General features: G+C 39.0%; 2 protein-coding genes and 1 pseudogene across 2 annotated transcripts; all 3 read left to right on the plus strand.

Annotated features, from left to right (window-relative positions):
- Positions 1 to 13,453: 13,453 nt before the first annotated feature.
- On the plus strand, positions 13,454 to 14,006 carry LOC145955096 (uncharacterized). The gene is made up of 2 exons (XM_083069795.1): positions 13,454 to 13,508; positions 13,561 to 14,006. The coding sequence occupies exons 1-2, from the start codon at positions 13,454 to 13,456 to the stop codon at positions 14,004 to 14,006; spliced, it is 501 nt and encodes a 166-aa protein (XP_082925921.1).
- A 31,597-nt stretch (positions 14,007 to 45,603) lies between these two features.
- Positions 45,604 to 89,500, plus strand: LOC109794312 (cell division cycle 20.1, cofactor of APC complex-like; annotated as a pseudogene).
- A 13,854-nt stretch (positions 89,501 to 103,354) lies between these two features.
- On the plus strand, positions 103,355 to 103,822 carry LOC145955103 (uncharacterized). The gene is made up of 2 exons (XM_083069806.1): positions 103,355 to 103,367; positions 103,461 to 103,822. The coding sequence occupies exons 1-2, from the start codon at positions 103,355 to 103,357 to the stop codon at positions 103,820 to 103,822; spliced, it is 375 nt and encodes a 124-aa protein (XP_082925932.1).
- The last annotated feature ends 40,357 nt before the right edge of the window (positions 103,823 to 144,179 follow it).

Consider the following 144,179-nt stretch of genomic DNA (forward strand, 5'->3'; position numbering starts at 1 on the left):
GATGGTGGAGTCCACCACACATCACTGTTTGTCATTCGCTAAGAAAATTTGATTGCTTCGTCTTTTAGTGGATCTTCAAGCTCCATTTCTTTTGGTTGTTCCATTGCTAGTGTTGGACGTGAAAATGCTCATGATGTTTAGCTTGTGCTAAGAGTAGAGGGGGTTGCCATGCCCCTTACAAGGGTTGTCGTAACCGGGATCACGATGGGATGACGCTAACATTTTTATTTTTCAATGGAGCCGCCACCAATATTTTATTTTAAGGGAAAAACATTGGAAAATCCTTTAAAAGATAATCTTTAAAATTAAAGTTGGGTTCGGGAGTCGATTACATGTAGGGAAGGTATTAGCACCCTACAACGCCTGTAAAAACAGTACCTTTAATTAATTGCGCAAAATTATATGAATTTATAAATATTTAATTTCTTCCTCAAAAACGTATGTGACATATATTTTCTTTCATCTAAGATGCCCTTTTTTTTTTATTTTTTTATATTAGAAAATTATAGGGATTTGGGTTAGCAAATGGCTAATCAATAAACCCTTCTAATAACATGAAAGATAGAATTGCTATTCAATCCATGTTATTGACTTTTATTTGTTGATACTAAAATATGTTTAAAGTGTAGGACAATGAATAAGTATTATATTAACTTTTATGATTTACATGATATTAAAGGGTAGAAGTTCTACTCAATTAATATCATTAACCATAAAAATAAATGTACATAAGAAAAATTATGTTTATATTTTTATTTAAAGAAATAGATTTTGCACAAGGATCCAAGTTAGCAAATGGCTAATCAATAAATCCCTCAATAACGATAAAAATAGAAATGCTATTTAATTAACGTTATTGGTTGCAACAGATCTTTACTCTTTAGAAAGAAATTTCATATATGAGAGTTTAAGCTAGCAAATGACTAGTCATTAAACCCCAGGACCTAATAATGTTAAAGATAAAAATGTTATTCAATTAACATTATTATTGGTCGTATATTAAATATTTTTTTTAAATAATAATCTTAAAGGCAACAAATCGTATTCACTATATACAAACAATAAGCAAAAATAAATAAACAAACAAACAACAATAAAATAATAATAATAACAAATAAATAAATAAAAGAAAAATTAAGAGAAGAAACGATACCAAATGAGTTGAATCTTTGAATATGATGATCAAGAAGGTGCCTTTTGGCTACCTTTCACACTACAGAGGTGTCTCACAGATTTTAAGAAATACAAAAGAGAGGGGGAAGAGAGAGAAAAAAAATTTCGAGCTCTGAAGAGTACTGGACGAAATTTTTCCCGCCTCAGAAATGAGCCCCAGCTGTCTATTTATAGACTTCGGGAAGGGGTCCAGAACGACCCGTTCCAAAATCGGAACGGCCGTTCTGGACATGGCCGTTGTGTGAGAAATTCAATACTGGAACGGCCCGTTCTGAAATCAGAACGGCCCGTTCCAGTATTGAGAATAACACCCAATTTTTTAGACCGGAACAGCCTTGGAACGGCCCGTTCCAGATGTAGGAACGGCCCGTTCCGGTTAGGAACGGCCGTTCCAATTTCGGAACAGCCCGTTCCAAATTAGGGTTTTTGGCCTTTTTGGACCCTTGGAACGGCCCGTTCTGGACCTTGGAACGGCCCGTTCCGATTTTGGAACGGCCCGTTCCAATTCTGGAACGCCCAAAAAAAAAATACTTAATTTGTGCTTTTGGGCCCTCTAAAGTCTTGTCTTCTTGTCGGCATGTTTCGGGAGCTCCTTCCCTTCATAGTAGATGTCTATTTCATCACTTTTGTGAGTCCGGATAAAATTGATTATTCACAGTTGCCCCTCTTTATTTATTTCTTATTAAATAATCTAAATAAGGTAATTTAGATCATTTATGATAAGAAAGAAATAAAGATGTGAATTAATTTTATCCAGCTATTGTTGATGAAGTAAGTTCTTGAAAGATTCAATGCTTTTGCTTGAAGCTAGTCAAATGCTAGAATGTTGTGTTGGAATCATCAAGTGCTAGTGCTGGATCATCCGAATGTTAATGTTGAATGCTTGTGCTTGATCAATCGAATGTCAATGTTTGATGGAGTGGTCGAATGCTTGTGCTGGATCGACTGAATGCTTATGCTGAAGTAGTTGAATGCTTGTGCTTGATGAAGTGGTCAACTGCTTGTGCTGCATCGACCGAATGTTGGTGCCAATTCAATCAAATGCTGGTGCTGGATTGATTGAATGTTGATGGACTGGATGCTAATGCTGGAGTGGTCGAGTGCTTGTGCTGTATCGACCGATTGTTGGTGCCAATTCAATCAAATGCTGGTGCTGGGTTGATTGAATGTTGATATTGGATCGACCAAATGCTTGTGCTGGATTAGTCGATGGGTCGCGCCAGGTAAATACTGGGCTTATACAAAGAAAATTGTAACTTGTGCCAGGTAAGTACTGGACTTATACAAAAGAAATTGTAACTTGTGCCAGGTAAATACTGGGCTTAATAAGAAAAATATAACTGGTTCTAGGCAGATACTGGGCTTTAAAAAGAAAAATGTAATTGGTGCCAGGCAGATACTGGGCTTTAAAAAGAAAAATGTAACTGGTGCCAGGCAAATACTGGGCTTAAAAAAAGAAAAATATAACTGGTGCCAGGCAGATACTGGGCTTTAAAAAGAAAGATATAACTGGTGCCAGACAGATACTGGGCTTTAAAAAGAAAAATATAACTGGTGCCAGGTAGATACTGGGCTTTAAAAAGGAAGTCATATATGAAGTAAGTGCTTAGCCTAAAAACTCTACGTCATAAGTTCTAGGAAGCAAGAGATGCAAATGAAATGTGATGCAATAATGCAAAATGTTATGAGACACAACTTTCAAGACTTAAACTTTTGTTTATTTCCCTTTTTGTTTTTGCTTTTGCTTTATTTTTCAGAAATTCCTCATCGTGACACACAGTCAAGGATCATGGATGAGTGAGGTCTTTGGATACTTTTGTCTTGAATGATAGTTGGCTACTTCCTGTGGGTTACCCTTAAGCTGTTGTAAACACTTATGAGTTGAAACAACATTATCCTGTTGGTTGCGCTTTGTAACATTTATCAAGAAATTATCAAGCATACTGTGGCTTTTAAAACTCATAAAAATAATTTGTAATGCCTTGAATTTTTCTTTTTTAGATGTAACATGCATTTCCTTTCAGTATATTATCATAAAATGCAAAAAGAATTGGTAACAAAGAGATAGGATAATCTTATTTAAGAGAGTAAGAATGTGTTTACAAAAGAAGTCATTGTATGACAAGAATGATAAATATGTACAATGGTAACAATAGGAGGTCTCTATTGTGAGTGACACTTTCCAGATGAACAATGCTAGTACTACACTTCAATAACCTTGATTGCTCGCTAATAAACTTGAGAGGATAATTCAACGTATTTGCCCCAGTTTGTTTTGCTCTACCGTGTCTGGCCCCAATTGATACCTTGAAATTTGGCATGATGCTTATCTGCTAAATTTCTTTTTCGAGTTTTCAACCTAGCATGTCGCTTTCAATTTGCTTAGATCGCCTTTTCAGGTTTTCAATCTAACCAGCTCTTTTTTTGTGTTTTTTTTTTACCCTAATTTTTGCCTAGATCGCCCTTTCGGGTTTTCAATCTAGCGAGCTTCCCCCTTTTTTTTTGTTGACCCTAATTTTTGCCTAGATTGCTCTTTCAAGTTTTCAATCTAGCGGGACGCTCTAACTTTTGCCTAGATTTCCCTTTCGGGTTTTCAATCTAGCGAACATTTTTTCTTTTGTATAAATGGCCATGAAAAATTGCATTCAACCTTTCTCCTCAATGAGATTTAGTTGATCCAAACGGGTTTGGACCCATTCTGCTTCTTCTAATTTGGCTTTCGTCAATACTCTTAAAGATGGAATTTCAACCTCGATTGGAAGGACTGCTTCCATTCCATAAACTAAGGAAAATGTGGTTGCCCCAGTTGATGATCCTCTTGATATTCTTGTTTGCAGCTCATGTAAAGCAAATGGAAGCATCTCATCCCAATCTTTGTATGTCACCACCATTTTCTGAATGATCTTCTCGATGTTCTTGTTTGTTGCTTCAACTACCCCGTTCATCTTTAGGCGGTATGGGGAAGAGTTATGGTGCTGAATTTTGAAGTCAACACATAATTCTGTCATCATCTTGTTCAAGTTGGTTCTATTATCAGTGATGATTCTGCTTGGCATACCGTAATGACTAATAAATTCCCTTTTGATAACTTTGCAACCACATTTTGAGTCACATGGGCATATGAAGCGACTTCAACCAACCCATTTGGTGAAATAGTCAATAGCAACCAAAATGAAGTGATGTCCATTTGACGCTTTCGGCTCAATAGGGCCAATAACATCCATTCCCCACATTGAAAATGGCCAAGGTGGTGACAAAACATTAAGAAAAGCATTGATGTTATCAGCATACCTCTAGTATTTAGAGCAATCATTTTCCATTTCCTCACAAGTCTGATTAACTGCACAATCAAAATTATTTGATGCAACACTAGCATTATCACTTTTGAGCGCATTTTTTGCATTCTTTAAAGTTAGAATAAGATTGAGTAAAAAGATTAAGGAGAAAGGAAGAGGTAAAAGGTGAAAGATGAGTGAATGTTTTTTTTGAGATTAAGGAGAAAGGAAAGGGTAAGAGATGAAAAAAGAATGAATGCATTTTATTTAATATTTAAAAGGAAAAACATGAGCCCCTTATTTAAAGAAATAAATCTCAAAGCCTTGGGCAGAGCAATAAGACTGACATTACAAGAAAATTACTTAAAATTTGAATTAAAAACCAACAGGCAGCTTGACAATCTCCCAATTGTTAAGTTCCACGTTCAGTGGACAAGCGTGAACCAGACTAGCATGTTCATTCTCGCAAGAGTCTTGCTCAACAATAGCTATTGAGTTTGGAAACTCAAACCCATCACACCAAAAGCTTTCTCACAGATCACTGAGAGGGACCCCATCTACTCTCCTCAATAGAATTAACTGTCGGCCCTCCATGACCTGGTAGAGGGTTATTCCCAATGTTAGGATTGTCCTCTTTAAAGTTTAACCACCCAGCCTTAGTCAAACTTTGTACCTTGGTTTTTAGTGCCCTGCAATTTTCAATGGAGTGACCAATAGCTCCCGCATGATAATCACATTTGGCATTAACGTCGTATCTCCTAGGATATGGTGGTTCTGTGGGCTTCATCGGGCAACGTACTACTAGTGAATTTTGTAGTAGGAGAGGGAACAAGTCAGTATAGGAGATAGGGATAGGGTCAAACTCAATTGGTTTCAGATCTTGGGTATTTTGTGACCTCACATGGTTAGAATTTTGGTTCCATGGCTGGGTAGATTGAGGTGGTCGTGCGGTAGGTATTGTGGGTGAAGCTTGCAGAGCTTGATGGATAGGTTGTTGAGGATGTTGTGAGACGGTAGTGATATTTGGGTAGACCATGTGAGGGGTATAGAAATAAGGAGGTTGGTTGTTAGGTGACCTAGGGGAGTTGAATGTCACTGCATTTGTATCTCCTTTTTTCTTTCCTGCACCATTTGAAAATTTTCTTGAACCAGCTATTTCAATAGAGTTAACCGCAATCTTCCCACTCTTCATGCCATTCTCAATCCTTTCCCCGATGATGACTATATCAGAGAAATTTGATAAAATATTCCCAATCATTTTATCATAGAACGGTGCTTGTAAAGTATCAATGAACAGGGCTACTGCTTCTCTATCAGACAAAGGAGGTTCCACTTGTGCTGCCACTTCTCTCCATCTCTGAGCATATTCCTTAAACGTTTCACCATCTTTTTTAGACATGTTACGTAGTTCAAACCTATCTGGAACCATGTCAAGATTATACTTATATTGTTTAAGGAAAGCATCAGCTAAATCCTTCCAAGAGCGGATATAGGCCCGTTCAAGATGCATATACCAATTTAAAGCTGCCCCAGTTAAAGAATCCTGAAAACAATGAATAAGCAACTTATCATTGCGAGCATACGCTGCCATCTTTCTGCAGTACATGGTCATGTGATTCTTTGGACAACTTGTTCCTTTATATTTATCAAATTCAGGAACTTTGAACTTTGGGGGGAACTCTATGTCTGGAACCAAACAAAGATCGATAGCTTCACCAATATCATAGCTACCTCCTTCCACAACCTTTAGCCTCTCTTCTAGCATTTGTAACTTTTTGCTAGACTGAACATGCTCAATTCCTGAGGTTGGTTGATATCCCCCAGAAGTTTGGTGAAGATTCCCTTGGTTGGTGAAATTAGAATTTTGGGCTTGGTAGGGAACTTGATGTTTGTAAGAGGTGGCATTCATGGGTGGAACCTCATGTTGGGTTGGTGGCATTTGTTTAGGCGGCTGGTTAACCAATGGTTGGTGCTTATCCGGAGGATCCATGATTGTTGGAGGTGTGTAGTTGGGCGGAAGGCCATATTGTGGCCATTGGACCTCTGGAGGGTCAACATGTTGGTCGGGATTGTTAAGATGTAGAGTTAATGGTTGTGCTGGGGCTGGGGTAAAGCCAGGTGGATACGCAGGAGAGGTTGATGATTCTCCTCTAGCTACTGGAGGGGTCCCTTCCATGTTTTTCACTTGTATAGATTGCAACATCTCTATAATTTGGGCCATTTGTTCCTTCAGTTGATTGATATCATTTCTCATTTCTTCGTTGCGTTCCTCCATCTCATCCATGATCTTGGCCTGAGAGCGTGTTCTATAACGATGCCGAGGAAACACTTTGTTTTTTTGCTTTATTGCTTTCAAAATACAAAGTAAATTTTTATGAGTATAAAAGAAAAAAGAAGACACAAATTATTATTATTATTATTATTATTTATTTAATTTTTTTTTGAAAATATTGGTTTTGTATTCAAATTAAAGAGTGATTCCCCATATCTTAACGCTAGAGGCAAAATCTCTTAGGTTATACAACGGTTGACACTTATTTCAAGGGAGCATTCACTCCTCAATGGATAAGGTCATCTTACTAGCAATGCAGCAGTACGAACCACATTTTCAAACAAGGATCAATCATTTCAAGATCAAAATGTGATTAACAATCACTCAAGGGAGAATTCTCTCCTCAATAAATGATGTCTAAAACAAGTTATCAAGTCAAATGTGCTATTATTTTAGCAGATCTTACCTACCCTTTGGAGATCATTTTTTTAGCACATTTATCCTGATACTCTTGCTTAACCTTGATACATTGCTAGTATGATTTTGAATCTCCTCCATATTGAATATTATCAATTATTTTAAGGTTTAAAAGGGAAAGAAAAAAAATGAGATGAAGACTTAAATTAAATGAAAAGAAGAAAAAAATGAGACAAAGACTTAATTAAAATGTGACTTACTATGCCCCTAATATGCATGTATGCATGACTTTTTATCATTTATCTTTTATTTGTTAAAAAATTATTTTAGGCAAGAAAAGTAACCTAAAAAATGATATTGGATATAAATGTATGATGCATGAATGTATTAACAGTTTTTTTTGGTATGAATATATATAAGAAGAGGGATAGAGAGTAGTATAATGTGACCTATTACGGTAAACCTAGGGTAGGAAATTTTTAAGGTTAACACCCTACTTTGGAAGGTCATTAAGTCCACCTATTAGTGCATGGTTTTGTGGGTGGATCTAAAAACTCCCCAAGATTTATTGGTCCCCAGGTTGCCCTTATCATATAAATAAGGACCTAGCGCATGAATTAATCACAAGTAGGGAACATACCCTCTCAATATGATTAACCCATGCAACTAGTAACAACCTGAGCGGTAACTCAACAACGGTCAAGTGAGCATCAAGCCCCTCAATAACAGTCATCAAGCCACCTTCTCTTCTTAGGCTCGCACAGGCTCGGGTATAGAGCCCAAAGTGTGTGAGGTACAAGTGTTGATGAGTGTGTAAGATAACAAACAAACATGCAAATAAAATAAACAAACTCTAATTTAAACTTAAATCCCAACAAAGCATGCGTAGCAAACAGAAATAATAAAACAAATAAATACAACAAACAAATAAATACAACAAATAAAATAAAAGGAAAGGAAAAAAATAATATTTATAAAGTCATAATTTTGCGCAATTAATTTAACAAGGCCTGACTCTCAAACTTCCCCAGTGGAGTCGCCATCTGTCGTAACCGGGATCACGACGGGATGACGCTAACATTTTTATTTTTCAATGGAGCCGCCACCAATATTTTATTTTAAGGGAAAAACATTGGAAAATCCTTTAAAAGATAATCTTTAAAATTAAAGTTGGGTTCGGGAGTCGATTACATGTAGGGAAGGTATTAGCACCCTACAACGCCTGTAAAAACAGTACCTTTAATTAATTGCGCAAAATTATATGAATTTATAAATATTTAATTTCTTCCTCAAAAACGTATGTGACATATATTTTCTTTCATCTAAGATGCCCTTTTTTTTTTATTTTTTTATATTAGAAAATTATAGGGATTTGGGTTAGCAAATGGCTAATCAATAAACCCTTCTAATAACATGAAAGATAGAATTGTTATTCAATCCATGTTATTGACTTTTATTTGTTGATACTAAAATATGTTTAAAGTGTAGGACAATGAATAAGTATTATATTAACTTTTATGATTTACATGATATTAAAGGGTAGAAGTTCTACTCAATTAATATCATTAACCATAAAAATAAATGTACATAAGAAAAATTATGTTTATATTTTTATTTAAAGAAATAGATTTTGCACAAGGATCCAAGTTAGCAAATGGCTAATCAATAAATCCCTCCAATAACGATAAAAATAGAAATGCTATTTAATTAACGTTATTGGTTGCAACAGATCTTTACTCTTTAGAAAGAAATTTCATATATGAGAGTTTAAGCTAGCAAATGACTAGTCATTAAACCCCAGGACCTAATAATGTTAAAGATAAAAATGTTATTCAATTAACATTATTATTGGTCGTATATTAAATATTTTTTTTAAATAATAATCTTAAAGGCAACAAATCGTATTCACTATATACAAACAATAAGCAAAAATAAATAAACAAACAAACAACAATAAAATAATAATAATAACAAATAAATAAATAAAAGAAAAATTAAGAGAAGAAACGATACGAAATGAGTTGAATCTTTGAATATGATGATCAAGAAGGTGCCTTTTGGCTACCTTTCACACTACAGAGGTGTCTCACAGATTTTAAGAAATACAAAAGAGAGGGGGAAGAGAGAGAAAAAAAAATTCGAGCTCTGAAGAGTACTGGACGAAATTTTTCCCGCCTCAGAAATGAGCCCCAGCTGTCTATTTATAGACTTCGGGAAGGGGTCCAGAACGGCCCGTTCCAAAATCGGAACGGCCGTTCTGGACATGGCCGTTGTGTGAGAAATTCAATACTGGAACGGCCCGTTCTGAAATCAGAACGGCCCGTTCCAGTATTGAGAATAACACCCAATTTTTTAGACCGGAACAGCCTTGGAACGGCCCGTTCCAGATGTAGGAACGGCCCGTTCCGGTTAGGAACGGCCCGTTCCGGTTAGGAACGGCCCGTTCCGGTTAGGAACGGCCGTTCCAATTTCGGAACAGCCCGTTCCAAATTAGGGTTTTTGGTCTTTTTGGACCCTTGGAACGGCCCGTTCTGGACCTTGGAACGGCCCGTTCCGATTTTGGAACGGCCCGTTCCAATTCTGGAACGCCCAAAAAAAAAAAAAAAATACTTAATTTGTGCTTTTGGGCCCTCTAAAGTCTTGTCTTCTTGTCGGCATGTTTCGGGAGCTCCTTCCCTTCATAGTAGATGTCTATTTCATCACTTTTGTGAGTCCGGATAAAATTGATTATTCACAAGGGTGATAGATCTAGTTAGGGGTGAGTGGAGCCACCTTGCCTATTCGACAGATCCTAGTGCTAAAGTGAATCAAAGTGTGTCAAAGTCCAGAAGATAGTTCCTTCTAATGTCCATGCCAGATATGACTGGTTCGTGATGAGGTGACTTCATACTACTCCCATAATAATGAAAAAAAGGGAGAGATCAATGTTTTCTTAAGTTATGCAAAATGTCTTGATTTCGATAAGAAATAGAGGTTGTTCCCTATCTGTTCAGAGGCATTCTTCAATGATGGGGGGCGAGCTCAAATTTTGTGTTTCTAGAGAAAATTCCTAGACGAATGGATTTTTTTTATGTATACGAATGTTGGTTCAAAGATCTCAAGGTGTGATTTGATAGTGCATTAGGGTCATATACTTCAATGCATTAATTTGGGATTGTACTACCCGTACTACGAAACCGAGCTCCGAACTCGGCACCACAGCACAAGCCGACCTTGGACGCGCATTGCGTGCAATCAGCTCGGCATTTGAGTGAATCGTAACTGATTCCCGAGGATCTCGCTCCAGACGAGATCCGTTATCTAATCATATCACATCTTACCTCAAGCCCAAGGCCCACGGCAACCCTAAATCACACCAAGATACGTGCATTACATATACGAGATTCATACTCATACAAACCCTAACTTTAGCATCGGAGTCTCTTTTGCAGGTACCACCCCCATCTTGGAGCACCAACGTACCAGTGAAGGAGGCTCACCGATCTTACCTGGCGGATCAGCTCTACAGCAGATTTCCGGTAAGAACATTTGGTGCCCACCGTGGGGCCGATCAAGATAGCTCTCATCGGCCACGCTTATGGTTTGCACTAGAAGCCATAGCAAACGCGCGACAGACGACACAGATCATACAACTACCATGGATAGTGAAGCGGCATTAAGGAGGCTGATCGATCAGGTCGAACAGATGCAGCAGCAACACGCCGCCGATCTACAAAACATGCGCGCCAAGCACGATACTGATCTAGCGGCAATGCGTATCGCTAATGAAGCTAACCTGGCAGCGCTACGCGCCGAGAATGAACGTATTCACGCCCAACGACCTGCCACGCATCAGTCTCACGCGCCGACGCACAAGTCGATCCGTGAAGTCAGCAATGCCCTCGCTCATGTCCCGGGGGATCAGGCAACCCTTCGCCGCCACCCTTTTGTGGATGGCATCGCAGAGACACCACTCCCTCATGGCTGGAAGCCTCTCCACCTCGATCGCTATGATGGCACGACGGAACACTCCGCTCTCCACGACCAAGTTCGAGGAAAAAGACAAAGACGAGACGGAGGCCAAAGTTCAGGAGCTCGCACGGACCAACCCTCTAGCTCTCAACCCAACCCCGGCGGAGCAGTACAAGCCGAGATAAGCCAGAAAATAGGGCCAACTCTTCTACAGGGAGTGATCAATACAATCGCAGGTGGCTTCGCAGGAGGAGGCGCCAACAGCTCTGCCCGGAAGAAGCACCTGCGCAACATCAACCGCATACACTCTACCACCCCAGCTCCGCACTAGAGCTCACCGATGATTACTTTCAATGACGACGACTATGCTGGAGTCAATCCCAACCAAGATGATCCCATGGTTATAGCCATGGCGTTAGCCAATGGGGAGGTTCACAAGACACTAATCGACCAAGGAAGCTCGGCCGATATCCTGTATTGGCCAACGTTCCTCAGGTTAGATGTCCCCCACTCTCTCATACAACCTCACACAGAGCCCCTAGTCAGTTTTGCAGGAAGGAGCGTTCACACTCGGGGGTACGTGGACCTACTGACAACCTTTGGATCTCCTCCGAATATAAGGTGGGTCATGGTTCGGTACCTCCTCATGGAAGTCGACACTTCCTACAACATAATCATCGGGAGGCCGACCTTGAACCAACTCAGTGCAGTAGTGTCCACCCCACACCTCACCATGAAATTCCCAGGGCACGATGGGAAGATTATCTCCGTCAAGGCAAACCAGGGGACGGCACGACAATGCTACACCGAAAGCCTGAAAATCGCCTCACTCGGTGAACAGTGCAAAAACGACCCTCCAGCCATGGCTCACGCCAGACACGAAGAAATCACCGATCTCGATCCAAGATCCGACTCTCATGACGAACGACCTAGCCCCGTTGACGAGCTCGATGATCTCCAGATCAGAAAACTCCCCGGGCAATGCACAAAAATCAGCAGACAGTTGACCCCAGAGTTGTGACAACAGCTTGAAGCAGAAATCCTCAAAAAATGCCGATCTCTTCGCCTGGTCCAGCGCTGACATGCCAGGCATAGACGCTGATTTCATCTGCCACAGGCTAGCAATACACACGGCGGAAAAACCGGTCGCCCAGAGGAAGAGGAAGGTCGACGACGAAAGGCGGGAGGCCATCATCACCGAAACGCTGAAACTGCTGAATGCTGGCTTCATCCGCGAGGTCAGGTACACCACATGGCTGGCGAACGTGGTCTTGGTAAAGAAGAACTCGGGGAAGTGGCGCATGTGCGTCGACTACACTGACTTGAACAAAGCATGCCCCAAGGACTCATACCCCTTGCCGAGCATTGACAGGTTGGTCGACGGAGCCTCCGGACACGCCCTCCTCAGCTTCCTCGATGCCTACTCCGGGTACAACCAGATAATGATGTACCCTCCTAACGAAGTGCACACATCCTTCATCACCAACCACGCCAACTATTGCTACCGGGTGATGCCCTTCAGCCTAAAAAATGAGGGCGCAACCTACCAGCGGTTGATGGATAAGGTCTTCCACCAACAGATCGGGAAAAACATGGAAGTCTACGTCGACGACATGGTAGTCAAGACCACCTCGGCGACAGACCATGCTGCCGACCTCGCCGAAGTATTCTCCTAGGTCAGGAAGCACAACATGCGCCTCAACCCGGAGAAATTTGTCTTCGGCGTCCAAGGAGGCAAGTTCCTCGGTTTCATGATCACCAGCAGAGGGATCGAGGCCAATCTCGAGAAGTGTAAAGCGATCATCCAGATGTAGAGCCCACAAATAGTGAAAGAGGTCCAACGCCTAGCTGGACAATTGGACTCATTATCCCGCTTCATCCCCAGACTCGTGGAGAAGGCAGGACCCATTTTCACCCTACTGCGAAAGCCCAAAGACTTCCAGTGGACGGATCAGTGCGAAGAAGCTTTCCGAAGCTTCAAAAACTTCCTCACAACCCCGCTGATCCTACAGAGGCCGGACCACAAAACTGACCTCCTCCTCTACCTGGCCGTAGCAGAAAGCCCTATTAGCGCGGTAATAGTACAAGAGCACCAGAAAGTGCAGACACCAATCTACTTCATCAGCCGAGTCCTCCAAGATGCAGAGAAGCGATACCAGATGATCGAGAAGCTGGCACTAGCACTTGTCACCACAGCTCGGCGTCTCCGACCTTACTTCTAGAGTCACCAGGTGGTAGTCAAAACCGACTACCCTATCAAGCAAATTCTGCGAAAACCTGAGCTCGCCAGACGGATGATTGCATGGTCAATGGAATTGTCTGAGTTTGGCATCCAGTACGAAAGTCGTGGACCCCTGAAAGCTCAATGCCTGTCCGACTTCGTAGCCGAACTCACGCCTACCACTACCGAGGAACCTCAGGTATGGACTTTACATGTTGACGGATCCTCCAACTCTAAAGGTGGTGGTGCAGGCATCATATTGGAAGGACCAAACCGAGTCACTCTGGAGCAATCCCTCAAGTTTAGCTTCAAAGTGACCAACAACCAGGCAGAGTACGAGGCACTCCTCGCGGGACTAAGGCTAGCCCGCGACCTCGGAGCTCGGAAGGTGAGTTGCAACAGCGACTCAAAACTCATGGTGGAGCAGCTCAGCGGGACGTACCAGGAAAAGGACACTCTGCTGCAGCGGTACTTTCACACTGCATCCCACCAGATCTCGTCCTTCGACGAATTCACCATAAAGCACGTGCCGCGAGAACAAAACGCCCGAGCTGACCTCCTATCAAAGCTTGCCAGCACCAAAAGGCCTGGACAGCACCGAACCATCATCCAGGAAACCTTGCACTCACCCAGCTTAGACGGCAAAGTCGTCAATATCAGTGACAATGAAGACCTGGGATGGATCACAGACATCTAGAGCTACCTGAAAGAAGGAACCCTACCCGAGGATAAGAACGAAGCTCGAAAGACAAGGATGAGATCGACTAAGTTCATCATCATCGGAGATGAGCTATTTAAAAGCGACATTTCCACCCCGTTGTTCAAATGCTTGACTGCACCCCAAGCAGCCTACGTCATTGACGAAATTCATCGGGGCATATGTGGCTTGTATTCTGGAGCGCGCTCGATGGCCGTTAGAGTACTCCGAGCAGGATATTACTGGCCCACTCTGAAGTCGAACTGCCAAGACTACATACAAAAGTGCAAAGAATGCCAGCAGTTTGGCAACACACACCGACAACCGCCCGAAACCCTACACCACATGGTATCGGCATGGCCTTTCTCCCAGTAGGGAATGGACATCCTCGGACCGTTCCCCCCTGCAAAAGGCCAGCTTAAGTTCCTCCTCGTGGTAATCGACTACTTCACCAAATGGATTGAAGCATGCCCACTCGCCAAAATCACCGCGAAAAACGTACAAAGGTTCACCTGGAGAAACATTGTTTGCAGATTCGGAATCCCTCACACCCTCGTCACTGACAATGGCCGACAATTCATCGCACAAGGATTTGAGGAGTTTCTCCGCGAACTCGATATCAAGCATTTCCCGACCTCGGTCGAACACCCCCAAACCAATGGCCAGGCCGAGGCAGCCAATAAGGTCATCCTCCGGGAACTCAAGAAGCCGTTGGGGAACGCCAAAGGTCAGTGGCCCGACGAACTCCCCAGCATCCTCTAGGCATATCACTGCACCCCCCAGTCAACCACGTAAGAGACGCCTTACAGGCTCACCTACGGAACAGACGCAATGATCCCAGTGGAAGTAGGGGAAGCGTCCCACCGACGCCAAGTTTTCAATAATGAGCAGAATGCCCAAGAGCTAGCAGCCGACCTTGACCTAGTTGACGAAGTCAGAGAAACAGCTCAAATCCACGAAGAAGCCTGCAAGCTCCAAGCTTCCAGAAGGTACAATACGCGAGTACGACCTCGCTCTTTTCGAGCTGGCGACTTAGTATGGCGTTTGCTAGGTGAAGCTTGGAAAGACACGACGGAAGGAAAACTGGCACCCACGTGGGATGGCCCATTCCGAGTTACGGAAGACTTAAGGAATGAGGCATACCAGCTAGAGGAGCTCAACGAAAAACCTATACCGCGGACTTGGAATTCCACGCATCTCAAGTTTACTTTAGCTAAATTTGTACGAATAAGCTATGCACTCTTTTCCCGCCTCAGTCTTTTATCCCAAAAAATAGAAAAATGGGTTTTGGCTGAGAGGGTTTTTAACGAGGCACACAGATATATTCAATAAAATGACTCATCTTGCTCAATCCATATTGTTACTTTACGTTTTTACCGAGGTCGAGTACGAACCTTTACGAGAGTTAAACAACCAAAATCCAAGGTCAAATTCGAACCTCGTAGCGATTAACTCGAGGTCGAGTACGAACCTTTACGAGAGTTAAACAACCAAAATCCGAGGTCAAATTCGAACCTCGTAACGGTTAACTCGAGGTTGAGTACGAACAGACCATGGGCCAAGGGCCCAGTGACCAGAGCTATGGCTAGGAGGATACAGGAAGAGCTGGATCTTGAGAAGACTAATGGGCTTGTTAGGCCCAAGATAATCTTCACTTGGAATGCTCTATCATGAAGAGAAGGCCTAGTTCTATTTGTTCATATTGTACAGTTTATACATAGTCTATTGTATAGGTTATTTTTGCCTTTGTATTTGAGAGGCACTTTATTTGCTTTTTCCTATTATGTGTATATTGTTTTTAAGGTAGGTTACTTGGAGAGTTTAGCTCCATTTAACCTCCCCAGTTGACACATTCATTTTGTATTTTTTCAGTAGGAAAAAAAGGGTACATTTAGCAAAGCTTGAGGTATGACTAGTAATTGGGCCAGAATTGGGCCTAGGCTAAATTTTTGATATTGGACTCATTTTGCTCCTAATTTTTCATAGATTTGATGTAGCTAGGTCTCATCATCATATGATGAACCTAACTACACCAAATCAAGATTTTGCAAATTAAATCAAGGAGCAAATTAAGTACAAAGCCGCCTAGCTCTCTTCATGGCCGAAATTAGTAGTTCCTTCTTGAGTTTTTGAAGCTTGCCTTGCAAGCTTCTAAACTCAAGTAAGGTAAGCTTACCTTACCATGGTTCCTAAGTGAACCATGGTCAAGGTTAGCTTCCCTTGCAAGCTTGCCAAAACCATAGGAGTTAAGTAAACCTTACCATGGTTCCTAGTGAACCATGGTTAAGGTTAGCTTCTCCTAGAAGCCACCTCTTTTCTATATATTTGTAAATGCTTCTTTTGTAGACACTTTTGAACATTTGAGAAATAAAATTCTGATTTCTCTTTCAAGAGTCCCTTACCAAAACCGAAGAGAATTCTCTCTCAAGGTTTCTCACCAAAGTTTCTTCAAACTTTGCATTGGTTCCTCAAGCTTCTACCTCAAGCTAAGGAGTAACCGAGCCACTTCAAGGCTTCTTCTCCATTGAAGAACACTTCAAGGAGCTTCAAAGAGTCATTGGAGTCTTAACCTCAATAGCATTCACGGTCCTAAGCATGGAGCAAGTGAAGGAATCATCAATCTCCTCACCTAGTTCCATCATTTTTGGTATTAGAGCCTAGTGCTCTTGAGGTTTTTGTCTCTAATTTTTTCTAATAGAATCCGTGTTGTATCTTCCTCATATTACATGTCTTGTTGTGTTTTCTGTATGGATCTAGGTTTTCTAAAATTTTTGATGGATCCTTATGTCACATATGAAATGATTGATTCATGATTTTTGCTTGTTCCTAATTCCTTGAATCAATTCGGTTTGTGCTTTAGGTTCATGTGCTTGTGCTTTTATTTTTGCTTGAGTCTCTCTATTCCTATAAGCATGAGTCCGTGATTGGACATTGACAATACTTAGTGTATGTTTTTGTTTTTGAATCATATGTTTTGTCTAGAGTCATGTGTAGTCCTTTAAATGTCATTGAATCCTAGACTAGCTTGTTTTAACCTAATTTTTGTTTTGTGTTCTTGAGTCCGAAATTTGTTGTGTATTTTCTTATTAAATCTGAACCTTCCTATATGTGCTTTTGCTTTACATGTTTGAGTTCTTAATTTGCTATTAGTTCTAGCAAATTTCCTAGAGTTAGGTTTCTATTATGTCATATTAAAAGTTTTGTCAAATTAAATTGTTAAACACTCTCCTATTAGGTTTCCTTGTGTCTTGTGTTGTGGCTGAAACTTATTGAAATTTTTTGGACCTTAAAACAGAACCAAAACAGAGGTGTGAGTGTCCTAATTGTTTGAGAAAAACAAAGAAACAAAGTGCTTAAAAATTTGACCTAAAAAAATACTACAAAATAGTGAAGCACTAGTGAAAACATACTTGTGAACACCTCTTGTTTTGTGTCATAATTTTGCTGCAGTTTTTCTATATTGAAACTGAGACATATAAGTGCTTAAAAGGCATTGAAACTCCTGAACATACAAAGAAAAATAAGTGAAAAATAATTTGCAAAAGAAAAAGAAAGAAAATAGCAAAAGAAAAGCCAAAGGAGTGAAAATTTGAGAAAATATTGCTCTCGGTTTTGATCTATTTTGTGTGACATTTTTGTGTTGGTCCAGCCACATATTGTGTCTTGTTTTTGTTCATAATCTTAGCTTTTAATTTTGTAATCCATTCTAGTGCCTTTCCTAGGTTACTCTTGTGTGTACTAGCTTCCAAATTTGCCTTAATTTTTGCTTGTCAATTTGTGGAACTCTTTCTAGTTTTGTCTCATTTTCTTCTACCACTTGGTGTAGCCATTCTAAATTGTTCATTTTCAGTTTTAGCACTAATATTCAGTCTTGAAGGTGGTTGAGTGCTTCTTGAAAGGTGTAGGAGGCCAAGGCAAAGGACATCCACTTGAAGGCTTTGGTGGTTGCTTAGGGAGTTTGTTCTCTCTTGGTGGCTAGGCTCTTCGAAACACCTAGAAGTGACTAACATCAAAGTTGCTTCTAAAGAGAGGAGTGACACACCTTGTGAGGCTGCAGTTGGTGGCTGATTTGGAGCAACAAGAAACTAAACCAATTGTGAAAATTTTTGTGAAAATTTAGAACTAAATTTAGTGACGGAAATTTTGGTTTCTAAAACCTAGTTTTTCATTACAAAATCCGTCTCTAAATTTGTTCTAAATTAGTGGCTAATTTGTTTTCCTTGAAATTAGGTGCAGCCACTAAATTCATTTGAGAGTGAATTTACATTTCATTTGGAGTGTAAATTTACATTTCATTTGAAGCAAATTTGAATTTCATTTACCTTGTAATTTTTGTTTTCTAAATTTTTGTACAAGGCCTTTATTAAGGAGTGTCTTGGAGTGCCTTTGGTGTATCTCCATCTCTCCTTAAGAACTTTTATAGTAATCCTCGTGTAGTACTTGTGAGAGTGGTCCTTGAAGGTCTTTGGTGCCTTTCAAGCTCTCACTTAGGTTTAATTGCTTTCAACGTCTAGTTTAAGTTTTCAAGCAATTTATGTTTTAAGCAATTTATGTTTTCAGTCATTTAAGTTTTCAAGCAATTTAAGTTTTCTTGCTCTTTATGTTTTCAAGCATCTTATAAATTGTACACATAGGCACTTGCTTGTTATTTTTCCTTTAAGAAAAGTTCTTTGTGAAAATTGTTTTGTGCAAGACAAAAGTACAAGGGGGTTTAGAGATTTTTACTTGAAGAGGCTTGGTTATTAAGTGGCTCTTTAGTAGCTCACCTCCCTCCAAAGTTCAATTTGTACTCTTAGACCTCTAAGTGCCAAGTCTAAAGCACTTCAAAACCTTATTTTCATAAAAACTATTTTTGTGTGAAAAATATCTCTTGAATTAAAATGTCTCAAGATTCCTCCCATAGTGAAAGTGATGGCTCTCCAAAAAGTCTTTCTTACATTACTAAAGAGCTCAAATCACTTAAACTATGGAAAAAGCAAGAGTCCATTCAAAGAGAGAAGGAAAGAATTGAAAGAGAAGGACAACTTGCTTATCTTGAGGAAGAGTTGAGAATTTTAAGACAAGAGGAGGAAAAATTGAAAGAAGATATGAAGAAACATAAGAAAAAGAGTAGGAGCTCACATTCCCAATACACATCCCCTAATGAAAGCATGAATCAAGGGGATCACTATCAACATACTCCTAGGAGAACTACTAGGCCAAGGGAAGTCAAGGTTGACCTCCCACAATTCTTTGGCAAAGATGATGTGGAGTCTTATTTAGATTGGGAAATGAAGGTTGAGCAACTCTTTGCTTGCCATAGGGTAAGTGAAGAGAGGAAAGTACCTTTGGCTGCCCTTAGCTTCCAAGGGCATGCCATGTATTGGTGGACAGCCCTAGAGAGAGAGACGCCTCCACAATGATCCTCCAATTCAATATTGGAATGATCTTAAAAGTGCAATGAGGAGGAGGCACATTCCCACCTACTATGGGAGGGAGCTTATGAATAAGCTCCAAAGGCTCCAACGAAGAGACATGTCTGTAGAACAGTACAGGCAACAAATGGAGCTATTAATGATGAGGGCTTGTATTAGGGAAGAGGAAGCTACTACTGTAGCTAGATTTTTGAGTGGTCTTAATTTAGAAATAAGAGACCAAGTGGAGCTACTACCCTACAGGGACCTAAATGACTTGGTCCAACTTTGTGTAAGGGTAGAACAACAAAGAATGAGGAAATCTTACAAAAATAGCTCCAACTCTTCATTTCTAAAGAAAGATTCCAAGAAGGAGGGAAAAACTTTTGAAAAGAAGAAATCTTTTGAACCCTCCAAAAATCTAGCCACAGAAAAAGATAAGGGAAAGGGAAAGGACACTACACACACTAGTTCTAGGACTAGTGATATTAAGTGCTTTAAATGTTTAGGGAGAGGCCACATTGCCTCCCAATGCCCCACAAAGAAGGTAATGATCATGAGGGGGCATGACATTTATAGTAGCCAAGATGAGGCTACTACTTCTTCTAGTAATAGTGAGGAAGAAGCAAGTGATCAAGAGAAAGGTGTAGAGTCTACTTTTCCTTATGAAGGGGAGCTCTTAATGATTAGGAGACTCCTCAACAACCAACCTAGTGATACTCTATCACAAAGAGAGAACATATTTCATACTAGATGCAAAGTTTCAAACAGTGCATGTTCTCTCATTGTTGACAGTGGCTCATGGTGTAATTGTTGTAGCACTAGGCTGGTTGAGAAGTTGGGTTTAACTACTAATTCCCATCCTAAACCTTATCAACTCCATTGGATTAATGAGGATGGTGATTTAGCAGTTGACCAACAAGTAAAGGTCAAAATTTCCATTGGGAACTATGAAGATGAGGTGCTATGTGATGTAGTACCAATGGAAGCTTGTCACATCTTATTAGGAAGGCCATGGCAATTTGATAAGAAAACCATGCACAATGGCCTTACTAACGAGATTACCTTTACACATAAGGAAAGAAAGTTTGTGCTTCATCCTCTTTCTCCTCAACAGGTGGCTGAGGATCAAGCACAAATGAAACTCAAAAGAGATAGTGAAAAGAGATTTATAAAAAAAGAAGAAAAGAGAGAAAAAAAAAAAGTCTGTGAAACTTAAGGATAGAGAGGAATCTAGGGAGAAAGGAGTTCCCTCCCTAGAGGTCGTTAATCAAGAGAATAAAATTTCCAAACAAACCCTCTTGATTCAACAACCCTCTTATTTCCTTCTCTGTAAAGGAACTCTTTCTTGCACTGTCACATCTAGTGGACATGAGACTTTACCTAAGGGGGTAAAAACACTTTTAAAGGAATTTGATGATCTATTTCCTCCCGAGGGTCCAATGGGCCTTCCTCCTTCTAGAGGAATAGAACATCAAATTGATTTGGTGCCTGGAGCTAGCCTACCTAATAGGCCTGCCTATAGGACCAACCCCCAAGAAACTAAAGAAATTGAGTCTCAGGTCCAAGATTTGTTGGAGAAGGGCTGGGTTCGAAAGAGCTTAAGTCCTTGTGCTGTTCCAGTGTTGTTGGTTCCAAAAAAAGATGGCAAGTGGAGAATGTGTTGTGATAGTAGAGCCATCAACAACATCACTGTGAAATATAGACACCCCATCCCTAGGCTTGATGACATGTTAGATGAGCTTCATGGAGCCATCATATTTTCTAAAGTTGATCTTAAAAGCGGATACAATCAAATTAGAATCAAAGAAGGAGATGAATGGAAAACCGCTTTCAAGACCAAGTTTGGATTATATGAATGGTTAGTGATGCCTTTTGGGCTCACCAATGCTCCTAGTACATTCATGCATCTCATGAATCATGTCCTTAGGGATTGTATAGGTAGATTTGTAGTAGTTTATTTTGATGATATTCTCATATACAGTAGGAGTCTAAGTGATCATATAGGACACTTAAGGCAAGTTTTTGATATTCTTTGGAAAAATCAACTTTTTGGAAATTTAGAAAAATGTACCTTTTGTGTAGATAGTGTAGTTTTTCTAGGGTTTATAATTAGTAAAAAAGGGGTTCATGTGGACCCCGAGAAAATCAAGGCCATCCAAGAATGGCCCACTCCTAAAAGTGTTGGAGATATTAGGAGCTTCCATGGTTTGGCAAGCTTCTATAGGAGGTTTGTTCCTAATTTCTCCACACTTGCCTCCCCATTAAATGATTTAGTCAAGAAAAATGTGGAATTTATATGGGGAGAGAAACAAGAAAATGCCTTCATAACTTTAAAGCATAAGCTTACTCATGCACCACTTCTAGCTCTACCAGATTTTTCAAAAACTTTTGAGTTAGAATGTGATGCTTCTGGAGTTGGCATAGGTGCGGTTTTGTTACAGGGTGGGCACCCTATTGCATATTTCAGTGAAAAACTCAAAGGTGCCTCTCTTAACTACCCTACCTATGACAAGGAGCTTTATGCTTTGGTTAGGGCCCTTCAAACTTGGGAACACTACCTTATTCCCAAAGAATTTGTCATTCATAGTGACCATGAGTCACTTAAATATTTGAGGGGCCAAGGCAAGCTAAACAAAAGGCATGCTAAGTGGGTAGAGTTCTTAGAACAATTTCCATATGTGATTAAATACAAGAAAGGGAAAAATAATGTTGTGGCTGATGCCCTTTCTAGGAGACACACTTTGTTAATCTCCCTTGGATCTCAAATCTTGGGATTTAATCACATTAAGGAATTGTATACTAATGATCTCGAATTCAAAGAAAATTATACCCAATGCTTAGCAAAGCCTCAAGGAGGTTTCTATATTTCTGAGGGGTACTTATATAAAGAGGGAAGAATTTGTATACCCCAAGGATCTATAAGAAAACTCCTTGTTCAAGAAAGTCATGAGGGTGGTCTCATGGGGCACTTTGGAGTTGAAAAGACTCTAAGTTTTCTAAAAGAAAAATTCTTTTGGCCCCATATGAGAAGGGATGTTGAGAGGTTTTGCTCTAGATGTATATCTTGTTTACAAGCAAAGTCTAAAGTAATGCCTCATGGCATCTATACACCCTTGCCTGTTGCTAACTCTCCATGGGTTGATATCAGTATGTGATAGAAGAAGTAGGAGAAATGAAGATGTGAACTCCTCCAAGCTTCTTCTAGGCACGGATCTTCTTCAAAGGAGATGTAGACCGAATGAATGGAAGCTCAAAATGGAAGAGGAATTGCGGATTAGATGACCTAATCCATAGAAGGAAGTATCCAAGCTCAAGCTACAAGGGATTGCACACTTCAAAGGGAAGGAAACTAGGTTTTCCTAAGGAATTTGAAGGCACTCTCTAAAGCTCTCTCTCTTGGAATTTCGGTGACTCTTGAATGGCTGAATTCAATTCAGATATCTCATATATTCAAAAGTGTTTACAAAAGGTGGGAAAAGATACACTTATAGGAAGCAATTAGGTTAACTTTGGGCGGCAATTTCAAATCAACCAAATTGGCGCCTAGTTTGAATTTCAAGTTTGAATTTGAAATTCAAACTTTGGCTTCCAACGTGACTAATTCAGATGCTACCCTCATTTAGGAGTCATTTAGAAGTGATTTGAGGTGAATTTGGAGCTCACATGGCTGGATCCATCCCATGCAATCCATGTGACTCAAATTCAACTCAAATTACTTCTAAATGATGTCTAAATGAAACCTAATTCTCCTATTAATGTTTTCTTCATATAATCCTATTCTAATGACCAAAATACAATGGTCTAATGAATACAATCAATAGGAAATATTACAAGGAAAATAATGAGCCCAATATTGGGTACCAAAAGCCCAAAGGCCCATGAAACCCAAAACTAGGCCCAACTAGCCTAAACCCTAATCTATGGTCAAAATACAAGACCAACATGAAAATAGATTCCTAACTAAGAAAGTACAATTAAACATGGTGTATAATCAATTAAGCCCAAGTAAGAAGCACCCTAGGCCCACCAAGCCCATTGGGCCCACTAAGCTCTGAAGCAGTCAAATCTTCAAGTAACCTCCTGGCCATAGCTCTAGTGGTTGGGCCTTTAGCCCATGCTCTTCCATCATTCCCTCCCTCTTGAGAAGGATTCGTCCTCGAATCTGAAGACTCTTCCTCATCATCACTAGCACCTACAAAAGGTTTAAGATCACTGACATTAAAAGTGGTGCTGACTCCATAGTCAGAGGGTAAATCAAGTCTATAGGCGTTATCATTGATACGCTGTAAGACCTGAAAGGGACCATCTCCTCTAGGACTGAGTTTAGACTTCCTTTGATTTGGAAAACGTTCTTTTCTTAAATGAAGCCAAACCCAATCACCTTCCTCGAAGATCATAGACTTCTTGCCTTTACTTCCTTGTTTTGCATATTTCTCATTTTGATTTTGAATATGAATTTTAATCCTTTCATGAAGTTTCTTAACAAAATCAGCCCTTGAAGCCCCTTCCTTATGAATGAAATGTTCAACATTAGGAAGAGGTATCAAGTCCAAAGGAGTTAAAGGATTAAACCCATAAACAGCCTCAAAAGGAGAAATATTGGTAGTTTTATGAACTACCCTATTGTAGGCAAATTCAATATGAGGTAAAAACTCATCCCAAGATTTGTGATTACCCTTTAGGACTGCCCTAAGCATAGTAGACAGAGATCTATTCACTACCTCAGTTTGGCCATCTGTTTGAGGATGACAAGTAGTTGAAAAGAGGAGTTTAGTTCATAGTCTTGACCATAAGACACGCCAAAAATGGCTTAGAAACTTTGTATCTCTATCTGAAACTATAGTTTTAGGAAGCCCATGAAGTTTAACCACATCTCTAAAGAAGAGTTTTGCAATGTTGCTTGCATCATCTACTTTGTGGCATGGAATAAAATGAGCCATTTTACTAAAACGGTCCACTACCACAAAAATAGAATCCATTCCCCTTTGGGTTCTAGGTAAACCTAGCACAAAATCCATGCTAATATCCACCCAAGGAGAAGAAGCAACAGGCAAAGGTGTGTATGTTCCATGAGGCATTACTTTAGACTTAGCTTGTAAACAAGCTAAACATCTAAAACAATGCCTTTGGACATCTTTTCGCATATGGGGCCAATAAAATTTTTCTTTTAGCAAACTAAGGGTTTTATCAACACCAAAGTGCCCCATAAGCCCACCTTCATGACTCTCTTTAATTAATAGTTTCCTAATGGATCCTTGGGGTATACACAATCTTCCTTCTTTGTATAAATACCCCTCAGCCATATAGAAACCATCAAAAGCTTTTTGTTGACATTTTTTATAATTAACACCAAATTCAAGATCTTCTTCATACAATTCCCTAATATTATCAAATCCAAGAATTTGAGTTCCTAGAGACACAAGCAAGGTATGTCTCCTAGATAAAGCATCAGCTACAACATTGGATTTTCCTTTCTTGAATTTAATAATATATGGAAATTGCTCAAGAAACTCTAACCATTTGGCATGTCTCTTATTTAATTTACCTTGACCTCTTAAATATTTAAGTGACTCATGGTCACTATGGATGACAAACTCTTTGGACACAAGATAGTGCTCCCAAGTTTGTAAAGCTCTAACCAAGGCATACAACTCCTTATCATAGGTAGGGTAATTGAGGGAGGCACCTTTTAGTTTTTCACTAAAATATGCAATGGGGTGTCCTCCTTGCAATAACACAGCTCCTATGCCAACTCCTGATGCATCACATTCTAGCTCAAAAGTCTTTTCAAAATTAGGTAGAGCTAAAATGGGTGCATTAGTAAGTTGATCTTTAAGTAATTGAAATGCTTGGTCATGCTTGGAAGTCCATTCAAATAAAATATCTTTTTTGACAAGCTCATTCAAGGGTGAAGCAATGCTAGAGAAGTTAGGTACAAATCTTCTATAAAAACTTGCTAAACCATGAAAACTCCTAACTTCACTAACATTTTTAGGCTTTGGCCACTCTTGAATGGCTTTAATTTTCTCGGGATCCACTTGAACCCCATTTTTGCTTATAATGAACCCTAGGAAAACCACATGATCCACACAAAAAGTACATTTTTCAAGATTTGCAAATAATTGGTTTTCCCTAAGGATCATCATAACTTCTCTAAGATGTCCTAAATGATCATCTTGAGACCTACTATAGATTAATATATCATCAAAATAAACAACCACAAATTTTCCTATACATTCTCTCAAAACATGATTCATAAGCCTCATGAATGTACTTGGTGCATTAGTTAAACCAAAAGGCATAACTAACCACTCATATAATCCAAATTTGGTTTTAAAAGCAGTTTTCCACTCATCACCCTTTTTAATTCTTATTTGGTGATAACCACTTTTAAGATCAATTTTAGAAAATATGGAAGCCCCATGTAACTCATCAAGCATATCATCAAGTCTAGGGATTGGGTGCCTGTACTTGATTGTGATATTGTTAATGGCCCTACAATCACAACACATTCTCCATTTTCCATCTTTCTTGGGCACTAACAATACAGGCACAGCACAGGGACTCAAACTCTTTTGTACCCAACCCTTATTCAATAATTCATGGACTTGATTCTCGATCTCTTTAGTTTCTTGAGGATTTGTCCTATAGGCTGGTCTATTGGGTAGACTAACCCCAGGCACAAAATCAATTTGATGTTCTATACCCCTAAAAGGAGGAAGGCCTTGTGGACCTTCACTAGGGAATATATCATCAAATTCTTTTAATAAATGAGAAACTTGAGGAGATAAAGAATTAAGTTCAATACTTAAATTATGACACTGAAGCATACCTTTACAAAGAAGAATGTAAGAAGGTTTTTCAACAATCAAAGTTTCTTTTAAAGGTTCTTGTTGAATTCCTTCTTTTGGAAAAGATTTTTCATCCTTCTTTGAAAACTTATGCTTCTTTTCCTTCTTTTCTTTTTTTTTTTATTCAAGTTTTTTTTTTCTTCTTCTCTTTTCTTTTTCATTTGTACTTGATCCTCTATCACTTGTGAAGGAGACAAAGGATGAAGTACAAATTTCTTTTCTTTATGAGTGAAAGTAATTTCATTGGTAAGGCCATTGTGCATGGTTTTCTTGTCAAATTGCCATGGCCTTCCCAACAAAATATGACAAGCTTCCATTGGAACTATGTCACAAACCACTTGGTCTTCATAGTTACCAATAGAGAACTTGACTTTCACTTGTTGATTAACATTAATATCCCCATCTTCATTAATCCAATGAAGTTGATATGGTTTCGGATGAGGAATAATAGTAAGACCAAGCTTCTCCACCAACCTTGTGCTACAACAGTTGCAACAAGACCCACTATCTACAATGAGAGAACAAGCATTGTCTAAAACTTTACACCTTGTGTGAAAAATGTTCTCCCTTTGTGAAAGATGAGACTCATTAGGTTGGCTTCCTAGAAGCCTTCTAATCATGAGAAGTTGACCATCACAAGGATATGCACTTTCAATGGAATGGTCTTCCTCACTTGATTCACTATCACTTGAAGTAGTGGAACTAGATTCATCAACACTACTATAAATGTCTTGCCCCTTCAAAATCATCACTTTTTTAGTTGGGCATTGAGAGGCTATGTGTCCTCTCCCAAGACACTTAAAGCATTTGATATCACTAGTTTTGCTACTAGAAGTGACAATATTTTTATTTTTATCATTTTCTTTTTCTTTTTCTTTTTCTTTTTCTTTGCCAAATTTCTTAGAGGAATCAAAGTGACCCTCCCTCTTGTAATCTTTCTTAACATAAGAGCTAGATTGAGTTTTACCTTTAAAAGAGGATTTTCTCAAATTTTGTTGTTCCACCCTTATACAAAGTTGGACCAAATCATCAAGGTCCCTATAAGGGAGTAACTCAACTCTATCTCTTATGTCAAAATTAAGACCACTTAGAAATCTAGCAATGGTCAATCTTTCTTCTTCCCTTATCCCAGCCCTCATGAGATATAACTCCATCTTTTGCCTATACTCCTCAACACTCATACCCTTTTGTTGGAGTCTTTGGAGCTTATCCATAAGCTCCCTACTATAATAAGAAGGAATGTGCCTTCTTCTCATAGCACTCCTCAATTCATTCCAATAAGTGATGGGAGGATCATTGTGAAGTCTTCTCTCTCTTTCCAAGGATGTCCACCAATACATGGCTTGTCCTTGAAAAGCTAGGGTGGCCAAAGGAACTTTTCTTTCCTCACCTACTTGATGACAAGTGAAGATTTGCTCCACTTTCATCTCCCAATCCAAGTAGGTGTCTACATTATCTTTTCCATGAAAGTAAGGGAGATCAACCCTTGATTCCCTCACTTTGTGTTCTTTAATGACTCTCCTAGGTGTTGGTTGATAGTAAGCATCCATATGCATACTACCATCATTATCTTGGTTTTGAGAATCATTGGAGCTCTTGGTTGAGCTCCTAGAAGAACCTTTTGGACTTTTATTTTTATTTAAACTTTTTAAAAGTTTTTCTTCTCTTTGCTTAATCTTTTGGATTTCTTGTTCCAAAGCCATGATTTGTACTTCTTTTTCAAGTTTCTCTTTTTGTTTTTGAAGCATCTCATCATTTTTCCAAAGTTTTAGTGCTTCAACCTCCTTGACAATTCTTTCAAAGCTTTTAGGAGTATCAAAGTCACTACTACCTTGAGAATGATGACTCATGGTTAAGCAAAAGAATTTGTATGCTATGCAAAAAGTTATAAAATGTTTTTGGTATTTTCTAGGAATGGAAAATAGCACTTGGAAGTCTAAGTGTACAAGTTGCACTATCAAGGGAGGTGAGCTACAAAGAGCCACTTAATAACCAAGCCTTTTCAAGTGGAAATCACTAAACTCCTTTGTGGTACTTCCAATTCCTCAAAACTTTTCACAAAAATTTTTGTATGCTTTTTCACAATTGGTTTGTTTTTAACACTTAACTAAACGTGAACAAATAAAACTACACAATTCTAGACGTTTATAGGCAACAAAGTAAAGCAATTAAGTACAAGAAAACTTGAAAGAAACAAGTTAAGCAACTAGTCGGATATCCTAAGTGGAAGCTTGAAACATATGAAATTTTCAAGCCACTTCCACTAGTACTACACGTGAGAGTCTATCAAGGATGTAGATATACCTGACCAGCTTCTTAATACTCCCTCCAAGCTTTACAAATTGGTTTAAAAATACAAGAGAATTGACAAAAATTAAACTAGCCTAAAAAACAATAAAGTGGCGGCTTTGGTGACCAATTAGTGGCGTTTTTGTGTTCAACTTTTCTAACACTTAACCAAGTGTTTAATCCACCACTAATCCTTCAATATGCTGCTCCTGGACCTGCAAAAGAAACACAACAAAGAGGTTAAGGTGGCTTCCTCACAAGGTGAAGGAATTGGTCACTCAAGTGAAGGAGATTTAGGATGATTTTGGTCACTAAATTAGGTCAAATTTGGTGATTATAGTGTCCAAAATTTTTCCTACTCTTTGTTGAGCAATGCTTGATCCTTGAGCAAGGATTTAAGGCCACTTCCAGCACAGGAAATTATTGAAAGAAAACTAGACAAGCAACAAAGCACAATTTGGAAAGCTTATACCAAAATTAAGAGTAATATGTGTATATGACAAGACTCAAAGAAGTTCAACAAGTAAAACTGAAAATTAAGACTCCAAATAAAAGCTAGCACTCAGAGAGAAGAGTTCCTAGATAGGTAATAGAATAGATGAACAAAACAAAAAAAATTTGAAGACAATTGGACAAGTATAGCAAAAGTAGTAGCCAAAATAATAACAAAGGAATCAAGTAGGTTTTTCAATTTGTATACCTCTCGGCTTTTTCCTTTTAATTTTCTTTCTCTATTTTTTTTTTAATTCTTTCTTTTTCCAGTATCAAATTAAGAGTCCAGAGAGTATATTTGCCTTTTGTTTCAAAATTTTTAAAGATTCCAAGCTATAGAAACCGAGAATACAAAACAGCCAAAAATTAGGTCAAATTTCAAGTAACTTGAATAACTAGTGCACTAGTCTTTAGGTTTTTGGTTTGGATCCCTTTGAACTCTTTTCTTTTTGATCTTTTGAACAATTTAGGCTCTGTTTTATCTCTGTTTTCAGCCTCTAATTTTTTTTAAAATTTGAATCCACAAGAAGAGTGCACTAGAAGTAGGTTTACACTTGAAATTTTTGAGTCACAAAATTTTTATAAGTTTTTCAATGGAATGTGATTTGAAAACTTAAGAACATAATAGAAACCTAACTCTAAAGAAACTTACTAGAACTAATAGCAAGTTATGAACACAATAAGGCAAAAGAAAAAGCACATATAGGAGGCAAGAACAATAGGTAAACCGAAAGCAATATATGGACACAAAACTCAAAATAAAACTAGGTTAAACATGCTATTCAAGGAATTTGCAACAAGTAAGGACTAAACACAAACTTCTAAGACAAAACAAAGATTTAAAAACAAAATCTAAATGCAATGCATGAGGTCCAATCACGGACACATACAAGGAATGGAGAGACTCAAAATAAACTCAAAATTAGCACAAAGCAAAAAGTTCCTACAAGTTGATTATGGAAGAAAATTCAAAACAATCAACAATGGATCTATGAACTCAATAGCATCAAAATATAGATCCGAATTGAAACTCAATTAAGACAAACATAACAACACAAAGAACACAAAATATTCGGACCAAAAACTCAAGAACACTTATCTCCTTGAAGACCTTGCTCTTGATACCAAAAATGATAGAAGAAGTAGGAGAAATGAAGATGTGAACTCCTCCAAGCTTCTTCTAGGCACGGATCTTCTTCAAAGGAGATGTAGACCGAATGAATGGAAGCTCAAAATGGAAGAGGAATTGCGGATTAGATGACCTAATCCATAGAAGGAAGTATCCAAGCTCAAGCTACAAGGGATTGCACACTTCAAAGGGAAGGAAACTAGGTTTTCCTAAGGAATTTGAAGGCACTCTCTAAAGCTCTCTCTCTTGGAATTTCGGTGACTCTTGAATGGCTGAATTCAATTCAGATATCTCATATATTCAAAAGTGTTTACAAAAGGTGGGAAAATATACACTTATAGGAAGCAATTAGGTTAACTTTGGGCGGCAATTTCAAATCAACCAAATTGGCGCCTAGTTTGAATTTCAAGTTTGAATTTGAAATTCAAACTTTGGCTTCCAACGTGACTAATTCAGATGCTACCCTCATTTAGGAGTCATTTAGAAGTGATTTGAGGTGAATTTGGAGCTCACATGGCCGGATCCATCCCATGCAATCCATGTGACTCAAATTCAACTCAAATTACTTCTAAATGATGTCTAAATGAAACCTAATTCTCCTATTAATGTTTTCTTCATATAATCCTATTCTAATGACCAAAATACAATGGTCTAATGAATACAATCAATAGGAAATATTACAAGGAAAATAATGAGCCCAATATTGGGTACCAAAAGCCCAAAGGCCCATGAAACCCAAAACTAGGCCCAACTAGCCTAAACCCTAATCTATGGTCAAAATACAAGACCAACATGAAAATAGATTCCTAACTAAGAAAGTACAATTAAACATGGTGTATAATCAATTAAGCCCAAGTAAGAAGCACCCTAGGCCCACCAAGCCCATTGGGCCCACTAAGCTCTGAAGCAGTCAAATCTTCAAGTAACCTCCTGGCCATAGCTCTAGTGGTTGGGCCTTTAGCCCATGCTCTTCCATCAGTATGGATTTTATTTTGGGCTTGCCCAAGACCCAGAGAGGCATGGATTCTATTTTTGTGGTAGTGGACAGATTTAGTAAAATGGCCCACTTTATACCCTGCCACAAAATAGATGATGCAAGCAACATAGCAAGACTCTTTTTCAAGGAAGTGGTTAGACTTCATGGTCTTCCCAAAACCATTGTTTCAGATAGGGATACAAAGTTCCTTAGCCATTTTTGGAAAACTCTTTGGAGTAGGCTAGGAACTAAATTACTTTTCTCTACTACTTGTCACCCACAGACAGATGGGCAAACAGAAGTAGTTAATAGATCCCTATCTACAATGTTAAGGGCAGTCCTTAAGGGTAACCATAAGTCTTGGGATGAGTACTTGCCCCACATTGAATTTGCTTATAATAGGGTAGTCCATAAGACTACCAAAATCTCACCTTTTGAGGTTGTGTATGGTTTTAATCCTCTCACTCCTTTAGACCTAATACCTCTACCAGATTCTTCTCATTACTTTCATAAAGAAGGGGTATCTAGGGCTGACTTTATTAAGAAATTACATGAGAAGGTTAAAATTCATATACAACAACAAAATGAGAGAACTGCTTTAGAAAGAAGCAAGGGAAAAAAAACCCTCATTTTTGAGGAAGGGGATTGGGTTTGGCTTCACTTGAGAAAGGAAAGGTTTCCTTCTCAAAGAAAGTCAAAACTCAACCCAAGAGGAGATGGTCCCTTCCAAGTCCTCCAAAGAATTAATGATAATGCTTACAGGTTAGATCTTCCTAGTGATTATGGAGTAAGTAACACTTTTAATATAAGTGATCTTATTCCCTTTGCAGGTTATGATGAGGAAGAAGAACCTACAGATTTGAGGACAAATCATTCTCAAGAAGGAGGGGATGATAGACCATGGGCCAAGGGCCCAGTGACCAGAGCTATGGCTAGGAGGATACAGGAAGAGCTGGATCTTGAGAAGACTAATGGGCTTGTTAGGCCCAAGATAATCTTCACTTGGAATGCTCTATCATGAAGAGAAGGCCTAGTTCTATTTGTTCATATTGTACAGTTTATACATAGTCTATTGTATAGGTTATTTTTGCCTTTGTATTTGAGAGGCACTTTATTTGCTTTTTCCTATTATGTGTATATTGTTTTAAGGTAGGTTACTTGGAGAGTTTAGCTCCATTTAACCTCCCCAGTTGACACATTCATTTTGTATTTTTTCAGTAGGAAAAAGGGGGTACATTTAGCAAAGCTTGAGGTATGACTAGTAATTGGGCCAGAATTGGGCCTAGGCTAAATTTTTGATATTGGACTCATTTTGCTCCTAATTTTTCATAGATTTGATGTAGCTAGGTCTCATCATAATATGATGAACCTAACTACACCAAATCAAGATTTTGCAAATTAAATCAAGGAGCAAATTAAGTACAAAGCCGCCTAGCTCTCTTCATGGCCGAAATTAGTAGTTCCTTCTTGAGTTTTTGAAGCTTGCCTTGCAAGCTTCTAAACTCAAGTAAGGTAAGCTTACCTTACCATGGTTCCTAAGTGAACCATGGTCAAGGTTAGCTTCCCTTGCAAGCTTGCCAAAACCATAGGAGTTAAGTAAACCTTACCATGGTTCCTAGTGAACCATGGTTAAGGTTAGCTTCTCCTAGAAGCCACCTCTTTTCTATATATTTGTAAATGCTTCTTTTGTAGAAACTTTTGAACATTTGAGAAATAAAATTCTGATTTCTCTTTCAAGAGTCCCTTACCAAAACCGAAGAGAATTCTCTCTCAAGGTTTCTCACCAAAGTTTCTTCAAACTTTGCATTGGTTCCTCAAGCTTCTACCTCAAGCTAAGGAGTAACCGAGCCACTTCAAGGCTTCTTCTCCATTGAAGAACACTTCAAGGAGCTTCAAAGAGTCATTGGAGTCTTAACCTCAATAGCATTCACGGTCCTAAGCATGGAGCAAGTGAAGGAATCATCAATCTTCTCACCTAGTTCCATCACTTTACGAGAGTTAAACAACCAAAATTTGAGGTTGAATTCGAACCTCGTAACGATTAACTCGAGGTCGAGTACGAACCTTTACAAGAGTTAAACAACCAAAATTCGAGGTCGAATTCGAACCTCGTAACGATTAACTCGAGGTCGAATTCGAACCTCGTAACGATTAACTCGAGGTCGAGTACGAACCTTTACGAGAATTAAACAACCAAAATACGAGGTCGAGTTCGAACCTCGTAACAATTAACTCGAGGTCGAGTACGAACCTTCACGAGAGTTAAACAATCAAAGTCCGAGGTCGAATTCGAACCCATATAAGACATACCCAAAATCCGAAATCAAGGCGTCAAACACATGTCTCACAAACAGCAAAAACCAAAAAGCGCAAGAGGCAAAAGAAAGCAAGAACGCAAAAAGACAAAGAAAACAACATATATACAAACATAATGACAGAGTTCAACATTTGAATTCAAAAATCCAAAAAAAAAGGAACAGAAAACCTAAACTATTACAAAACAAACAGCCTACACAGAGGCATTCTCGTTGGAGCTGTCCTCGACGTCATCCTCCTTGACCAGCATCCCAAAACGAACGACCTTCTCCACATGCATGCCGGAGAAGTCAAACCCCGGCGCAAGGAACTGGGCCTGGCGAGCAGCCTTGAGGAAACCCCTCTTATGCTCTACCACGATGGAACGCTCCACCTCCTCAAGTCTCCTCTCCAGCGCCGCCTTCTCAGCCTCCAGCGTCGAAAGGTCTACTCTTTGGGCAGCAATCTCCTGCTCTTTACTACCAATAATGACCTCGTCATGGAGACGCTCCTTAGTTACTGACACCAGTTCCCCCCTCAAAAAAGCGACCTCGTCTTCCAATGAGCGAACCTGGTCCTGAGAAGACACCACCTCGCCTTGGGACGAGGTAACAAGCCCCTGCAGCTCACCCACTCGGGAGGCATAGTTTTCGTTGGAGCGCAGGGCGATCTCCAATGACTTTTGGACCCTAGCGAGGTCCCCCCTCGCCGCCTGGAGCTCGGCCCCTTGCATCTTCGCCTCGCCAAGGGCCGCAGTCAGAACCCTGTTCTCCTCCCTTAGGACTTTATTTTCATCCTTCAAAGGTTGAACCAAGCCCTTCAGCTTCGTCATCTCCTCCTGCTGTCTCGACCACTTGTGTTTCCAGTAATCCACAATGGTCGTGCCTCTCTGCAAGAAGATCTGGGCGGCATCAAAACTCCTCATCGGCCCAGCCGACTTGATCATCGCCTGATCAGTCGTACTTAGCGCCCCTTTGGGAAAAATTTCTCCGGGGTCACCGCGGCGCTCCATAGAGAGTCGATCTCCTCCGACGCACTCAAATGCTCTAACCGTATCGGCGCGCTCTCTTGCGCATAGCAGTACGCAAGATACGGTCGCTTCGGCTTCGGCACTGGAGCAGGTGTAGGGATTCCAGAGCTCGACCCCTCCCTACGGACTTCGACGGAAGAAGACATGGGCATCCCCTGCTCGACCACGGAAGGATTTCCTTCCGGCATCCCGGAGCTCGGGGGATCCGAAACCCCGGCGATGTCCCCCTCCTGCGAAAAATAAACTATACTCTTCTAAGACAAAAAGTAAACAGAAGGGTAAAACGTCAATTCCACAGAAGGACCAATCGCTTACCTCGCCAACCGGGGTAGCAGGTACAGCAGCCCGGATCACCTCCTCGGCAACTGGGGTAGCTCTCCCGGCAGTAAGGACCACCTCCTCGGCAGCATCCCCTGCCTATGGAAAATAACCCCAAGTCAAAACGTAGAAAAACAACATCAAAGATAAAAGACAGAGGCAAGACTAAGAAAGGAAAGGTACTCACCGCGGCGGCCTGGACAACTCGCTCAGCAGCTTGGTCCACCGCGCCGACTTCAGCGGCCTTGAGGGCAACCTCCCCTATTTTGCGAGGGGCAGAGGTCCCCCCGACCTCTTTCCCGCCCCTCTTTCTTTTCCGGTTGACCTTCAGGGGAGAAACCTCCTCCTTTGGAGGCTCGGAAGCTTCGAACTCGGTCACGTTGAAGCGATGCTTCAGTTCAAGCCACGAGTCCTTCCCTATAATGCCTGCACACAGAGAATAGAGCACATCAGCAAAGAAAAAATTATACAAACATCAACAAACCACCGAAATATAAGATAATCACCCTTTAGGCCCCTCTCCCTATGCGCCGAGTTCGCAAGCGACAGAATCGACTTGCAATCCAACGGGCGGGGAAGTGCCGAAAGATTCCTAATAGCATCGGCCTCCGAAGCCGTCAGTTGCGAAGGGTCCACCCCGTGAAACCTAGACGGCTTGGGGCACCAGTAGAAAGGGAACCTCGGCAGCCCCCCGAAGTAGAAGCCCCCATCCTCCAAAGGGTCAATATCCACGAGGGCAACCCGGAAGAACTCGCTTTTGTAGTTTTTGTAAGACTGGGAGTAAAGAGTGAATAAACCCCCTTCTTTACTCCCGTTCAAAGAAAGAACGCCATAAGGCGGAACACCCAACTTCAACTGATAGAAGTGGAGGAAAACGCGAAGGGACAGCTCCACCCCTAGGACCGCGCACAGGACTTGAAACGCCCTCAGAAAACCCCAGCTATTGGGATGCAGCTGGCAAGGGGCCGCGTTGATGTAATTTAAAAAATCACACTCAAACTGAGTGAAAGGAAGACAGACGCCCAAGTCCCTGAAGAGACACTGATAGACATAGAAATGAGGAGAATCAGTAGACCTCCCCATGTACACACCCACACCGGCCGGACAAGGCTCGAGTCGAATCATCCGCGAAATGGAAGGGTCGCAAATTCGGTGCGTCTCCCAAACCGCATTTACCTCCAGAAGTGATCTAAACACACTTTGGACCCCCCCATTTCACGCTTAACCCAGTCGTAACCAGAAACGCCTGGCTCCAGGTCCTTGGGTGTAGGCAGATCTTTCTTCTCGGCAGCGGCTCTCCCGGTAGCCATCGCCTTATCGCGCGCCTTGCCCCCGGCAGGTGCAGAAGAACCAGCGCCATGCCCACCAGCCATCAAGAGAAACAAGAAGACTTAGGAAAAAGAAGAAGGAAACCGTAGAAAGGAAGTACCCGGTACTCCTCCTCAGAAAATAACCCTAACAGGGACTGGGTTACCGGAAATGACGACGGAAACAGAGAAAACAAAGTCGAAAACTAAACAGAAAGGAGAGTGCAGAAGGCAGCGTACTCAAGAAGCCAAACGAGAAAGAAAGCGAAAATGAGTAAAGTGAAAGACCAAGAGGCGCGAATGCGAGAAAAAGGCTTTTTTCCAAAATCCAAACGGCCACAACACGTGTCGGCCAGGGTGCACAACTGACGTCACATTTAATGAGGCCCATCATGACGGATGAAACCATCATTACATAACCGCCACCCTCGTTAACGCGCCACTTGCACGTTTTCGGGAAATGAACAGTTACGACACATGGCATCTCAACAGGCAGACGTAGACGAAAGGTCACTTCCCCCAAGCGAGCTCGGTCTTAACTCCTCGACCTATGGTCTTCGGAGCTCAGAGGGCTAGTGTACTATCCGTACTACGAAACCGAGCTCCGAACTCGGCACCACAGCACAAGCTGACCTCGGACGCGCATTGCGTGCAATCAACTCGGCATTTGAGGGAATCGTAACTGATTCCCGAGGATCTCGCCCCAGACGAGATCCGTTATCTAATCATATCACATCTTACCTCAGGCCCAAGGCCCAAGGCAACCCTAAATCACACCAAGGTACGTGCATTACATATACGAGATTCATACTCATACAAACCCTAACTTTAGCATCGGAGTCTCTTTTGCAGGTACCACCCCCATCTTGGAGCACCAACGTACCAGTGAAGGAGGCTCACCGATCTTACCTGGCAGATCAGCTCTACAACAAATTTTCGGTAAGAACAGGCTCACCGATCTTACCTGGCGGATCAGCTCTACAGCAGATTTTCGGTAAGAACATGGATGATTTGACATTAATAGTGTAAATAATTGATATATTAGATGTGATTTATATAAGTGAATTTAGTTAGTGATGATTATAAATTTTTATTAATTTTCGCAATTTGACCCACTTTTATCCTTTGTTCTAGCAGAGGCCATATATAGAGCTCTTGACATTGGATTTGGATGTTTTTGGTGTCCCTAGAAAGATAAAAGAGAGTTCTACAATTTTCTTATTGGGAGAAAATGTTAGTTTAGACGTTAAGTGGCCCAAAAATGCACTGCAAAGTTGCGACCCTGAACAAAATTTTCTTTTTATATTTAGAATGTAATGTTAGGATTTTTTTAGTGAGGTAATTAGTTGATTTAGTGGGATGGACCTTTGTAAGATCAAAAGGAAGCCTAGCGTATCATCTGGAATCCCTTGAAATGTTGTAAGTTTTTATGTTAACAAACAATTTTCTAAGCTGATTAGTGTTTTATAAAACGTCTTTCTATAAACAACATACAAGAAGCCTAAAGTTTTAAAAAGAAAGCATTTTAGATGAAGCAGTGACATATTTCGTCTATAAGACGAAGCATATGATCTGAAATCAATGCCATATTTATTTCTCGTTAAATTGTCAGACGATTCTTTGAAGAAGCATTAATACTTTATTCCTTAACAAATCAAATGAGAAAACTTCTTTGTAGATAACAAAAGCCTTCAAAAAGGGAGTGTTAAATCATTGTGTCAAAATAGAAAGAGAAAATCCTAGATATCTCAGATAAGCACTAAAAAGGACTACTCTATGTTGACACCACTCTACCACACTCAAAACAAAAGAAAGATATGATAAGTAGATTCCCAGATTAGATAGGGGATACACGCATCTTTGATCACTACAATACCCTCTGAAGAACAGCTAGGAAGACATACGAAGCAACTCAAGGAAATTTGAACGTTTAAATTTTGAACGTTGCTACAATGGTCAGCTTCTCTGAAGCTACTATATAAGGGTCAAGCCCTCAAACAACAAAAGGATGTTAGAAAAGAATGGCTCAATCTAAGAGGGGGGTGAATTGGATTCTATGACACTTTAAAATATTTCCAGAGTTCTTAGGATCTTTATTTCAATTCAAACTTTTCTAATATGAATTTTCAAAGAAGTTCCTTAAAGACTTGTTAATGAAGAATGAATCCTATATGCTTTCTTGATTAATCATTAATGAGATTCAAAGTTAAGAACAATCAATATGTATTACTTTGATTCAGTTTAATCCAATGTTACATATACAAACATGTTAATCAAGAATAATCTCTTCAACATACAACCAAGATATTACACAAAGTAAAAGATAAGGATAAGAGAAGATTATTGCACAAGTCTTTTATCCTGGTTCAACCACTCCACATGTGACCTACATCCAGTCCTCAATCATAACCTGATCAAGATTTGTTCCACTATCTTAATGAAGAAGTTTTACAAGCATACCACACATGCATACACTCATACATTCAAGATAACCACTTTCTTGACCCCAAGAAAGAACCCCTTGTAGAAACTCACTACAAGAATTCCTTACCACTTGAGAAACCTACTCAAGATTTACAAATATTCACAAAGAATTAAAGGAACGAATTCACCTGGAATTCAGAAGCAAATCTTAATTTGTCTCTTTGATGAGTCATTATTTTCCCTTATTTTCTTACCTTTCTGTGCTTATCTTAATCTCTGATTTGTGCTTAATTGTTTATATTCTGCACTGTTTTCTATTTGGGCTTTAATTGGACCGGTAATTCATATTTTAACTAAATTGAATTTTCTGGATCTTATTATCCCAATTTTTATTTTCAGGGCAATTTAATAATTATTTGGGCTTGGAATAAATTTTTGGACTTCAAGAAGATCTGCCACATCACATGCCATGTCACCATTGCACCACTTATGCCATATCAGCATTTTATTTTCTTTTTCGTTTATTTTTATTGTATTTTCGGGTCAGACCAGTGGGGGCCCATTTTTACACTCTATTAGGGTTTTTCTAGGGAGAGGAGCAGCTACCCACATGCAGACTTGATGTGACCACGTTGTTGTCTCTCTTGGAACTTTGTTTTTTTTTTCGTTTTATGCTGGTGGCTCTTTGTTCTTCACGGTTTCTGGTTGTTTTCTGGTTGATCTTCCTCTTGTATCTGAACATTCACGTTTTGTTATTATTATTCACGTTTTGCTATTATTATTCACGTTTTGTATTTTGTTCCTGCTTCCATTTTCGTTTTCTTCTTCCTCTTCTCTATTACGTTTTGCTTGCATTGCTGTTGCCAGTTTCATGTTTTCTTGTATTTTCGTTTCTGTTGCTATTTTAATGGAGGGCTAAATCCCAGGGTTTGGGCCCTTGGACAGAATGCAATCCTCTGAAAGAGGTTCTCTGTGCGTTGCATTTCTGCTCCGCTTGATCCTCCCTTGTGGGATCTCTGTTCTGAGGCGTTCAACATCTGAGCCATGCTTAATGACTCTGGGTTGTTCACGTTCAGTATCTCAGGTTGCTTAATCCTGGGGAAGGAGGTCTTGCAAGGTTCACGTTTGCTTAATTCGTGTAGTGAGGTCTCATGTTAGTTTTCGCTTAGTTGATTAATCATGGACTGAACAGGATTATGTTTGGACAGATTATTTGTTGTGAACCAAGGAAATCAGAGGTGCATTATGTTCAGGGGTCTGACCTATTTTAATTACTGCAAGTAATCCATACTTCTGCTCGTTTTATTTAACTCGATAATCTGAACCAACCCCCCCCCACTGTGTGTTTGAACCTTTGACTGAGACAATTGGTCCTTGGGAGACGACCTAGGAGTCACTTCCTAGTACTACATTAATTGTTTTTTTATTTGACCGGGTACGGCCTCGATCACTCTTTTTCAAGAATGTGATGATGATGATGATCTTTTCTCAAAGCATTTCAAAATCGTTTTTCTTCTTGGTTTCACAAAGAAAACTCTCCAAGAATGTCACAAAGACTTCACAATTACGTTTTTCTCTTTTTTGATTCTCAGTTCTATCTTGTTCTGAAGTTTCAAAATGTGCAAACTATTTATAAGTTTTTCAGAACCAGATAATCGATTATTTTAAAGAATAATCAATTATTTTGTTCCTCATGATTTCTGGAAATCAACCAAGAACAATTTATCAATTATTTTGTAGGTTAATCGATTATTCCAGAGAGTGATTCCTAGGATAATAGATTATTTCACAAATAATCGATTATTGCAGCAAGGCATCCTTTTTGCCTGTTGCTGGAATAATCAATTATATTTAATGATAATTGATTATTTTGAGTTAATTTTCAAAACTCTATTTTATGTCTCAAAATAATTTCTTAAGCTTCAAACTCATCATCATACTCATTCCTATTCAGATTAGATACAGATTAGCTCAAGCACAAAGCACACACAAGAAAAAAAAATAAGCTCAACAAAATAACACAAACTATGAGCTACTCCTATTACAACATAATAGTTATATTTTTCTTCTTGACTTTGTTTTTGACTTGTTGATGTCCTTGGTCTTGGTTAGCCTTGTTCCACACTTTGGTATCATCAAAATCTTCAATCTCCAGAGGTGAGTTGATTCACCACTATGAATCTCAACAAAAGAGAGAATGCATAATGTGAATAAGAATGAGCATAATATGAAGTAAAAAGAATGTGCAAGCAAAACAAAGAGAAAGCGGTGAAAATAAGAAGCATCATAACTAAGCAAAGTGAGAAATACAAAGCTGAAGCTCTACGAAGAAGATCTTCATAAAAAATTTTGTATAAAGTTCTTTGTAGACTACTTGTGCCAAATTTGTATAGCATCATGTCTAGAAGAGATGAAATTATTTTTGTAACTCTTATCAATTGTATTTGTAAAGGTTGAGCCTGGAGAGGCTTGTGCAAAATAATATTTAGTTGTTGAGCTTGAAGAGGTTTATTTAAAGAATACTTGGTTTGAGCCTGGAGAGGCTTGGTGAAAGAATACTTGGTTTGAGCCAGAAGTGGCTTCTTAAAGAATACTTGTATCTTGTTGAAGATAGATGAACTCAATCTAATTGGATTGAGAACTGGACCTAGTCTCTAGGTTGGAGACAATAAAAATACTTGTGCCATTTCATCTGTTTCTACTACTTCGTTTGATTACCTTTCAGTACTTCATCTATTTGTGTTTCTCACTGTTTTACTGCAAAAGCGTGAGTTTTTTATATATATTATTCAACCCTTCTTTCTAGTGTGTATCCTTCTTTCATTTTTTGGCTATATTCCTCCACACTCATATTCTTTTGTTGGAGTCTTTGGAGTTTATCCATAAGCTCCCTACTATAATAAGAAGGGATATGCCTTTTTCTCACACTACAAGAAAAACGCAAATTTTCGACAGACATAATCCGTCGGAAAAGAGGAATATCCATCAGAAATTCTCTATTTCTGACAATTTCTAACCGATGCAAATCTGTCGGAAAAAGGGGCATCAAAAAAAGAATCTGTTAGAAACAATTTCTAACAGATACATCCGTCAGTAATTATTTGTCAAAAATTTTTACGAATACTTTCGCCAAAAATTACCGACAAAAATTTCGGACGGATATTTTTGTCAAAAATTACTGCGGATACATTCTCGAAAATTGTTTGAAAATCTTTATATGATTCAGAAATTTTTTGTTTAATTTTAATAAATTTATTAATGTAACAACCCTCATATTTGGCCTCTCAAGGGTTCTATTTCAAGACATTTCATTTTTTTAGCGTGTTTTATTCTTACTTGCGCAATTTCTGGGAAACTTCCCAGAAGGTCACCCATCCCTATATTACTCCAAGTCAAGCACGCCTAACTGTGAAGTTCTGATGAGACAAGCTACCGAAATGTATATGCATGTTGTTAGTATAACTTGTAAAAAATTAATTTATTTAAGTCATCCTCAACTATATAATTTCATACTTGTACTATAATAATAATATATAATAATTTTATATTACGAATAATAATAATAATAATATATCTAATTAATCTTTATTTATATGTACTTACTTTTATAATTAACAATTTACTTATTTCTATTTAAAATTATAATTTAAATTATTTAATTTTATAATTTATAATGATAATATAATTTATAAAATTATAAATATTTATTTATTACATACTTATAAATTAAATTTAACATTTTAAATAAATTATCAATTAATTTAATATATATATTTATCTTAAATCAAACATATAAAATTAAAAAAAATGTATTTATCCTTGTTTTATTTTCTAATTATCAACCATTAATAAAATATTAACTTAAGATCTTATATAATTATATCATAATATTTTCATATCAAATTTAAAACCAGATATTAGTAATACAAAAATATTAAGATCATATAGTAAATTGTCAATAAGATTTTAGTTAAATAATTTAAAATAATTAATATTTCAATTATATTTTTAATTAGAAAATAATTTATTCCAAAGCTAATTAATTTTTTCATTAATTATTAGTAAAATTAACTTTTAATTTAACAATTGGGTCGATGAAATTCAACACACTTCATGAGTTATTGAGCGGAATAACTTTACCAAGAGTTATTTTGTAAGTTATTTGACTCCTCCTCTCTCTCTCTCTCTCTCTCTCTCTCTATATATATATATATATATATATATATATAGAGAGAGAGAGAGAGAGAGAAATGAGTATTATACTAACACCGATGTACCTTTTACTAAGTATTACACACCGGCACCGCTCTATAACTTTATATTAAATATGAATTTTGTAAATCTAACAGATAGATTATTATAAAAATATAATAATATATAATTACTATATTACAAATAATAATAATAATAATATATTTAATTAATCTTTATTTGTATATACTTACTTTTATAATTAACAATGTACTTATTTCTATTTAAAATTATAATTTAAATTATATATTTTTATAATTTATAATGATAATAAAATTTATAAACTAATAAATATTTATTTATTACATACTTATAAATTAAATTTTAAAATTTTAAATAAATTATTAATTAATTTAATATATTTATTTATCTTAAATAAAACATATAAAATTCAAAAAATGTATTTATCCTTGTTTTATTTTCTAATTATCAACCATTAGTAAAATACTAACTTAAAATCTTATCTAATTATATCATAATATATTCATATCAAATTTGAAATCAGATATTAGTTATATAAAAATATCAAGATCATATAATAAATTGTCAATAAAATTTTAGTTAAATAATTTAAAATAATTAATGTTTCAATTATATTGTTAATTAGCAAATAATTTATTCCAAAGCTAATTAATTTTTTCTATATTAATTATTAGTAAAATTTAATAACTTTTAATTTAACAACATGGATCGATGAAATTCAACACACACCATGAGTTATTGAGCGGAATAACTTTACCAAGAGTTATTTTGTAAGTTATTGGATTCCTCCCCTCTCTCTTTTTATCTCTCTCTTTCTATATATATATATATATATATAGAGAGAGAGAGAGAGAGAGAGTTATACTAACACCGGTGTAACTTTTACTAAGTATTACACACCGCTCAATAATTTTATATTAAATGTGAATTTTGTAAATCCAACCGTTAGATTACTATAAAAATATAATAATATATAATGATTATATTACGAATAATAATAATAATAATAATAATAATAATAATAATATATTTAATTAATCTTTATTTATATATACTTACTTTTATAATTAACAATCTACTTATTTCTATTTAAAATTATAATTTAAATTATTTATTTTTATAATTTATAATGATAATATAATTTATAAAATTATAAATATTTATTTATTACATACTTATAAATTAAATTTTAACATTTTAAATAAATTATTAATTAATTTAATATATTTATTTATCTTAAATCAAACATATAAAATTCAAAAAATGTATTTATCCTTGTTTTATTTTCTAATTATCAACCATTAATAAAATACTAACTTAAAATCTTATCTAATTATGTCATAATAATTTCATATCAAATTTAAAACCAAATATTAGTTATACAAAAATATCAAGTTCATATAGTAAATTGTCAATAAGATTTTAGTTAAATAATTTAAAATAATTAATGTTTCAATTATATTGTTAATTAGCAAATAATTTATTCCAAAGCTAATTAATTTTTTCTATATTAATTATTAGTAAAATTTAATAACTTTTATTTGATTCCTCCTCTCTCTATATATATATATTCTCTCTCTCTATATATATTTATAGAGAGAGAGAGAGAGAAGGGTTATACTAATACTGGTATAACCTTTACTAAGTATTACATATCGCTCAATAGCTTTATATTAATGTGAAATTTGTAAATTCAATTGTTAGATTAAAAGTTCATATCACTTTATATGTTTATATCAAATTTTGTTAAAATTGAACAACAACTTGAACGTAATCAAAATGTTCATATTTTATTTTATTTTGAAATATATATATTACATAAATTTTGTTTTATAAGAAATCATATTCGATTAATATAAAATTTTGTATATATGAGTTAAGAGTAAAGAATTTTCAATTTAACAGTTGGATTTACAAAATTCTCATTTAATATAAAGTTATTGAGGGTGTAATACTTAGTAAAAGTTATACCGGTATTATTATAACCCTTCTCATATATATATATATATATATATATATATATATATATAAATTTTATTGATCTTTTTTAATATATGATTGTCAATTTTTGTAAAAAAGTTCTTATATTTTCAACAAATATAAATTTATCAAAAATATTCCATCAGTAATATAACTTTTCCTAGATTTTTTTTCATCGAAAATATAAATTTTTCTACGGTTAAATCCGTCAAAAATTACCGACGGATAAAATTGTCAGAAATTACTGATGGATAAATCTGTCGAAAATTGGCGACAGATAAATCCATCAGAAATTTCTGACGGATATATCCATCGAAAATATAAATTTTCTAACAGATTTTTATCCGTCAGAAATTATCGACGGATATATCCGTCAGAAATATAAATTTTCCAACAGATTTGTATTTGTCGAAATTATAAATTTTCTGACAGATTTGTATCTGTCAAAAATTTTCTATCGGAAAATTTATATTTTCTAACAGATTTGTATCCGTCCGAAATTATTCGTTAGAAATTTGCGTTTTTCTTGTAGTGTCATAACACTCCTCAAATCATTCCAATACTAAGAATCAAAGTCCATAATTTTGATAATTGTGATATAATTGAGATAATTGTGGAGTAATTTTGATAAAACAAAAACAAATTAATCGCGGGAAACAATATATAACGATTTACATATTAGCAAAATAAACTAGAATTCCCTCCTTCTCCTTTTCCAATTTCCGATATTCTTGTTCTTCTTCTCTTTCCACTCTCTGATTTTCGTTCATCTCTATGGTGCTAAGGTTTGAAATAAAGTGATTACTTGTACAAACAATAGTTGCTTGCGTTTTCTGTTTTGCATGTTTCTAAATTTGAATGTGTCTTCAAGTGAAGCATGCATCCATGGAGTTTCTTTTCTTCGAGTGGCACCGGGAGAATTAACTCGCAAGAAAACGTAAGTCCTTCATTTATTTCATAACATAGAAAACAAAACAAAAGAAAAAGGTATTTGATGTGATTTGTGGAAACAGTTGGACATGTTCATTCCGAATAGGTCTGCGATGGACTTTGATTATGCTCACTATATGCTGACGGAGGGTAATAAGAGGAAGGAGAAAGTTGTGCCTGTGGTGACGTCAACATCCCAAGAATCCTACCGGAAGGAACTAGCCGAGGCCTTAGGGATGGACCAGACTCGAATATTGGCTTTCAAGAACAAACCATCTTCCCCGCTTCCCAAGCCTATCCTTTGCCCTTCTCCATCTAAGCCCACACGTTACATTCCTCAAGTAGGCATGCAATGCTAATTGTTTAATTCAAATTGGATAAACATTCACTTTGTTTTTGAATTTTATAGAGAATAAACATGTTTGGATACAATTTTTCAAGGGCTTTTAAGAGTTATTTTACTAAAAAGTTTTTATTTTCATTAGAGACTCTCAAAACTCTTATAAATTGTACCTAAGTTGGTGCATTGTTATATTATTTTTAAAAAAAGATATATATGTTATTGCATTACTATGTGTACTGTCCGTGCTGCGAAGCCGAGCTCCGAGCTCGGGAGCTCGGCATCACAACACAAGATGACCTCGAGCACACGCTACGCGACGTCAGTTCGGCATTTGAGCAGATCACAACTGATCTCAAGAGATCTCGCTCCCGACGAGATCTGCTATCTAATCTTATCATATCTTATCTTGGGCCCAAGGCCCAAAGCAACCCTAATTCACACTGAGGTACGTGCATTACATATACGAGACTCATACTCCCACAAACACTAACTTTAGCATCGGAGTCTCTTTTGCAGGTACCACCCCCATCTTGGAGCACCAGCGTACCAGTGAAGGAGGCTCACCGATCTTACCTGGCGGATCAGCTCTACAGCAGATTTCCGGTAAGAACATTTGGCGCCCACCGTGGGGCCGATCAAGACAGCTCTTATCGGCCACGCCTATAGTTTTCACCAGAAGCCATAGTAGACGCACGACAGACGATGCAAACCACTCAACTACCATGGATAACGAGCAGCGTTGAGGAGACTGATCGATCAGGTCAAACAGATGCGGCAGCAACACGCTGCCGACCTACAAAACATACGTGCCAAGCACGACACTGACCTAGCGGCAATGCGCACCACTAACGAAGCCGACCTGGCGGCGCTACGTGCCAAGAACGAGGGAATCCGCGCTCAACTCCCTCGACACCACTCCGATCATCCTCCTCATACGGGCAACCACAATGAGGAAGAGATGCACTCAGTCTCTCAACCTCGGAAGGCATCCAAGACACGAACTCAACGACCTGCAACGCATCGGTCTCACGCACCGACGCACAAGTCAGCCCATGAAATCAGCAAGGCCCCCACTCATGCCGCGGGAGATCAGGCAACCTTTCGCCGCCACCCTTTTGTGGATGGCATTATGAGACACCACTCCCTCACGGGTGGAAGCCTCTCCACCTCGACTGCTACGATGGCACGACGGACTCAGATGAGCACATCGACCTGTACACAACACAGGTAAATCTCTACACCAACAATGATGCTATTTTGTGTAGGGTGTTTCCGACCTCACTCAAGGGGGCCGCGCTCAACTGGTACACCCAACTGCCCCCCGAGTCCATCGACAGCTTCAGCACCCTAGTCAGGAGATTCACCGCGCAATATGCGACGAGCCGACCTCATCATGTCACTTCAGCCGCCTTGGCCAGTCTCAGGCAAAACGAAGACGAACCACTCCGGGCATTCATGGAACGGTTCGCTGCCACCTCGATCAAGATCAGAAACCTGAATCCCGAGGTCGCCCTACATGCCATGCTCATGGCACTCAAACCCAGGCCATTTGTCGACAGCCTGTGTCGTGAGTCCCCCCGCGACATGGACGAGCTCCGCGCCCGCGCTGCAGGTTACATCCACATGGAGGAACACTCTGCCTTCCGTGACCAGGTTCGCGGAAAAGGACCAGCAAAGCCAGAGCAGGGGCACAACGAAAAGGTCAAAGTCAACAATGACAGCCAGTTCAAGAGGTCGGCTAAGGCAAACAGAGGGGGCAGATACAACTTCTACACTCCCCTGAACGCACCCAGAGTCCACATCCTGGAAGAAGCCAGCAACAACAACTTACTCGCCCTTCCACCACCAGGTCACACTCCCCACAGCGCCGACAAGTCCAAGCACTGTCGGTACCACAAGAACCACAGTCACACCACGGAGGAGTGTCGCACGCTCCGGGACCGCATCGAAGAGCTCATCCAGGCAGGCCACCTCAGCCAGTACATCCAGCGACAGCAGGGTCACCGAGGAGGCTATGGTGGTCGGGGGTGTGGTAGAGGGCTAGGCTCGGGAACTCGGACGGACCAACCCTCTGGCTCCCAACAAAATGCCGGCGGCGCAGTGCAGGCTGAGGTAAGCCAAGAGACAGGGACAGCCCCCTTACGGGGAGTGATTAACACAATTACAGGTGGTTTCGCTGGGGGAGGCGCCAGCAGCTCAGCCCAAAAAAGGCACCTGCGGAATGTCAATTGCATCCACTCTACCACCTCGGCCTCACACCAAAGCTCACCGCCGATCTCCTTCTCTGACGAGGACTACGCGGGTGTCAGCCCTAACCAAGATGATCCCATGGTTATCATGGTGGAGGTCGCCAACTGGGAGGTACAGAAGACACTCATTGACCAAGAAAGTTCGGCCGACGTCCTGTACTAGCCAACGTTCCTTAGGCTAGACATCCCCCATTCTCTCATCCAGTCGCACACGGAGCCCTTAGTCGGCTTCGCAGGAGAGCGAGTTCACACTCGCGGGTACTTAGACCTACTGACAACCTTCGGGGTACCCCCGGATACAAGGAGAATCATGGTTCGATACCTTCTCGTGGAGGCCAACACCTCCTATAACATCATCATCGGGATGCCAACCTTGAATCAGCTCGGAGCGGTGGTTTCCACCCCACACCTCACCATGAAGTTCCTAGGGAATGACGGCAAGATCATCTCCGTCAAGGCAAATTAGAAGACAGCTCGGCAGTGTTACGCCGAGAGTCTGAAGATCTCCTCATCCGGAGCAAGGGGGTTCCCCCCACCATAGCTCATTAGGTTCTATTTCTCCTTTCTGTATGAACAAAATTGTGCACTCTTTTCTCGCCTCAGTCCTTGACTGAGAGGATTTTTAACGAGGCACACAAAAACGATCAATAAAATTACTCATTTTGCTGAATCCATTTTCTTATTTATTGTTTTTATAAAAAACAAAATTGAACCAATCTCTTTCATCCTTACTAAGGTCGAGTACGAACCTTAATACTCCAAACCGAGGTCGAGTCCGAACCCCGTTAAAATTATGAGGTCGAATACGAACCTCAACACTCTAAACCGAGGTCGAGTCCGAACCCCGTTAAAAAAACGAGGTCGAGTACGAACCTCAACACTCTCATCCGAGGTCGAGTCCGAACCTCATTAAAATTATAAGGTCGAGTACGAACCTTAACACTCTTATCCGAGGTCGAGTTCGAACCTCATGAAACACATATTACTCTAAATCCGAGGACGAGTTCGGACCTTGGTGAAATACACAAATTCGTTTTACTCCAAAACGAGGCCGAGTACGAACCTCGGCAAAATTTGTTTTACTCCAAAACGAGGTCGAGTACGAACCTCGGTGATGGAAGAGCATGGGCTAAAGGCCCAACCACTAGAGCTATGGCCAGGAGGTTACTTGAAGATTTGACTGCTTCAGAGCTTGGTGGGCCCAATGGGCTTGGTGGGCCTAGGGTGCTTCTTACTTGGGCTTAATTGATTATACACCATGTTTAATTGTACTTTCTTAGTTTAGGAATCTATTTTCATGTTGGTCTTGTATTTTGACCATAGATTAGGGTTTAGGCTAGTTGGGCCTAGTTTTGGGCTTCATGGGCCTTTGGGCTTTTGGTACCCAATATTGGGCTCATTATTTTCCTTGTAATATTTCCTATTGATTGTATTCATTAGACCATTGTATTTAGGTCATTAGATTAGGTTTTAAGGAGGAATTATTAAAATTGAGGATTAGGCAACATTAGGTTAAATTTGACTTGCATTTAAGTTGAATTTGGAGTCACATTGTTTGCGCCACTTTGGCTGAACAAGTGTGACACAAATTCAACCCTAAATGCTAATCAAATTCAACCTAAATGGACACTAAACACCCATGTGACCGGACCTTGCATGTGAGTTAAGTTTTTGAATTCAAATTCAAATTTGAATTCAAAAACTTGGCGCCACATTAGGCTAGCACATTGGCGCCAAGTGTGAGCCATTTCCGGATGTTATATATGCTACCTCCTTAACCATTTGTACTACTTTTGATCATAATAGAAATTTGTGAGCCTTTGGCCGAGTTTCCTCTCTCAAAAGTCCCCTAGAGTTCATCTTCAAAACCTTAGGATTCCACCTTAGAATCCTCCTCTTTGAAGTGTGCTTTCCATTAATGCTTGAGCTTGGATGCTTCCTTCCTAGTTTAGGTTGAGTTCATCTTGAGTTCGTAGCTGGAAAAGTGTTCATGAGTGAAGAATCAAGTCTCCATTGAAGAAGATCCGGCCTAAGCAAATCCGTGGAGAAGATCATCCATCACTTCTCCTAGGTTTGCTATCATTTTTGGTATCAAAGCAAGGTCTTCAAGGAGATAAGTTCTTCATCTTGTTTGGTCCGAATATTTTGTGTTCTTTGTGTTCTTATGTTTGTCTTAATTGAGTTTCAATTCGGATCTATATTTTGATGCTATTGAGTTCATAGATCCATTGTTGATTGTCTTGAATTTTCTTCCATAATCAACTTGTAGGAACTATTTGCTTTGTGCTAATTTTGAGTTTATTTTGAGTCTCTCCATTCCTTGTATGTGTCCGTGATTGGACCTCATGCATTGCATTTAGATTTTGTTTTTAAATCTTTGTTTTGTCTTAGAAGTTTGTGTTTAGTCCTTACTTGTTGCAAATTCCTTGAATAGCATGTTTAACCTAGTTTTATTTTGAGTTTTGTGTCCATATATTGCTTTCGGTTTACCTATTGTTCTTGCCTCCTATATGTGCTTTTTCTTTTGCCTTATTGTGTTCATAACTTGCTATTAGTTCTAGTAAGTTTCTTTACAGTTAGGTTTCTATTATGTTCTTAAGTTTTCAAATCACATTTCATTGAAAAACTTATAAAAAAATTTGTGATTCAAAAAAAATTTCAAGGGTAAACCTACTTCTGTGCACTCTTCTTGTGGATTCAAATTTTAAAAAAATTAGAGGCTGAAAACAGAGATAAAACAGAGCCTAAAGTGTTCAAAAGATCAAAAAGAAAAGAGTTCAAAGGAATCCAAACCAAAAACCTAAAGACTAGTGCACTAGTTGATGGAGAAGGTTAGGAGGAGTGAATGTTGTTCTTCTCCTTAGCTCTCCTTATGCACGGATCTCCTTCAAGGAAATGGAAACCAACAAAATGAGCACTTGATGGAGGATGATTCTCGGTTGGAATAGGCTTAAGCCTTGGATGGAAGCATCCAAGCTTAAGGAGCAAAGGATTCGTCACTTCAAAGAGAAGGAAAAGATGAACTCTCCTATGGCTTTTGATGTGAGAAATTTCGGTGACTCTCAAGAGAAAATTGGGCTGAATAAGCTCTCTAATTTTATTAATCTCAAAAGTGAATACAAAAATGTGAAGGGAGGACTTAAGTATGCACGGAAATGAAGCACATAGGCACCTAAACCAAAGCTACACAAATTGGCGCCTAAAGTTTGAATTCAAATTTCAAATTTGAATTCAAACTTTGGTGCACATGTGTAAGTCCGAAAATTTAGGTACCAAGGTGCATTTAGGTCTGATTTGAGAGTCATTTAGGGTTAATTTGAGTGTCACATGTTCAGCCACCAATGGTGCAAAACATGTGACTCAAATGTAACTTAAATGGCTTCCAAATTAAACCTAGTTTAACCTAATTAGCATACTTTAGTATTCCTTGTATTTTCCTATTCTAATGACCTAATTACATTGGTCAAACAATTACAATGGAAAGGAAAAATTACAAGAATGAAAATGAGCCCAATATTGGGTACCAAAAGCCCAAAGGCCCATGAAGCCCAAAACTAGGCCCAACTAGCCTAAAACCTAAAATGCTATTCTATGTGGTCCAAAATACAAGACCAAAATATATGATACCTATACTAACATCATGTATACAAAACATATGAAATTAGCTATAACAAAATATGGCCCATGAAAAGTTCAACTTGGGCCTTCCCAGGCCCATCAGGCCCATTGGGCCCTGACTGGCCCAAACCTTCATGTCTAGCCAACTCCTCTTGGCTCCTTCAATATGTCACCTCTTGCCTTCCTAGGCATGATTCCATCATCCCCTCCCTCTTGAAAAGGATTTGTCCTCAAATCACGAGGATGCATGGAATAAGAATCATCACCTACATACACAACAAACCATGTATAAGAGGTGACATGTTTATGATGAGAAAATGGATTATGGATCCTAAGAGGAGTCCTTATATCTAGCCTAAGAAAAAATAAACTATCAAAATTAGACTCCCTAAAAGTAGAAATAGGCTCCTCTCCTAAGCATAACCTAGAAGTAAAACCTAAGAATGTAATAACACTATGACTAAGACAATGAAAAGAATGATTTTTAAACACTACAATATCTTGCCTAAAATACCCTAAATGGTAGCCTAGGCTTTTCCTAAAATATAAAGAAAAGAATACTAGAAAACGTCCTAAACAATTTTGAATCATATTGTTTGGTATATAAAATGTCTTGGAAAATCTTGAAAACTCATATAAACTATTTTTGTCTTGTAGGGAAGGGTGCAAATTAAGTTCAAATAAAGATGAACTTCCCATAAGATCAAAAATAGAATATGAAATATGACAAGATGTATCTATCAAACAATATATTCCAAAATTTGGGTGCTTTATTAGAACAACTATGGTAGAAGGATTCCTAAAGAGAGGAAGGCTAACTTCCTTGGGCACCTCCAAGGAAGTAGCACAAGAAGTGGAACTAAATGTAGTCCACTCCTTCTTCACTACATCTTGAAGTTGAGATTCATTTTTCTTTAGAATGATTTGTTCTTGAATCTTTACTTCATGACTAGTGGTAAGATTAGGGTAAGAGTTAAGGTCTTTATTTATGAAGAGAGTATTTTGTAAATGATTTTTAGTGGTAGAACAACTTTCTTCACTCACAAGTCCTTTAGAGGAATTATTTTCCTCTTTACTCTTCCCTAAGAGCAATGCCTTTTTTCTTTCTTTTTCTCTTGTTTTTCTCAATTTTTCTTTTGCTAAAAGTTTTTCTCTCTTTTGTTTAATAATGTGAATTTCTTCCTCTAAAATTGCAATTTGTGCTTTTTTTTCAAGTTTTTCTTTTTCTTTTTTTAAAGCTTCTTGCTTTGTCCAAGGTGTTAGTGATTTAAGCCTTTGAGTAGAATGTGAAAAACCTTTTGGAGAGCTTAATTCACTACCACTTGAGAAATATTTTCTCATGATTAAACAAAAGAATTTTTTTTGTATATGCTATGCAAAAAGTTATAAAATGTTTTTGGTATTTTCTATGAATGAAAATAACACTTGGAAGTCTAAGTGTACAAGTTGCACTATCAAGGGAGGTGAGCTACAAAGAGCCACTTAATAACCAAGCCTTTTCAAGTGGAAATCACTAAACTCCTTTGTGGTATCTCCAATTCCCTAAAACTTTTCACAAAAATTTTGAATGCTTTTTCACAATTTGTTTATTTTTTTTGAGACTAAACTAAACGTGAGCAAGTAAATCTACACAAGTCTAGACGTTTCAAGGCAGCAAAATAAAGCAATTAAAAGACAAAGAACTTAAAGGAAACAATGTAAGCAACTAGTCGGATATCCTAAGTGGAAGCTTGAAACATATGAAATTTCCAAGCCACTTCCACTAGCACTACACGTGAGGATGCTAACAAGGAGTTAGATATACCTGACCAGCTTCTTAATACTCCCTCCAAGCTTTACAAATTGATTTTAAAATACAAGAGAGATTGCAAAATTTAAACTAGCCTAGAAAGCAATAAATGGCAGTTTTGGTGACCAATTTAGTGACGGTTTTTGTGTTCAACTTTTCTAACACTTGTTTAAGTGTCTTAATCCGCCACTAATCCTTCAAATTTGATGCTCCTGGACCTGCAAAGAATCACAACAAAAGAGGTTAATGGTGGCTGCCTCACAAGGTGAAAGGAATGGTCACTCAAGTGAAGGAAGTTTAGGAGAAGTTTTGGTCACTAAATTAGGTCAAATTTTTAGGTCTTAGTGTCCAAACTTTTCCTACTCTTTGTTGAGCAATGCTTGATCCTTGAGCAAGGATTTGAGGCCACTTCCAGCACAGGGAAATTATTGAAAGAAAACTAGACAAGCAATAGAAGCACAATTTGAAAGGCTTATACCAAAAGTTAAGAGTAATATGTATATATGACAAGACTCAAAGAGGTTCAACAAGTAAAACTGGAAAATAAGACTCCAAATAAAGCTAGAACTCAGTTAGGAATGTTCCTAGATAGGTACTAGAGTAGATGAACAAAACAAAAAAATTTTGAAAGCAATTGGATAAGTATAGCAAAAGTAGTAGTCAAAACAATAACAAGGAATCAAATGATTTTCTATCAATACACACCTCACGGCTTTTTCAATTTAAAATGTCTTATATATATTTTTTTTAATTCTTTCTTTTTCTAGTCTCAAATTAAGACTCCAGAGAAGGTGTTTGCCTTTTGTTTCAAATTTTTCTATGATTCCAAGCTATAGAAACCGAGACTACAAGTTAGCCAAAAATTAGATCAAAATTCAAGTAAATTTGAGAAACTAGTGCACTAGTCTTTAGGTTTTGGTTTGGATTTCTTTTGAACTCTTTTTCTTTTGAACATTAGGTCTTTAGGCTCTGTTTTAAACTCTGTTTTCCAGCCTCTTAACTCACTTTTTTTTTTTAAAATTTGAATCCACAAAATTAGTGCACTAGAAGTAGGATTACACTTGAAATTTTGAGTCAAAATTTTTCTATAAGATTTTCAATGGAATGTGATTTGAAAACTTAAGAACACAAAGGAAACCTAACTCTAAGGAAACTTGCTAGGACTAATAGCAAATCATGAACACAATAAGGTAAAAGAAAAAGCACATATAGGTAGGCACATTAGAAGTATGACCAAATCAAAAAATGATGAACAATGTACTAAAAAACAATTAGGTCAACATGCTATTCAAGGAGTTTTTGAACATATAAGAACTAAACACAAACTCTAAGACAAAACATGGATTAAAAACCAAAATCTAATGCAAATGCATGAAGTCCAATCACGGACACATACGAGAATGGAGAGACTCAAATTAAATCAAAACAAGCACAAGCTAATAGGTCCTAAACATGTTGATTGTGGAAGAAAATTCAAAAACAATCAACCAATGGATCTATGGAACAAAATGTGATTCAAAACATATAGATCCGAAAATAAACTCAAACAAGACAAGAAGAACACAATGAACACACTAGAACACAAGAAGAAACGGATTCAAAAGTGAAACAACTTATCTCCTTGAAGAACCTTGCTCTTGATACCAAAAATGATGGAGAAGGTTAGGAGGAGTGAATGTTGTTCTTCTCCTTAGCTCTCCTTATGCACGGATCTCCTTCAAGGAAATGGAAACCAACAAAATGAGCACTTGATGGAGGATGATTCTCGGTTGGAATAGGCTTAAGCCTTGGATGGAAGCATCCAAGCTTAAGGAGCAAAGGATTCCTCACTTCAAAGAGAAGGAAAAGATGAACTCTCCTATGGCTTTTGATGTGAGAAATTTCGGTGACTCTCAAGAGAAAATTGGGCTGAATAAGCTCTCTAATTTTATTAATCTCAAAAGTGAATACAAAAATGTGAAGGGAGGACTTAAGTATGCACGGAAATGAAGCACATAGGCACCTAAACCAAAGCTACACAAATTGGCGCCTAAAGTTTGAATTCAAATTTCAAATTTGAATTCAAACTTTGGTGCACATGTGTAAGTCCGAAAATTTAGGTACCAAGGTGCATTTAGGTCTGATTTGAGAGTCATTTAGGGTTAATTTGAGTGTCACATGTTCAGCCACCAATGGTGCAAAACATGTGACTCAAATGTAACTTAAATGGCTTCCAAATTAAACCTAGTTTAACCTAATTAGCATACTTTAGTATTCCTTGTATTTTCCTATTCTAATGACCTAATTACATTGGTCAAACAATTACAATGGAAAGGAAAAATTACAAGAATGAAAATGAGCCCAATATTGGGTACCAAAAGCCCAAAGGCCCATGAAGCCCAAAACTAGGCCCAACTAGCCTAAAACCTAAAATGCTATTCTATGTGGTCCAAAATACAAGACCAAAATATATGATACCTATACTAACATCATGTATACAAAACATATGAAATTAGCTATAACAAAATATGGCCCATGAAAAGTTCAACTTGGGCCTTCCCAGGCCCATCAGGCCCATTGGGCCCTGACTGGCCCAAACCTTCATGTCTAGCCAACTCCTCTTGGCTCCTTCAATATGTCACCTCTTGCCTTCCTAGGCATGATTCCATCACTAGTTATTCAAGTTACTTGAAATTTGACCTAATTTTTTTGGCTGATTTGTAGTCTCGGTTTCTATAGCTTGGAATCTTTAAAAATTTTGAAACAAAAGGCAAATATACTCTCTGAACTCTTAATTTGATACTGGAAAAAGAAAGAATTAAAAAAAAAATAGAGAAAGAAAATTAAAAGGAAAAAGCCGAGAGGTATACAAGTTGAAAAACCTACTTGATTCCTTGTTATTGTTTTGGCTACTACTTTTGCTATACTTGTCCAATTGTCTTCAAATTTTTTTTTGTTTTGTTCATCTATTCTAGTACCTATCTAGGAACTCTTCTCTCTGAGTGCTAGCTTTTATTTGGAGTCTTAATTTTCAGTTTTACTTGTTGAACTTCTTTGAGTCTTGTCATGTACACATATTACTCTTAATTTTGGTATAAGCTTTCCAAATTGTGCTTTGTTGCTTGTCTAGTTTTCTTTCAATAATTTTCCTGTGCTGGAAGTGGCCTTAAATCCTTGCTCAAGGATCAAGCATTGCTCAACAAAGAGTAGGAAAAAAAATTTTGGACACTATAATCACCAAATTTGACCTAATTTAGTGACCAAAATCCTCCTAAATCTCCTTCACTTGAGTGACCAATTCCTTCACCTTGTGAGGCAGCCACCTTAACCTCTTTGTTGTGTTTCTTTTGCAGGTCCAGGAGCAGCATATTGAAGGATTAGTGGTGGATTAAACACTTGGTTAAGTGTTAGAAAAGTTGAACACAAAACCGCCACTAATTGGTCACCAAAGCCGCCACTTTATTGCTTTTTAGGCTAGTTTAATTTTTGTCAATTCTCTTGTATTTTTAAACCAATTTGTAAAGCTTGGAGGGAGTATTAAGAAGCTGGTCAGGTATATCTACATCCTTGATAGACTCTCACGTGTAGTACTAGTGGAAGTGGCTTGGAAATTTCATATGTTTCAAGCTTCCACTTAGGATATCCGACTAGTTGCTTAACTTGCTTCTTTTAAGTTTTCTTGTACTTAATTGCTTTACTTTGTTGCCTATAAACGTCTAGAATTGTGTAGTTTTATTTGCTCACGTTTAGTTAAGTGTCAAAAACAAACAAATTGTGAAAAAGCATACAAAAATTTTTGTGAAAAGTTTTGAGGAATTGGAAATACCACAAAGGAGTTTAGTGATTTCCACTTGAAAAGGCTTGGTTATTAAGTGGCTCTTTGTAGCTCACCTCCCTTGATAGTGCAACTTGTACACTTAGACTTCCAAGTGCTATTTTCATTCCTAGAAAAGACCAAAAACATTTTATAACTTTTTGCATAGCATACAAATTCTTTTTGCTTAACCATGAGTCATCATTCTCAAGGTAGTAGTGACTTTGATACTCCTAAAAGTTTTGAAAGAATTGTCAAGGAGGTTGAAGCACTAAAACTTTGGAAAAATGATGAGATGCTTCAAAAACAAAAAGAGAAACTTGAAAAAGAAGTACAAATCATGGCTTTGGAACAAGAAATCCAAAAGATTAAGCAAAGAGAAGAAAAACTTTTAAAAAGTTTAAATAAAAATAAAAGTCCAAAAGGTTCTTCTAGGAGCTCAACCAAGAGCTCCAATGATTCTCAAAGCCAAGCTAATGATGGTAGTATGCATATGGATGCTTACTATCAACCAACACCTAGGAGAGTCATTAAAGAACACAAAGTGAGGGAATCAAGGGTTGATCTCCCTTACTTTCATGGAAAAGATAATGTGGACACCTACTTAGATTGGGAGATGAAAGTGGAACAAATTTTCACTTGTCATAAAGTAGGTGAGGAAAGAAAAGTTCCTTTAGCCACCCTAGCTTTTCAAGGACAAGCCATGTATTGGTGGACATCCTTGGAAAGAGAGAGAAGACTTCATAATGATCCTCCCATCACTTATTGGAATGAGTTAAGGAGTGCTATGAGAAGAAGGCATATACCTTCCTATTATAGTAGGGAGCTTATGGATAAGCTCCAAAGACTCCAACAAAAGGGTATGAGTGTTGAGGAGTATAGGCAAAAGATGGAGTTATATCTCATGAGGGCTGGGATAAGGGAAGAAGAAAGATTGACCATTGCTAGATTTCTAAGTGGTCTTAATTTTGACATAAGAGATAGAGTTGAGTTACTCCCTTATAGGGACCTTGATGATTTGGTCCAACTTTGTATAAGGGTGGAACAACAAAATTTGAGAAAATCCTCTTTTAAAGGTAAAACTCAATCTAGCTCTTATGTTAAGAAAGACTACAAGAGGGAGAGTCACTTTGATTCCTCTAAGAAATTTGGCAAAGAAAAAGAAAAAGAAAAAGAAAGTGATAAAAATAAAAATATTGTCACTTCTAGTAGCAAAACTAGTGATATCAAATGCTTTAAGTGTCTTGGGAGAGGACACATAGCCTCTCAATGCCCAACTAAAAAGGTGATGATTTTGAAGGGGCAAGACATTTATAGTAGTGTTGATGAAACTAGTTCCACTACTTCAAGTGATAGTGATCAAGTGAGGAAGACCATTCCATTGAAAGTGCATATCCTTGTGATGGTCAACTTCTCATGATTAGAAGGCTTCTAGGAAGCCAACCTAATGAGTCTCATCTTTCACAAAGGGAGAACATTTTTCACACAAGGTGTAAAGTTTTAGACAATGCTTGTTCTCTCATTGTAGATAGTGGGTCTTGTTGCAACTGTTGTAGCACAAGGTTGGTGGAGAAGCTTGGTCTTACTATTATTCCTCATCCGAAACCATATCAACTTCATTGGATTAATGAAGATGGGGATATTAATGTTAATCAACAAGTGAAAGTCAAGTTCTCTATTGGTAACTATGAAGACCAAGTGGTTTGTGACATAGTTCCAATGGAAGCTTGTCATATTTTGTTGGGAAGGCCATGGAAATTTGACAAGAAAACCATGCACAATGGCCTTACCAATGAAATTACTTTCACCCATAAAGAAAAGAAATTTGTACTTCATCCTTTGTCTCCTTCACAAGTGATAGAGGATCAAGTACAAATGAAAAAAAAAAAGAGAAGAAGAAAAAAAAAACTTGAATAAAAAAAAAGAAAAGAAGGAAAAGAAGCATAAATTTTCAAAGAAGGATGAAGAGAAACCTTTTCCAAAAGAAGGAATTCAACAAGAACCTTTTAAAAAAAAAACTTTGATTGTTGAAAAACCTTCTTACATTCTTCTTTGTAAAGGTATGCTTCAGTGTCATAATTTAAGTATTGAACTTAATTCTTTATCTCCTCAAGTTTCTCATTTATTAAAAGAATTTGATGATATATTCCCTAGTGAAGGTCCACAAGGCCTTCCTCCTTTTAGGGGTATAGAACATCAAATTGATTTTGTGCCTGGGGTTAGTCTACCCAATAGACCAGCCTATAGGACAAATCCTCAAGAAACTAAGGAGATCGAGAATCAAGTCCATGAATTATTGAATAAGGGTTGGGTACAAAAGAGTTTGAGTCCCTGTGCTGTGCCTGTATTGTTAGTGCCCAAGAAAGATGGAAAATGGAGAATGTGTTGTGATTGTAGGGTGTCGCCACCGGCCCGAAACGGGCTTTCGGCATTCGCGAAGGATGGTTGGACTCTTTTATTTGTTAAAAAATATGGATTGCTAGAATGACTTATTCTCAAACTGAGACCTCGTCAAACGAGCAATTTTATTAAAAGGCTCACCAATCCATGTTAATCCCAAGCGGGACCCTCCATGGATTAGCGGTTTTCATAAAAAGGAAGGGTTCATGGAGTCGCCACCAATGTTTTACTCAAAACATTGGAAAAAGAGGTTTAAGGCAATCGATTCAAAAATCGACTTCGGCCATTACAACCAGAGTCGGGTAAGGGAGTCGGTTACGCGTGGGGAAGGTGTTAGCACCCCACAGCGCCCCTTTCGGGTTCCCTATGACAGATTATTTAAAAATAATAGTGCAAAATTACTAAATTACCCCTATTTATTCTAAGCAATTATAAATTAACTATCTACATGATGACAGTTTAAATATGTACACACAGAAAGCGGTAAAAGAAGGGACTTTAAAGATATAAACCTTTGAAGCGTGCTTTCTTATATATCTTGACAGAAATTGGGAAGCGTTTTGGCGTTCCCTCCCTCTACAAGACCGCTCGCTCCCTCCTAAAAAATAATTTTTGACTTGGAAATCCGATGGATTTCCCTTCGACTTAGTTTGAGACTCAAGCAAAATGCTCAAAACTCAAAAACTTCGTCGGATCAACTCTCCGAGTGATTTCTAGGCAGAGCACTGCTCAAAAAAACCCAGAATACTCAAGAAGAGGGTTAAAACTCAGTCCAAAAGTGTGAAATGACGTCCCATTGACGTCATATTTATAGGGAAAAGGCTCAATACGGTCTCTGGGGGTCAATACGGTCAACATTGAAATTTTGAACTACAATACGGCCGTATTGAATTCAATACGGCCGTATTGAAGTTCAAAAAACCTCAATACGGCCGCATTGAAGTTCAGTGCAGCCGTATTGAAGTTCAGTGCAGCCGTATTGAATTCAATGCAGCCGTATTAAAGTTCAGTGCAGCCGTATTGAATTCAATGCAGCCGTATTGAAGTTCAGAAACTTCAATACGGCCGTATTGAGTTCAGTGCGGCCGTATTGAAGTTCAAAATGTTCAATACGGCCGTACTGAACCTCTGGGAGGCCGTATTGGGCTTCATTCCTCCCACTTTTCTTATTTTAGCTATTCTAAGACCTCTAAACCTACAGATAGTCTTTCTATGGTCTTCTGGGAGTCCTTCCGGCTGACTTTCCTTTGGTCTTCGAGAGTCTTCCAACTTTATTTCTGACCCGGACAATTTTAGGGTCTACAGCTGCCCCCCCCTTTACTTAGTCGGACGGCCTTTTGGTGTACCGGCTGACAAGTAAAGGAGTTGACCTAATTGTCCGGGTGATGTGCCAACCTTCTGACTTGTAGCGTCTTCCGGTGGAAAATTGTTGAGTAGCCTCTCCAGGTTGTTGCATACCTCGGCGTTTCTGACAACCTCGGTAGCTAAGTTTACCCTCTCCAGGGTCAACTTCACTCGACGCCCGAGCCGGAAGTTGAACACCAACGTGCCTCTGACAACGCTGATGGTTGAGTACCGCCTCTCCAGGCCTAGCCTCACTTGACGCCCGAGCCGGAAGCTAGACACCAGTGTTAACATCACCGATGATTGAGTACTGCCTCTCCAGGCTCTGCTTCGGTTGTTTCTGACGACCTAGGCAGCTAAGTTTACCCTCTCCAGGGTCAACTTCACTCGACGCCCGAGCCGGAAGTTGAACACCAACGTGCCTTTGACGACGCTGATGGTTGAGTACTGCCTCTCCAGGCCCTGCCTCTCAACATGAGGTAGTTGAGTATCGCCTCTCCAGGCCCTGCCTCTTAACATTCAGCAGTTGAGTATTGCCTCTCCAGGCCCTGCCTCTTAACATTCAGCAGTTGAGTATTGCCTCTCCAGGCCCTGCCTCTTAACATTCAGCAGTTGAGTACCGCCTCTCCAGGCCCTGCCTCTTAACATTCGGCAGTTGAGTATCGCCTCTCCAGGCCCTGCCTCTTAACATTCGGCAGTGTGAGTTTACCCTCTCCAGGGTTTTGAGATGATTTTTGTCTCCACAGTCCACAATGCTGCTTCGACGTTTTTTCTGATTTTGTGCCGCTGAGGGCTGGATAACGCAGGGATCCGTCTAGGGGATGTGCAGTCATTCATAGGTTCCTGTGCCCCAACTTGCATTGCATTGTTGGTACCCATGGGGAATTTCTGACTCCTTGGGGTGTAGACACAGATGCTCTCTCTCTGAGTTGAGCGATGCCTTATGTTTAGCTGACGTCCTTTGACGTTGTGGAGTATCCCGGTTATCTTTATTCGGGTGTCTCTCTTTGATTTTTCTGATTTTTGTAGCCTCTGTGTAGGCTATTATCCACTGAGGGTATTCTGGATGTTGATTTTGATTTTGTCTCCACAGTCCACGATGCTGCTTTGACAATTGTTTTTGATTTTTGTGCCACTGAGGGCTGGATAACGCAGGGATCCGTCTAGGGGATGTGCAGTTACTCATATGTTCTTGTGTCCCAACTTTCCTTTGCATAGTTGGTGCCCATTGAGGAATTTCTGTTTCCCTGGGGTGTAGACACGAAGATGCTCTTTCTGAGATGAGCGGTGCCTTATGATTGGCTGACGTCCTTTCGACGATGGTGGAGTATCCCGGTTATCCTTATTCGGGTGACTCTTTTTGTTTTTCTGGTTTTGTCGCCTCTGTGTAGGCTGTTATCCGCGGGGGGATTTTGTCATTGATTGTGATTAGCCTCTTCTGTTAGGCAGATCATCTTGACGCTTGATGTTTGGCCAAGAGCCGGATTCCACTTGGGGAATGATTATTGATCTTTTGATTTTTTTTTCTTTTTGTAGGAATGCCTCTTGAGTAGGCGACTGGGGATTTGGGGATCTTATGTATCCCAGAGTATTATTTAGGAAGCCTCTACAGGCTTAGCCTCACTCAACGCCTGAGTTGGAGAGCTATCTTCCACTGAGGAAGTTTTAAATCCTTTGACTAGATATACTGCTTGGGTGATCGTGTTTCCATTGGGAATTTTGTCGATCTTGCTTTGATAGCTCTCGCTGGGGATTTGTTCCGTGAGCTTGAGTTGAGATATCTCTGGGGAGTATTATTTTTGCGAGCCTCTCCAAGCTCAATTATTCTGTATGATGAATTGGTTTTTTGTTCAGCCCGAGAATGCGAGCTGAGACGTCTTTTGGAGAGTATTATTTCGGCAAGCCTCTCCAGGCTTAATTATTCTGTGGGAGTATTATTTCAGCAAGCCTCTCCAGGCTCAATTATTTTGTGGGAGTATTATTTTGGCAAGCCTCTCCAGGCTCAGTATTATTTTGTGGGAGTATTATTTTGGCAAGCCTCTCCAGGCTCAGTTATTCTGAGAGTATTATTTCGGCAAGCCTCTCCAGGCTCAGTTATTCTGAGAGTATTATTTCGGCAAGCCTCTCCAGCCTCAGTTTTGTTGGATTTTCTGTATTTTGCCTTTTTGTTGGCTTTTTCTGTGTTTTTGCCTTTTTTGCTGGTTTCGGTTTTTTTCTGTATTTTTTTGTTGATTTTCTGAATTTCTTCATTTTGTTTGCTGCTGTCATACACAAGCAATTTTCTATTTTCTATTTTATGCAATTGCCTCATGATAAGGTCTTTGAATGTGCAACTAATATGTGTGATGCACAAATGCAAGTTTTATTTAATGTTTTTAGAAAAATGCATGGCTCTCCCTATCCTCCTTTTCTTGGAGGAATTTCCGTCATCGACGTGAGGGAATATTTTTGTGAGCCTTTTATGCAGGAGATTATGGATTTTATAGGAACCCCTCCAATTTTCTTTATTGACCGATTATTAAGGAATTTCATACAATTTTTGGAAATACCAATTTAGAGGCATAATCACATGGTCAAGAGAGAAAAGAAATGAATAGATATTTTATTAATATTCAAAAATGTTTTTACAGAAAGATTTGCAAAGGGAATTTCTGAAGAATGGCTGGCCAAGGTGGGCTATTTATACATTTGGCTTAAACAATCATATCTGTAATTGTCGCTCTTCCCGTTCCCCTAGCTGCTTCGGGTGAGATGCCTGAGCCAGGAGTGTAGATGTTGCAAGACGCTTGCTTCTAGAAGATTATCACTTGAACCGCCTTTCGGTTTTCGATTCAAGTGATCGTTGCTTGTTTTGTTTTTACATCTTATTCTTTTGCCCCTAACTTTTGCCTAGGACGTATCCTAGCGGGGATAATTTTGCCTTTGTTTTGCCTAGTACCCTTGTACTGGCGGGCTTTTCGTTTCGCCCTAACTTTTGCCTAGGATGCCCTTTTTGGGTTTTCATCCTAGCGGGCTTGTGCAAGCAACGTCTTCAAGCATAATACTTCTTTACCACGTCAGCGTTGACTGGGTATCGAAGTTCTTCTCCGTCCATGCTTGTGAGGATCAGTGCTCCTCCGGAGAAAGATCGCTTCACCACGTATGGTCCTTCGTAATTTGGGGCCCACTTTCCGATTTTGTCCTTTTGAGCTGGTAGCAATTTCTTCATCACCAGCTCTCCCTCATGGTAGATTCGAGGGTGGACTTTCTTGTCAAAAGCCTTTTTGATCTTCCTTTGGTAGGCTTGACCATGACATATGGCGTTCAGTCATTTTTCTTCGATAAGGTTCAATTGGTCGTATCGGCTTTGAACCCATTCTGCCTCGGAAAGTTTTGCTTCCATGATTACTCTCAGAGAAGGTATCTCGACTTCAACAGGCAGAACTGCCTCCATTCCATAAACAAGGGAAAATGGAGTAGCTCCTGTGGATGTGCGCACTGAAGTCCTGTATCCATGGAGAGCGAAGGATAACATCTCATGCCAGTCTTTGAATGAGACAACCATCTTCTGTACTATTTTCTTGATATTCTTATTGGCTGCCTCGACTGCCCCATTCATCTTTGGTCGATATGGGGAAGAGTTGTGGTGTTGGATCTTGAACTCTTGGCACAGTTCTTCCATCATCTTGTTATTTAGATTGGATCCATTATCAGTGATGATCTTATCGGGAATACCGTATCTGCATATAATGTTTTTTCTGATGAAGGATGTTACCACCTTTCGGGTCACATGAGCATACGATGCCGCTTCTACCCATTTGGTGAAATAATCAATGGCCACCAGGATGAATCTATGTCCATTGGATGCTTTTGGTTCGATGGGTCCAATAACATCCATGCCCCACATTGCAAATGGCCAAGGTGAAGCCAATACATTGAGTGGCGTTGGTGGGACATGAATATTGTCGGCATATGCTTGACATTTGTGGCATTTTCGAACGTATTGGTAACAATCCCTTTCCATGGTCGACCAATAGTACCCTGCCCTAAGGATTTTCTTAGCCATTGCAGGTCCGGGAATGTGGGTACCGAAAACCCCCTCATGTATTTCTTTGATCACATTTTGAGCTTCGACTTGGTCTACACACCTCAACAAAACCGAGTCATAATTCTTTTTGTAGAGGGTTTCTCCTATCAGCAGAAATCCCATGGCCCTTCTTCGGATGTGCTTTTTGTCGTTATCGTTGGCCATATCAGGATATTCCCCTTTTTTCAGATATTGTTTGATATCGTGGAACCATGGACAATCGTCGATAACTTCATCTATCAGAAGGCAGAACGCTTGCTTATCATGCCGTCGGATATTAATGATGGGCATTTCATGCTCTTTATCCAAGGCGAACATCGACGAGAGTGTAGCAAGAGCGTCAGCAAACTGATTCTCCTCCCTCGGAATATACTCAAAGACGACACTTTGAAAAAGATGTGTCAAGTCTTTGATATGCTCAACATATGGTATTAGTTTAGGATTTCGGACTTCCCAGTCACCTCGTAGCTGATGAATGACTAAAGCCGAATCTCCAAACACTTTGAGCTTTAGGATACCATTGTTGATAGCTGCCTGGATTCCTAGCGCGCAAGCTTCGTATTCGGCCATGTTGTTTGTACAGTCGAAATTGAGTCTTGCTGTTAGGGGGATATGCTTTCCTTGTGGAGAGATTAACACTGTTCCAATCCCCTGTCCAAGCATGTTGGAGGCTCCATCAAAATACATGGTCCACGCATCATCTTTGCGCTCTTCATGTTGTAAGTTCATGATATCCTCATCGGGGAAATCATCCTGAAGGGATTGATAGTCATTGGTCGGCCCGTGTGCTAGGTAATCAGCTAGGGTACTGCCCTTGATGGCCTTTTGGGTGACATGTATGATGTCAAATTCTGATAATTGCACTTGCCATCGGGCAATCTTCCCAGTGATTATGGGTTTGTCGAACACATACTTAATTGGGTCCATTTTGGAAACCAACCAAGTAGTATGCCTAATCATATACTGCCTGAGCCTTTGTGTTGCCCATGCTAACGCGTAGCACGTCTTTTCTAACGGCGTGTAGCGGGTTTCATAATCAAGAAACTTTTTGCTCAGGTAGTAGATGGCTTGTTCTTTCTTCCTTGTTTCATCTTGTTGTCCTAGCACAGCTCCCATGGACTCATCAAGTACCGTTAAATAGAGGATTAATGGTCTTCCCTCGACAGGTGGCACCAACACTGGTGGATTGGCCAAGCACTGTTTGATCTTATCAAAAGCTTGTTGACAATTCTCATCCCAAGTTTCGGAATGATTCTTGCGCAACAGCTTGAATATCGGTTTGCACGTGTCAGTCAATTGTGCGATGAACCTCGCGACGTAGTTCACCCTGCCGAGGAATCCTCTTATTTCTTTCTCGGTTCTAGGAGGAGGCATTTCCATTATTGCCTTTACTTTTTCGGGGTCCACCTCTATGCCTTTTTCACTGACGATGAACCCGAGAAGTTTACCCGACCGAACTCCGAAAGTACACTTAGCCGGGTTTAGCTTAAGCTGATACTTACGAAGCCGATTGAATAATTTTCTCAAATATTGGATGTGGTTCATCTCGTCCTTCGACTTTGCGATCATGTCATCCACGTATACTTCAATTTCTTTGTGGATCATATCGTGGAATAGCGTCACCATCGCTCGTTGGTAGGTGGCACCCGCATTTTTAAGTCCAAAAGGCATTACCCTGTAGCAGAAAGTGCCCCAAGGTGTAATGAAAGAAGTTTTCTCGCGGTCTTCTATATTCATCTTTATTTGATTATATCCCGAGTATCCATCCATAAAGGAATAGAGTGTGTTTGTGGCAGTGTGATCCACAAGTGTATCGATGTGGGGCAAGGGAAAATCGTCCTTTGGACTGGCACGATTCAAATCCCTATAATCAACACACACTCTAACCTTCCCATTCTTTTTGATGACTGGCACAATGTTAGCCAGCCATTCGGGATACTGGGATACAACCAAGAATCCCGCGTCTAATTGTTTTTCTACCTCCTCCTTAATCTTTAAGGACCATTCGGGCTTGATTCGTCGAAGCTTTTGCTTAATGGGTCGAAACCCCTCTTTTAATGGCAACTTGTGTTCGACGATGTTGAAGTCCAAACCGGGCATATCACGGTACGACCATGCAAATACGTCTTTGTATTCCCTCAACAATTGAATCAATTGCGTTTTTATTTCATCACTGATATGGGTCCCAATATTGACTTCTTGTAACTCTTGACCCTGCCCCAAATTCACGGTCTCCAATTTCTCTTGATATGGCTGGAGTAGATGAGCTTCTTGATCTAGTAGTCTTTGCAGATCCGGAGAGATAGTCTCCTCATCACTGTCCGACTCAACCCATTCATCCTTGGCTTTCGGATCCCGATCAGAGCGAACAATCACAGACATAATTATTTACTGGTTCTGTTTAGGTTTAGAATTTATTAATATTGATGAGAGAGAGAGAATAGAACAAAATGAGAGAATAATGTATGAAAAATGCCTCCTTATTGATATATGTATGTAAAACTGTACAAAACCCTTATTTACATGAAAAGGTCCTCATGATCTCGGGTACTGATCATGAGTCCCTAAAAGAAAAATGTGGAGGGGCCCTATCATGGCTTGCCCTTCTCTCTACTCCTGTTTTGGCAGAGGGTTCTTGCTCACGTCGGGCGCTGTCGAATCGAAAGTGACCCAACCAGCGTCAATAAGGCTTTGGACCTTGTGCTTGAGAGCTAGGCAGTTCTCCGTTGAATGCCCCGGCGCTCCCGAATGGTATAGACATTTGTCTTGTGGTTTGTACCAATCGGGGTAAGGTGGGTCGATCTTTCTCGGTGGAACATAAGCTAGAAGTTGGGCTTCTACTAGCTTCGGCAGGAGATCGCTATAAGTGGTCGGAAGTTTGTCAAACTTCTTCACAGAGTTGTATTGCGATTTGCCTGACTTCGAAGTGGAAGAAGATGGAGAAATGGTTACAGCGTTGACTCCTCCTTCTTTCTTCTTCCCGAATGCCTTCTTAGCTTCATATGGTTGGGAAGGCTTAGCCAGCTTCCCACTTTTGAGTCCTTGTTCCACCCTTTCTCCAATGGTGATGATGTCCGAGAAGAGTGTTGTCGTGTTCCCTATCATCTTGTCATAATAGGGACCAGTCAACGAATTGATGAATAAGGACACCGTCTCCTTATCCGACAGCGGGGGCTCTATCTGTGCCGCCAACTCCCTCCAACGTTGGGCGTACGCCTTGAAGGATTCATCGTTCTTTTTACTCAAGGCTTGAAGATCTGACCTATCGGGTGTTAGGTCGATGTTGTATTTGTAGCGCTTGAGAAAGGCGTCGGCCAACTGTCTCCATGTATGTACTAAATTTCCATCTAGCTGCATATACCAGTTGAGCGCGGTATCAGCCAAGCTCTCTTGGAAGCAGTGGATCAAGAGCTTTTCGTTTGTGGCATATGCAGCCATCTTTCGGCAGTACATGGTGAGATGACTCTTAGGGCAAGTCGATCCCACATATTTTGGGAAATCCGGCACTTTAAATTTAGGAGGGAATTGGATGTCCCTCACTAAACACATGTCGGCGGCATCTTTGATGTCAAAATCATGCCCCTCCATAGCCCTCAACCGATCCTCTAGGGCGTGGAATTGTTCCTTTGAAACCTCGGGCTCTTTGATTACAATTCCAGCCCCTATAGGTATAGCGTGTGGAGGCTCTTCCTCGTGTTCTTCTTCCTCTCCATGATGGGACTCATGGTCATTGTGGTGTGATCCATGCACATTGTGGTGACGCATGAGCTCCATCATTTGCGCCATCTGTTCTTTGAGCTGAGAGAGCTCGGTTGTGAGCTTCTTATTTTGCTCTTCCAGCGCTTCCATTTTCTTGATTTTCTGCGCGCGCGTGAGGACAGAGAGATGACCAGCCACTTTCTAAAATGAATGTTTATTCTAATTAGCTTATTTATGATATGAATACACTCTTGATGTGAGCTTGATAATCTTTCATCTTTAAGGCGCTGCCTTTTTAAGATGAAAGTTTATCACCCTCCCTAGCCTATGACCTCTCCACAACGGAGAATCTCAATAGTCACGGGTCTCTTTCACTCACATCGAGAGGGTATTAGTGAACTTATAAATGATGATGAGGATGCATGAGGTATTATTAATAATGATGCCTATGCTCCTTACTTTTATTATATTTTCACACATTGGTTTTTCCTATCATGTCATGACATTTTCATGCATGGGGATTTATTCTTTGACCTTATCACGAGGTTATTTATTAATGCACAAACAATTGCACATAATCATTTACACAAACAATTCACTCATCCACGAACAGTCACGAGCGAATCACGAGGTAGGGGTATCCTGCAGAAAAGTGCATATTCAAGGTGGTTCTAACTGTTCTCACCGGTCTGAGGCCCCCAAGGTGCCCCCATTATAGGGACCCAATTCCTCTCGTCGTAAGTCGATGGAAAGCTCCAACGCACTGTCGGACTCGAGTTCATGGTTATCACCTTGAGTGATGCTTTCCGACAACGGTCTACGGGCACCTATAGACCCATTCGACAACCGGCCGTACTAACATCCACTCCCTATGGCTTACCACTCATGCCCCCGGGTATAGAGGGAACTGTTGTGTGCAAAGGTTTGTGTGCAATTTATAATTCAAACAATTGCGGAAAATTAAACATACAACAATTATTAAAGCCAAATAGATAAACATGTTATCATACAAGCAAGGGGTAATAAAGTAATTTTAACTATTATTTGTTAAAAATAATCTGTCACTAAATGGGACTGACTCTCGAGGCTTCCCCAGCGGAGTCGCCATCTGTCGCCACCGGCCCGAAACGGGCTTTCGGCATTCGCGAAGGATGGTTGGACTCTTTTATTTGTTAAAAAATATGGATTGCTAGAATGACTTATTCTCAAACTGAGACCTCGTCAAACGAGCAATTTTATTAAAAGGCTCACCAATCCATGTTAATCCCAAGCGGGACCTTCCATGGATTAGCGGTTTTCATAAAAAGGAAGGGTTCATGGAGTCGCCACCAATGTTTTACTCAAAACATTGGAAAAAGAGGTTTAAGGCAATCGATTCAAAAATCGACTTCGGCCATTACAACCAGAGTCGGGTAAGGGAGTCGGTTACGCGTGGGAAAGGTGTTAGCACCCCACAGCGCCCCTTTCGGGTTCCCTATGACAGATTATTTAAAAATAATAGTGCAAAATTACTAAATTACCCCTATTTATTCTAAACAATTATAAATTAACTATCTACATGATGACAGTTTAAATATGTACACACAGAAAGCGGTAAAAGAAGGGACTTTAAAGATATAAACCTTTGAAGCGTGCTTTCTTATATATCTTGACAGAAATTGGGAAGCGTTTTGGCGTTCCCTCCCTCTACAAGACCGCTCGCTCCCTCCTAAAAAATAATTTTTGACTTGGAAATCCGATGGATTTCCCTTCGACTTAGTTTGAGACTCAAGCAAAATGCTCAAAACTCAAAAACTTCGTCGGATCAACTCTCCGAGTGATTTCTAGGCAGAGCACTGCTCAAAAAAACCCAGAATACTCAAGAAGAGGGTTAAAACTCAGTCCAAAAGTGTGAAATGACGTCCCATTGACGTCATATTTATAGGGAAAAGGCTCAATACGGTCTCTGGGGGTTAATACGGTCAACATTGAAATTTTGAACTACAATACGGCCGTATTGAATTCAATACGGCCGTATTGAAGTTCAAAAAACCTCAATACGGCCGCATTGAAGTTCAGTGCAGCCGTATTGAAGTTCAGTGCAGCCGTATTGAATTCAATGCAGCCGTATTAAAGTTCAGTGCAGCCGTATTGAATTCAATGCAGCCATATTGAAGTTCAGAAACTTCAATACGGCCGTATTGAGTTCAGTGCGGCCGTATTGAAGTTCAAAATGTTCAATACGGCCGTACTGAACCTCTGGGAGGCCGTATTGGGCTTCATTCCTCCCACTTTTCTTATTTTAGCTATTCTAAGACCTCTAAACCTACAGATAGTCTTCCTATGGTCTTCTGGGAGTCCTTCCGGCTGACTTTCCTTTGGTCTTCGAGAGTCTTCCAACTTTATTTCCGACCCGGACAATTTTAGGGGTCTACATAGGGCCATTAACAATATCACAATCAAGTACAGGCACCCAATCCCTAGACTTGATGATATGCTTGATGAGTTACATGGTGCTTCCATATTTTCTAAAATTGATCTTAAAAGTGGTTATCACCAAATAAGAATTAAAAAGGGTGATGAGTGGAAAACTGCTTTTAAAACCAAATTTGGATTATATGAGTGGTTAGTTATGCCTTTTGGTCTAACTAATGCACCAAGTACATTCATGAGGCTTATGAATCATGTCTTGAGAGAATGTATAGGAAAATTTGTGGTTGTTTATTTTGATGATATATTAATCTATAGTAGGTCTCAAGATGATCATTTAGGACATCTTAGAGAAGTTATGATGATCCTTAGGGAAAACCAATTATTTGCAAATCTTGAAAAATGTACTTTTTGTGTGGATCATGTGGTTTTCCTAGGGTTCATTGTAAGCAAAAATGGGGTTCAAGTGGATCCCGAGAAAATTAAAGCCATTCAAGAGTGGCCAAAGCCTAAAAATGTTAGTGAAGTTAGGAGTTTTCATGGTTTAGCAAGTTTTTATAGAAGATTTGTACCTAACTTCTCTAGCATTGCTTCACCCTTGAATGAGCTTGTCAAAAAAGATATTTTATTTGAATGGACTGCCAAGCATGACCAAGCATTTCAATTACTTAAAGATCAACTTACTAATGCACCCATTTTAGCTCTACCTAATTTTGAAAAGACTTTTGAGCTAGAATGTGATGCATCAGGAGTTGGCATAGGAGCTGTGTTATTGCAAGGAGGACACCCCATTGCATATTTTAGTGAAAAACTAAAAGGTGCCTCCCTCAATTACCCTACCTATGATAAGGAGTTGTATGCCTTGGTTAGAGCTTTACAAACTTGGGAGCACTATCTTGTGTCCAAAGAGTTTGTCATCCATAGTGACCATGAGTCACTTAAATATTTAAGAGGTCAAGGTAAATTAAATAAGAGACATGCCAAATGGTTAGAGTTTCTTGAACAATTTCCATATATTATTAAATTCAAAAAAGGAAAATCCAATGTTGTAGCTGATGCTTTATCTAGGAGACATACTTTGCTTGTGTCCCTAGGAACTCAAATTCTTGGATTTGATAATATTAGGGAATTGTATGAAGAAGATCTTGAATTTGGTGTTAATTATAAAAAATGTCAACAAAAAGCTTTTGATGGTTTCTATATGGCTGAGGGGTATTTATACAAAGAAGGAAGATTGTGTATACCCCAAGGATCCATTAGGAAACTATTAATTAAAGAAAGTCATGAAGGTGGGCTTATGGGGCACTTTGGTGTTGATAAAACCCTTAGTTTGCTAAAAGAAAAATTTTATTGGCCCCATATGCGAAAAGATGTCCAAAGGCATTGTTTTAGATGTTTAGCTTGTTTACAAGCTAAGTCTAAAGTAATGCCTCATGGAACATACACACCTTTGCTTGTTGCTTCTTCTCCTTGGGTGGACATTAGCATGGATTTTGTGCTAGGTTTACCTAGAACCCAAAGGGGAATGGATTCTATTTTTGTGGTAGTGGACCGTTTTAGTAAAATGGCTCATTTTATTCCATGCCACAAAGTAGATGATGCAAGCAACATTGCAAAACTTTTCTTTAGAGATGTGGTTAAACTTCATGGGCTTCCTAAAACTATAGTTTCAGATAGAGATACAAAGTTTCTAAGCCATTTTTGGCGTGTCTTATGGTCAAGACTAGGAACTAAACTCCTCTTTTCAACTACTTGTCATCCTCAAACAGATGGCCAAACTGAGGTAGTGAATAGATCTCTGTCTACTATGCTTAGGGCAGTCCTAAAGGGTAATCACAAATCTTGGGATGAGTTTTTACCTCATATTGAATTTGCCTACAATAGGGTAGTTCATAAAACTACCAATATTTCTCCTTTTGAGGCTGTTTATGGGTTTAATCCTTTAACTCCTTTGGACTTGATACCTCTTCCTAATGTTGAACATTTCATTCATAAGGAAGGGGCTTCAAGGGCTGATTTTGTTAAGAAACTTCATGAAAGGATTAAAATTCATATTCAAAATCAAAATGAGAAATATGCAAAACAAGGAAGTAAAGGCAAGAAGTCTATGATCTTCGAGGAAGGTGATTGGGTTTGGCTTCATTTAAGAAAAGAACGTTTTCCAAATCAAAGGAAGTCTAAACTCAGTCCTAGAGGAGATGGTCCCTTTTAGGTCTTACAGCGTATCAATGATAACGCCTATAGACTTGATTTACCCTCTGACTATGGGGTCAGCACCACTTTTAATGTCAGTGATCTTAAACCTTTTGTAGGTGCTAGTGATGATGAGGAAGAGTCTTCAGATTCGAGGACGAATCCTTCTCAAGAGGGAGGGAATGATGGAAGAGCATGGGCTAAAGGCCCAACCACTAGAGCTATGGCCAGGAGGTTACTTGAAGATTTGACTGCTTCAGAGCTTGGTGGGCCCAATGGGCTTGGTGGGCCTAGGGTGCTTCTTACTTGGGCTTAATTGATTATACACCATGTTTAATTGTACTTTCTTAGTTTAGGAATCTATTTTCATGTTGGTCTTGTATTTTGACCATAGATTAGGGTTTAGGCTAGTTGGGCCTAGTTTTGGGCTTCATGGGCCTTTGGGCTTTTGGTACCCAATATTGGGCTCATTATTTTCCTTGTAATATTTCCTATTGATTGTATTCATTAGACCATTGTATTTAGGTCATTAGATTAGGTTTTAAGGAGGAATTATTAAAATTGAGGATTAGGCAACATTAGGTTAAATTTGACTTGCATTTAAGTTGAATTTGGAGTCACATTGTTTGCGCCACCTTGGCTGAACAAGTGTGACACAAATTCAACCCTAAATGCTAATCAAATTCAACCTAAATGGACACTAAACACCCATGTGACCGGACCTTGCATGTGAGTTAAGTTTTTGAATTCAAATTCAAATTTGAATTCAAAAACTTGGCGCCACATTAGGCTAGCACATTGGCGCCAAGTGTGAGCCATTTCCGGATGTTATATATGCTACCTCCTTAACCATTTGTACTACTTTTGATCATAATAGAAATTTGTGAGCCTTTGGCCGAGTTTCCTCTCTCAAAAGTCCCCTAGAGTTCATCTTCAAAACCTTAGGATTCCACCTTAGAATCCTCCTCTTTGAAGTGTGCTTTCCATTGATGCTTGAGCTTGGATGCTTCCTTCCTAGTTTAGGTTGAGTTCATCTTGAGTTCGTAGCTGGCAAAGTGTTCATGAGTGAAGAATCAAGTCTCCATTGAAGAAGATCCGGCCTAAGCAAATCCGTGGAGAAGATCATCCATCACTTCTCCTAGGTTTGCTATCACTCGGCAAAATTCGTTTTACTCCAAAACGAGGTCGAGTACGAACCTTGACAAAATCCGTTTTACTCCAAATCGAGGTCGAGTACGAACCTCGACAAAATTCGTTTTACGCCAAACCTCGACAAAACTCGTTTTACTCCAGATTGAGGACGAATATGAACCTCGACGCGTTCATTCGAAGTCGAATCCGAACCTCGATGAAATTCATTTTACACAAAAACTGAGGTCGAGTACGAACCCCAATACAATTCATTTTACGCAAACCCGAGGTCAAGTCCAAACCTTAGGACGACCGTTTGAGGTCGAATTCGAACCCTTAATACAGTCTATCCTACTCTAAAAACAAGATTGAGCCCGATAAGGCAGAAAAACAATCAAAGACAAGACAAAAAAACAATCAAAGCAAGGAAAATCAAATCTCGAAGAGCAATATACATACAAAACACTTGCGGAGTTTAACGCTTGAGTTCAAAGGAATATACTAAACAAGGAAATAGAAAAGGGAAAAATAAACTAAGCTATTACAAAAGCGGCCTAGGCTGAGGAATTCTCACTAGAACTGTCATCGACATCGTCCTCCTTAACCAGCCTCCCAAAGCGGACAACCTTCTCCACATGCATGGAGGAAAAGTCGAACCCGGGAGCAAGGAGCCGTGCCTGACGAGCAGCCTTTTGGAAGCCCCTCTTGTGCTCCATCACAACGGAGCGTTCGACCTCCGCAAGCCTCCCTTCCACGGTCGCCTTCCCCACCGCCAGCTCCGCAAGCTCCGCCCTTGTAGACCCCTAAAATTGTCCGGGTCAGAAATAAAGCTTGAAGACTCTCGAAGACTGAAGGAAGATCACCCAGAAAGACTTCCAGAAGGCCCAAGGAGGGTTCTCTATAGGTCTAGAGGTCTTAGGATAGCTAAAATAAGAAAAGTGGGAGGAATGAAGCCCAATACGACCTCCCAGAGGTTCAGTACGGCCGTATTGAACATTTTGAACTTCAATACGGCCGCACTGAACTCAATACGGCCGTATTGAAGTTTCTGAACTTCAATACGGCTGCATTGAATTCAATACGGCTGTACTGAACTTCAATACGGCTGCACTGAACTTCAATACGGCCGTATTGAGGTTTTTTGAACTTCAATACGGCCGTATTGAATTCAATACGGCCGTATTGTAGTTCAAAACTTCAATACGGACCGTATTGACCCCCAGAAATCGTATTGAGCCTCTTCCCTATAAATATGACGTCAATGGGACGTCATTTGGGACTTTTACACTGAGTTTTAACCCTCTTCTTGAGTATTCTGGGTTTTTTTGAGCAGTGCTCTGCCTAGAAATCACTCGGAGAGTTGATCCGATGAAGTTTTTGAGTCACGAGCCATTTGCTTGAGTCTCGAACCTAGTCGAAGGGAAATCCTCCGGATTTCCATAGTTAAAATTTTATAGGAGGGAGCGAGCGGTCTTGTAGAGGGAGGGAACGCCAAAACGCTTCCCAATTTCTGTCAAGATTTATAAGAAAGCACGCTTCAAAGGTTTATCTCTTTAAAGTCCCTTCTTTTACCGCTTTCTGTGTGTACATATTTAAACTGTCATCATGTAGATAGTTAATTTATAATTGCTTAGAATAAATAGGGGTAATTTAGTAATTTCGCACTATTATTTTTAAATAATCTGTCATAGGGAACCCGAAAGGGGCGCTGTGGGGTGCTAACACCTTCCCCACGCGTAACCGACTCCCTTACCCGACTCTGGTTGTAATGGCCGAAGTCGATTTTTGAATCGATTGCTTTAAACTTCTTTTTCCAATGTTTTGAGTAAAACATTGGTGGCGACTCCATGAACCCTTCCTTTTTATGAAAATCGCTAAAAGAGTCCAACCATCCTTCGCGAATGCCGAAAGCCTGTTTCGGGCCGGTGGCGACAGATGGCGACTCCACTGGGGAAGCCTCGAGAGTCAGTCCCATTTAGTGACAGATTATTTTTAACAAATAATAGTTAAAATTACTTCATTACCCCTCGCTTGTATAATAACATGTTTTACCTATTTGGCTTTTAATAACTGTTGTTTGTTTAATTTTCGCAAATGTTTGAAATAAAAATTGCACACAAACCTTTGCACACAACAGTTCCCTCTATACCCGGGGGCATGAGTGGTAAGCCATAGGGAGTGGATGTTAGTACGGCCGGTTGTCGAATGGGTCTATAGGTGCCCGTAGACCGTTGTCGGAAAGCATCACTCAAGGTGATAACCATGAACTCGAGTCCGACAGTGCGTTGGAGCTTTCCATCGACTTACGACGAGAGGAATTGGGTCCCTATAATGGGGGCACCTTGGGGGCCTCAGACCGGTGAGAACAGTTAGAACCACCTTGAATATGCACCTTTCTGCAGGAAACCCCTACCTCGTGATTCGCTCGTAACTGTTCGTGGATGAGTGAAATTGTTTGTGTAAATGCTTATGTGCAATTGTTTGTGCATTAATAAATAACCTCGTGATAAGGTCTAAGAATAAATCCCTATGCATGAAAAAAAAAAACCATGACATGAGAGGAAAGACCATGTGCGAAAATATAATAAAAGTGAGGAACATGTGCATCATTACCAATAAGATATCATGCATCCTCATAAACCATGCATTCTAGGTTCACCAATACCTCTTGACATGAGTAAAAGAGACCCATAATTATCGAGATTCTCCGTTGGGGAGGGATCATAAGTCAAGGAGGGTGGTAACACTCCATTTTAAAAAGGCAGCGCCTTAAAAATGGAGGGTTATCAAGCTCATGTCAAGAGCGTATTCATCCCATAAATAAACTAATTAAAACATTCATTTTAGAAAGTGGCTGGTCATCTCTCTGTCCTCACACGCGCACAGAAAATCAAGAAGATGGAAGCGCTGGAGGAACAATATAAGAAGCTCACAACCGAGCTCTCACAGCTCAAGGAGCAAATGGCGCAAATGATGGAACTCATGCGTCACCACAACATACAAGGGGCTGAGCACAGTGACCATGAGTCCCATCATGTTGGAGGAAGAGTGGAACAAGAGCTGAAAAGTGGGAAGCTAGCTAAACCTTCCCAATCATTTAAAGCTAAGAAGACCTTTGGGAAGAAGAAGGAGGGAGGAGTCAGTGCCATAACCATTTCCTCATCTTCCTCCACTTCGAAGTCAGGAAGATCGCAATTCACCCCTGTGAAGAAGTTTGATAAACTTCCGACCACCTACAACGATCTCCTGCCGAAGCTAGTGGAAGCACGTCTTCTAGCTTACGTTCCACCAAAGAAGATGGATCCACCTTATCCCGAGTGGTACAAACCACAAGATAAATGCCTATATCACTCGGGGGCACCAGGGCATTCAACAGAGAACTGCCTAACTCTCAAACACAAGGTCCAAAGCCTTATTGATGCCGGGTGGATCACTTTTGATTCGACAGCGCCCGACGTGAGCAAGAATCCTCGGCCAAAGCAGGATTAGAGAGAAGAACAAGCCACGATAGGGCCCCTCCTTAATTTTCCATATTCTTCTTTTAGGGACTCATGATCAGTACCCGAGATCATGAGAACCTTTTCATGTAAATAAGGGTTTTACAGTTTTAATACATATCAATAAAGAGACATTTTTCACATATCATTCTCTCTTTTGTTCTTTTCTCTCTTTCCTCATTAAAAATTCTAAACCTAAACAGAACCAATAAAATAATTATGTCTGTAATTGTTCGCTCTGACCGGGATCCAAAAGTGAATGGGTTGAGTTGGAGAGTGATGAGGAGACCATCTCTCCGGATCTGCAAAGACTGCTAGAACGAGAAGCTCGCTTACTCCAACTCGTCAAGAGAAATTGGAGACTGTGAATTTGGGGCATGGCCGAGAGATATAAGAGGTCAACATTGGGACCCATATCAGTGATGAAATAAGGACACATGTTTCCGCTATGATTATAATAAAATCATTCTTCATTGCTTCTTTTCTTGCTTATAATAAAATTCTAAACCACATTATTTTTTAACCCTGTTTGAATAAACATGAATGAGGTTAAAATCATCTTAATAATAATAAACCCACATCATTTTTATGTGGAGGTGTGTGTCACAACTTGGAGCACCTTCCCTTGGCCTTGACAAGTGCCATCATGGGTAAAAAGAAATCTTTCAAAATAAAAGAAGCTCGGCAGGAAACTCAAAAAGGGGACTGCGCAAAAATAAGAGCAAAAGACCCGCTAGGAATCCCACAAAAGGGTGACCTAGGCAAAAGTTAGGGTTACAAAAATAAACAAAAACAAAGGTCCGCTAAAACGCCACAAAAGGGTGTTTTAGGCAAAAATAAGGACAATCAAAAAACAAAAATGAAATCCATGATGGTACCATGAACCGAATTCAAAAAGAAAGGTTCAAGGGAAGCTATCCAAGTTGTCAAAATCACAACATCAATAAACAAAGATTTTCTTAACTTCATAAGTGTTTAATCAAACAAGCCTAAACACTTAAGCCTACCATTGGCCATCCATTCTTACAAAAACCATTTTTGAAAAATAAATCCCTTCTAAAACACAAACTTCAGAACAAAAATATCTTTCCTTTCTTTTCTCTCTTGTCCCGAAAGATTTTAGAATAATCTAGTGGAAGCATGGAGAAATAAATCATCACTGATAATGGATCTAATCTGAACAACAAAATGGTGGAAGAACTGTGCCAAGAATTCAAGATCCAACACCATAACTCTTCCCCATATCGGCCGAAGACGAATGGGGCAGTCGAGGCAACCAATAAGAACATCAAGAAAATAGTGCAAAAGATGGTTGTCTCATTTAAAGACTGGCACGAGATGTTACCCTTCGCTCCTCATGGCTATAGGACTTCAATACATACATCTACAGGAGCTACTCCATTCTCCCTCGTTTATGGGATGGAGGCAGTTCTACCCATCGAAGTCGAAATACCTTCCCTAAGGGTAATCATGGAAGCAAAACTTTCTGAAGCAGAATGGGTTCAAAGCCGGTATGACCAGTTGAACCTCATTGAAGAAAAACGGCTGAACGCCATATGCCATGGTCAAGCCTATCAAAGGAAGATCAAAAAGGCTTTTGACAAGAAAGTCCACCCTCGAGTCTACCATGAGGGAGAGTTGGTAATGAAGAAATTGCTACCAACTCGAAAGGACAAAACCGGAAAGTGGGCCCCGAATCACGGAGGACCATATGTGGTAAAACGAGCCTTCTCAGGAGGAGCATTGATCCTCACAGACATGGATGGAAAAGAACTTCGATACCCAGTCAACGCTGACGTGGTAAAGAAGTACTATGCTTGAAGACGTTGCTTGCATAGGCCCGCTAGGATGAAAACCCAAAAAGGGCGTCATAGGCAAAAGTTAGGGCAAAATAAAAAGCCCGCCAGTACAAGGGTACTAGGCAAAACAAAGGCGAAATTATCCCCGCTAGGATACGTCCTAGGCAAAAGTTAGGGGCAAAAGAATAAGATGTAAAAGCAAAGCAAGCAACGGTCACTTGAATCGAAAACCGAAAGGCGGTTCAAGTAATTATCTTCTAGAAGCAAGCGTCTTGCAGCATCTACACTCCTGGCTCAGGCATCTCACCCGAAGAAACTAGGAGAACATACGGAGCAACAATTGCAGATATAATTGTTAAGCCCAATGTAAATAGCCTACCCAGGCCAGCCATTCTTCAGAAATTTCCTTCTGTATATCTTTCTGTAAAAACACTTGTGAATATTAATAAAATATCTATTCATTTCTTTTCTCTCTTGACCATGTGATTATGCCTCTAAATTGGTATTTCTAAAAATTGTATGAAATTCCTTAATAATCGGTCAATAAAGAAAATTGGAGGGGTTCCTATAAAATCCATAATCTCCTGCATAAAAGGCTCACAAAAATATTTCCTCACGTCGATGACAGAAATTCCTCCAAGAAAAGGAGGATAGGGAGAGCCATTCATTTTTCTAAAAACATTAAATAATAAAACTTGCATTTATGCATCACACACATTAGTTGCACATTCAAAGACCTTATCATGAGGCAATTACATAAAATAGAAAATAGGAAAAATTGCTTGTGTATGGCAGCGGTCAACAGAAAAAGCCGCAAATCAACAGAAAAGGCAAAAATACAGAAAAAGCCAAAAAATGACAAAAAAGGCAAAAAATACAGAAAAGCCAAAAACGACAAAAAGGCAAAAGATTTAGAAAATCAATCGCCTCGTACAGAATAACTGAGCCTGGAGAGGCTTGCCGAAATAATACTCTCTCAGAATAATTAAGCCTGGAGAGGCTTGCCGAAACAATACTCATGCAGAATAACTGAGCCTGGAGAGGCTTGCCGAAACAATACTCCCACAGAATAATTGAGCCTGGAGAGGCTTGCCGAAACAATACTCATGCAGAATAACTGAGCCTGGAGAGGCTTGCCGAAACAATACTCCCACAGAATAACTGAGCCTGGAGAGGCTTGCCGAAATAATACTCCCACAGAATAATTGAGCCTGGAGAGGCTTGCTGAAAAAATACTCCCACAAGATAATTAAGCCTAGAGAGGCTTGCCGAAATAATACTCTCCAAAAGACGTCGCAGCTCGCATTCTCGGGCTGAACAAAAAACAATACTCATGCAGAATAACTGAGCCTGGAGAGGCTTGCCGAAATAATACTCTCTCAGAATAATTGAGCCTGGAGAGGCTCGCCGAAATAATACTCCCCAGAGATATCTCAGCTTCCACTCACAGGCCAAATTCCCCAGTGAAAGCTATCAAAACGAGATCAGCAAAATTCCCCAACGGAAGCATGATCCAAACAAAATATCCAAGTCAAAGGACTTAGACTTCCTCAGTGGAAGGTAGCTTTCCAACTCAAGCGATGAGTGAAGCTAAGCCTGAAGAGGCTTTCTAAATAATACTCTGGGATATATAAACTTTAAATCCCCACTCGCCTACTCAGAGGCACCCCCTCAAGAAAAATCACAAAAGACAAATAATCATTCCCCAAGCGGAATCCGGCACTCAGCCAAACACCAAACATCAAGATAATTCGCCTACACAGAGGCATTCCTACAAAAAGCAAAAATCCAAAAGATCAATAACAATTCCCCAAGCAGAATCTGGCTTTTCAGCCAAACATCAAGCGTCAAGATGATCTGCCTAACAGAAGAGGCTAATCAAAATCAATGACAAAATCCCCAGCGGATAATAGCCTACACAGAGGCAACAAAACCAGAAAAACAAAAAGAGTCACCCGAATAAGGATAACCGGGATACTCCACCACCGTCAAAAGGACGTCAGCCAACCATAAGGCACCGCTCATCTCAGAAAGAGCATCTTTGTGTCTACACCCCAAGGAAACAGAAATTCCTCAATGGGCACCAATTACGCAATGCAAAATTGGGACACAAGAACCTATGAGTAACTGCACATCCCCGAGGCGGATCCCTGCGTTATCCAGCCCTCAGCGGCACCAAAATCAAAAACAGATCGTCGAAGCAGCATCGTGGACTGTGGAGACAAAACCATCACAGATCCCTGGAGAGGGCAAACTCACATTGCCAATGTCGTCAAGAACACGGAGGCAGACCCTGGGGAGGGCAAACCGCAGACCCTGGAGAGGGCAAACTCACCCTGGGGAGGGCAAACCGCAGACCCTGGAGAGGGCAAACTCACCCTGGGGAGGGCAAACCGCAGACCCTGGAGAGGGCAAACTCACCCTGGGGAGGGCAAATCGCAGACCCTGGAGAGGGCAAACTCACCCTGGGGAGGGCAAACCACAGACCCTGGAGAGGGCAAACTCACCCTGGGGAGGGCAAACCGCAGACCCTGGAGAGGGCAAACTCACCCTGGGGAGGGCAAACCGCAGACCCTGGAGAGGGCAAACTCACCCTGGGGAGGGCAAACCGCAAACCCTGGAGAGGGCAAACTCACCCTGGGGAGGGCAAACCGCAGACCCTGGAGAGGGCAAACTCACCCTGGAGAGGCAATACTCAGCTACCCAGATGTCCAGAGCACCGAGGTATGCACAAGCCTGGAGAGGCAATACTCAGCTACCCAGATGTCTAGAGCACCGAGGTATGCAATGAGCCTGGAGAGGCGACGACTAATACTCACCCTGGAGAGGGCAAACTCAACCTGGAGAGGCTACTCAACAATTTTCCACCGGAAGACACTACAAGTCGGAAGGATGGCCTTATTCCCCGGACAATTGGGTCAACTCCTTTACTTATCAACCGGTACACTAAAAGGCCGTTTGACTAAGTAAAGGGGGGGCAGCTGTAGACCCCTAAAATTGTCTGGGTCGGAAATAAAGCTTGAAGACTCTCGAAGACTGAAGGAAGATCAGCCAGAAAGACTTCCAGAAGGCCCAAGGAGGGTTCTCTATAGGTCTAGAGGTCTTAGGATAGCTAAAATAAGAAAAGTGGGAGGAATGAAGCCCAATACGGCCTCCCAGAGGTTCAGTACGGCCGTATTGAACATTTTGAACTTCAATACGGCCGCACTGAACTCAATACGGCCGTATTGAAGTTTCTGAACTTCAATACGGCTGCATTGAATTCAATACGGCTGCACTGAACTTCAATACGGCTGCACTGAACTTCAATACGGCCGTATTGAGGTTTTTTGAACTTCAATATGGCCGAATTGAATTCAATACGGCCGTATTGTAGTTCAAAACTTCAATACGGACCGTATTGACCCCCAGAAACCGTATTGAGCCTCTTCCCTATAAATATGACGTCAATGGGACGTCATTTGGGACTTTTACACTGAGTTTTAACCCTCTTCTTGAGTATTCTGGGTTTTTTTGAGCAGTGCTCTGCCTAGAAATCACTCGGAGAGTTGATCCGACGAAGTTTTTGAGTCACGAGCCATTTGCTTGAGTCTCGAACCTAGTCGAAGGGAAATCCTCCGGATTTCCATAGTTAAAATTTTATAGGAGGGAGCGAGCGGTCTTGTAGAGGGAGGGAACGCCAAAACGCTTCCCAATTTCTGTCAAGATATATAAGAAAGCACGCTTCAAAGGTTTATCTCTTTAAAGTCCCTTCTTTTACCGCTTTCTGTGTGTACATATTTAAACTGTCATCATGTAGATAGTTAATTTATAATTGCTTAGAATAAATAGGGGTAATTTAGTAATTTCGCACTATTATTTTTAAATAATCTGTCATAGGGAACCCGAAAGGGGCGCTGTGGGGTGCTAACACCTTCCCCACGCGTAACCGACTCCCTTACCCGACTCTGGTTGTAATGGCCGAAGTCAATTTTTGAATCGATTGCTTTAAACTTCTTTTTCCAATGTTTTGAGTAAAACATTGGTGGCGACTCCATGAACCCTTCCTTTTTATGAAAACCGCTAATCCATGGAGGGTCCCGCTTGGGATTAACATGGATTGGTGAGCCTTTTAATAAAATTGCTCGTTTGACAAGGTCTCAGTTTGAGAATAAGTCATTCTAGCAATCCATATTTTTAAACAAATAAAAGAGTCCAACCATCCTTCGCGAATGCCGAAAGCCCGTTTCGGGCCGGTGGCGACAGCCCTCAAGGTGGCAATCTCGTCCTCCCGGCCACCAAGAATGACCTCGCTACGAAGGCGCTCCTCAGCCGCCGCCGCCAACTCTCCTTTAAGAGAGGTCACAACATCCTCCAGAGCCCGCACTTGGCCACGAGAAGACGTCACCTCATCCTCCAAAGAGCGGGCGCGACCCCGAGAGAAGGCGACGAGCTCCTGCAGCTCCCCCACCTGGGAAGCATAAGCCTCGTTGGATCGCAAGGCGATCTCAAGAGACTTCTGTACCCTTGCAAGGTTGCCCCGCGCAGATCAAAGCTCGGCCTCCTACCGCTTCGCCTCACCAAGGGCAGCACTAAGAGCCTTGTTCTCCTCCCTCAGGATCTTATTCGCATCCTTCCAGGGTTGAAGTCGGCCCCTCAGCTTGGGTAGGTCCTCTTGCTGCTTGGCCAGGTCCTCCTGCTGCTTGGCTCACCTAGGCTTCTAGTGGCCCAGGATGCCCATAGCCCACTGTAGAAGGACCTGGGCAGCATCGAAACTATCCTCGGGGCCGACCTCGTCTATCAACCCCTAGTCCTCGGAGCTCAACGAGCCCTGAGGGAAGAACTTCTCAGCGGTCACCCCCGCGCTCCACAGCGAGTCCATGTCGGGCGAGGTGCTCACGTGGTCCAGCCGCACCTTTGAAAGGACCTTCCTGAAGCGATGAGCTAGGTATCGGCTCCGGGAAGCCCCCTGTGACGAGCCAGACGGCAGCGCCGAAGCTCTAGTGGTGGACGGGGGAACCTCACGACTCGTACCCCCTCCACGAGCCTCAACAGAGGCGGAAGCCGGCGTCCCCTGATTGGCATCTAGAAGGTCCGCAATAGGAACCTCCGACCTCGCCTGCAAAAACCAGCCCCATGTCAAAAAATAAATAAGGTGACATACAGGAAACCACGAAAGTCAGGGAACACTACTTACCTCAGCAGCAGGAACAACCTGCTTGGTGGCCGGAACCGCCACCTCGGCAGCCTGGGCGACCCGCCCAGCAGCCTGTGTCGTCGCCTCGGTGGCATCTCCCGCCTGCAGAAGATGGCCCTCGGTCAGAACAAAGAAAAACACAATAGATGACATTAAAAAAGCAAAAGCAACAAGGTACTCACCACCTCGGCAGAATGAGCAACCTGCTCGGTGGCCGGAATCGCCACCTCGGCAGCCTGAACCACCTCTTCAAAAGCCTAAAAATCTCGGTAAGGTCCACAGCACCAGCATCAGCAGCCTTGGAGGTCACCTCCTCGGCGTCCGGAGGGGTAGAGGTCCCCCCGACCTCCTTCGCTCCCCTCTTCCTCTTCCGGCTGACCTTCAGAGAGGGAACATCCTCCTCTTGAGGCTCGAGGACCTCGAGCTCGGTGACGTTGTAGCGATGCTTGAGCTCACGCCACAAGTTCTTTCCCATGATACCTACAGATAAGAAGCAAAGCAAATCAGCAAAAGAAAGCTACACAAACCCCAAGCCACCAAAAAACAAAATACTCACTCTCCAAGCCCCTCTCCCTGTACGCCGAGTTCGCAAGCGACAGAACGAGCTTGCAATCCAGCGGGCGAGGAAATGCAGCGAGGTTGTCAATGGCGACCACCTCCGAGGCCGTCAGCTTCACCTGGCCTACCCCATGAAACCTAGATGGTCGGGGGCACCAGTAGAAGGGAAATTTCGGCAGCCCGCCGAAGTAAAACGCCCCATCCTCCAAGGGGTCGACATTCACAAGAGCGACCCGGAAAAACTCTTGCTTGAAATTTTTATACGACTGGGAGTAGAGAGTAAACAAACCCCCATCCCTACTCCCGCTCAGAGATAGTATACCGTAAGGCGGAACGCCTAACTTCAGTTGATAAAAATGAAGGAAAACGGGAAGAGACACCTCTACCCCCAAAACTGTACACAGGACTTGAAAAGCCCTCGAAAAACCCCAACTGTTGGGGTGCAACTAGCAAGGAGCCGAGTTGACATGGTTCAAAAAATCACACTCGAATTGAGTGAAGGGAAGACAGACACCTAAATCCCTAAAAAAAAGTGGTACATATAGAAATGGGGAGGGTCGAAAGACCTCCCCATGTACACGCCCTCATCGGCCTGACAGGGTTCAAGCCAGATCATTCGGGAAATAGAAGGGTCGCAAACGCTACACGACCTGGAGATCCTATTAACCTGAAGAAAGGTCCGAGAGACGCTCTGGACCCCCGCCATCTCACACTTGACCCAGTCGTAGCTAGGAATGCCTGGCTCCGAGCCCCGGGGCAGAGGCGGATCCCTCTTCTCGGCGGCGGCTCTCCCGGTAGCCACCGCCTTACCGCGCGCCTTGCCCCTAGCAGGCGAAGAAGAGCCGGCACCACTCCCACCAGCCATTAAAAGAAAGAGAAGATCTGGGAAAAAGAAGAAAAAAAAGAGAACTGTAGAAAGGAAGTACCTGGTACTCCTCGTCAGAAAATAACCCTAACAACCACGGGGTTACCGGAAACGATGGAGGAAATGGAAGTAATCAAGACAGAAGATGGACAGGAGGACGGAAGAGACAACGTGTGCAAGAAGTTGGAAGAGTGAAAAATGAGTAAAGTGAAAAAGGAAAGAGGCGCGAGGGAGAGAAAAAGGTCCTTCCAAAATTCAAAACGGTCATGCCACGTGTCAGCCAAGGGACAAGCCTGACGCCACATTAATGGAAAGCCATTATGACGGATATAAACCATCATTGCATAACCGTCACTTCCCTCCAACGCGTCCCTTGCACGTTTCCGGGAAATGAACAGTTATGACACACAGCATCTTGGTAGGCCAGCGCATATGAAAAGTCACTTTCCCCAACGAGCTCGGTGTTATCTCCTCGACCTACGGTCTTCGGAGCTCGGGGGGCTAGTGTACTATCCGTGCTGCGAAGCCGAGCTCCGAGCTCGGGAGCTCGACATCACAACACAAGATGACCTCGAGCACACGCTACGCGACGTTAGCTCGACATTTGAGCAGATCACAACTGATCTCAAGAGATCTCGCTCCCGACGAGATCTGCTATCTAATCTTATCATATCTTATCTCGGGCCCAAGGCCCAAAGCAACCCTAATTCACATAAGGTACGTGCATTACATATACGAGACTCATACTCCCACAAATACTAACTTTAGCATCAGAGTCTCTTTTGTAGGTACCACCCCCATCTTGGAGCACCAGCGTACCAGTGAAGGAGGCTCACCGATCTTACCTGGCGGATCAGCTATACAGCAGATTTCCGGTAAGAACACTATGCAAAGTGTGATCTAGGTTAGCATCACTCCTTATATTAATCATCAATCTTTTTGTGTGTCCAAATCCAAAGTATTATATAAAAATGAATGGAAATACAAATAGTAGGGAAACCAAACCAAAATTCACTTAGAAAACTAAATAATGTGGAAAACATTGGTCCATAGAATAGTTGTGAACAATTAGTGTTATATTGTAAATAGTTAAATTTGAAGACTTATTTGAAAATCCTTGGTTGTAGAGAAATATGAAAACTATTTCTAAATTCAGGGAATAAAATGTGTGTTTACTTGATTCAAAACTCTTCTTGAAATTGATTGAAATTCAAAACTCTACTTCAATTGAAATTATGTTCCAATAGAGTTATGAGAAGATGTTTGACGCTACTGATATACTAGACGACTTTTATTTGAACTTATTGGACTAGGGCAGTAGTGACGTCCTTAGCATTGCCCTTCTAAACAAGGTGTATCTCTGGAATGACATTGATAGCTCCATTGAAGAACTTGTTACTGTCGATGAGAAAGATGGCCTTGTTACAAGTGTTGGATGGGCTCCTGATGGACGCCATTTAGCAATTGGTTTGGAAAATTCTCATGTCCAGCTTTGGGATTGCGATGCTTATAAGCTGGTAAATTAAAAAAATAAATACATTCCTGTGCTACTCTTAACCATTTTGGATTTTAAGAAATTGTCATGATTTGGTCAGTCTCCCTGTAGGTAAGCACACTGAGCGGTATGCATGAAGCACGAGTGGGATCATTGTCTTGGAACAATCATATCCTGACAATAGGAGGAATGGATGGCAGAATAGTGAACAATGATGTTAGAGTTAGTGGTGATGCTAGAATGAGGTTTCCTATTGTTGAATCTTACAGGGGACATAGGGATGAGGTTTGTGGGCTGAAGTGGTCTCCTTCGGGACAACAGTTGGTGAGTGGAGGCAATGATAATGTTGTTCACATATGGGACAAGCATATGCTGCCTTCCAAATCAAAAAGCCCTTGGCTTCATAGGTTTGAGGAGCATAGAGCTGCTGTGAAGGCACATGCTTGGTGTCCATTCTAAGAGAATCTGCTAGCTTCTGGTGAAGGTGTGGGGGATCATTGCATTAAATTTTGGAACACCCACATAGGGGCGTGCTTGAACTCCATTAACACCGGCTTGCAGGTGTGTGGCTTGCTGTGGAGCAAGAATGAGCGCGAGTTGCTTAGCTCGCATGGTTTCCCTCATAACCAGCTTTCTCTTTGGAAATACCCTTTGTTAGAAATTTTACTTCTAATAATTATTGTGGGTTACATATATTATTTGTAGTATTTATATTAGTTATTTATATTTAGTTAGGTTCAATAAAAGTGATCTACTTATAGTAAGTCTTTAGAATGCCAACAGGAAAAATTGATATAGGCCTAAATAAGTGGAAATCAAGATTTGGCCTGTTAGGGGTTAATGAGAACCCTAATAGGTTTAAAATCGTAAAGATGGTCACAGTCCCCAATATGCCAAATTAGAAACACACGTCTCTCTGTCTCCCCATCAGAAGAGTAACATCAAGTCCTGTTAAGGAATCTAGTGATTTGGCTGAGAAAGATCATTGCACCAAAAGACTATTCTGCTGCAGTTTTTTTGATCAACGTCAATGGATACAAGTATGTGCTACTAACCTTAACCCTGTAATCTGAGACAATGGTTTTTAATATTGATTAATGAAAAATTTCTATTTGGCTTAAGAAATTTATCCCAACAAGTGGTATCAAAGCTGTCGTTGTCAATAGGTTATGGGGTTCTAAAGCGTATTATTACAAATTTTTTTAAAGTACGTGTATTTGAATGCGTTGGTCATATGATAGCTTCAATTTGGTTTAATTGGTTATATGAATATGAGGATCGATTAAAAAAAATTGAATTTTTATTAATGGGAATGATTAAAGGGATTTCTTTTTTGTATTGTGAAATTGTATAATTTTTGGTGAATGTTATATATATATGTGTGTGTGTGTGTGTGTGTGTGTGTGTGTGTGTGTGTGTGTGTGAGGAAGGTTCAAACGACACCGGTGTAACTTTTACTAAGTGTTACACCGCTTAATAACTTTATATTAAATATGAATTTTGAAAATCCAACCGTTAGATTGAAAGTTCATATCTCTTAGATCATATATGTCAAATTTTGTTAAAATTGAACAACAACTTGAAGGTAATCAAAGTGTTCATATTTTGGTATATTTTGAAATGTATATATTACATCAATTTTGTTTTATGAGAATGAAGTATCAAATCATCTTAGATTAATATAAAATTTGATATATATGATCTAAGAGATATGAACTTTCAATCTAACGGTTGGATTTTCAAAATTCATATTTAATATAAAGTTATTGAGCGGTATAACACTTAGTAAAAGTTACACCGGTGTCATTTGAACCCTCCTATATATATATATATATATATATATATATATATATATATATATATATATATATATATATATATATATATAACAATTTTGCAATGATCTAGAAGACATTGTCAAATAAAGAAATTTTAAGCATTTTAATTTTCTCACCGGAAGTGAGATAATTGTGCAACAATGAAATAAAAGAATATTTCCTCACCAAAAGTGAGATAATTGTACGAAAATGAAATAAAAGAATATTTTCCTCACTGGAAATAGAAAAATAATATGAAAAGTGAAAATGAAAAAAGATAGATAAAGACATGGTATTATGTTTAATCCTTTGAGTACCACCAGAAGTGGAATAATTTTATCAAAGTCATTGTTGTAATATTAAATGATATTTGGGAAAATTATATGATCAATATATTAAATCCCACATTATCGAAATCTTGATGGCATTCGCATAAGAATTATTTTCTTGAAATTTGAAATTCTCTCAACCATTGATCACTACAAGAAAAATGTTGATTTTCGATGGATTTTTTTTTTCGACAGATTTTCGACGGATTTCAATCCGTCAGAAAAAGTGGCGTCAGAAAAAAAAATCCGTCAAAAATAATATAATCCGTTAGAAATTTCCGACAGAAAATTTCGTCAGAAAATTTTTCGTCAGAAATTTCTATCAGAAATTTTCGACAGAATTTTCTGTCAGAAATTATAATTTTTTCTTTAATTTTAATAAATTTATTAATGTAACAACCCTCATATTTGGCCTCTCAAAGATTCTATTTCACGATATTTCACTATTTAGCGTGTTTTATCCTTACTTGTGCAATTTCTAAGAAACTTCCCAAAAGGTCACCCATCCCTGTACTACTCCAGGTCAAGCACACTTAACTTTGAAATTCTGATGAGTAAGCTACCGAATGTATATGTATGTTGTCAGTATAACTTGTACAAATTAATTCATTTATGTCACCCTCAAATATACATTCTCATACTTGTACTATAATAATAATATATAATAATTTTATATTAGGAATAATAATAATAATAATAATAATAATATATTTAATTGTTCTTTATTTATATATACTTACTTTTATAATTAATATCTACTTATTTCTATTTAAAATTATAATTTAAATTATTTAATTTTATAATTTATAATGATAATATAATTTATAAAATTATAAATATTTATTTATTACATACTTATAAATTAAATTTTAACATTTTAAATAAATTATTAATTAATTTAATATATTTATTTACCTTAAATCAAACATATAAAATTCAAAAAATGCATTTATCCTTGTTTTATTTTCTAATTATCAACCATTAATAAAATACTAACTTAAAATATTATCTAATTATATCATAATATTCTCATATCAAATTTAAAACCAGATATTAGTTATACAAAAATATTAAGATCATATAGTAAATTGTCAATAAGATTTTATTTAAATAATTTAAAATAATTAATGTTTCAATTATATTGTTAATTAGCAATTAATTTATTCCAAAACTAATTAATTTTTTTATATTAATTATTAGTAAAATTTAATAACTTTTAATTTAACAATTATTTGGATCGATGAAATTCAACGCACACCATGAGTTATTGAGGGGAATAACTTTACCAAGAGTTATTTTGTAAGTTATCTTAAATCAAACATATAAAATTCAAAAAATGTATTTTTCTTTGTTTTATTTTTTAATTATCAACCATTAACAAATACTAACTTAAAATCTTATCTAATTATATCATAATATAAATTTCATCAAATGTAAGTTATTCAAATTTAAAACTAGTTCTTATATTTTCGACAAATATAAATTTGTCTGTAATATTCCATCAATAATATAGCTTTTCCTACAAAATTTTTCTCATCGAAAATATAAATTTTCTGGCAGATTTAATTTTGTTTTATAAGAAATCATCTTTGATTAATATAATATTTTGTATATATGATTTAAGAGTAAAGAATTTTCAATTTAACGGTTGGATTTACAAAATTCACATTTAATATAAAGTTATTTAGTGGTGTAACACTTAGTAAAATTTACACCGGTGTAATTATAACCCACCTCATATATATATATATATATATATATATATATATATATATATATATATATATTAAATGTGACTTTTACTAAGTATTACACCGCTCAATAACTTTATATTAAATGTGAATTTGGTAAATCCAACTATTAGATTGAAAGCTCATATCTCTTAGATTATATATACAAAACTTTATATTAATCCAAGATGATTTGATACTTGTCGCAACCCGAAAATTTCCGATCTTGCGACCTATGGTTTAGACATCCTTTTAAAGATCTCATCAATTGAGGAATGTCCAGACACCAGACTAATCCTTAATTGATGGTTTTGAAAATAGGTTTTATGGAGTCGCCACCAATGTTTTACTCAAAACATTGGAAAAAGAAAAGATTTTTAAAAGGTCCAATAATGGCCTTGATAACCAGAATTGGGTTCGGGAGTCGGTTACGTGTAAGGAAGGTATTAAGCACCCTTACAGCGCCCTAAATCGGTACCCTATGATGAAGTTAACATGATAAAAAATAATAAATTAAATATTAGATCCCCTTTGTTAATAACTATTCACATGCTTGAAATTTAAATTATACGAATGACCCTAAAATATCTACATGATTGTTTTTATTATAATAATGTTTATAAAAAATAAGAAACAAAGATAAAAAATAAAGGAGAGAGAAGAAGATTGACTGAAATACCTCGTATCAAGCTTTGTTAATGGTGATTCTAGGTGCTTTGTGGCAACCTTTCACACTACAATACCTCACAATATCTCAAGAAATACAAGAGAAAGAAAAAGAAAGAAAAAAGAGAGAAAAAGAGAGAAATTTCGAGCTCTGGACGAAATTTGGAGTCACTCAGAAATGTGCCCAAGCTCTCTATTTATAGGCTTCAGACAGGGTCCAGAAGGGCCCATTCCAAAATCGGAACGGCCCGTTCTGGACATGGCCGTTGTGTTTAAAATTCGTATACTGGAACGGCCCGTTCTGAAATCGGAACGGCCCGTTCCAGTAGCGAGAATAACACTTAATTTTTTAGACCAGAACGGCCTTGGAACGGCCCGTTCCAGATTTAGGAACGGCCCGTTCCGGTTTAGGAACGGCCCGTTCCAGCCCTGTTCCAGTTAAGCTTTTAGCCCTTTTTTGAGGGGTTTGGAACGGCCCGTTCCAATCTTGGAACGACCTGTTCCAATCTTGGAACGGCCCGTTCCAATTTCAAAACAGCCCGTTCCAAATTAGGGTTTTTGACCTTTTGGGAGCCTCGGAACGGCCCGTTCTGGACCTCGGAACGACCCGTTCCGATTTTGGAACAGCCCGTTCCGGGCCAAGAAAAATATTTAATTTGTGCTTTAGGGCCCTCTGAAGTCCTGTCTTCTTGTTGGCATGCTTCGGGAGCTCCTTCCCTTCGTAACAGAGGTCCATGTCCTTGTTTGTATGCCCCCGGATGAAATTGGGTGTCTACAGCTGCCCCTCTTTACTTGTCCTTTGGAATAGTAATGTGTTGCTTTTCCAAAGGCAAGGAAAGACGTAGACATTCCTTCCGGGTCTTCTCTTCGTCTCTTTGGTGCTTCTGCATTGTTTCCCTTGTGATAATGTGTTCCTTTATTTGTTGCTTGTTGAAGAGGGAGTGTATTATGAGCTCAGCCTCTCGAGGCTGGACTGATATTTAGGGCTTCAGCCGGCCCATTGATGGAAGCTCGACGGCAATCCCAATTTTGACTTCGAGGAACTCGGCGGTACCCTCGTTGTTGTTCACTGATTTGAGAGGCTCGACGACGGCTCTCAACCAAGTTGTGCTGATTTTTAAGGCTTCAACGGACCTATGGTGGGAGCTCGACGACGGTCCTGATTTTGACTTCGAGGAACTCGGCGGTACCCTCGTTGTCGTAGTATTTTCGTAGCCTCTGCAGGCTGTAGTATTTTCATAGCCTCTGCAGGCCGTAGTATTTTCGTAGCCTCTGCAGGCCGTAGTATTTTCGTAGCCTCTCCAGGCCGTAGTATTTTCGTAGCCTCTACAGGCCGTGGTATTTTCGTAGCGTCTCCAAGCCGTGGTATTTTCGCAGCCTCTCCAGGCCATGGTATTTTTGTAGCCTCTACAGGCCGTAGTATTTTCATAGCCTCTATAGGCCGTAGTATTTTCATAGCCTCTACAGGCCATAGTATTTTCATAGCCTCCCCAGGCCGTTTGCTGGTGCTGATGATGTGATTGCCCCTTGACGAGGATTGTTGGTAAGTGGTGCCCTTGCATTGGTGGGTAAAGAAGTAGATGGTTGACAGAAATTCTGGTGTTACCCCTGCCATGTGAGTATTGTGATGCCTTTCCAGGCGTTTGTTTGTGGTAGGTTTTTCTGAATTTCATTTCTGTTTAGCTTCGGCTCTTTAATGTTTGAAGCTTTCCTTTTTTCTCATGTCTTTATTTTTCTCTTTTGTTAGGATGCAGGAAAATAAAAATGCTGGATGCTTAGTCATGTAAGATTTTATTATTATTATTATTATTTTTTGAATAATCCCCCTTGGTTAGAGAAAATTTTCTAAGTGTGTGAAATGCTTTTGGATGCATGCAATGCATGTTGGTTTTAACTCCTTTTTTTTTTTTTTTAGAAGGTGGCTTCCCTTTTCTCCTTCCCACGAATAAATTACTTTGCTTGATGCACGACATTTAGTTGTGTTGGCTGTCTGATGTATTGAACCGTCTTGGGGCTCTTTCTTTTCTTCTTTCTTTTTTGCTTAGAAACCCTAATTTTTGCCTAGGATGTATCCTAGCGGGTATTTTTTCTCTTTTCATTTGCCCTAATTTTTGCCTAGGACGTCCTTTACGGGTTTTCATCCTAGCGGGTCATCTTCATTTTTTTTGTACTTGTTTAAATTTCGACAACCATCAACAATATACATCATTAGGATTGGACAAGACAGAAAGGAAAGGAAAAGGTGATTTAGAATGAATGGTTAATGGCGGTAGGATGGTTTAGGGTAAATGAGTAGTGGAGGTAGGATGATTTAAAACATTTCCTTGGATAATTATTATAATCATTCTCCTAATTATCTTGAACTACATATCTGAGTCTCAGGCAGAGTCTTCGCAGAACTTGGTCCCTTGTAGAAGTGTTCAAGCCGCCTTTTTAGCTTTCAACTATGAGAATCATCACTTGCTATTTTTATCCTTTTTTAGATTCCTAATTTTTGCCTAGGACGTGTCCTAGCGGAATTTTTTTTTTGCCTAAGATGCCCTTTGCGGGTTTTCATCCTAGTAGTATTTTGCAAGTGATATTATTTTTTTGGAATAACACTTCTTTGACAAAATCTCCTGTCATCCGCGTTTGGGAGGACCAGCGTCTTTGCTGATTAACACTGCCCCCCATTCCCGTATACCAAGGAGAAAGATGTTGCCCCAAGGAGAAAGATGTTGCCCCAACCTACGAGTGTTGAGAGAGTTCTTCCATGAGCCGAGATTTGTGCTTCCTTTGTCGGCCAAATTGAATGAAAGTCATTTTTGCAAGACTCTTCTTGTGCAATGAGAATCTTGTGTAAGACTCTTCTGATCATTTTCTTATTTTTTGTGTGTTTCGAAGAGGTGATCTTCCTATCTACCTTAGACTCAGATAATGCGTTGTAGATGTTCGAAGCTTTGATTAATTTTATTATCTTCGGTCATGTTTTTTTTTTTTTTTTTTTTGTGACTGATTTTAGAATTTAATATGTGGGAAGAGGGGGAAAAGAATAAACACAAGAGATTTATGAAAATGACGCATATTATTGATGAATGTAAAAACTTATACAAACCCTTATTTTGTTTGAACTCATGACCTCGAGTGAATGACATGAGTTGAATTTAAAGCAATTTTTTTTTTGAAAAAGAAAGAAAGCCCCCTACTCTAGTAATTTCTCAATTTTATACTCCAAAGTCATTCCTCATCATGCTTGTGACACCCTTCTACCCCATAATAGATAAGTAACAACAATAAGAATAATTCAATAAATATAACATCAAGAAGGGTCCACATATTTTAATAAAAACTCATAGGTTCACAAGTCTTGAAATAAATAGAAATAATAATAATAATAATAATAATAAAGTTTTACTCTTAAAAGAAAATTATCAAGGTCTCTAAAGAAAAATGAAAGGGATCCAGAATTTACAAATATAAGGTGAATATAAAACTCCTAAAAATAAGTCTCCTCAAACGACAAATAACAATTCATAACTAAAGCATCCTAAATTCATGCCCCAATGTCACATCCTATCAGAGCAGAACCCTTTCCCTTTAGAACTCAACACTATGAGTGCCTTCATCTTCACCTAAAAGAAAACCACATAAAAACAGGACGGTGAGAGATAGATAACATCATATATGAACATAGAGCTACCCAATTCCCACCCCACACCGTGCACCAAAATATCATCATTAACTATAAACAACAAATACATCTCATATAATTACCAAACATCATTTTTTTTCAATCATACAAGCTTTCATACACATGCTCACTATATGCTCATACACATCTCCTCTCCTAAGAGTCTCAACTTGGCACTCCGCACAATGGGCGTACCTCGTCAATTCCCTTAGTTGTTGCCAATGCGGGCATACCGTTCTCACACCCTCCTAGGGCCGGTATGTTGCACGGTTAAACACCCAGCGGCCCGTGCAAAGGAAATCCACCCACCGTTAAACCCTCTGTGGCCAGTGAGCTGCGCAGTTAAACACCCAACGGCCCACGCATGGAATGCCTCCCATCATGGTCCCCCCTGTCTCAACCCCTCTCTGGGCCCAGGGTCCAATGCAATATAGCCACGTCTGGCTTCTCAAGCACCACATGCAACTCATAAGTCTCATGCATCCCACGTAACTCATAATTAATGCATCTCCATTATATAACATCATCACATGTCAATAACAATCCATGCAATATGATCCTCACATGCTAGGTACCTATCATTAAGTTATCAACATCATAGACCACAAATTTCACATAATTCTTCACACACATCACAATATCTATGACATTCAGTTAATAATTTAACCATAACTCGAGATATACATATCCTTTCTAAGTGATCCCAACTCCATTAGAATCCTAACATCAATATCTACAACTTTCATGAAGAACACAAATCCTAATAAAGTCGTTTAGGTTACCATTCAGGGCTCACAAAAATTGATGTTGTGGTTCGCACACAGATTGGAAGGCTCAAATTGAAACTCACATAACTTGATTAAATATTAATATTTTTACACGATTCTTGTGTCTAAATGGTAGCCCCCGATGTCTAGCTTCTAACAAAACAAACGGCACTCGATTTGGATAACTACACAGAAAGATATCGCAAAATTACAAACGTATGTCGGGGTCCCGACGCCCGACGCCCAAAACTGGCGCTGAGCGCCCAAATCTCTGCCCAGACTCCCCTCTATGAAATTAAACCTGCGTTTTACGAGTTTCAACAAGGTTTTTACCAATTTTCACTACTTCTACACCCCGTTGGTTCAGTTTAACTCCATTTATATTCTTCATACGTTTCAAATCAATCCATACACATCTCAAGCCTCAAAAATTAGTTTCCATTGGTTTTACAAAAAAAAATCTAAACTCTTCTTAACACATAAAATTCAAGTCATCAAATTTAAGGATAAAGAATTAACAAGAAAGCCCTAATGGAATTCAAAGACAATTCAAGAAATAAGTTCTTCCAAATGAATTAAGAATTTAGAACATCGATTGCACAGATAATCGTTCAGAATTTTAAATAGAGTTCCTAGAGGGACTTAGGGATTGCCCTCACTACCCGAACACCCCTATATTCACATATGAAGAAACCCATCTCCCCCGTACCTGGATGAGCAGAAGATGAATGGTCTTGGTGTGATCTAAGATCGTTTCTGAGTACTCTTCCTTAGAGCTCTTTGTTTCTCCTCTTTTTTTTCCCTGACCCTTCAGAACGCAACTGAGGCAGATAGGGTTAACACCACCTGACTCCTTTCTTAAAATTAATCCATTGGACTGGGTCAACCCAACCCATTTTCCTTCTCTTCTAACCCACTTCTAATTTTCCTCAAAATAATTAAATAAAATAAATACATGTATATTATAAAATATTTTTTCTCTATAATAATAATATATTTCTGACCCTAAATATAATAATATAATATCAATAACAAAATATCATATAAAATCAACCTTCTCTTAAAACATATAAATATTTATTTAAAAATGCTAATAAAAATACTTATTTAATACGTACAAAATAATTGTCCAAAATAATAATTATTTAAAACGTACAAAATAATATTCCTCTATAATTATTAAAATAATTATGACCAAATACCATCTAATAATAATAATAATAATAACCTTTTTGAAAATTGGGGTGTTACAATGCTTGTGCAGTGGGTGCTTGTCGATGCTAGGTGTGTCGGTGTCAAATTTCAACCATCCAGCGTCTATAAGTCCTTGCACACGGAATTGTAAGGTCTTGCACCGTTCCACCGAGTGCCCCGGAGTGTTAGAGTGATAGTCACACCTTTCCTCAGGTTTGTACCACGGCGGGTAAGGAGGGTTCATCTTCTTTGTTGGAGGAAGTCGGACTAACATCGAAGCCTCTAGGAGTTGAGGTAGTAGCTCTATGTATGTGATGGGGATTTTGTCTACTACTTTGTCGTCTCTAGGCTTTGACTGTGGTGTGGCTTGAATTTTTGGAGTAGAGATGACAACGTGGATCCCTTCTTCCCTCTTCTTTTCATAGACTTTCCTGGGGTCATAACTTGTTGGAGCCTTCCCTATCTTCCCGCTTTTTAAGCCTTGCTCAACCCTTTCACCTATGGTGACTATGTCGGCAAAAAGGGTTGACGTGTTCCCTATCATCTTGTCATAATAGGGTCCACTTAGAGAGTCAATGAACATTGTCACCATCTCTTTGTCAGATAATGAAGGCTCTATTTGCGCAGCCAATTCTCTCCATCTTTGTGCATAGGTTTTGAAGGACTCATCGCCCCTCTTGCTTAAGCTTTGTAAATCATACCTATCAGGAATTAGGTCAATGTTATACTTGTATCGACGGAGAAAAGCATCGGCTAGCTGTTTCCATGTCTGGATCTTCCCTCCATCCAGCTGCATGTACCAGTTAAGAGCAACATCTGAAAGGCTTTCCTGAAAACAGTGTATAAGGAGCTTTTCATTGCCCACGTAGGCTGCCATCTTCCTACAGTACATTGTCAGATGTCCTTTTGGACAACTAGCCCCGATGTACTTCTGGAAGTCAGGGATTTTGAATTTGGCGGGGAATTGGATGTCCTGCACTAGGCACATATCCGCAGCCTCTTGAATGTCAAAATTGTGGCCTTCCACAACTCTCAGTCTTTCTTCCAAGGCGTTCAGATGATCTTTGGAAGTGTTACCAACATTGCTAGTACTATTGTCGTGCTGCAATTTGTTCATGGCCTCAAGCATTCTAGCCATTTGTTCCTTGAGCTGTTCGAGCTCCTCATTGAGGACACGATTTCTTTCCTCTAGGTCTTCCATAGCTTTTTTCTTTTGAGCTCGTGTGAGTACGAAATGTTGAAGAGCCACCTTTAAGGGACAAGATAATTTCTTATCAAGCTTATTTAAATGATAATGCATGAAGGGAGTTTCTATCAAAGACTTAATGACTCATCCTTGTCGAGGGGTGAGTTATCGGTGTTCCTCTTCATAATATTTTATGATGTGACAGAGGTCACACTGATTTCTCATCTTTGATAGAAATCCCTTTGTGATCCTAAATATATGATATGCATGTTCCTTTTTTTTTTATTTATTATATTTTTTTATTTTTTAGAAAATGCATGATGCCCTTTTTTTTTTTTTTTTTTTTTTAAAAAAAGAAGGAATGTATGCTTCTCACAAATCTTATTTCCACACTAGGTTTTCTCTCACATGATAATGCATTTTTAATTTTGTGTTTTTCTTTACCTTAGGGGAATTATTAAAAAAATAAATGAATGATTTGAATAGACAAAATGCAACAACCATATGCTCATACAATCCACAAATAGTCGCGTATACATCCATGGTCTGTGGTCCCTGTTAAGAAAAGTGCATTGTATAAGGTGGTTCTAATTATCCTCACTTTGGTCTTAAGGCCCCCAAGGTGCCCCCATTATAGGGACCCAGTATCTTTGTCGCCGTCACCTGGCAAACTCTAAGGTCTGTCGCAGTATTTCGGGCTAGAGTAATCGGTTATCACCTTGAGTGTGATTTCCGACAAGGCTCGTAGGCTCGAAGGCCAAACTTGGGCCGGTCGTACGTCAACCATTCCCTATGTTTAATACCCTCATGCCCCCGGGTGTAGGGGGACTGTTGTGTGCTATGGTTTATGTGCAATTTGTTAATTCAAACATGTGCATAATTTAAACAAGCATATAGATAATAAAGTCAAACAAATAAAACAAACAAAGTAAAGGGGAAAAATATTTAAATTATTATTTTTATTTTACTAACTTCATTAATTAAATGGGCCTGACCCTCTTTAAACGTCCCTAGTGGAGTCGCCATCTGTCACAACCCGAAAATTTCCGATCTTGCGACCTATGATTTAGACATCCTTTTAAAGATCTCATCAATTGAGGAATGCCCGGACACCAGACTAATCCTTAATTGATGGTTTTGAAAATAGGTTTTATGGAGTCGCCACCAATGTTTTACTCAAAACATTGGAAAAAGAAAAGATTTTTAAAAGGTCCAATAATGGCCTTGATAACCAGAATTGGGTTCGGGAGTCAGTTACGTGTAAGGAAGGTATTAAGCACCCTTACAACGCCCTAAATCGGTATCCTATGATGAAGTTAACATGATAAAAAATAATAAATTAAATATTAGATCCCCTTTGTTAATAACTATTCACATGCTTAAAATTTAAATTATACGAATGACCCTAAAATATCTACATGATTGTTTTTATTATAATAATGTTTATAAAAAATAAGAAACAAAGATAAAAAAATAAAGGAGAGAGAAGAAGATTGACTGAAATACCTCGTATCAAGCTTTGTTAATGGTGATTCTAGGTGCTTTGTGGCAACCTTTCACACTACAATACCTCACAATATCTCAAGAAATACAAGAGAAAGAAAAAGAAAGAAAAAAGAGAGAAAAAGAGAGAAATTTCGAGCTCTGGACGAAATTTGGAGTCACTCAGAAATGTGCCCAAGCTCTCTATTTATAGGCTTCAGAGAGGGTCCAGAACGGCCCGTTCCAAAATCGGAACGGCCCGTTCTGGACATGGCCATTGTGTTTAAAATTCGTATACTGGAACAACCCGTTCTGAAACTGGAACGGCCGTTCCAGTAGTGAGAATAACACCTAAGTTTTTTAGACCGGAACGGCCTTGGAAGGGCCCGTTCCAGATTTAGGAACGACCCGTTCCATTTTAGGAACGGCCCGTTCCAGCCCCGTTCCAGTTAAGCTTTTAGCCCTTTTTTGAGGGGTTTGGAACGGCCCGTTCCAATCTTGGATCGACCCGTTCCAATCTTGTGCTTTAGGGCCCTCTGAAGTCCTGTCTTCTTGTTGGCATGCTTCGGGAGCTCCTTCCCTTCGTAACAGAGGTCCATGTCCTTGTTTGTATGCCCCCGAACGAAATTGGGTGTCTACAATACTTCATTTTTATAAAACAAAATTGATGTAATATATTCATTTCAAGATACACTAAAATATGAACACTTTGATTACTTTCCAGTTGTTGTTCAATTTTAACAAAATTTGATATACACGTACAAAGTGATATGAACTTTCAATTTAACGGTTGGATTTACAAAATTCACATTTAATATAAAGTTATTGAGCGGCGTAATACTTAGTAAAAGTTACACTGGTATAATTATAACCCCTTATATTATATATATATATATATATATATATATATATATATATATATATATATATATATGTAATTTAAAGCTTATTACTTCTAGAAAATAAAAAAAAATTCTTCTAAAATATAAAACTACTATTTATGTTAAATAAACTAATATATGCACTAATTATTTAATAGAAAACTCATGAAACACACAAATATGAAAATATTCACACTTGAACTTGCTTACTATAATTTTAAAGACAAAATACTAACATCTCTAAGTAGTTTATAAATATTTAAAAATAAATATTATTTATTTAAAATAATTGTTAAGATCAAAAATATTAATTTTAGAAGGTTTAAATATATTTTAGTCCCTATAAGATGAGTGATTTTGATTTTGGTCTTTGTAAATTTTTTTCTTTATTTTTCATCCCTGTAAAATTTATAAAGATTGTTTCGTACTTGTAAAATGAGTAAAATATTTTTCTTTGATTTTCATCCCTCTAAAATATAAATTCACTAGTTTGATTATTTTAAGGTAGATAAATAATATTTATTTTAAAAAACAAAAAAAAATTAGAGGTGTTAAATATCAATACGATAATAGTACGTAATTGTTGTAAGTGACACCTAAGATAATTATTTATCTTTTTTTTAAAAAAATAAAAAGTAGTTAAAAATGATTACATAAAAAATAAGAAATAAAAATAAAAATTCCAATTTTAGAAAAAGAAAATAAGAATTAAAAAAAAAGAAATTAAATAAAAGAAGTTAAAATAAGAAATTAAAAATAAGAATCAAAAATAAGAAATTCCCGATGGATTTATATTTTTGTCAGAAATTTCTGACGGAAATATAAATTCATCAGAAATTTTTGACGGAATATTCTGTCAGAAATTTTTTGTTGGAAAGTTTTTGTCAAAAATTTTTGACGGATTTATATTTCCGTTGGAAATTTCTGACGGAAAATTTCGTCGGAAATTTCTGATGGAAATATAAATCCATTTGAAATTTCCGATGAAAATATAAATCTGTTAGAAATTTTCGACGAAAATATCCGTCAGAAATTTTTCGTCAGAAAATATAAAATTTTCGATTGATTCATATCCGTCGAAAATTTTCTGTCGAAAATTTGCGCATTTCTTGTAGTGGATATTATGTTCAAATTTAAATTGATATTTTTTATATCAAATTTGAGTGCGAATTTTGGCAGATTATTGACCCTCTTTATTAATTAATTGTCTACTAATTTTAATTAAATTAATTGATGTAATAAATTGCCAAATAAATCTTTGTTATAGAAATTAATTTAATTAAAAATTGCAATAGACGTTAGTATGAGATTATTTATGCAATTTGTGTTCATCCCAAAGGAAGACACAATTTGGCCAAATAATAACATGCCTGTGATGATAAATATGTGACAATTATAAAGTTACAATCATGTGAATAATAGTCGGTCCAAAGAAAGACTATTATTTGATAGAATTAATTGTCAATATTTGATCGTTGCATTGAGAGTACCACTAACAAGTTGATTTGTATGCCCAAAGACAAAGAATTAATGTTGTGCTCGGTATCTTGTAATGGGTCTATTATGTAAATAATCTGCATCTTCTTATTTATTTTATTTTATTTTTATTTTACTTTGTGAGCATGTAATTAAATTTTTTTATCTATGTTCTATTACAGTTGTTGTTGCTAGTGTTGTTAACTTGTCTGCTCAAATTAATTGTATACTCATGCTTAATGGGACAAACTTTAAGGCTTGGAAGGAAGCAGTTGAAATAATTATTGGTTGCATGGATCTTGATCTTGCACTTCGGGCTAAGAAACCCACTCCAACTCTGGAAAAGCTGGATGAGGATAAGGTTGAAAAGTGGGAACGTTCAAATCAAATGTGTCTGATGATCATGAAACGATCTATTCCAGAAGTATTTTGGGGCTCTATTTTTGAGAGCCACAATGCTAAAGGTTTCCTTGATGCTGTTGAGCAGTATTTCACCAATAATAAGAAAGCTGATGCAAGAAGTTTGCTTGACTTATCTCTATGAGATACAAAGGTAAAGGAAATATAAGGGAGTACATTATGGAAATGTCTAATCTCGCATCAAAACTAAAAGTCTAAAGTTAGAGTTGTCTGATGACTTGCTCGTGCACTTAGTTTTGATTTCCCTTCCTACACACTTTGGACAATTCAAGGTGAGTTATAATACTCAGAAAGATAAATGGACCTTGAATGAACTGATTTCTCACTGTGTGCAAGAGGAGGAAACGCAACAAAGAGAAAGGACTGAAATTGCTCATTTAGCCTCAAGCTCTCAGAATAAGAAGAAAAAGAATAATAATGATGTTGTAGAAAGGATTTCTCAGCAAAAGAAAGTCAAAAAAGGATGAGAACACACCTACTTGCTTCTTTTGCAAGAAGCCTGGACACATGAAGAAAGAGTGTCCCAAGTACGCCTCTTGGCGTGTAAAGAAAGGTAATTTTCTCTCTTTTGTTTGTTCTGAAGTTAATTTAGCTTTTGTACCACATGATACTTGGTGGGTAGATTCTGGTGCTACTACTCACATTAGTGTATCCATGTAGGGTTGCCTTTGGAGCCGACCGCCAAGTGATAATGAAAGATTTATCTATGTCAGTGATGGCAACAAGGTCACAGTGGAGGCTATTGGAACATTTAGATTATAGTTAAAAATTGGATTTCATTTGGATTTACTTGAGACTTTTGTTGTACCGCCTTTTAGGTGGAATTTAATTTCTATTTCTAGTTTGGACAAATTTGATTTTTCTTGTTCATTTGGAAATAATAAATTTAGCCTCTATCAAAATTCAAATGTTGTTGGTTTTGGTTCTTTAATTGCTAATTTATACTTACTAGATGTAGTTAGTTCCAATAAAGAAAATTTTCACATTGATTCTCGTTGTACGAAGCGTAAAATAAATGAGAACTCAGCCACCTTATGGAATAAGCGTTTAGGCCATATCTCTAAAAAGAGAATTCAAAGGCTTGTGTCGGGTGAGATTATTGAACCCTTAGACTTGTCAGACTTTGAGGTTTGCGTTGAATGTATTAAGGGTAAACAAACAAATTCTAGAAAATTAGGTGCCAAAAAGGCAAAGGACGTTTTGGAATTAATTCACACAGATATTTGTGGACCATTCCCTACGACATCTTAGAATGGGCAACAATATTTCATTACGTTCATAAATAATTATTCAAGGTGTTGAGCTTAGGGGAAGATTATCTCTGAAGCTTAAGAGAGTTTTGATGATCACAAAATGTGTGTCAAGGACAACAACAAACAACAACAACTTAGAAGACAAAAACAAAGTCAAAGAAAGTGCTATGTAATAGGGATTAGTATGTACATTGTGTTGAATGAGTTTATTTGTTGTGTGTGCTGTGTGCATAAGCTAAATCTATATCTAAATTGATTAGAGAGTGTATGATGATGAGTTAAAGGGACTAAAAAGTTATTTTGAGACTTAAAACGAAGTTTTGAAAACTGACTCAAAATAATCGATTATCATTAAATATAATCGATTATTCCAGCAACTGGCAAAATGGGATGCCTTGCTGCAATAATCGATTATTTTCAAAATAATCGATTATCCCAGAAATAACTCTCTGGAATAATCGATTATCCAGCAAAATAATCGATTATATTGTTCTTGGTTGGTTTCCAGAAAACCTGAAGAACAAAATAATTGATTATTCTTTAAAATAATCGATTATCTAGTTCTGAAACTTTTATAAATAGTTTGAACTTTTAGAAACTTCAGAACAGAGTTAGAATTGAGAATCAAATTTAGAAAAGCGTTTTTGTGGAGTCTTTGTGACCATCTTGGAAAGTTTTCTTTGTGAATCCAAGAAGAAAAACGTTTGTGAAAAACTTTGAGAAAGGATCATCATCATCATCACATTCTTGAAAGGGGAAGATTAAGATTTGCTTCTAAATTCCAGGTGAATTCGTTCCTTAATTCTTTGTGAATACTTGTAAAAATCTTGAGAAGGGTTTCTCAAGTGGTAAGGATTCTTGTAGTGGGTTTCTACAAGGGGTGCTTTCTTGGGGTCAAGAAAGTGGTTATCTTGAGTGTTGAAGTATATGCATGTGTGGTATGCTTGTAAACCTTCTTCATTAAGATAGTGGAACAAATCTTGATCAGGTTCTGATTGAGGACTGGATGTAGGTCACATGTGGAGTGGCTGAACCAGGATAAAAGACTTGTGCAATCTTCTTCTACCTTTATCTTTTACTTTAAGTAATATCTTGATTGTACGTTAAAGAAGATGATTCTTGATTAGCATGTGTGTATGAATATTGGTGGTTTAAACTGGATTAAAGCATTACGTTTGAACCTCATTGTTTTTGTAATCAAGAAAGCATATAGAATTCATTCTTCTATAACAAGTCTATAAATAAGCTTCATTGAAAATTCAGTCTTAGAAAAGTTTAAGTGAAATAAAGATCCTAAATACTCTGAAATTTTTAAAGGGTCACAGAATCCAATTCACCCCCCTCTTGGATTGTGCCATTCTTTTCTAACAATTGGTATCTAGAGCAAGGTTCTTGAGAGTTATTCAAGATTTCAAAAATGGCCAATAACAACCTACCCTATGGTGAGGGTGTGTCTATTCATAGACCTCCTGTTTTCAATGGTGAAAACTATGTCTACTGGAAAATTAGGATGAGAATTTTCATTGAAGCTATTGATATTGCTGTATGGGATGCAATAGAAAATGGACCCTATATCCCTATGAAAAAAGATGGTGATGAGATTAAAGAAAAACATTGGAGTGAGTGGAGTGATGAGGAAAAGAAAAGAGCCCAACATGACAAAAGATCCAAAAACATCATTACATCTGCATTGTCAATTGATGAATTTTTTAGAATATCACAATGCATATCTGCTAAAGAAATGTGGGATACTTTGCAAGTCATTCATGAAGGAACAAGTGATGTAAAGAGATATAGAAAGCATACTCTCATAAGAGAATATGAGCTATTTAGAATGCATAATGGTGAATCCATTTCTGATTTTCAAAAGAGATTTACATAGTTGATAAATCACCTTGTTGACCTTGGCAGGAAATTTGAGAAAGAAGAGCTGAATTTGAAAGTACTACAATTCTTGGACAGATCATGGCAAGCAAAGGTGACAGCCATAGAAGAATCAAAGGATTTGACCTCATTGACACTTGCTACTCTCTTTGAGAAGCTAAGAGAGCATGAGCAAAAGCTGCACATATTTGAAGAAAATGAATAGCAGGACAAGAAAGGCAAAGGAATGTCATTGAAATCCTTGAAATCTGCCAAAGGAAAAGAGGTGTGTGAAGAATCAAGCTCCGATGATTCCGAAACTGAGAACTTCAATTTGCTGGTGAAGAAGTTCAGAAAATTCATAAGGAGAAAGAAAAATTCCCCCTACAAATTCAATAGAAAGACAAACAAGAAAGAGGAAGCAAGCACATCCTCCTTCAATTTCTTTGAATGTGGAAAACCGGGACACATGAAAGCTGAGTGTCCAAACCTCTTAAAGAAGCAACAAGAGGAGAAGAAAAGCAAGAGAAATGGAAAAGGGAAGAGAGTCTACATTGCTTGGGAAGATAATGACTCAAGCACAACAAGTGATGAATCCGAATGTGAAGAGAACAATCTGTGTTTGATGGCTGGAACTGACCAAGACACAATTGTAAGTGACTCTAACCTTGAATCTAATCTGGACTATGACCAACTCCAAGAAGCTTTTATACAAATTCATAAGGAGGCTGTGAAATTGGATGCCTTGAATTCAAAGCTTAAAAACAAGCTGAAATGGTATGAAAATGCTTTAATTAAAGCTGAACAAGAGCTTGAAGATTTAAAACATGAGCATGAAAACCTTCAAACTATTTTTAATTTTAGTGAAGCTCATTGTGATGTCTCCTCCTCCTCAAAAGATGTTTGTGAAAATTGAAAGACTTTTGAAAAAGAGAATGCTGATTTAAAATCCACTCTTGCAAAGTTCACAAATGGAAATGCAAATTTAAACATTCTTTTGGGAAAACAAAGAAACACTTTTGATAGGAGTGGACTTGGTTTTAATCAAAGCATGAACATGCCATTTAAGTCAAAGAAAGAAACTTTTAAGAAAAACCAAGATTTCAGAAAATTTAAAAGCAATTTCTCAAGACAAACAACTTGTTTCTATTATTGTAAAAGAGGTCACACAATAAGGAACTGCTACTCTAGGAAGTATGGAGTTCCAAATGGAGAAATGGTTTGGATTAAAAAAAGGTCAAAGGCTGAGAACTAACCTACAAGGACCCTTCACATGGGTACCTAAATTTTTTCTCTGAATCTTTGTTGTAGGAATGCTTGAGGGCCAAGAACTTACTATGGTATCTTGATAGTGGCTGCTCAAGGCATATGACTGGAGATCCTTCAAAATTCTCAAGTCTGAAATTGAAGAATGAAGGGTATGTTACCTATGGTTGTAACACCCCAATTTTCAAAAAGGTTATTATTATTATTATTATTAGATGGTATTTGGTCATAATTATTTTAATAATTATAGAGGAATATTATTTTGTACGTTTTAAATAATTATTATTTTGGACAATTATTTTGTACGTATTAAATAAGTATTTTTATTAGCATTTTTAAATAAATATTTATATGTTTTAAGAGAAGGTTGATTTTATATGATATTTTGTTATTGAAATTATATTATTATATTTAGGGTCAGAAATATATTATTATTATAGAGAAAAAATATTTTATAATATACATGTATTTATTTTATTTAATTATTTTGAGGAAAATTAGAAGTGGGTTAGAAGAGAAGGAAAATGGGTTGGGTTGACCCAGTCCAATGGATTAATTTTAAGAAAGGAGTCAGGTGGTGTTAACCCTATCTGCCTCATTTGCGTTCTGAAGGGTTAGGGAAAAAAAGAGGAGAAACAAAGAGCTCTAAGGAAGAGTACTCAGGAACGATCTTAGATCACACCAAGACCATTCATCTTCTGCTCATCCAGGTACGCAGGAGATGGGTTTCTTCATATGTGAATATAGGGGCGTTCGGGTAGTGAGGGCAATCCCTAAGTCCCTCTAGGAACTCTATTTAAAATTCTGAACGATTATCTGTGCAATCGATGTTCTAAATTCTTAATTCATTTGGAAGAACTTATTTCTTGAATTGTCTTTGAATTCCATTGGGGCTTTCTTGTTAATTCTTTATCCTTAAATTTGATGAGTTGAATTTTATGTGTTAAGAAGAGTTTAGATTTTTTTTTGTAAAACCAATGGAAACCAATTTTTGAGGCTTGAGATGTGTATGGATTGATTTGGAACGTATGAAGAATATAAATGGAGTTAAACTGAACCAACGGGGTGTAGAAGTAGTGAAAATTGGTAAAAACCTTGTTGGAACCCGTAAAACGCAGGTTTAATTTCACAGAGGGGAGTCTGGGCAGAGATTTGGGCGCTCAGCGCCAGTTTTGGGCGTCGGGCGTCGGGACCCCGACATACGTTTGTAATTTTGCGATATATTTCTGTGTAGTTATCCAAATCGAGTGCCGTTTGTTTTGTTAGAAACTAGACATATGGGGCTACCATTTAGACACAAGAATCGTGTAAAAATGTTAATATTTGATCAGGTTATGTGAGTTGCAATTTGAGCCTTCCAATCTGTGTGCGAACCACAACATCAATTTTTGTGAGCTCTGAATGGTAACCTAAACGACTTTATTAGGATTTGTGTTCTTCATGAAAGTTGTAGATATTGATGTTAGGATTCTAATGGAGTTGGTATCACTTAGAAAGGATATGTATATCTCGAGTTATGGTTAAATTATGAACTGAATGTCATAGATATTGTGATGTGTGTGAAGAATTATGTGAAATTTGTGGTCTATGATGTTGATAACTTAATGATAGGTACCTAGCATGTGAGGATGATATTGCATGGATTTTTATTGACATGTGATGATGTTATATAATGGAGATGCATTAATTATGAGTTACGTGGGATGCATGAGTTGCATGAGACTTATGAGTCGCATGTGGTGCTTGAGAAGCCAGACGTGGCTATATTGCATTAGACCCTGGGCCCAGAGAGGGGTTGAGACAGGGGGGACCATGACGGGAGGCATTCCATGCGTGGGCCGTTGGGTGTTTAACTGCGCAGCTCACTGGCCACAGAGGGTTTAACGGTGGGTGGATTGCCTTTGCACGGGCCGCTGGGTGTTTAACCGTGCAACATACCGGCCCTGGGAGGGTGTGAGAACGGTATGCCCGCATTGGCAACAACTAAGGGAATTGACGAGGTACGCCCATTGTGCGGAGTGCCAAGTTGAGACTCTTAGGAGAGGAGATGTGTATGAGCATATAGTGAGCATGTGTATGAAAGCTTGTATGATTGAAAAAAAATGATGTTTGGTAATTATATGAGATGTATTTGTTGTTTATAGTTAATGATGATATTTTGGTGCACGGTGTGGGGTGGGAATTGGGTAGCTCTATGTTCATATATGATGTTATCTATCTCTCACCGTCCTGTTTTTATGTGGTTTTCTTTTAGGTGAAGATGAAGGCACTCATAGTGTTGAGTTCTAAAGGGAAAGGGTTCTGCTCTGATAGGATGTGACATTGGGGCATGAATTTAGGATGCTTTAGTTATGAATTGTTATTTGTCGTTTGAGGAGACTTATTTTTAGGAGTTTTATATTCACCTTATATTTGTAAATTCTGGATCCCTTTCATTTTTCTTTAGAGACCTTGATAATTTTCTTTTAAGAGTAAAACTTTATTATTATTATTATTATTATTTCTATTTATTTCAAGACTTATGAACCTATGAGTTTTTATTAAAATATGTGGACCCTTCTTGATGTTATATTTATTGAATTATTCTTATTGGTGTTACTTATCTATTATGGGGTAGAAGGGTGTCACATTTAGTGGTATCAGAGCAGGTCGATCCAATCGGCCGTGAGTTATGAGTCTACTATGCTTGTTTGGTAGATGAATGATGGAATATGTTTTGCTTTATGATGAGGATAATGATGATGATGATGATGTTTCCCTTGTGTTGTTAGTGTTGTGCTTACACTTATATTGTTTTCTCAGAATTTGGCTGAAAGACATGATATAGCTTAGTTGAGGCTATTCATGATTGCTTATTTGTTTTGATACTTCTTGCTTACGTAAGAAGTAGTGGTTGAGTGGTATCGCTCGTATTGCAAGCATATGTGCCAGTAGTAGTGGACGAAGCCTTGCTAATCAACTAGAAATTATTGGGACCTTAGATTTGGGTGAGACATTGATTTGTCGAGAGTTTACGGTTAATGGAGTTTCTAGAATCTATAGTTGTAGCGATTGAATCCAAGGAGGTTGTATATGAGAATTGGAGTTTTGGTATCCTTGATGAGAGATTGAAATGTTGGTAATTCCCTTGAGTGTTGGTGTTGGCATGTTTACCGTTTATGGTTTAGGTAGCATGTGAGTTTTATTTTCTAAGTCTGTTGTGCTAAATATGTGAGTTGTTTGGTTTAGGATTGTAGTGGGAAGCTTGAATATGAAGTTGAGGTGTGAGTTTGGAAGGGTTGATGTATTTTTGTGGCCTTAGATATATTGATATACTATTGCTGTTTGGTGTAGAGGATATTTTCGCTGCAGTTTTGTTGTGCCATTATGACTACCATATTGACAGATTTAGATTTTATGATCTTCATAAAAGTTGTAGCCTTAGACGTTATCTTTCCAATGGAATTGGAATCAGGTAAAACGGAGGTCTAGAACTCCAGTTATAGCTACTTTTGTGATCAAAGGTCTAGCTGTAAGCGCCGAATATATCTGCTGCGGTTTTTGAAATTTTTAGCTAAGAAGAGGATCTTTTAGAATTTTATGTCTTCATAAGAGTTTTAACTTATTCTCTTAGCTTTCTTTTGAGATAGGTTTGAGATCATTTGGATGAGTATAACTCTCTAGGTATCATTTTCTTTGATCATTGTTGAAGGGATATGTATGGTGTCATGATATTTTTGAATCGTTAGACAATGCAAGGATAAAAATTGATTTTTGTCATGATTCTAAGATGTTAGGTGGATTGAGAGGTTGTTTAAGATTGTATGATGTTATGTGGTAAAGTTGATTCATGCTTTATGGTGTAAACGATGATTGATTCGTATATGCTTAGGGATAGTATATATGAAGATTTTATAGTAGGTATTCTAATATGATTTGATATGCATGTATGTATATATGAGGATAGATGACTTTATGGATCAATTAGTGGATGTTTGTGTATTAATGAGATTGATCTTAGGATGTGATATCACCATATTAAGAGTTAAGTGTGAAGATATATCCAAGATAAATTTAGGATAGATTATCTAAGTATGATTTTTGACTGTATGAGATGAGTGTTCTAGGCCATGTAATTTTCTTGCGGAGGTATAACGTAGATCTATCTAAGATAGAAGTTGTGCTTAAGTGAGAGATACATGAGTCTATTAGCGAGGTTATGAGTTTCTTGGATTAGCTCATTGTTGTTGGATATTTATTGAGTAACTTTCTAAGATAGCATTACCTTTGAACATATTGAGTAAGAAGAGTGTTATTTTTGTGTGAGACAGTAAGTGTGATAGTAGTTTCCAAATTCTTAAGGAAAGATCGACTAGTGTGCTAGTGTGAGCATTGGCCGATCTTAGTAAGCCTTTTGTGATATATAGTTATGCTTCTAAAGATATGTTTGGGAGGAGTATTGTGACAAGAAGGAAAGGTAGTAGGTTATGATTTTAGGCAATTGAAATTTCATGAGAGGAATTTTCTTATCTATGACCTTGAGTTAGTAGCTTTAATATTTATACTAAGATTTGGAGACATTATGTATATGATTCTAAGCTTGAAGTATTTTTTTGATCGTTAGAGCCTTAATTATCTGTTGACTGAGTAGTTAATTATGTGACTAAAGAGATAGTTTAATTTCTAGAGGACTAATATTTCAAAATTAGTTGTTAATTGAGTAAAGCTATTGTGGTGACCGATGTTTTGTGTAGGAAACCTTTATATTTATCTTCCCTTATGATTAGAGAGATGAATCCTTTTGGCTCAAATTAGAGATTTAAGTTTGGCTTATAAGGTTACTCTTAGTAGTGTGAGACTAAGTATGACTTGAGTAACGAATGGATTGTTGAAGGAAATTGGAGAAGCACAATTTTGGTGACAAGATATGAGGCTATAGGATAAGGTGATGGATAAGAGTTTGACTTGGGTGTAGATGGAGTGGTGAAATTAGAGATCTGATATGTATACCTAGTGAACTTACGCTTAGGTGCTTAATCTTTAGAGATGATCATAGAAGTAAAACCAATGTTGTAGCAGATGCCTTGATTATGATAACCTCTGGTATATCGTTTATGATGATTTAAGGGTTGGATTTGATTGAAGAATTTAGAGACTTATGCTTTGTGTGTGAGATTATCCTTAGTAGCATTGAATTGATTATGTTGAAAGTGACTAGTGAATTAATGGATGAGATTAGAGAAGCCTAGGAGTTAGAGCCTTTCTTAGAGAACCAAGTGGAAAAGATTGGTAGGAGTGTAGATAATTTTTTTTGAGTAGAATCGATGTTATTTTGAGGTGCAAGAACAAATTTGGGTGCTTAGTAACCTTCAATTAAGAAAGATGATTTTAGAGGAAGGACATTCATTTAGGAGCTACTTAGATGTATCGGGACCTTAGGAGGATGTATCAGAGTGGTGCAGCGGAAGCATGGTGGCCTAAGGTGAAGAGAGGAGTAGAGAAATTGTATGCTCGTGTTTAGTATGCAAGAAGTCTTTTGGAATTTTGTAGCACTTAGACGTCCCACTTTGGAACTGTAATGGTGAGTGGATAGACCTTAATTGTAGGTTTGTCTGAGATACTTAAGAGATCGATTCTATTTGTGTTTTAGTGGATAGACTCGCCAAGTTTACTTGTTTTACCTTTAGATATCCTTTGGTGAAATTGATAGAGTTGTACATCAATAAGGTAGTGAGGTTGCATAAGGATTAGAAAGTAAGAAGAGAGAAGTCTACCATTACAAAAATTTCGGGGACGAAATTTCTTAAAGGAGGGGAGTATTGTAACACCCCAATTTTCAAAAAGGTTATTATTATTATTATTATTAGATGGTATTTGGTCATAATTATTTTAATAATTATAGAGGAATATTATTTTGTACGTTTTAAATAATTATTATTTTGGACAATTATTTTGTACGTATTAAATAAGTATTTTTATTAGCATTTTTAAATAAATATTTATATGTTTTAAGAGAAGGTTGATTTTATATGATATTTTGTTATTGAAATTATATTATTATATTTAGGGTCAGAAATATATTATTATTATAGAGAAAAAATATTTTATAATATACATGTATTTATTTTATTTAAATATTTTGAGGAAAATTAGAAGTGGGTTAGAAGAGAAGGAAAATGGGTTGGGTTGACCCAGTCCAATGGATTAATTTTAAGAAAGGAGTCAGGTGGTGTTAACCCTATCTGCCTCATTTGCGTTCTGAAGGGTTAGGGAAAAAAAGAGGAGAAACAAAGAGCTCTAAGGAAGAGTACTCAGGAACGATCTTAGATCACACCAAGACCATTCATCTTCTGCTCATCCAGGTACGCGGGAGATGGGTTTCTTCATATGTGAATATAGGGGCGTTCGGGTAGTGAGGGCAATCCCTAAGTCCCTCTAGGAACTCTATTTAAAATTCTGAACGATTATCTGTGCAATCGATGTTCTAAATTCTTAATTCATTTGGAAGAACTTATTTCTTGAATTGTCTTTGAATTCCATTAGGGCTTTCTTGTTAATTCTTTATCCTTAAATTTGATGACTTGAATTTTATGTGTTAAGAAGAGTTTAGATTTTTTTTTGTAAAACCAATGGAAACTAATTTTTGAGGCTTGAGATGTGTATGGATTGATTTGAAACGTATGAAGAATATAAATGGAGTTAAACTGAACCAACGGGGTGTAGAAGTAGTGAAAATTGGTAAAAACCTTGTTGAAACTCGTAAAACGCAGGTTTAATTTCACAGAGGGGAGTCTGGGCAGAGATTTGGGCGCTCAGCGCCAGTTTTGGGCGTCGGGCGTCGGGACCCCGACATACGTTTGTAATTTTGCGATATCTTTCTGTGTAGTTATCCAAATCGAGTGCCGTTTGTTTTTTTAGAAACTAGACATATGGGGCTACCATTTAGACACAAGAATCGTGTAAAAATGTTAATATTTGATCAAGTTATGTGAGTTGCAATTTGAGCCTTCCAATCTGTGTGCGAACCACAACATCAATTTTTGTGAGCCCTGAATGGTAACCTAAACGACTTTATTAGGATTTGTGTTCTTCATGAAAGTTGTAGATATTGATGTTAGGATTCTAATGGAGTTGGGATCACTTAGAAAGGATATGTATATCTCGAGTTATGGTTAAATTATGAACTGAATGTCATAGATATTGTGATGTGTGTGAAGAATTATGTGAAATTTGTGGTCTATGATGTTGATAACTTAATGATAGGTACCTAGCATGTGAGGATGATATTGCATGGATTTTTATTGACATGTGATGATGTTATATAATGGAGATGCATTAATTATGAGTTACGTGGGATGCATGAGTTGCATGAGACTTATGAGTCGCATGTGGTGCTTGAGAAGCCAGACGTGGCTATATTGCATTAGACCCTGGGCCCAGAGAGGGGTTGAGACAGGGGGGACCATGACGGGAGGCATTCCATGCGTGGGCCGTTGGGTGTTTAACTGCGCAGCTCACTGGCCACAGAGGGTTTAACGGTGGGTGGATTGCCTTTGCACGGGCCGCTGGGTGTTTAACCGTGCAACATACCGGCCCTGGGAGGGTGTGAGAACGGTATGCCCGCATTGGCAACAACTAAGGGAATTGACGAGGTACGCCCATTGTGCGGAGTGCCAAGTTGAGACTCTTAGGAGAGAAGATGTGTATGAGCATATAGTGAGCATGTGTATGAAAGCTTGTATGATTGAAAAAAAAATGATGTTTGGTAATTATATGAGATGTATTTGTTGTTTATAGTTAATGATGATATTTTGGTGCATGGTGTGGGGTGGGAATTGGGTAGCTCTATGTTCATATATGATGTTATCTATCTCTCACCGTCCTGTTTTTATGTGGTTTTCTTTTAGGTGAAGATGAAGGAACTCATAGTGTTGAGTTCTAAAGGGAAAGGGTTCTGCTCTGATAGGATGTGACATTGGGGCATGAATTTAGGATGCTTTAGTTATGAATTGTTATTTGTCGTTTGAGGAGACTTATTTATATTTGTAAATTCTGGATCCCTTTCATTTTTCTTTAGAGACCTTGATAATTTTCTTTTAAGAGTAAAACTTTATTATTATTATTATTATTATTATTTCTATTTATTTCAAGACTTGTGAACCTATGAGTTTTTATTAAAATATGTGGACCCTTCTTGATGTTATATTTATTGAATTATTCTTATTGTTGTTACTTATCTATTATGGGGTAGAAGGGTGTCACAATGGTGACAACAACAAAGGGAGATACTTGGTCATGGCAATGTTGGTAATTCCTCCTCTCAAACATTGATTGAGAATGTATTGCTTGTTGATGGTTTGAAACATAACTTGCTGAGTATAAGTCAACTAAGTGACAAAGGTTTTAAAATTGAATTTGATAATACATGTTGCTTGATATGTGATAAAAAGACTAAAGAGATCAGATTCATAGGAAAAAGAATTGATAACATATACATACTTGACTTAGAATACTCAATAGCAATTTCAAACACTAAGTGCTTAATAACCCAAGAAGACAATATATGGCTTTGGCATAGGAGAGCTGCACATATTCATATGGATCATTTGAATAAGCTGAATAAGAAGGAATTAGTGATTGGTTTACCTAAACTCAAGTTTAGTAAGGACAAACTATGTGATGCTTGTCAAAAGGGCAAGCAAGTGAAGGCTAGCTTTAAAAGCAAAAATCAGATTTCCACAACTAGACCTTTGCAATGAATTCACGTGGATTTGTTTGTTCCTTCAAGAACCATGAGCTTAGGTGGAAACTACTATGGTTTAGTGATTGTTGATGACTACTCAAGATACACATGGGTTATGTTTCTTGCAAACAAAAATGATGCTTTTATTGCCTTTAGAAAATTTTCCAAGCTTGTTCAAAATGAAAAGTGTTTAAACATTACCTCTATAAGAAGTGACCATGGAGGTGAGTTTCAAAACATAATGTTTCAAAAATTCTGTGAGGAACTAAATCAGTTTGAAAGAAATGAAGTATGGGATTTAGTGCCATTACCAAAAGACTATCCAATTATAGGAACCAAGTGAGTTTTTAGAAATAAGCTTGATGAATCTGGGATAATTATAAGAAATAAGGCAAGACTAGTGGCCAAGGGGTATAATCAAGAAGAGGGAATTGACTATGATGAGACTTTTGCCCCTGTAGCAAGGATAGAGGCTATTAGATTACTTCTTGCTTATTCCTCTATAATGAATTTCAAGCTTTACCAAATGGATGTGAAAAGTTCTTTCCTCAATGGGTTGATACAAGAGGAAGTGTATGTTAACCACCAGGCTTTGTGGATTTTAAAAATCCTAATCATGTGTACAAGCTTAAAAAGGCACTCTATGGCTTGAAGCAAGCTCCAAGATCATGGTATGACAGGTTGAGCAAATTTTTGATTGAAAATGACTATGTGAGAGGGAAGGTGGATAATACATTGTTTGTCAAGGAGTTTAAAAATGATACAATGTATGTACAAATCTATGTGGATGATATTGTATTTGGATCCACAAATACCTCTCTATGCAAAGAATTTTCTAAAACCATGCAAAGAGAATTTGAAATGTCAATGATGGGGGAGCTTACATTCTTTTTGGGGTTGCAAATCAAACAAATGAGTGATGGAATTTTCATAAGTCAAAGCAAGTATTGCAATGAAATTCTGAAAAAGTTTGGTATGGAAGGGTGTAAGGAGCCTGCCACACCAATATCAAACAATTGCAATCTTGACTTAGATGAGAAAGGAATAGTTGTTGATAGTTTAAAGTATATAGGTATCATTGGATCACTCTTATATTTGACAGCTAGTAGGCCTGATATAACGTTTGCTGTGTGTCTTTGTGCAAGGTTTCAGGCTAATCCAAAAGAATCTCACATGAAGAGTGTGAAGAGAATTCTTAAATATTTGAAAGGTACAACCAATGTAGGTTTGTGGTATCCAAAGGGAGTCTCACTAAGTCTGATAGGCTACTCAAATTCAGACTATGCTGGGTGTAGACTAGATAGAAAAAGCACAAGTGGAACTTGTCACCTATTAGGGAGTGCACTTGTCTCATGGCATAGCAAAAATCAAGCTTGTGTTGCTTTAAGTACAGTTGAGGCTGAGTATATAGCTGCTGGAAGTTTTTGTGCTCAAATTCTTTGGATGAAGCAACAATTAAGAGATTATAGAGCTGAGCTAAATAAAATACCTCTGAGGTGTGACAACACAAGTGTAATAAAAATCCAATTTTTCACTCTAGGACAAAATATATTGAGATAAGACACCACTTTTTGAGAGATCATGTTCAAAGAAATAATTGTGTTGTAGAGTTTGTAGAGACTAGCAAGCAATTAGCTGATATATTTACGAAACCTCTACCAAGGGAAAGATTCAACCAATTAAGAATTAAGTTAGGGATAATCAATGAATCATGCTTGAATTGAGAATGATTGGACGACTGTGTGGAATGAGTATGAAATATTGAAGCATAAAAGAGAGTATTCAAGGAACAATTATACTTGGTGTAATTTGAAAGGTTAAATTTCTGAGAAGCAAAACTTCTCTGGGATAATCGATTATCTTAAAATATAATCGATTATTCTAAGTAAATCCATAATAATAATCGATTATTTGGGTAATAATCGATTATCTGGGAGATGAAGAATTCAAAGAGTCACTGGAATAATCGATTATTTGAGGAATAATCGATTATTTGGTAAGAAGAATCTAAAGAGTCACTGTTATAATCGATTATCTAGGGAAATAATCGATTATCTGGGAAGAGGAATCTGAAAGGCCACTGGAATAATCGATTATCTTGAAAATAATCGATTATCTGGAAAATGATTAAGCAGGACGGGCCAACATTGAAGGCTGTTGCGGGGCTGAGCGGCATGGGACGTGAAAAACCCCAACCCTTCAATTTTGGGGACTTTGAAGAACTGACGACCTTTCGGGACTGTTAGAGGAATCCGGTGAATACCAACTATGAAAAATTTCTAGCGGGAGGTATGAAAAAGAATTTCCGTTTAATTTCATTTATAATTGCTTGGATGTTGAAACCTTGTTTACATAAGCATGCCCAAATGTCAAGATATGACATTTTACTTATGCATGTGATTAAAAAGAAAATCAAGATTGATTGGGTATCAGTCGCTAATGATTGTATGTGGAAAGCAAGACGGAAGGAAGATGGACCGATTTTGTATGCTCTATTGCTGTCAAAAATCTTTGAGAATGCAGGGGTGGACTTGACAGGGGAAAGGAAAATAGTTCTCCATGCGTCGAACAAGATTGAAAAATCTTCCTTGCATCATATGGGGATGCTTAAACAGGAAGATAAATGGGTGTTTAAAGGAGATGTACCCCCAACCCCTGAGCCGGCGACAGATGAAGATGGTGTTCTGTCACATGATGAGGATCAGCCACCACAGGTGGAAGCTGAACCTGGCAGGGAGCCAGAAGCGGAGCCAAAACCATTCTTAACTTTTGAGCAAATCATGATAAATAAACTTGATGCGGTGATGGAAATTTCTCGAAGACATGAGTCTTTATTTTCTGGTATTCTTGACAGGTTTGATGATCTTGATCATGAGGTGAAGCTGCTCAAGACTCACCTAGGCATACCTGAAGATGAAGAATGATTTCTGTTCTGTTTTGTTGAATAGTTTAATTAGGACTTTTAAATTCTGTTTTGAACTATCATTTCAATTTGGTTGTAATATTTTTAATTCTGGAACAATTTACTTTGTTTAATCTGGTGAACAATTAAATTTCTGATGAAATTTGAGGTTTATTTTGCTGATATACTGATTTGAGTTGTGTACCAAATTCTGATTAGGTTAGTTGGTGCATTGATGCTCTGGTTTTGAGCATGTGTATTAATGCTCTATTTTTTAACTTTGATATTGTGATGTTTTTAGTGAGCCAAGTCATGGTTGATTGCTGATTATAATGCTCTGTTTCAAGTATGGATGATTATTGGTATACTGTCCTATTTTTGTTGATGTATTTGGGTTGTAAAATTCTGAATTATGGTTTGTAGCTTGTATTGTGTTGCTGAGCTCATAATTCTGACTTGGATATTAAAGTTCACAAAGTTTGAATCTAATACCTATGATGTGTTATACTTGTTTTGGTATGATTCTGAGCACTTAAGGAGTGTGCATATGGCTTGTATTGTGTGAAGCATAGCTTGGTTTGTTTTTGATAATGCCAAAGGGGGAGAAAGGTTGTTGTGTGTATATGGTTGTTGTTTTGCAGGTATTGTGCTTGTGTGTGTATGGTTTTGCAGGTTGAAAGTGAAAGCACAATGGTTGAAGCCTAGCATGGTTTGTCATGTTTTGAGTCATGGTTTGTCATCATCAAAAAGGGGGAGATTGTTGACCTTAGGGGAAGATTATCTCTGAAGCTTAAGAGAGTTTTGATGATCACAAAATGTGTGTCAAGGACAACAACAAACAACAACAACTTAGAAGACAAAAACAAAGTCAAAGAAAGTGCTATGTAATAAGGATTAGTATGTACATTCTGTTGAATGAGTTTATTTGTTGTGTGTGCTGTGTGCATAAGCTAAATCTATATCTAAACTGATTAGAGAGTGTATGATGATGAGTTAAAGGGACTAAAAAGTTATTTTGAGACTTAAAACAAAGTTTTGAAAACTAACTCAAAATAATCGATTATCATTAAATATAATCGATTATTCCAGCAACAGGCAAAATGGGATGCCTTGCTGCAATAATCGATTATTTGCAAAATAATCGATTATCCCAGAAATAACTCTTTGGAATAATCGATTATCCAGCAAAATAATTGATTATATTGTTCTTGGTTGGTTTCCAGAAAACCTGAAGAACAAAATAATCGATTATTCTTTAAAATAATCGATTATCTGGTTCTGAAACTTTTATATATAGTTTGAACTTTTAGAAACTTCAGAACAGAGTTAGAATTGAGAATCAAATTTAGAAAAGCATTTTTGTGGAGTCTTTGTGACCATCTTGGAGAGTTTTCTTTGTGAATCCAAGAAGAAAAATGTTTGTGAAAAACTTTGAGAAAGGATCATAATCATCATCATCATATTTTTGAAAGGGGAAGATTAAGATTTGCTTCTAAATTCCAGGTGAATTCGTTCCTTAATTCTTTGTGAATACTTGTAAAAATCTTGAGAAGGGTTTCTCAAGTGGTAAGGATTCTTGTAGTGGGTTTCTACAAGGGGTGCTTTCTTGGGGTCAAGAAAGTGGTTATCTTGAGTTTTGAAGTATATGCATGTTTGGTATGCTTGTAAACCTTCTTCATTAAGATAATGGAACAAATCTTGATCAGGTTCTGATTGAGGACTGGATGTAGGTCACATGTGGAGTGGCTGAACCAGGATAAAAGACTTGTGCAATCTTCTTCTACCTTTATCTTTTACTTTAAGTAATATCTTGATTGTACATTAAAGAAGATGATTCTTGATTAGCATGTGTGTGTGAATATTGGTGGTTTAAACTGAATTAAAGCATTACGTTTGAACCTTATTGTTTTTGTAATCAAGAAAGCATATAGAATTCATTCTTCTATAACAAGTCTATAAAGAAGCTTCATTGAAAATTTAGTCTTAGAAAAGTTTAAGTGAAATAAAGATCCTAAATACTCTGAAATTTTTAAAGGGTCATAGAATCCAATTCATCCCCCCTCTTGAATTGTGCCATTCTTTTCTAACACAAGGTACGACTACCTATTTTTAATTCATGAGAAGTCTCAATCCCTAGATGTTTTCAAATCTTTTAAAGCTGAAGTTGAGCTTCAACTTGGAAAGAAAATAAGGCTGTCAAATCTGATCGTGGTGGTGAATATTACGGTAGATATGATGGATCAGATGAACAATGTCCAGGGCCTTTTTGCTTTTCCTGAGGGAATGTGGCATCGTTCCTCAGTATACTATGCCTAGGAAACCAAGCATGAACGGTGTTGCAGAACGTAGAAACAAGACTCTTAAGGATATGGTGAGAAGTATGATTAGTCATTCTTCCTTACTAGAATCATTGTGGGGAGAAACGCTTAAGATTGCAGTTTACATCCTAAATAGGGTACCAAGTAAAGCAGTTAACAAAACTCCTTATGAGTTATGGATTGGTAAAAGGCCAAGTCTAAAGCATTTACACATTTGGGGTTGTCCAGCTGAAGCACGTCCTTATAGGCCGCATGAAAGCAAGCTGGAATCAAGGACTGTTAGTTGTTATTTTGTTGGTTATCCTGAGCGCTTTCAGGGTTATAAATTTTACAATCCCACTACTAGATCATTCTTTGAGACGGGGAATGCGAGATTCCTTGAGGATGTTGTAACACCCCAATTTTCACAAATTATATGAAGGCCCAAAGCCCAATAAGGGTGATTTAGTAGCTCAAAACGAGCCGTTCTAAACTACTAAAAAGGCCTATAAACCCTAGTTGGGAACGGACCATTCCCAAATTGGAACAGGGCATTCCAAACCACCAAAAAGGCATATAACCCTAGTTGGGAACGAGTCATTTTGGTTTAAGAATGGGTTGTTCCAAACATGGCTGTTATGAGTTAAACTCAACTCCAAAATGAGCCGTTCTGGTTTAAGAACGGGCCATTCTATATGCGAATTTAACCCATGATGAAAGGATCTAGAACGGGCCATTCCGGATCCAAAACGAGCTGTTCTAGCCACTTTTAACATCTATAAATAGCAAACTCTAGCACTGCTCCTAGACACACTCTTTGAAGACCAAGGAGAACCAAGAGAAGGAGATCAACCATATTCTGCTTTAGCCTCATCTTTTTCTTATCCAGGTAAGGGAGGAGTGAGAAACCTCGCTTGGGGGTGTGGGAATAATTGTTGGATAGTAGGAATAACCCTCAATCCCTTGCCTAATGTATGCCTATAGGAGCAAGCACTTTATGAAAGTTTTTTATTTTTCTTTCTGATTGTTCTGTTGTGTTCCTTGTTGGATGTGATGTATGAATATGTGATTAATTTTGAAAATAGACAAGTTATGATATGAATTAAAGTGCTCTGTGGGTTCGTGTGGGAAACCCTATGAAGTAAAATTAGGGATATGATCTTTGGATAAATTTTGAGGCATTATATGTAAAATTGATGATGGATTCATGTTTTGGATAATTTCTAGGTATGGTTATGTGTTATTTTATATATGACTATGAGAAGTTCCTTGTATGAGACTATGTGAATATGACGAAAAAATGTGAAAAGTGAACATATGATCTGTGATATGATATTATGAGATAAAATGACATGAGACATGATGTGAATGACATGCTATTGTGAGCACTATGACTATGAGAATGTGAAACGTGATGAAATGAGATAAGACATGAAATTCCATGACAAGTAAAGTGATAAGTCCATGAGTTTGTGAATGTGTGACATGCATCATATGCATTTATGTGATAAGGTACGATATGGAGTACACCGTTAGGGAAGACCCTCTGAGTGTGAAACATCTTGGAGGAGTCCTAGGGGATAATGTGGTTTGGAAGGCCTAGTTCTGTTCGTTTGTGTGCATGGGATGTATCTTGCACGACTTCACTATCTCGAAGAGACCCTAGCAGTACATCCTTCTAGTTGAGAGTGCACGGTTGGGCTGGCATGTACTCCTAGACTACTCTTCGTGTGTTGCTAGCGGTAATGCACCATGTGATATGTGACTAGCGCCACATGCATGCATTTGTGAGTTGAGTCCATGGCATCATTGCATAATGAGTGACTATGTATCTGCTACTAATGTATGTATGACTTGAGTTGTGCTTGATTAACGTGTGTTTGTGCTTTGCTTTGTTATGATTTGTGTGTCTGCTACTTGACCGTTATTTTTTCACCTTAACCTAAGTGAGATATTTCTCACTCCCCTGTTTGTTCTATGTGTGTCTTTTATTATGTTGCAGATGACCATCAACATCAACATGAGGATGTTGGTGATGAAGTTTAGACTTTAGTTGGATGTGCTCTGATAAGATATGTGACATTGGGGTGTAGTTAGTGTAGACCCCTAAAATTGTTCGGGTAGGAAATAAAGCTTGAAGACTCTTGAGGACTGAAGGAAAGTCAGCCAGAAGGACTCATGGAAGGCCCTAGGAGGATTCTCTGTAGGTCTAGAGGTCTTGTAATAGCTCAAAAATAAGGAAGTGGAGGGAATAAAGCCCAATACGGCCTCCCAAAAGTTCAGTACGGCCGTATTGAACATTTTGAACTACAATACGGCCGCACTGAACTCAATACGGCCGTATTGAAGTTTCTGAACTTCAATACAGCCGCACTGAACTCAATACGGCCGTATTGAAGTTTCTAAACTTCAATACAGCCGCACTGAACTCAATACGGTCGTATTGAAGTTTCTGAACTTCAATACAGCCGCACTGAACTCAATACGGCCGTATTGAAGTTTCTGAACTTCAATACAGCCGCACTGAACTCAATACGGCCGTATTGTAGTTCAAAACTTCAATACGGACCGTATTGACTCCAGGGCCCGTATTGCGCCTGTTCCCTATAAATAAGACGTCATTTGGACGTCATTACACACTTTTACACTGAGTTTTAACCCTCTTCTTGAGTATTCTGGGTTTTTTTGAGCAGTGCTCTGCCTAGAAATCACTCGGAGAGTTGATCCGACAAAGTTCTCGAGTTCTGAGCTTTTTGCTTGAGTCTCGAACTGAGTCGAAGGGAAATCCTCCGGATTTCCATAGTTAAAATTTTCTAGGAGGGAGCGAGCGGGCTTGTAGAGCGAGGGAACGCCAAAAAGCTTCCCAGTTTTACTTGAATATAAAAGCACGCTTCAAAGGTTTCTTCTTAAGACCTTCCTTTTACTGCTTTCTGTGTGTATATTTAACTGTCATCATGTAGATAGTTAAGTTATAATTGTTTAGAATAAATAGGGGTAATTTAGTAATTTCGCACTATTATTTTTAGAAATAATCTGTCATAGGGAACCCGAAAGGGGCGCTGTGGGGTGCTAACACCTTCCCCACGCGTAACCGACTCCCTTACCCGACTCTGGTTGTCATGGCCGAAGTCAATTTTTGAATCGATTGCCTTAAACTTCTTTTTCCAATGTTTTGAGTAAAACATTGGTGGCGACTCCATGAACCCTTCCTTTTTATGAAAACCGCTAATCCATGGAGGGTCCCGCTTGGGATTAACATGGATTGGTGAGCCTTTTAATAAAATTGCTCGTTTGACAAGGTCTCAGTTTGAGAATAAGTCATTCTAGCAATCCATATTTTTAAACAAATAAAAGAGTCCAACCATCCTTCGCGAATGTCGAAAGCCCGTTTCGGGCCGGTGGCGACAGATGGCGACTTCACTGGGGAAGCCTCGAGAGTCAGTCCCATTTAGTGACAGATTATTTTTAACAAATAATAGTTAAAATTACTTCATTACCCCTTGTTTGTATGATAACATGCTTTATTTATATGGCTTTAATAACTGTTGTATGTTTAGTTTCTGCAATTGTTTGAAATATAAATTGCACACAAACCTTTGCACACAACAGTTCCCTCTATACCCGGGGGCATGAGTGGTAAGCCATAGGGAGTGGATGTTAGTACGGCCGGTTGTCGAATGGGTCTATAGGTGCCCGTAGACCGTTGTCGGAAAACATCACTCAAGGTGATAACCATGAACTCAAGTCCGACAGTGCGTTGGAACTTTCCATCGACTTACGACGAGAGGAATTGGGTCCCTATAATGGGGGCACCTTGGGGGCCTCAGACCGGTGAGAACAGTTAGAACCACCTTGAATATGCACTTTTCTGCAGGATACCCCTACCTCGTGATTCGCTCGTGACTGTTCGTGGATGAGTGAATTGTTTGTGCATTGTTTATGTGACATTGTTTGAGCATACATTGCATTCTTTAAACATACAACATTCCTTTTTAAAAGAATAAATGGGAATAAGAATCTTCCGTTACATGGTGTTAACATCTACCTTCATCACATTCATATAGGTAGTTTCCCTTTTCACCCAAAAATACAAAAAAAATATAATAAATAAAAATACCCAAAAAAGAAAAAAGGGTTATTTATCCAAACCAAGCAATATCATGTATCATCTTAGGAACATCCCGAAAACATGATAATGCTTAGTTGATGTAGACCCCTAAAATTGCCCGGGTCGGAAATAAAGCTTGAAGACTCTCGAAGACTGAAGGATAATCAGCCAGAAGGACTCCTCGAAGGCCCTAGGAGGGTTCTCTGTAGGTCTAGAGGTCTTAGAATAGCTCAAAATAAAGAAGTGGAAGGAAAAAGCCCAATACGGCCGTACTGAACCCCAATACGGCCGTATTGAAGCTTCAATATGGCCACAGTGAACTCAATACGGCGTATTGAAGTTTCTGAAACTTCAATACGGCCGTACTGAAATCAATACGGCCGTATTGAAGCTTCAATACAGCCGTATTGAATTCAATACGGCCGTATTGAAATTTCTGAACTTCAATACGGCCGTATTGAACTTCAATACGACCGTATTGAAGTTCAAAAATTTCAATACGGCCGTATTGCCCCTGTAGGCCGTATTGAGGCCCATTCCTATAAATAGGAGGCCATTTGGACGTCCTACCACACTTTTGAACATAGTTTGAACCCTCTCCTTGAATATTCTGGGGTTTTTGAGCAGTGTTCTGCCCTAGAAATCACTCGGAGAGTTGATCCGACGAAGTTCTTGAGCCCCGAGCCATTTTGCTTGAGGATCGAACCTAGTCGAGGGGAAATCTCTTTGATTCCCTTAGTTAAAATTTTGTTCTAGGAGAGCGAGGAGCGGGCTTGTAGAGCGAGGGAACGCCAAAACGCTTCCCAGTTCATTTTTTATAAAAAGCACGCTTCAAGAGGTTTCCCTTCAATCCTTCCTTTTACTGCTTTCTGTGTGCATATTTAAACTGTCATCATGTAGATAGTCAATTCATAATTGTTTAGAATAAATAGGGGTAATTTAGTAATTTTACGCTGTTATCTTAGAAAATAATCTGTCATAGGGAACCCGAAAGGGGCGCTGTGGGGTGCTAACACCTTCCCCACGCGTAACCGACTCCCTTACCCAACTCTGGTTGTAATGGCCAAAGTTGATTTATAAAATCAATTGCCTTATCCCTTTTTCCAATGTTTTGAGTAAAACATTGGTGGCGACTCCACGAACCCTCCTTTTGCGAAAACCACTAATTCATGGAGGGTCCCGCTTGGGATTAATATGGATTGGTGAATCATTTTAATAAAATTGCTCGTTTGACAAGGTCTCAGTTTGAGAATAAGTCATTCTAGCAATCCATAATTTTAAACAAATAAAAGAGTCCAACCATCCTTCGCGAATGCCGAAAGCCCGTTCGGGCCGGTGGCGACAGATGGCGACTTCACTGGGGAAGCCTCGAGAGTCAGTCCCATTTAGTGACAGATTATTTTTAACAAATAATAGTTAAAATTGCTTTATTACCCCTCACTTGTATGATAACATGTTTATCTATTTGGCTTTAATAACTGTTGTATTTTTAAATTTACGCAATTGTTTGAAATAAAAACTGCACACGAACCTTTGCACACAACAGTTCCCTCTATACCCGGGGGCATGAGTGATTAACCATAGGGAGTGGATGTTAGTACGGCCGGTTGTCGAATGGGTCTATAGGTGCCCGTAGACCGTTGTCGGAAAACATCACTCAGGGTGATAACCATGAACTTGAGTCCGACGGTGCGTTGGAACTTTCCATCGACCTACGACGAGAGGAATTGGGTCCCTATAATGGGGGCACCTTGGGGGCCTTTGACCAAGTGAGAACAGTTAGATCCTCCTTGAATATGCACTTTTCTGCAGGAGACCCCTACCTCGTAATTCGCTCGTGACTGTTCGTGGATGAGTGAATTGTTTGTACATTCGTTATGTGACATTGTTTGTGCATTAATAAATAACCTCGTGATAAGGTCTAAAAATAATCCCCATGCATAAAAAACCATGACATGAGAGGAAAGACCATGTGTGAAAATATAATAAAAGTGAGGAGCATGTACATCATTACCAATAAGACATCATGCATCCTCATGAAAACATACATTTTAGGATCACCAATACCTCTTGACATGAGTGAAAGAGACCCATGACTATAGAGATTCTCCGTTGGGGAGAAATCATAGATAAAGAAGGGTGGTAAACTTCCGTCTTAAAAAGGCAGCGCCTTAAAGATGGAGGTTTATCAAGCTCGTGTTAAAGAGTGTATTCATTCCATAAAATAAACTAACTAAACATTCATTTTAGAAAGTGGCTGGTCATCTCTCTATCCTTACGCGCGCACGGAAAATCAAGAAAATGGAAGTGCTAGAGGAACAAAATAAGAAGCTCACAACCGAGCTCTCTCAGCTCAACAAGAAAATGGACGCGTTGGAGGAACGAAATAAGGAGCTTACAGCCGAGCTCTCACAGCTCAAAGAGCAAATGGCGCAAATGATGGAACTCATGAGTCACCACAACATACAAGGGGCTGAGCACAGTGACCATGAGTCCCATCATGTTGAAGGAAAAGTGAAACAAGAGCTGAAAAGTGGGAAGCTAGTTAAACCTTCCCAATCATTTAAAGCTAAGAAGACCTTTGGGAAGAAGAGGGAAGGAGGAGTCAATGCTATAACCATTTCCTCATCTTCTTCCACTTCGAAGTCAGGAAAGTCGCAATTCAACCCTGTGAAGAAGTTTGATAAACTTCCGACCACATATAGCGACCTCCTGCCGAAGCTATTGGAAGCACGTCTTCTAGCTTACGTTCCACTAAAGAAGATTGATCCACCTTATCCCGAGTGGTACAAACCACAAGATAAATGCCTATACCACTCGGGGGCATCGGGGCATTCAACGGAGAACTGTAGAGCTCTCAAATATAAGGTCCAAAACCTTATTGATGCTGGGTGGGTCACCTTCGATTCGACAGCGCCCGACGTGAGCAAGAATCCTCTACCAAAGCAGGAGTAGAGAATGGCAAGCCACAATAGGGCCCCTTCATATTTTTCTTCTCTTTTAGGGACTCATGATCAGTACCCGAGATCATGAGAACCTTTTCATGTAAATAAGGGTTTTTGTACATTTTACATATATCAATAAAGAGGCATTTCACACATCACTCTCTTTTGTTCTTTTCTCTCTTTCCTCATCAATATTAATAAATTCTAAACCTAAACAGAACCAATAAAATAATTGTGTCTGTAATTGTTCGCTCTAACCGGGATCCGAAGGTGAAAGGGTTGAGTTGGACAGTGATGAGGAGACCATTTCTCCGGATCTGCAAAGATTGCTAGATCAAGAAGCTCGTCAAGAGAAATTCGAAACCGTGAATTTGGGGCATGACCGAGAGATAAAAGAGGTCAACATTGGGACCCATATCAGTGATGAAATAAGGACACATGCTTCCACTATGATTATAATAAAATCATTCTTTCTCATTGCTTCTTTTCTTGCTTATAATAAAATTCTAAACCACATTTTTTTTAACCCTGTTTGAATAAACATGAATGAGGTTAAAATCATCTTAATAATAATAAACCCACATCATTTTTATGTGGAAGTGTGTGTGTCAACTTGGAGCACCTTTTCTTGGCCTCAATAAGTGCCATCATGGATAAAGAAATCCTAAAGATAAAAAGACCCGCTAGGAATCCCACAAAAGGGTGACCTAGGCAAAAGTTAGGGTTACAATAATAAACAAAAACAAAGGTCCGCTAAAACGCCACAAAAGGGTGTTTTAGGCAAAAATAAGGACAATCAAAAAACAAAAGAAATCCATGATGGTAACACGAACCAAATTCAAAAAGAAAGGTTCAAGGGAAGCTATCCAAGTTGTCAAAGCACAATCATTAATAACAAAGATGTGCTTAACCTCATAAGTGTTTAATCGAACAAGCCTAAACACATAAGCCTACCTTGGCCATCCATTCTTACAAAAACCATTTTTGAAAAATAATCCCCTCTAAAACACAAACTTTTGAAAAATATACCCTTTCCTTCTTTTCTCTCTTGTCCCAACGATTTTAGAATAATCTAGTGGAAGCATGGAGAAATAAATCATCACTGATAATGGATCTAATCTGAACAACAAAATGGTGGAAGAACTGTGCCAAGAATTCAAGATCCAACACCACAACTCTTCCCCATATCGGCCAAAGATGAATGGGGCAGTCGAGGAAACCAATAAGAACATCAAAAATAGTGCAAAAGACGGTTGTCTCATTTAAAGACTGACACGAGATGTCACCCTTCGCTCCTCATGGCTATAGGACTTCAGTACGTCCATTTACAGGAGCTACTCCATTCTCGCTCGTTTATGGGGTGGAGGCAGTTCTACCCATCGAAGTCGAGATATTCTATCTAAGGGTAATCATGGAAACAAAACTTTCCGAGGCAGAATGGGTTCAAAGCCAATATGACCAGTTGAACCCTATCAAAAAGAAACGGCTGAACGCCATATGCCATGGTCAAGCCTATCAGAGGAAGATCAAAAAGGCTTTTGACAAGAAAGTCCACCCTCGAGTCTACCATGAGGGAGAGTTGGTAATGAAGAAATTACTACCAACTCAAAAGGACAAAATCGGAAAGTATGCCCCAAATCACGGAGGACCATACGTGGGAAAACGAGCCTTCTCAGGAGGAGCATTGATCCTCACAAACATGGATGGAGAAGAACTTCGATACTTAGTCAACACTGACGTGGTAAAGAAGTACTATGCTTGAAGACGTTGCTTGCATAGGCCCGCTAGGATGAAAACCCAAAAAGGGCGTCCTAGGCAAAAGTCAGGGCAAAATAAAAAGCCTGCCAGTACAAGGGTACTAGGCAAAACAAAGGCAAATTTACCCCGTTAGGATACGTCCTAAGCAAAAGTTAGGGGCAAAAGAATAAGATGTAAAAGCAAAGCAAGCAACGATCGCTTAAACCGAAAACCGAAAGGCGGTTCAAGTGATTATCTTCTAGAAGCAAGCATCTTGCAGCATCTACACTCCTGGCTCAGGCCGAAGCAATTAGGGGAACGTAAAGAGCAACAATTACAGATATAATTGTTAAGCCCAATGTATATAGCCTACCCCGGCCAGCCATTCTTCAGAAATTTCCTTCTGTATATCTTTCTGTAAAAACACTTGTGAATATCAATAAAAATATCCATTTGTTTCTTTTCTTTCTTGACCATGTGATTATGCCTCTGAATTGGTTTTTCATAAAAATTGTACGAAATTCCATTAATAATCGGTCAATAAAAGAAAATTGGAGGGGTTCCTGTAAAATCCATAATCTCCTGCATAAAGGCTCACAAAAATACTCCCTCGCGTCAATGACAGAAAGTCCTCCAAGAAGAAGAGGATAGGGAGAGCCACTCACTTTTCTAAATAAATGAACAAAAGTAAAAAATTGTATTGCATTTGTGCATCACACACACATTAGTTGCACATTCAAAGACCTTATCATGAGGCAACCGCATAAAATAGAAAAATAGAAAATTGCTTGTGTATGACAGCAGCAAGCAAAATACAAAGATTCAGAAAATCAACAGCATCATACAGAATAACTGAGCCTGGAGAGGCTTGCCGAAAGAATACTCTCAAAATAACTGAGCCTGGAGAGGCTCGCCGAAATAATACTCTTTCAAAATAACTGAGCCTGGAGAGGCTCGCCGAAATAATACTCTCAGAATAATTGAGCCTGGAGAGGCTTGCCGAAATAATACTCGTACAGAATAATTGAGCCTGGAGAGGCTTGCCGAAACAATACTCCCACAGAATAATTGAGCCTGGAGAGGCTTGCCGAAATAATACTCCTACAAAATAACTGAGCCTGGAGAGGCTTGCCGAAATAATACTCTCTCATAAATCTAATTTCTTTAACACTTTTAATTTCTGTACAGCAAAAGCCAAAAACATAAAAAAGGCAAAATACAGAAAAAGCCAAAATCAGAAGAAAAGGCAAAATACAGAAAAAGCCGAAAATAAAAAAGGCAAGGATATAGAAAATCCAACAAACAATCTGTACCAAATAACTAAGCCTGGAGAGGCTTACCAAAATAATACTCCATATCCTCCACAGTATGCAGAATAACTGAGCCTGGAGAGGCTCGCAGAAATAATACTCCCCAGAGGGAACCTCAGCTCAAGCTCACGGAAAAATCCCCAGCGAGAGCTATCAAAGCAAAATCGACGCAATCCCCAATGGAAGTGCGATCATCCAAACAGTATATACAAGTCAAAGGACTTAACACTTCCTCGGTGGAAGATAGCTCTCCGACTCAAAGCACTGAGCGAGGCTAAGCCTGTAGAGGCTTCCTAAATAATACTCTGGGACACAATAAGATCCCCAAATCCCCAATCGTCTACTCAAGAGGCATCCCTGCAAAAAGGAGAAGAAAATCAAAAATATCAATAAGTATTCCCCAAGTGGAATCCGGCTCTTAGCCAAACATCGAACGTCAAGCCGATACGCCTAACAGAAGAGGCTAATCAAAATCAACGACAAAATCCCCCAGTGGATAACAGCCTACACAGAGGCAACACAATCAGAAAATCAAAGAGAGACACCCGAATAAGGATAACCGGGATACTCCACTCACGTCAAAAGGACGTCAGCCAAACATAAGGCATCGCTCAACTCAGAGAGCATCTGTGTCTACACCCCAAGGAGTCAAAAATTCCCATGGGTACCAACTAAGCAATGCAAGTTGGGACACAAGAACCTATGAATGACTGCACATCCCCTAGACGGATCCCTGCGTTATCCAGCCCTCAGCGGCACAAAATCAGAAAAACAAACCGTCGAAGCAGCATTGTGGACTGTGGAGACAAACTATACTCAACTACCTCATCTTTGAGAGGCAAAGTCTGGAGAGACAATACTCAAACAAGGTCTGGAGAGACAATACTCAAACAAGGTCTGGAGAGACAGTACTCAAACAAAGTCTGGAGAGACAGTACTCGAAGTCTGGAGAGACAGTACTCGAAGTCTGGAGAGACAGTACTCGAAGTCTGGAGAGACAGTACTCAGAGTCTGGAGAGACGATACTCAAATAAAGTCTGGAGAGACAATACTCAAACAAAGTCTGGAGAGACAGTACTCGAGGTCTGGAGAGACAATACTCAAGGTCTGGAGAGACAATACTCAGCCATCAGCGTCGTCAGAGGCACGTTGGTGTTAAACTTAGCTACCGAGGTTGTCAGAAGCGCCAAGGTATGCAACAACCTGGAGAGGCTACTCAACAATTTTCCACCGGAAGACATTACAAGTCAGAAGGTCGGCACATCACCCGGACAATTGGGTCAACTCCTTTACTTGTCAGCCGGTACACCAAAAGACCGTTTGACTAAGTAAAGGGGGGGCAGCTGTAGACCCCTAAAATTGCCCGGGTCGGAAATAAAGCTTGAAGACTCTCGAAGACTGAAGGATAATCAGCCAGAAGGACTCCTCGAAGGCCCTAGGAGGGTTCTCTGTAGGTCTAGAGGTCTTAGAATAGCTCAAAATAAAGAAGTGGAAGGAAAAAGCCCAATACGGCCGTACTGAACCCCAATACGGCCGTATTGAAGCTTCAATATGGCCACAGTGAACTCAATACGGCGTATTGAAGTTTCTGAAACTTCAATACGGCCGTACTGAAATCAATACGGCCGTATTGAAGCTTCAATACAGCCGTATTGAATTCAATACGGCCGTATTGAAATTTCTGAACTTCAATACGGCCGTATTGAACTTCAATACGACCGTATTGAAGTTCAAAAATTTCAATACGGCCGTATTGCCCCTGTAGGCCGTATTGAGGCCCATTCCTATAAATAGGAGGCCATTTGGACGTCCTACCACACTTTTGAACATAGTTTGAACCCTCTCCTTGAATATTCTGGGGTTTTTGAGCAGTGTTCTGCCCTAGAAATCACTCGGAGAGTTGATCCGACGAAGTTCTTGAGCCCCGAGCCATTTTGCTTGAGGATCGAACCTAGTCGAGGGGAAATCTCTTTGATTCCCTTAGTTAAAATTTTGTTCTAGGAGAGCGAGGAGCGGGCTTGTAGAGCGAGGGAACGCCAAAACGCTTCCCAGTTCATTTTTTATAAAAAGCACGCTTCAAGAGGTTTCCCTTCAATCCTTCCTTTTACTGCTTTCTGTGTGCATATTTAAACTGTCATCATGTAGATAGTCAATTCATAATTGTTTAGAATAAATAGGGGTAATTTAGTAATTTTACGCTGTTATCTTAGAAAATAATCTGTCATAGGGAACCCGAAAGGGGCGCTGTGGGGTGCTAACACCTTCCCCACGCGTAACCGACTCCCTTACCCAACTCTGGTTGTAATGGCCAAAGTTGATTTATAAAATCAATTGCCTTATCCCTTTTTCCAATGTTTTGAGTAAAACATTGGTGGCGACTCCACGAACCCTCCTTTTGCGAAAACCACTAATTCATGGAGGGTCCCGCTTGGGATTAATATGGATTGGTGAATCATTTTAATAAAATTGCTCGTTTGACAAGGTCTCAGTTTGAGAATAAGTCATTCTAGCAATCCATAATTTTAAACAAATAAAAGAGTCCAACCATCCTTCGCGAATGCCGAAAGCCCGTTCGGGCCGGGTGGCGACAGTTGAATAAACACAATGCATGCATATTCAACGTCATCATCTCATGTCATGCATTCTTATCAAAGATCATGGAGGGATCTAGGTTTGCATTTCATACATCCCTCCCAATAAATCATTAATAAACATTAATAAAAAGAAAGAAATAATCGATGCGTATGTTCAAGATGGATCGCACGCCATTTGTTATTAAGTGTAAGCCAACAACCGCGCCAAGCGAGCGCACATCAACTCCGTTGTTGGTAATCAAGACGAATAAAGGGGAAGGTCCAACACCATTAAGGATCACTGCTCCAAGACCTTTTCCCTACGAATCAAATAAGGTTGTGCCGTGGATATACGACATCCATTCTTCTGCCTACAGCGATATCTCTAACATCGCTGGACTTGGGGGCATGACTAGGAGTGGCAGGATCTACACTCCCGATGATCTTCATGATAAAGCTCCCAAGAATAAAGAAAAGGAAAAAGAAAAAGAAAAAAACCGAGGAAAATAAAGAATCCGAGGAGGAGACTGATGAGCTATTAAAATATATCCGACAGAGCGAGTACTCCATCATGGATCAACTTCATAAGACGCCAGCAAAGATTACTCTGTTATCGTTGATCCTATGCTCCGAACCGCATCGGCAAGCTCTGTTGAAAGTCTTGAACGAGGCATATGTGTCGCACACTATCTCCCAAGACAAGTTTGAGGGCATTGTTAGTCACATCACGGCTAATGATCACCTCACTTTCACCGATGAGGAAATCCCCGCTGGGGGACCAAATCACAACAAGCCCTTGCACATCTCTGTAAAGTGCAAGGAGTATCACATCGCTAAAGTCTTGGTAGATAATGGATCTTCCTTGAACGTAATGCCAAAAGGAACGCTCGAGCAAGTGGCAATCAAGGGAATCCAAATGCGCCCGAGCAACATGATCGTCCGAGCTTTCGACGGTTCTAAAAGAGAAGTGGTGGGAGAAGTCAATCTTCCAATCCAAATTGGACCCACCATCTTCAACGTCGAATTTCAAGTGATGGACATTTCTCCCGCATATAGCTGTCTCCTCGGCCGACCTTGGATTCATGATGCGAAAGCTGTTCCCTCTACGCTCCACCAGAAAGTCAAGTTCATAGTGGGTGACAAACTGGTGACTGTACAAGCTGAAGATGACATACTCATCAGCAAGCCAGCTGCTATACCTTACGTGGATGCAGCAGAGGAAGCTTTAGAGACCGCTTTCCAAGCATTGGAAATTGCCAATGTTGAAACGTTTCCCCGAGAAACGAAGAAGGTAGCCTACATGCTCACGAAGCACGGATACTTGCCTAGACAAGGACTTGGCAAGGATTCCCAAGGAATTCCCGAGGTACCTATTATCAAGGATAATCCGGGGAAACAAGGGTTAGGATACAACCCTTATAAAGATCAAAGGACGAAGAGAAACCAAGATCCTTCTCGACGTTCTTTAAGCCAGATCTTTAGGAAGGCCGGTTCACAAGCGTTAAGGCCGGTCGTCGTCGTCAAGTGTTTTTCTCCTTCCGATAGGGATGTATAGACCTGATGACTATTAGAGATTACTCCTCGGGGACAGCCCGACCCCCGAGCCTCGATAGGGCACATGTTTCCTCTATGATTATAATAAAATCATTCTTCATTAATTCTTTATTGCTTCTTTTCTTGCTTGCAATAAAATTCTAGACCGCATTATTTAACCCTGTTTGAATAAACATAAAATGAGGTTAAAATCGTCTTAATAAAAATAAACCCGCATCTTTTTTATGTGGAAGTGTGTGACAACTTGGAGCACCTTTCCTTGGCCTCAATAAGTGCCGTCATGGATAAAAAGAAATCCATTCAGGACAAAAATCCTAAAAAACAAAAAGCTCGGCAGGAAACCCAAAAAGGGGGCTGCGCAAAAATAAGAGCAAAAGACCCGCTAGGAATCCCACGAAAGGGTGACCTAGGCAAAAGTTAGGGTTGCAAAAATGAACAAAAACAAAGGTCCGCTAAAACGCCACAAAAGGGTGTTTTAGGCAAAAATAAGGACAATCAAAAAACGAAAGAAATCCATGATGGTACCATGAACCGAATTCAAAAAGAAAGGTTCAAGGGAAGTTATCTAAGTTGTCAAATCACAACGTCAATAACAAGATTTGATTAACTTCATGAATGTTTAAACAAACAAGCCTAAACACAATAAGCCTACCATGGCCAGCCATTCTTACAAAAACCATTTTCAAAATAAAAATAATCCCCTCTAAAACACAAACTTTCAAAAAATATATACCTTTCCTTTCTTTTCTCTCTTGTCCCAAGCGATTTTAGGATAATCTAGTGGAAACATGGAGATATAGTGGTCAATAGGAGGGTTGACACGTCTTCTAAAGGAAGGGGAGGATCATTGGGTTGATGACGCCCATCTCAATATAACACGCATCATTCCTCGGTTACAGAAATCGGCAGCGCACAGCCCGTCTAGAGGAATGGCAAAATCCAAAAACGCATCGGTTAATTCTTTTGAAAAATGAATCAAATAGAATTAGGTGCATCATACCGCATACATGCATACAGATGATAGGTGTAATGGAAGATCACTTATTCTCTGTTTATTGAAAAAAACAAAAAAATATAAACTTCAGAAAAACAATACGCCCGTATCATGTTCAGTACGCCCGTACCAAAATTAGGGTTATGAACAAATTTTCAATTCAATACGGGCATACTGAAATGAATAACGGCCGTATTGGCAATAACAGAAATCCTCCCTCACGTCGATGACAAAATTCCTCCAAGAAGAAGAGGATAGGGGGAGCCATTCATTTTTTCTAAAAAAAAAAACAACAAATTAATAAAATAATTAAACTTGCATTTTGTGCATCACGCACATTAATTGCACATTCAAAGACCTCATCATGAGGCAGTCGCATAAAATAGAAAAAATAGAAAAATTGCTTGTGTATGACAGCAGCAAACAAAATGCAGAAATTCAGAAAATCAATAAAACCCACAGAATAACTGAGCCTGGAGAGGCTTGCCGAAATAATACTCTCTCAAAATAACTGAGCCTGGAGAGGCTTGCCGAAATAATACTCTCTCAGAATAATTGAGTCTGGAGAGGCTTGCCGAAATAATACTCTCACAGAATAATTGAGCCTGGAGAGGCTCGCCGAAATAATACTCCCCAATCATACAGAATAACTGAGCCTGAAGAGGCTTGCCAAAATAATACTCCCCAGAGACATTTCTGTACAGAAAAAGCCAAAACCAACAAAAAAGGCAAAAATACAGAAAAAGCCAAAATCAACAAAAAATACAGAAAAAGCCAAAATCAACAAAAAAGGCAAAAACACAGAAAAAGCCAAAATCGACAAAAAAGGCAAAATACAGAAAATCCAACAAATTATACAGAATAACTGAGCCTGGAGAGGCTTGCCGAAATAATACTCTCCAAAAGACATCTCAGCTTGCATTCTTGGGCTGAACAAGAAAAGCAACTCATCATACAGAATAATTGAGCCTGGAGAGGCTCGCCGAAATAATACTCCCTCAGAATAATTGAGCCTGGAGAGGCTTGCCGAAATAATACTCCCACAGAATAATTGAGCCTGGAGAGGCTTGCCGAAATAATACTCTCACAGAATAACTGAGCCTGGAGAGGCTTGCCGAAATAATACTCCCCAATTGTACAGAATAACTGAGCCTGGAGAGGCTTGTCGAAATAATACTCCCCAGAGACTTCGCAGCTTGCACTCTTGGGCCGAATCCCCAGTGAAAGCTATCAAAGCGAGATCAGCAAAATTCCCCAACGGAAGCATGATCCAAACAAAATATCCAAGTCAAAGGACTTAGACTTCCTCAGTGGAAGATAGCTTTCCAACTCAAACGAAGAGTGAAGCTAAGCCTGAAGAGGCTTTCTAAATAATACTTTGGGATACATAAGAACTTCAAATCCCCAGTCGCCTACACAAGAGGCACTCCTTCAAAAAGGAAAATCCAAAAAAGAAATCAATTACAAATTCCCCAAGCGGAATTTGGCTTTTCAGCCAATCATTGAACATCAAGATGAATCCGCCTAACAGAAGAGGCCGATCAAAATTAACGACAAAATCCCTCAACGGATAACAGCCTACACAGAGGCAATAAAACTAGAAAATCAAAAGAGTCACCCGAATAAGGATAACCGGGATACTCCACCAACGTCGAAAGGACGTCAGCCAATCATAAGGCACCGCTCATCTCAGAAAGAGCATCTTCGTGTCTACACCCCAGGGAAACAGAAATTCCTCAATGGGCACCAACTATGCAAAGGAAAGTTGGGACACAAGAACCTATGAGTAACTGCACATCCCCTAGACGGATCCCTGCGTTATCCAGCCCTCAGCGGCACCAAAATCAAAATCAAACCATCGAAGCAGCATTGTGGACTGTGGAGACAAAATCATCTCAAAGCCTGGAGAGGCGGTACTCAGCTACCCAGTTGTCGAGAGCACCGAGGTATGCACAAGCCTGGAGAGGCGGTACTCAGCTACCCAGTTGTCGAGAGCACCGAGGTATGCACAAGCCTGGAGAGGCGGTACTCAGCTACCCAGTTGTCGAGAGCACCGAGGTATGCACAAGCCTGGAGAGGCGGTACTCAGCTACCCAGTTGTCGAGAGCACCGAGGTATGCACAAGCCTGGAGAGGCGGTACTCAGCTACCCAGTTGTCGAGAGCACCTAGGTATGCACAAGCCTAAGAGGCAATACTCAGCTACCCAGTTGTCGAGAGCACCGAGGTATGCACAAGCCTGGAGAGGCGGTACTCAGCTACCCAGTTGTCGAGAGCACCGAGGTATGCACAAGCCTGGAGAGGCGGTACTCAGCTACCCAGTTGTCGAGAGCACTAAGGTATGCACAAGCCTGGAGAGGCGGTACTCAGCTACCCAGTTTTCGAGAGCACCGAGGTATGCACAAGCCTGGAGAGGCATTACTCAGCTACCCAGTTGTCGAGAGCACCGAGGTATGCACAAGCCTGGAGAGGCGGTACTTAGCTACCCAGTTGTCGAGAGCACCGAGGTATGCACAAGCCTGGAGAGGCGGTACTCAGCTACCCAGTTGTCGAGAGCATCGAGGTATGCACAAGCCTGGAGAGGCAATACTCAGCTACCCAGTTGTCGAGAGCACCGAGGTATGCACAAGCCTGGAGAGGCGGTACTCAGCTACCCAGTTGTCGAGAGCACCGAGGTATGCACAAGCCTGGAGAGGCGGTACTCAGCTACCCAGTTGTCGAGAGCACCGAGGTATGCACAAGCCTGGAGAGGCGGTACTCAGCTACCCAGTTGTCGAGAGCACCGAGGTATGCACAAGCCTGGAGAGGCAATACTCAGCTACCCAGTTGTCGAGAGCACCGAGGTATGCACAAGCCTGGAGAGGCGGTACTCAGCTACCCAGTTGTCGAGAGCACCGAGGTATGCACAAGCCTGGAGAGGCGGTACTCGGCTACCCAGTTGTCGAGAGCACCGAGGTATGCACAAGCCTGGAGAGGCGGTACTCAGCTACCCAGTTGTCGAGAGCACCGAGGTATGCACAAGCCTGGAGAGGCAATACTCAGCTACCCAGATGTCCAGAGCACCGAGGTATGCACAAGCCTGGAGAGGCGTTACTCAGCTAGCCAGATGTCCAGAGCACCGAGGTATGCAATGAGCTTGGAGAGGCGACGACTAATACTCACCCTGGAGAGGGCAAACTCAACCTGGAGAGGCTACTCAACAATTTTCCCACCTGAAGACACTACAAGTCGGAAGGATGGCTTATTCCCCGGACAATTGGGTCAACTCCTTTACTTATCAAACGGTACACCAAAAGGCCGTTTGACTAAGTAAAGGGGGGGCAGCTGTAGACCCCTAAAATTGTCCGGGTAGGAAATAAAGCTTGAAGACTCTTGAGGACTGAAGGAAAGTCAGCCAGAAGGACTCATGGAAGGCCCTAGGAGGATTCTCTGTAGGTCTAGAGGTCTTGTAATAGCTCAAAATAAGGAAGTGGAGGGAATAAAGCCCAATACGGCCTCCCAAAAGTTCAGTACGGCCGTATTGAACATTTTGAACTACAATACGGCCGCACTGAACTCAATACGGCCGTATTGAAGTTTCTGAACTTCAATACAGCCGCACTGAACTCAATACGGCCGTATTGAAGTTTCTAAACTTCAATACAGCCGCACTGAACTCAATACGGCCGTATTGAAGTTTCTGAACTTCAATACAGCCGCACTGAACTCAATACGGCCGTATTGAAGTTTCTGAACTTCAATACAGCCGCACTGAACTCAATACGGCCGTATTGTAGTTCAAAACTTCAATACGGACCGTATTGACTCCAGGGCCCGTATTGCGCCTGTTCCCTATAAATAAGACGTCATTTGGACGTCATTACACACTTTTACACTGAGTTTTAACCCTCTTCTTGAGTATTCTGGGTTTTTTTGAGCAGTGCTCTGCCTAGAAATCACTCGGAGAGTTGATCCGACAAAGTTCTCGAGTTCTGAGCTTTTTGCTTGAGTCTCGAACTGAGTCGAAGGGAAATCCTCCGGATTTCCATAGTTAAAATTTTCTAGGAGGGAGCGAGCGGGCTTGTAGAGCGAGGGAACGCCAAAAAGCTTCCCAGTTTTACTTGAATATAAAAGCACGCTTCAAAGGTTTCTTCTTAAGACCTTCCTTTTACTGCTTTCTGTGTGTATATTTAACTGTCATCATGTAGATAGTTAAGTTATAATTGTTTAGAATAAATAGGGGTAATTTAGTAATTTCCCACTATTATTTTTAGAAATAATCTGTCATAGGGAACCCGAAAGGGGCGCTGTGGGGTGCTAACACCTTCCCCACGCGTAACCGACTCCCTTACCCGACTCTGGTTGTCATGGCCGAAGTCAATTTTTGAATCGATTGCCTTAAACTTCTTTTTCCAATGTTTTGAGTAAAACATTGGTGGCGACTCCATGAACCCTTCCTTTTTATGAAAACCGCTAATCCATGGAGGGTCCCGCTTGGGATTAACATGGATTGGTGAGCCTTTTAATAAAATTGCTCGTTTGACAAGGTCTCAGTTTGAGAATAAGTCATTCTAGCAATCCATATTTTTAAACAAATAAAAGAGTCCAACCATCCTTCGCGAATGTCGAAAGCCCGTTTCGGGCCGGTGGCGACAGTTAGGACTAGGTTAGGATATTATTTCCATTGAACTATTTTGAAAACCTTAATTTGTTTCTTTTCTAATTTTCGCATTGGAGATATTGTTTATGAGTTTGTGAATGTGAATCCTCTACATAAGATATTTGAGATTCTTCTTTTATTGATGAAAGATTTTAATTATTCCTATTTATTGTGTAATTATGAATGTGGGGTAGAGGGTGTCACATATGTTTAGCTTGGGAAAGAAGAGAACATATGAAATGTTGTCTTTGAGGGAGAACCTGTCATTGACAGTGATTAAGTCCTCCTGCCTATTACTATTCCAGTACCTACCCTAGTAATAGGTGACAATCATGGAGTTATTCCTGACATTGTCCCAACACAAGACAATATTGAGGTTCTCCCTCAAATACCTATAGAGCAAACTTAACAACTTTAAGAAGTGTCATTAAGGAGATCCATTAAAGAAAGGAAAAGTGCAATTTTAGATGATTACATTGTGTTTCTCCAAGAACATGAGGATGATCCAATCAACTTCTGTCAAGCTATGCGCAGTTCTAACTCTCAAAAGTGGATTGATGCCATGAAGGATGAGATGAAATCTATGCAGGACAACGATGTTTGGGATCTGTTGAATTACCTGAAGGTGTGAAACCTATTGGTTGTAAATGGATATTTATAACCAAGAGGGATTCAAAAGGTAATATTGAGAGATATAAGGTTCATTTAGTTGTTGAAGGTTTCACTCAAAAGGAAGGCATTGATTACAAAGAAACCTTTTCTCTGGCTTCTTCAAAGGATTCTTTTAGAATAATAATGGCACACGTAGCTCATTATGATTTAGAGCTCCATCAGATGGATGTTAAAACTGCGTTTATAAATGGTGACATTGAAGAATCGATTTATATGATGCAACCAGAAAATTTTGTGTCTGGTGACTCAAAGTCTACGGTATGCAAACTAAAGAAATCCATTTATGGTCTCAAACAAGCTTCCCGTTAATGGTATCACAAGTTTCATCAAGTTATTACCTCATATGGTTTTGAGGCAAATATAGTTGATGATTGTGTTTATCATAAGTTTAGTGGGAGTAAATATATATTCTTGGTGTTATATGTCGATGATATACTACTTGCTAGCAACGATATAGGCTTATTGCACGACACCAAGAGATTTCTAACAAAGAATTTTGAAATGAAATACATTGGTGAAGCCTTTTTTGTATTAAGATACTAAGAGATCGTTCTCATGGTATCATAAGGTTATCACAAGAGAACTATATCTATAAAGTTTTAGATAGATTCAACAAGAAAGATAGTAAACCAGGAGATACCCTTATAGCCAAGGGAGACAAATATAGCCTCAAACAGTGCCCTAATAATGACCTTGAAAGAAATGAGATGCAAAAGATTCCCTATGCTTGTAGAAAGTCTAATGTATGCTCAAGTTTGTACTCGTCCCAATATTGCATTTATAGTGGAAGTTTTGGGCAGATACTTAAGTAATCCTAGGATGCAGCATTGGAAGGCAATAAAGTGTGTAATGCGCTATTTGAAGATAACAAAAGGATATATTCTCACTTATTAGAAGTTTTACAGTTTAGAGATCATTGGATACTCAAACTCTGATTTTAAGCCTTCCTCTTTACTGTTTAGGAGTAGCATTGAAGATTCCCCAATATGCCAAATTAGAAACACACGTCTCTCTGTCTCCCCATCAGAAGAGTAACATCAAGTCCTGTTAAGGAATCTAGTAATTTGGCTGAGAAAGATCATTGCACCAAAAGACTATTCCGCTGCAATTTTTTTGATCAACGTCAATGAATACAAGTATGTATTACTAATCTTAACTCTGTAATCTGAGACAATGATTCTTAATATTGATTAATGGAAATTTTCTATTTGGCTTCAAAAATTTATCCCAACACCCTTCAATGCTGAAGATGAAAGATCTCTAGGGTCATACCTCCAGGGTGCTGTTATTGCCCAAAGTCCTGATGGGAGTTCCGTGGCCTCTGCAGTAGGGGATCAAACTCTCCAATTATGGAATGTCTTTCCACGACCTCCCTGTAGACCCCTAAAATTGTCCGGGTCGGAAATAAGACTCAAAGACTCTCGAAGACCGAAAGAAAGTCAGCCGGAAGGACTCCTGGAAGACCCTAGGATGATTCTTTGTAGGTCTAGAAGTCTTAGAGTAGCTTAGAATAAGGGTGTGCGAGGATTGGAGCTCAATACACCCTCCCAGAGGTTCAGTACGGCCGTACTGAGCCATTTGAACTGCAATACGGCCGTAGTGAACTCAATACGGCCGTACTGAAGTTTTTGAACTTCAGTACGGCCGT

Source organism: Cajanus cajan, chromosome 1 (assembly GCF_000230855.2).
Source record: "Cajanus cajan strain Asha chromosome 1, NIPB_CcT2T_4, whole genome shotgun sequence".
NCBI lineage: Eukaryota > Viridiplantae > Streptophyta > Magnoliopsida > Fabales > Fabaceae > Cajanus > Cajanus cajan.

Excerpts from the sequence above, each read along its gene's own strand:
- LOC145955096 (XM_083069795.1), top strand. The coding sequence starts at position 13,454 with ATGCCTGTCCGACTTCGTAGCCGAACTCACGCCTACCACTACCGAGGA. Across the intron at positions 13,509-13,560 it reads CCACTACCGAGGAACCTCAG|GCATCATATTGGAAGGACCA; the intron begins GTATGGACTTTA and ends GTGGTGGTGCAG.